This window comes from Panthera tigris, chromosome B3 (genome assembly GCF_018350195.1).
Source record: "Panthera tigris isolate Pti1 chromosome B3, P.tigris_Pti1_mat1.1, whole genome shotgun sequence".
Lineage (NCBI taxonomy): Eukaryota > Metazoa > Chordata > Mammalia > Carnivora > Felidae > Panthera > Panthera tigris.
In genome coordinates this window covers 100,178,668-100,322,846 of record NC_056665.1, presented here as the reverse complement: position 1 = coordinate 100,322,846, position 144,179 = coordinate 100,178,668, and the positions used below count along the sequence as shown (strand labels likewise).

The 144,179-nt window shown below is 37.9% G+C and overlaps 1 protein-coding gene across 9 annotated transcripts; it reads left to right on the top strand.

The window, feature by feature from the left end:
• Positions 1 to 28,445: 28,445 nt before the first annotated feature.
• Positions 28,446 to 135,050, top strand: DDHD1 (DDHD domain containing 1). 9 transcript variants are annotated; one of them, XM_042989712.1, is made up of 16 exons: positions 28,447 to 29,451; positions 57,658 to 57,675; positions 79,736 to 79,909; positions 80,546 to 80,566; positions 87,224 to 87,325; positions 89,228 to 89,356; positions 90,415 to 90,562; positions 98,329 to 98,435; positions 105,547 to 105,653; positions 113,775 to 114,037; positions 116,751 to 116,826; positions 123,451 to 123,600; positions 125,509 to 125,761; positions 126,771 to 126,962; positions 129,763 to 129,846; positions 134,719 to 135,050. In XM_042989712.1, exons 1-16 carry the CDS (start codon positions 28,623 to 28,625, stop codon positions 134,898 to 134,900), a joined length of 2,835 nt encoding a protein of 944 aa, XP_042845646.1. In that variant the 5' UTR covers positions 28,447 to 28,622; the 3' UTR covers positions 134,901 to 135,050. The 9 variants fall into 9 exon arrangements, with proteins under 9 accessions (XP_042845650.1, XP_042845651.1, XP_042845653.1 ...); XM_042989716.1 differs by lacking the exon at positions 129,763 to 129,846 and having other exon boundaries at positions 28,446 to 29,451; XM_042989713.1 differs by lacking the exon at positions 57,658 to 57,675.
• Positions 135,051 to 144,179: the final 9,129 nt, after the last annotated feature.

The window sequence follows — 144,179 nt, the reverse complement described above, 5'->3', positions numbered from 1 at the left end:
CAAAATATATAAAGAAGTCTTACAGTCAACAAATATTCCAATTTTTTAAATGGGGAAAGGATTTGAATAGATACCTTTCCAAAGAAGATTTACAAATTGTCAATAAGTATATGAAAAGGTTAATTAAACATTATTAGTCATCAGGGAAATATAAGTCAAAACCACAAAGAAATATCATTTCATACCCACCATGATGGCCAAAGTAAAAAAGACAACAGTAACAAGCATTGGCAAGAATGTAGAGAAAGTGGAATCCTCATACATTGCTGGTGAGATTGAAAAATGGTACAGCCACTTTGGAAAACATGAATGAACCTTGAAAACATTATGCTAAGTGAAAGAACCAAGACACAAAAGGCCACATATCATATGATTCTGTTTACATGAAATGTCCAGAATAGGCAAATCCACAGAGACAGAAAATAGATTAGTGGTTTCAAGGAGCTGGGGGTAAAGGGGAAGTGGGGAATAACTGCTAATGGGTATGGGATTTCTTCTGGGGATGATGAAAATGTTCTGGAATTAGATAGTGGTGTTTGAGGCATAATTTTGTGAATATATACAATAGATTCTCATTTTCAATGTAATTATATTCTATAAAGTTGCTGTAAACAGTGAAGTAGTGAAATACTAAGACATTATTCCTGAGGGAAATATAAGACTAGGTTCCCACAAGCTTCTATTCATAGCATTTTCATCAAGCAGTCAGTACATAACCTTGTTTTATGCATATTTCTGTCTAAAAACACCTTACTTAATATGTATTTCTTATAATTAATTATATGCAATATTTCTTTATATTAAACACTAATCAAGAAGAGTTTAACATTTCTCACCTTGGGTAATATGACAGCAAATTTTTTTGACTTTCAGTCTCACGACAATGCTATCCACTATACTTTATGCTCTTTAAGATTGATTACCATCTCAAGAATTCACAAATTTAGCCACTTTTCCATCTTCTCCATAGCTTCATTACACACTGTAGATGTTACTCTAGCACTTTCCAAAGCAGCCTCATGAACAGATCGGCAAATTTCCTCCTCTTTTTTCTGGATGTACTTCACTGTTGGTTCATTCACATTGAACTCATAGAGAACAGCACTATAACTCATGCCTGAAAGAAAAGCTTATCTAATATATGTATTTTCTTTGTAAGGCACATCACAGCCTCCCCGTGCTTGGGAACACTGGCCAGTACTTCAGCACTGTTCTTGGGGCCATTCTACACAGCAACATCACCAATAAAAAGCACAAAAATGCAAAAACCATGACATTAAATAGACCACAAAAAGGGCGCTTGTCTTTCGTATGAGAGATGTCCAACCTCAGCTGGAGATGTGCATGTCCAGCAATTCAAGTTTTTGCCACTGGGCACGTTTCCATGAATAATCAAATGTACAAAAACCCACTGTGTTGTACAACTTTACTTAAAAATGAACTTCGTGGTATATGAATTTTTGAATAATATTTCAATAAACCTATTATTGAAAAAAAACTCTAAAAAAGAAAAATATCAAGTATCAGTTCTGTATGCAACATATAAAACTTATGTGGTTTTTCTTAAAAGTGTTTATTTATTTTTGAGAGGGAGAGAAACAGAGTGTGAGCAGGGGAGGGGCAGAGAGAGAGAGAGGGAGACACAGAATCTGAAGCAGGCTCCAGGCTCTGAGCTGTCAGCACAGAGTCTGACACAGGGCTTGAACTCACAAACCACAAGATCACAACCTGAGCCTAAGTTGGACGCTTAACCAACTGAGCCACCCAGGCACCCCTAAAACTTAAGTTGTATATACCACTAACTGTGGCTTCCTTTCTCTCCTATGTCCCCTGTGAAATAGAAAAATATCATTCTGTTATATGAGAGATTAATGAGACCTATGGGCAAAAAGAAGCAGATGAAGAGGAAACCCAGAAAGAGGGCTCTTTCTGGTCTCTTTACAGTGCTCCTGGCCCCAGTTTCCATTCTCCTGAGGCCTGCTTGTCCAACTCTTTCTTCAATCCCACTGTAATTAGTGCCCCCTTCCTGCTGAAATTGGCTCCAGTAGGCTTCTGTTCTGGCAACCAAAACCATTCTAATTAATACAATAGATTTTTAGAGAATTTTCTTGAATCTTTCAATGAAGTGACAAATGAGCATAATTAGGTCCTCAACCAGAACTTGAATAGATATTAAGATGACTAGAAAACATCAGACTGAATTCCTTAAGGTCGAATTATGATCTTTGTCTTTGCTTTATCCAGAATTTAAGCCTTCTATCCATTCCATGTAGGGAAAATGTTGAAATGTAAGTGCTGAGTAGCATAAATTATTCCTGGCACTGTAGACAGTGCATTAGATTCCCTAGAATAAGCACTCCTTCACAAATGGTAACAACTTGATTTCTGGTCCTGATTCTATCACTAAGTAGCTATGAGATCTCTGTAAAATAAGATCAGAAAAAAAAAAAATCAGTTCCTAAGGCCTCTTGCATCTCTAATATTTTTTGTTATGTAAATGAAACATACTTCTTAAAATTGTTCATACACTATTGATTATCTTACTAACCCCTTCCTTCGTGGCCATCACAGAAGATAAATGTCAACTCAGGCTGACTCAGCCCCGTGCATCCAGATCAATTTATAGTGTTGACTAAGCACTATCCCAGGTCTCAGCTGAATTAGCAAATCCCTATTAAGATTACAATGGACAATTAAAGTGTTATTTTAGTAGAGAAACCTTTGAAGTACTTTTATATTAGTAGGACAGAACAAGAGAGTAAGCTTCATTTCCCCTTTCTCCCCACCAAACATTCATTTTCTCCACTGTCCAAGAGCCCAAGGCCCAAGGGAGCTTTTCCCAGGTGATCTGAACCACTGCTACACAGCAGCTGGGGAGGGTCAGAGTGGAACAGTATTCTCAAATTTTTAGTCTGCAGCAGAATCACATGGGGGCTTATTAAAGAATAGTGTGCTGGGCTCCACCCCGGAATTTTTGATTCATTAGATCTTGGGAGGGTCAGAAATTTTACATTTCTAGCCAGTTCCCAAGCAACATGAACTGTTAGAATTTGGTTCAGAACCAAAACTTAAGAACCATAGAAAATCTCAGAGAGTCAGTCCTTAGAGCCAGGTTATATTGCCTCTGAGAGGCTGTCAAGTTGGGATGTTATTGTATCAAAGATTGCAAGTGAAGAGAGCCTCCATAAATGTTTGCATTGTTATCTTCCCCTTTCCTATTTTTAGCTTTCCTAGAGAGGTAAGGAGCTCCTCCTAAGAGCTTTCTAGAGTATTAGATGTATCTCCTTTCAAAGTCCCATCACATGACATACCAATTGAAAGAAACCTGTTTCCTCTTAAAGCATCTGATTGCTGTGTAACCTGAGAATAGTTCTTTCATGAAACAGGTGCATTCAAGCCTTACATTAATGTTTTATGCCCCATTGTTAATCAGGTAGTTACTCCTCTCCCTTTAGGTTAATCTTAGAGACGCAGTGTTCTGATCCTCTTTATGAATGTTTACTGTGCACAAGGTACCAGATCAGGGACAATGGGAGATACAGATACCTAAACATATTGGCCACAATGCATTTACCTTGCACGGCAGAATTAAGACTACAAAGTAGAAGTTGGCACATGGCATTAGGAGGGCATGGGCAAAATTCTATCAGGGTCTACAAGGGATTGCCTTTTGAGGAGGAAAAATCATGGATAGCTTCACAGCATGGCTTTTTTTTTTCCTTAAGATTTTGAGCTTCTGTAAATTTGACCTTTTGTCACTTGGTGTTTAATGCTTTTTATGGTACTAGAAATGATTAACCTATCTAATGTTAGTGGTATAACATTTTCTCTCTAAGAAATAAAGACAGAGGGGTGCCTGGGTGGCTCAGTCAGTTGAGTGTCTGACTCTTGATTTTGGCTTAGGTCATGATCTCCTGGTTCATGGGTTCGAGACCCATGCTGGGCTCTGCACTGATAGCACAGAGCATGCTTGTCAGTATCTCCACCACTCATTCTCTCTAAATAAATAAATAAACATCAAACAAACAAACTTGAAAGAAACAAAGAAAAAGAGAGATAGCTGCATGGGACAAAAATTAAAAGGCTGTTTACTAAATGGCAATCTGGAAGTGATTTAAAGGTGACCATTTACCCACAGCAGTTCAGTGGAACTCCCTTTTTTAACCTTGTCTCTTCTCCTCCTTCCATCACACACACACACACACACACACACACACACACACACACACACACACAACTCCACCCCCATACTGTCCTTTTCAGTTTATCCATGAGCTAAGCTAGCAGAGCAATTTGCAATTTTAGAAAAAGCAGAGAAGAAGAGCACAAAAACAGGTTGTTAACCTTGTAATTTGGAGCTGTTGGAACGAACATATTTGCAGTTCCACTGGGACTTGCATTCATATTTAGCATTAGAATTAATAGCACTATGCATACCAATCTCTCGAGTATTTCAAAACAAACATAAGTGAGAATTGTGTGTGAAATCCAAACTGTGGCACAACTTTCCACTCAATATATATTTAGCTCAGTTAGATATGTTTCTCATCACACTTAAAATTTGAGATTTAATACCTTATATGCTTAGTGGCAGGTGGGAAGAAAAGTTACCTATACCCAAATTACTACATTATAAAGAAAAATTTAAATATGTTGTCAGTATACAATAGTAGGATTTTGTTTTATTTAACTAACTCTAGGTATTTTCATTCAAAAGTCAGAGTAGAACAAAAAGATTGTATCATGATGAATATCATTCTGTTTTTGAAACCAAGTGAATGATTTTTCAGTTTCCTGTTAATTCCACATCCTGGGAGACCATACCAAGTTACCCCTATCTTTTATTTAAATGGTTGTTTGAGGCATTTATAATCATACCTGCTAACTGCTGCTAATGGTTTAACATTCTGGTCCATCCAGAGCTAAGTAAGCTTCCCTCTTATACAACATCTAAGAAAAAAATGTTTTAATTATTTATAAAGCAAAGGCTATGTCAGTGGAATTGAGGCTATGGTAATGTTAGCAAAAATATGAAAATCTATGTGATATCATAGAAAACACAAAATTAAGTTCTGTCACTAACTAGCTGTAAGACTTTTAATAGCTCACTTCAAATCTCTGGGTCTTGGTTTCTGCATCTATAAAATAGAATGATTGGACTTGATGAGTGGTTCTGAACCAGAATAGGCAGCAGAATCTTCTGGAGGGCTTCTTGTCTTATTTTTTTCCTTTTTTGAGAGAGAGAGAGAGAGAGAGAGAGAGAGAGCACAGGTGGGAGAGGGGCACAGGGAGAAGAATAGAGAATCTCAAGCAGCCCCTGTGCTGCCAGTGGAGAGCCCTACGCAGGGCTCAATCTCACGACTGTGAGATTAGGACCTGAGCTGAAATCAGGAGTCCAGGGCTCAACAGACTGAGCCACTCAGGCACCTCCCCCCGACCCTGGAGAGTTTCTTAAAAGTATCTGTGTCAAATCCCCCACTCCTCTATTCCCATCAGAAACCCCATCAGAAACCAGGCAAGCATGTTTCTGAAAAAGCTCTCTAGGTCATTCTTGATGTCTTCTGGATCTTCCCAACCCTTCTCCCTACACTTCAGTTCTAGGATTCTCTAAGGCTATGAGATACATCTTTTTTCTTGGTTTATCTCAAAATGGAGCCAAATAAGAGAAGAAATTAAAGCACTTCGATGAAAACTTGGATTTTTTTTCAAGTTTTTATTTAAATTCTAGTTAACATATGGCAAAGTTGGTTTCAGGTGTAGAATTTAGTGATTCATCACTTACATATAACACCCAGTGCTCATCACAACAAATGCCTTCCTTAATGCCCATGATCCATTTAGCCCATCCAACGCCCACCTCCCTCCATGAACCCTCAGTTTGTTCTCTGCAGTTAAGTCTCTTACAGTTTGCTTCCCTCTCTCTCTCTCACCCTTTATTTTTCTTCCCATATGTTCTTTTAAAAGATGCCTTCCTGTCTTATTCGGGTTGAAATCTTAGAATTTCAAGCTCCCCAGGGGCCATCATAAACATAGGCTTTAAAAATAAAGATGTGGTTCTATACTCTTTTAAAACTTTCAGAATTTAATTGGCCTCAACATTTGGCTTGTTTTCATATTGGAATGTCTTTTTCTTTATAAACTTTGTTCAGAAAAAAAAATGTGTCCTTTCCAATTTGGATAGACTTATTCAGTGATAATCAAAAAAAAATTGTTAAATACCCTTTTGTACCTGATACAATGCTAGAAGATACATAGAACAAATTTTAAAATTTTTTGCAATATTTCCAAAATCAGTAGCATAAACTGAAAATATTTCCAAAATCAGTACATATAAATAGTAAAACTTGAAGTTCTATGGTTTCACAATTCAAGGTATAGAATTCTCTGTTGACCTATCATGGATTCCTTATGTTCCAAAGAATTTGAATATTTATAATCTATTGTTATCCTCAGATCAGCCTTTTGAAATACATTCAGAAGGCATTTTCATTGTGATTTAGTCTGACAAATAAACTAAAAAACAGACTAGATCCCTGGTCTTCTGTGAGCAACTTTGAGTTCAGGGAACGTGAATGGTCTTTTGTGGCCCCCATGCCTAGTACACTGACACAAGGTAGGTACTTGTGAACAAATGAATAACTGAACAAATGAATAAATGGGTGTGTTGCCTCCCTTCTCAGCCCTGTTCTCCAAGGCAAGGATGGGGAGAGCAATCAAAGCAGCAGGGTGCCTAGACTGCTCTGAATCCTCACATTGAGCACCAAAAGACAGATCTTTCCTGGCTCAGGGTTCCTGATTTCTGGGGTTTCTGATGAAAAGGCCAGGCGAGACACTGTAGCTATACAACCCCATGAGTATTTTTATTGACTTTGATTTCAAGGATTCTTTTAATTGCCTCCTGACCCCTGGGGCTGCCTCAGCCTTGCTTCCTTTTGTAGCAGCTGCAAACACCACAACTTTGGAATAGTTCCCAGCTGAAAACAGCTGTTCACACTTAGTCATCTTTGTATGCACAGGGTCTAATGCAGTGCTTCGATTTAGGATCAGTAGGGGCCCAATAAATGTTTGTTAAATTCAATTGCAGACGCTGTTGTGTCTCAAAAATACGGATGCTTGGTTCCTATGCTTGGAGATTCTGTTTCCATTGGTCTTGAGTGTGGCCTTGCATCAGAATATTTAAAAGTTTTTCAGGCCCAGCCGTCGCTGAGAACTGCTGAACAGATTTCACACACACTGCTCATTATTAAGAGACAGATGAGTAGTTCATCAAAAGCATCAAGGTGTTAAAGAGAGAATAGCACATGATAGGAATTTTCTTCCTGATGTAGTCAGAAATGGGGAATGCTACAGAGAAAATTGGGAATGATTGTCACTCCCTTTATTTACACATTTCAAAGGCATCAGATTACTCCTGAGACAAGATCCAAAGGATCCTGTCTCATGGACTACAAAGCCTCTACTGTAGCCCCAATCTGGCTTTCCAGTGTCATCTGGTGCTACTTCCTCCCTTACCTCATTTGCAGCAAATTTCAGTGCCATGGGCCTCCATGCCCCTTCTCACTTTAGACCCTCCCAGCTTTAGTACCCTCTTCCTGGAATACTGCCCACTCCTCATCCTTACTCCCATCATCCCACCCATCCACCTATCCATTTGTCTTATTAACTCCTATGCACTGTGGAGGCTCACAATTGACTCTCACTTGCCCTTCTGGCTAGAGGTTATATGTCCAGGCTAGAGGTTATGTGCACCTGGCATGACAGTCATCGAAGCTGTCATCTGTTATTTGTTAATTGTTCAATGTCTGTCTTCCTAGGTAGCCCATAGGGAAGAGCAGAGGGCATCCTGGAGACAGACTGGCTCTGGAAGATAAGCCCCAAAGACAAAGAGCCAAGCCATTCACCAATTATGTAAGTTATTCCATCTTGTCGGAGGAGGAGTGAGGAGATAGAAGATAAAAGGTGTCCTGGTGTGTCTATTCTTCCTGGGAAGCAAATGGATGGTCCATCCCTGTCCATGAAGAGTAGGAAATAAGTACTGTCTCACTCACAATATAGTTTCAATACCAGTAGAATGGAGTTTTTCCTTTTGTTTTAATGTTTATTTTATTTATTTTGAGAGAGAGAGAGAGAGAGAGAGAGAGAGAGAGAATCCCAAGCAGGCTCCACACCATCCGTGCAGAGCCTAACATGGGGTTCAATCTCATGAACAGGGCAATCATGACCTGGGCTGAAATCAAGAGCCAGATGCTTGACTAATTGAGCCGCATAGGCTCCCCTAGAATGGTGTTTTTCAAAAGGTACTTAACAAAATGCATTTTGAACAAAATCAATTCATAGTGCACTGCAGGCGGTATGTCTGACGATTGTATGCAAGTAAAAAGACGTTTGGTGAATGGCTCCTTTGACTTTTCTTCTAAACCAGTTGGTGTCTCTTTGTGTCTATATGTATGACAATATTTGAAGATAACATCAAAAGTCTGACTTTGAGGCCCCTCATGAAGCTGAGGCCCACACCTACTGCAGCCTCCCACGGTCACAAACTACCTCTGGCTCCTTCTTCAAGAGACACTTCAGACACACGAGACACTTCAAGAGACACTTTCAGACTGGTGCAGGTCTGTGACCTGCTGAGGTCAAATTTAGGAAAGCAAGTTATGTAACCTTTTTTTTAGTGACAGTAACTGTAAAGTGTTATTAACACTTATCACATAGTTTTTAAAACCACAGACTCCGGAAAGAAATGCATAAACACTCTGCCATTACTGTGTTTCTTTAGACACATTACCTCTTTGTACCCCAATGTCTTTATCTGTAGAATGGGAATAATAACAGTATTCATCTCACAAGGTTGTGTAAGACAAAACATTCAAATGTCTTAGTACCTTTTATGTAAGTGTTAAACACTACCATATACTTTAAAAGACCATTCTTTATTCTGAAATTATATCCACTCTTTTATTTTGGTATTCAAATGTCTTTCTTCATGAAATTATAGCATTAGTTTATAGGAAATTCCTTTTTTAATTTCCTTCACAAAATTTGCAAAAAAAGTTGGCAATCTTGTATTAATGAGTCCCTCCCATTTTTTGCTTTAAAATTTAACTGATTTATTAAAAACAAGTATCTAGAAACCACTAAACTATAGTATACTGCCTCCCACTTCCATTTTTGGAAGACCTTATAGGTAAGGAAATGATGATATGTATTTTGTAATCAAATAACTTTTAGAATATTACCAACTCTCCTGCCCCTTTATCCATACAATTTGTTTTTGTTGCAAATTAACATCTAAGATTCCATTAGGATATTTGCACAGGGGTCTAAAGGGCTCTGGGAAATGATCTGTGTGTCAAACGGTCTTTAGCTGTGGGCAATTATTCTGCCTATCTACCCTGTCTTGGCATTGTGCAGCAGTGAATTCATGATAAATAATGCCCAATGATAATGTCCTCTGTGATGGTGATTCTAATAGCCTTTGTCACTTGACTTGAGGCAGTAGAGGCATTGAATGAACAAACTGTTCATACATGAGTGACTGAAAGACAGCAGATGACACTAATTAAAATCAAACCACATTTCCTTTTTCTTCCTAGTTCAAGATTTTATTGACCATTCTCCCATGGTATTTCTAAGATTTACCTTTTTTTATACAGTGTTATATTAGTTTCAGGCATACAATATAGTGATTCAACAATTCGATACATCACTTAGTGCTCATCACAACAAGTGTAGTCTCTTTTTTTTTTTAAGTTTTCAATGTTTACTTTTGAGAGAGAGACACAGAGTGTGAGTGGGGGAAGGTCAGAGAGAGAGGGAGACATAGAATCTGAAACAGGCTCCAGGCTCTGAGCTGTCAGCACAGAGTCCAACACAGGGCTTGTAACCACCAGTTTGTTCTCTGTATTTAAGAGTCTGGCTTTTTGTTTATCCACTTTTCTTTCTTTCTTTTCTTTTCTTTTTTTTTTTTTTGAAAATAAGCCTCATTTCTGTCCCTAGGCTTAACCTTATAAAATCACTGGCACTCTGACTGACACTAGTGATGTAAATTCATATTTTGAAATAAGTTGGTAATTAAATAAGGAAATGGAACCCATGTAGTGAGGAAGTGAGAATCCATGTCAGTGCCCAGAAGTTCTGCAATTTTTATTGAGATGAACTTTAAAAGTCCCAAACGTCTTCCCAGGACCTCCTACTTGCTCATACTGTAGGACTGTGGATTACAGCTGTGAGTAATTCTGGCTGTAACCATACTTAAGGAGTAATATTTATCATACAGCCATATAAGCCTGTGCCTCAAACTAATGTGTGAAGGTGTCTTTTACTATGAAAATATCCAGGCTCCAGATATTTCTGAAGGACATGTATCTGTTCCTCCGAGCCAGCTCTGGGCATTCGACACATCTCCATGAGGGGGCAAAGAAGTGATGCCAAAGCGGCAGTCCCTTGTCTGAACTCTTGATTTGCCTTCCCCAACAGCCCTGCTTGCAGAGGAACAGAGATTAGAGTGATGGCTGGCTCCTGGGAATGTGACAAGTGACAGCTTCCATCAGCATTTATCTCTACTTTGCAAAAATAAGGGAAGTCTGGAAACAGGCCCCTGTGGAACCTGCTGGCAATCAACAGGCCATCCTGAGCCGGGCCTTCAAATCCAGAAATACATGCATATTATCTGTCATAACCAGATAAAGAGGCTGCCAACCTTGAAAGTGACTCGAATTTGACCTTCCTTCACCGAAACAAGGCTAATTGTTTAATGACCAAAAGATTTATATGCATTGTCTTTAATCATTACATTGAACTCTCAGATGAATATTACTACCGTGTTTAATGGTTGGAAAAAAACACCAAAGCTGAGAAAGAGTTGGTCATCTCATACAAGAGCCCACAGCAGGTAAACGGGGGGCCAGCATCCCAACTTGCCTGCCTGGCTCCAAAACTCAGGCTCTGGCTACCGTGCAAATGGACCTCTTGCTCTCTGAAGAAGGCTGGGTAAAGTAAGCCTGCTCTCTGCAACACTGGGCTGTATTTGTGAAACTGTCTTTCTAGTTAACCTCTGTCCTGAAATGTTTCTCAGAAAGGAACACCCCATCAGAGATTCTTAAGGGTATGACTGGCTTGCTTCTTCCTGTCATTTTTCTAAAATCCAAAGCCAGGAATAGTATACATATTTGTTTCAATGCATCCATTTCTTCTGTGGTCTTAACTTTCATTTCACCTCAGGAGAGTCTCCCAAGCAAGCTTTGTGAAACTTCAAGCAATACTCCCTTTTGCTAATAATTCTTAAGAAGCATCTGGCTCTAAAGGTATGTGCTGCTGGCCTGTCTCCTAGAGAAATGGAAGGACAGAAAATTGGTTTTGTTTTATTTTAATTAACTAGCCATCTGTGACTGTAAGGCCACAAACAAGCTTTTGAAAAGGAGTTTTTACAGTTACATTTAGTATCCAAAATTAGTATCTTTTTAAATAAATGAAGGCAAGTTGGAGAAATGAGATTATATCTTATCTGTCTTTATTAGGGTTCCCAATCCTGACCCTCTTACCTAATAACCCTAACCAATATTCTCATGTCTGGGCAATAATGTGCCAAAGGGAGGACTTAGGGCCTGGCACGTTCATCCAGAATCTGACCAAAATCAAAGACCTGTGATCAGAAAGACAGGAGAATGGTGCCAAAGTCCAGAATCACAACCAGCCAATCAGCTGGAGGGTTGACTAACAGGATACAGATGCAATCAGACAAGCTAACTCTAGTAGGGAGATGTTGAACCAGGGGTGGGCAGGTCAGCTGGATAGTGGAAGCCTGAGAACTTTCTAGGTGATTCCTTTTGCACTGACCTTGGCCCACCTTGCTGGGCTAAAAGTGAAATGAAACTATGTTGGAAGATGTTATGTGTTATTGATTAAATGTCGGTATCCCCCTGAAATTAATCTGTTGAGATTCTAACCCCCAATGTGATGGTATTAGGCGGTGGAGGCTTCGATAGGTGATTAGATCATAAAGGTGAAGCCCTCATGAGTGGGATTAGTGCCTTGCAAAAAGGACCTGAGAGAGCTCTCTCACCCCTTCTGCCATGTGAGGACACAGCAAGAAGACGGCTATCTATGAACCAAAAGGTAGATCTCACCAAACACTGAATCTTCCAATGCCTTGATCTTGGACCTCCCAGATTCCAGAACTGTAAGAAATAAATTTGTCATTTATAAACCACCTAGTCTACGGTATTTTTGTGATAGCAACCCAAATGGACTAAGATGGACTTTTTACAACTTTTGCACTGAGAATATGGGTAATAAAGAAGATACACCTGAAAGTCATATATTAAAATGAACTTCGCTTGGTACATAAGGAATATGCCAAATATAAACTCTTGACCATATTTCAAAACGCAAGAAACAGCATACTTGCGTGGTAGAGGTTTTCCAGGAAGTCTGTTTCTCTCATCATACCATCATGACCTCTAACCAGTCTGGTTCAGTATCTTTAAGCTCACAGCACAGGCCAAGCACCACATAAAACAAACTCCTTTCCCATTCCCTATTGTAGTCTTCACCTGGGAAGCCCTCTGCTTCTTTCATACTTCTCAGTCTGTCCTGACGTCCCAGTGTACTAGCCAGGCTCCACGCCTGTCTCTAACTGGTTCCTCTGACAGCAGCTTTGTAATTCTGCCTTCACTCTGCCTCAGGGATCCCCTCCTTTGTCTGTTGTTCCTCGCTTACCTGATTTTTCCAGCCTTTCAGAGAAGAGGGAGAGAATGCCACTCCTTTACCTTGAACCATGGAGTGGTTAGTCCTGTAATGAGAAAAAGGTAAAAATCTCTCCCCTACTACTATGGTAAGTTCCATCTGTCATGGTCCATTCCTTTCTGTTAAACACTGATCTATCCTTGCTACCCTCTTTCAAAGTGTAAATACTTTTATAAGACAGAGACTTTTAGCATGAATTAATTTACCTCATTTTTTCCCCAGGACAGAAGAAACCAGGATAACAGAAGCAACTCAGAGAAAAGAAAGCACTACAATACAGAAAAAGAGAGAAGAAAAGGAAATAGAAGCACCAGGCAACATCACCCCTTTGCAATTTCACTATTACTATGGACAGCATTGGACTTTTGAAAACAATATCCTACCTGAGCTACATCTTCAGATTGAAAAGGTCAAAATAGTTTACAGGTTTATTATTGTTGCCTTGGGCCAAAAATCAAGGATTAAATACAGACTCATTAATATTTGTGTAGTGGGATAATATTTTGAAATATTAACCTAGAATTTTCCCCCTTATTCCCTCCTCTACCCCATCCTTCCTACCGCCACCTAGTACTCTTAGCCCTTTCCTGGGCCCCTGTAGCTAGGACCTTCCTTATTTATTGTCTCAGCCAAGAGCCTAGGAAGCCTGCTAAGTCCTTCAGATTTGCCCACTCAGGCTTGTGCGAGAGAGAGCGATGGCTTGACAATGTCTCTTCTTGCCCAGAGGGCCTGAGACAGCTTCATGGAGTTTTCCATATGCCACTGTGGTACCCCAGCTGAACGATAGTCAACACGCTGCTGAGAGAGGGCTAGCAGGCCTGAAGACACGAGGTTGGGACCAGAAAGACACAACAGTGACCCACTGATCACTCATCAAAGATCAGGCAGGAATGCTGACAATCTTGATAGGTGTCAGGATGGATAAATGATGACAACATAAAAGAGATGCTCTCAACTCTCACCTCCAGTCTGACTCCTTGGCACAGGTGAGCACCCCAGAACTCAGACCCTAAGATTAATATTTTACCACCTGGTAGAAGAGAGAAAAAGAGGGCACATTTCTTACATAACTGCATGTGCAGCCTGGAATGTGTACCCTCCGTGTTGGTTGATAAAACAAGTTGCAATTTAACACACTAGAGAGAAAAACATTTCTAAATTAAGTTTTTAACTTTAATTCCAGTAGAGTTAACATACAGTGTGATGTTCATTTCACGTGGTCCAACAAGTCTATACATTACTCAGTGCTCATTGTGGTAAGTGTACTGAGGGAAAACCATTTTTAAGAAGAAACAAGGGGCGCCTGGGTGGCTCAGTCGGTTAAGCGGCCGACTTCAGCTCAGGTCATGATCTCGCGGTCTGTGAGTTCGAGCCCCGCGTCGGGCTCTGTGCTGACAGCTCAGAGCCTGGAGCCTGTTTCGGATTCTGTGTCTCCCTCTCTCTGACCCTCCCCTGTTCATGCTCTGTCTCTCTATGTCTCAAAAATAAATAAACGTTAAAAAAAAATTAAAAAAAAAAAAAGAAGAAGAAGAAACAAGAGGGGTGCCCGGGTGGTTCAGTCTGTTAAGCATCTGACTTCGGCTCAGGTCGCGATCTTGCGGTTCATGGGTCAGGTTCTATGCTGACAGCTCAGAGCCTGGAGCCTGCTTCAGATTCTGTGTCTCCCACTCTCTGCCCCTCGCCCACTCATGCTCTGTCTCAAAAATAAATAAACATTAAAAAAAATCTTTTTAAAAAGAAGAAATAAGAAGACAGGGCACAAGGTGGACATGGACAGAAGCAAATGGGGAGCCTCTGCCTCATGGCATGTGAGTCATGTGGCACTTGTACTTGAATGACATGTATAGGGATCCTCTCCCGGGAACTCCGGTGCCAGGAACTCTTGCAGGGGCAGCGCTGCCCACACTCATACTCCAGAGGCTTTGCACAGTGTGAACTGACACATGAAGCTGGCTAGGTTTACATTTCAGTTAGCAAGAGTTACAATATGACATTTCTTTCAGACCCAGAATTCTGAAAATTACTTTCCACAAACACTGAAGCCTAAACCCTATAAAGGAAAGAGAAGGGTCAGGGTTGGAAGAAGAATATAAAAATAGAAAACACAAAAATAAGATAGGACAGGAATGAACAAAACAAGAGAAGTATAAAGAAGAGAGATAATACATAAGATCATGCAAACAGTCTCTAAGCCACATCCAGTATTGCCCCAACTCCCAGGATACCCCTACTATTTCAATAGCTTTACTTTCCTCTAGGTTAACATGACCTATCATTTCAATTGCTCACATCTTCACTGATGCTAATAATGGCAGGCCAGATGCCCCCATTTATCAAAAAAGCCAAAAGTCTTATGTAGTCACAGACGCTGAATTTGGGAGTAGGAAAAATAATCGTAAGAGGTCATAAGTAGAAATGACTTTAGCTCAATTTCCTCATGTTACAAATGAAAAAAAGTCATACCCTGTGAGGATAAACTGTTGCCAGAGTTCAAATGTCTAGTTGGTGACAGGCCTGAGTCTGGAATCCAGGTTTCCTAATTTCCTATCCTGTACTTATTTCACTCCTTATTTACCACGTTGCTATTCACTACACATCTTGAAACACACATGCTTTCCCTGATTTCTGTCAATAGCACCAACTTTTTTTCCTTCCATTTCTATGAAGGACGCAGTTAAGGATGGCTGAGATGAACAAAGCCTACTGCATCTACTTACAAAAAGAAAGAGAAAGTTATGATAGCCCAGAGACTCTGTTTTTCCATACTTAGAGCTCTACCTGGAAAAGTTCTGGAAAATTCTTATAATAGTAATAAGTTATAAAAAAAAAATTCATTGGCTCTAGAGTCACTATATTAGATTATAGTCAGCAGATGGTGTGGATGACAGCAGACCTCAAGTGGGGAAAGGGTAAACCATCGTTGTATCACTAGGTCCTAAGAGACAGGCTTAACACACTGGAAGTAAACAGGAGAAATGTGGCAGGAAAAATGGGGCTTTGCTCAATGTTATTGCCAATTAAACAGAACTGTTGTTCAGTCATTTCTTTGAAAGAAGGAAACAATGTTTGTGTTCATTTAGGGAAAGGCATCTTCTAAGAAGGTTGCAAAATTTTTTAAAAATATGTATCAGAAAACTCTTTGTCCTTGGAGTAAAGCCAGACTTAAGGAAGCCTTATTACCACAGGATATCTTTGCAATTAAGGAGGACCATTAAAAACGAATGCCATAGCCACCATAAGGAGCTAAGAAAATTGTTCGTGTCATGGGCATTGAGAAGAAAAAACACAAAACACTTTCTGAAAATGGAAATCCCCCAATTCTTGATGCTGATGCTTCCTAATTTTCGTGGAAAGACAAAATTTCTTTAAAAGGACACCTCTGTTCAATTTGAAAAATGAGTTCTGGGCTGTCCTCATGTGATATCAAGTTATACAGAGTCTCACGGTACATTAACATCACTTATCAGGCAGTGAGCTCTACTGAGAGATAGCATAATGGATGGAGGAAGTCGGTGCATTATCCAGTCCTTTCTCATGGGTTTTTCCAAAGCTAGATATGTAGCAACATGCCTGTGCAGACCATTTCTGGAATTGTTACCTCATATTTAAAATAATGGTAGGCACTATGATCTTGATCTTCTTTAATCCATCCTATACCAAATGGACTAATTAATCTTTCCTTTTAAAAAAAAGAGAGGGCTCTAAGAAGATGTTACTCTCCTGCTAAAAATCTGTCCATGTCTTCCTATCATGTACCGAATAAATTCCAGCCCTCATGAACATGGTAATTCATAGCCTCATGATTTGGCACAAATTTTGCTTGGCACAAAGTAGCATGCAATTATTGCTTTATTTTATATTTTTTTGTTGTTGTTAATGTGCCAGATGAACCTTTCATCCTATTCTTTTAACTATTTTTTTAGTTTTCATTTCCTCGTTTGCTAATTTTCTATTTATAACTTCTGATAGGGGATTATTAGTCATTCCAACTTAGAACTAGGTACTCTTTTACCTATTAAGGCATGTAATCTTATATCAAGAATGTTTATGACATCTTTTTCAGAGTCGATGCTATTAACTTAAGGGTGAATTTAGAAAGTCAAAACACTTACAGCTTAATTGGTAGGACCAGAGTTTGTCTTTCACACCATTCATGTCTAGAATCTCTTTCTGGATGGTTTCCTTCTCACCCTCTGCCCTTGCTGTCTTCTACCGGAGTCATATAAAACTACCCAGAGTTTTCTGGTTCCAGATGTTTCATAAATTGACATTGACCAGCCTTAAGAGTTCTGATCCTTTGTACTTTTACCATTCTGATAAACTATTGAGAATTATTGGGTTAGTTTAAAAAAAAAAAAAAAGAGCTGTCTCTGCCCTGGATGCCCTAGCTAGACCTGGGTCTTAAGATTTTTGAAACCTGGGTGAGTATATGTGAGGAAGTGGTCATTTAAGAGCTGCAAGTTATTTTGCACCCAGAAGTGGAGACATCTTTCTTCACTTTGGAAGAGACTAGTAATTGTTCTTGAGAAAACCTATTAAGATGCTTCCCCTTGTTAGTATGTTAACTTGGCCATGGATGCTATACGATCACATACTATTCTGTGGTGGTTGACCCCAAGCTTTAGCTCTGAGGCTTTTTGTGTTATTTTGGGAATGGTGGGAGGACAGGAAGAAGGAGAAGAGGAGCTGAGAGTTGTCTCTGGGAGTAGAAACTGAAGAGAAAGTTTGAAGCGGAAGCTTTATGACTCTGGGCAGAGCAGTGTGTACCCACTAGGTTCAGAGCTGGAAAGAGGACTGACCCTCCCTCCTCCCAGCTCAGCCTGGCACTGCTCTTGCAGGAACCCAGATTGGAGGCGGCTTTGGGCGAGTCAGAAGACAACACCTTGGCAAGGCCACCACCAACATCAGGAGGGGACAGCACCAGTAGTGAGACAACAGCAAGGTTCCTTCAAGCTACTTGGAGGCCAGGAAGGGCACGGGGGTGGACACAGTATTGCCAGAACAGGGGAGAAGGGACATGGTGGATGAGGATGCTTATTGTGGTAGACAGAACAAACTGTAAGCAGATGTAGGCTCTCCATTGGGGACCAACAAGCAATATTTGGAAATATTTGGCTAGCAATCAAGTCAGTGGGGATTCAAGTCATAATTTGGGCATTAAAAACTTAATATGACCTCATATATACTTAGTGAAAAGCCTGACCATATCAGTTGCACACACTTTAAGGATACATCTATGAGGAAAATGCCCCTACCTTCATTACGTAACTCAAGAAAGTACCTCAGATTACAGGTATATGTGAGACCTGTTAGGAATGAAAAACCCACCATGGCAGGCCTATTGAGGAACTATTTTATTTTTATTATTTTTTTAAGTTTATTTCTTTATTTTGAGGGAGACAGAGATAATGTGAGTGGGGGAAGGGCAGGGGGAGAGAAAGAGAGAATCCCAAGCAGGCTCCACACTGACCCCTGACAAGCCCCATGACCCTGGGATCATGATGTGAGATGAAATCAAGAGTCAAATGTTCAACCAACTGAGCAGATTTTAAAGCAGATTGAGCTCTGCAATGCCTTTCACATCAAAATCCAAACAGTGACTTACAGAGGATGAGCCCCTGGTGAGCCCATGTGAGAATGATGACAATATCATTATAGGTCATGGAATGGAAGTGCCCTGGGTCAGCAATATAGACTGAGTGGCAATTATGAGCAAGGCCCTGTGCCAGATGAATCAGGAGCTATCAAAGTGCCTATAGTTGGATTGACTTAGGAAGGTCCTATCTGCAATCATTCCAGGGACTTAGGTCTGCTATTTTATTTAAGATTTTAGTCGTAAGTAATCTCTACACCCATGTGGGGTTCAAACTCACAACTCCCAGCTCAGGAGTTGAATGCTGTACTGACTGGGCCAGCCAGGAGCCCCAAGCCTGCTCTTTAAATACAATGGATTGTAATCCTCTCAAAGAAGCTCCCATTGAATAACTTTTCATTTTTTTCAAAATACATTAGACGTCTTCAGTGTCTACATAATTATGGTTTTATATTATTTGGCTTTCCAACAATCTGTATGTACGTTCCTCTCCTACCCCACTCTCTGTCTTCTAGTTCTTCAAGTCCTGGATCAGCATGGACATGATTCTTTCTGCCTGGAATATTGTTTTGCAGTCCCCCTCCATTCTCCTCTTTCAGCTACCTTTTATTTACCTTTCAGGTCCTGCTTTAGGCGTCTTTTTGCTGCGGGGCCTTCTGTGACTGAATGTCCCCATTCTTGTCTTCTGAGTACTGCAACAGCACCCTTCCAGGCTTTTCTCATGGCTACTTTCAGCTTTCCATCTGCCAATTTTTTAAAATTATTTTACTTACTTACTTACTTGTTTATTTATTTCTTTCTTTAGAGAGCACATGTACAAGCAGGAGAGGGGCAGAGAGAGAGAGAGAGAGAGAGAGAGAGAGAGAGAGAGAGAGAATCCCAAGCAGGTTCCATGCTATCAGCTGGGAGCCCAACATGGGGCTCAATCCCACCAACCCTGAGATCATGACTTAAGTGAAATCAAGAGTCGGAGGCTTACCAGACTGCTCCTCTATCTGCCTATTTAATTGTCCACTTTGTCACTGGACTCTGAGTTTTGCCCCTAATTCAGTGCTTGACTCTTACTTAATAGGCATGCGGTATATATGTGTCCATTTCAACTGATCTTTTGTCAGTTTCCCCTAATAACTGATACCCCTTAAGAGAAACGTCATATCAATTGTTCTTGATTTTACAAGTAGAAACATCTTGCTGAAAGATGCCACTGAAATTAAAATTCCATTTACATCCTTTTCCTCTCTAAGAATTATAATGAATTCCATGTTTCGCCTCTGACTCAGACTAAGTCTTCAAACAGCTCCAAGAAAGTTTCACTTAATCTTAAAATTCATTTAGCACTAATAGGGTTCTTGTAATTTTCATGACCTTTGAAGGAGATCAGAAATTTGCAGATATCAAAGAATCTCAGAGGTCCCTGGACTCCTCAAAAGACAATTTCAACATACATGGAAGAGTATGTTGAATTTTTGTTTTTAGCCCCACAGGCTGTGCCACTGTTAGTAAGAAAGCCAGCAGCATTAAGTAGGGGAGAGAGCAGAGTTGCAAAAAAAGATTCCATGTGACCTAAAATTTAGGTCTATGGCCTCTCCTCAGAGTTTCACCAAAGTATGGGAGCCAAAAAGAGTTTGTGAACAGCTTCAAAGAAAAAGATACAAGTAATTTTACAAGCCGTTTAAGGATTGAGAAGTTGAATTACCTTTGTTGACGTCTGTGTGGATTGGCCAATAGTTCTGAGAAGAACAGGTTTAGTAAATGAGGAATCACAGGGCTAGTTGAAATGTAAATAAATAAGGTACTTGGGGTGCCTGGGTGACTCAGCTGGTTAAGCGTCAGTCTTTGGCTTGGGTCATTAACTCGCGGTTCACCGGTTTGAGACCTGTGTTGGGCTCTGTGCTGGCACTCGGAGTCTGGAGCCTGCTTCGGATTCTGTGTTCCCCCCTCTCTCTGTGCCTCCCCTGCTCACACTCTGTCTCTCTCTACTTCAAAAAAAAAAAGAAACGTTTAAAAATTTTTTTTAAAAAATAAGGTACTTTACGGGGAGCCTGGATGGCTCAGTTGGTTAAGCGTCCAACTTTGGCTCAGGTCGTGATCTCACAGTTCATGGGTTTGAGCCCCGCATCAGGCTCTGTGCTGACAGCGTGGAGCCTCGTGCCTGCTTCAGATTCTGTGTCTCTCTCTCTCTCTCCACCCGTTCCCTGCTCATGCTCTCTCTGTCTCTCAAAAATAAGTGTTAAAAAAAATAAAAGGTACTTTAGATGCTGAATACCACTGATTCTACCTCACAAAACTTATAAACAAAAAGGAAGCCAGAGGGGGAAAGGGAAAAAGAACATTAAAAAAGGAAGGCTTGGAAATATAGGAAGATATCGTGTTGCATAATGTGTTTGCTGCCAGTAGTAGCAGGTGACAGTCGTGGAGGTTCTGCAAGTGCTTTCATATAGATTAGCCTGTTTTTTTCTTAACTAATCCTCGCCACAACAAAGTGAGGCAAGTATTGCCATTATTTCCGTGTAACTGATGATGAATCTGAGCTCAAAGTTCACAAAGCTAATCTGACAGGACTGAGAACTGAATCTAGGTCTGTCTGCAACCTCTGTGTGATTTCAGTGACACCCGTAGATAGTGATTTTACTCAAATCAGCAAGTCAATAAGATTGATGTGGTCATACGAGGAGAAGGCTACTTGGAAAAGAGAAACCTCTAAGGCAATGAGAGAGGTCAACACTACATTACTCTCCATTTTTTAAAAAAATGTTTATTTATTTAGGGGGAGGGAGGAGGACAGAGAGACAGAGAGACAGAGAGACAGAGAGAGAGAGAGAGAGAGAGCAAGAATCCTGAGCAGGCTGCACACTGTCAGCGCAGAGCCCCTCATGGGGCTCAAACCCACTAACTGTGAGATCATAGCCTGAGCTGAAATTGAGAGTCGGATGCCAACTGACTCAGCCATCCAGGCGCCCCTACATTACTCTCCACTTTAGTTTACTTTTTAAAAATGTTATTTAATTATACAAGTAACATACAAATGTATACTCATCATATAAAGTTCAAAAATATAGAACTTAAGATCTAACTTCATTTCTTCACCACCTTCCAGGACTAGCTATGTGGGTAATTTGGAGCTTATTCCTTCAGATTTTTACTCATGATTTATGTGTATATGGGTGAATATATGTGTATACATATGCATATATGTATATTGTACATGTATAGTGTAGATTTGTGTTTTTAATGTAAAAATAAGATCAAACCACAGATCACTTTTCTGTGACTTGCTGTTTTCACTTAAGAATATGATTTGGCAATCTTTCTCTACCAGTACATTCTTTTTAACTGCTTTTTGCACAGTGCCCCATAGTCTGAGATATACAATAGTTCATTTTGCCATTCTTCCCAATGTCAAGGTATTTCCTATTATGGGTTGGATTTTGTTTTGATTGTTGTTTTGTTTTCAAAACAGATATGATCTACTTTGAATTATATTTCCTAGTATTATGTCTCTGTCAGAAAGGATTTAGTAAAGATACTCTCTCTCTCATTGCCCCTCAGAAATGTTTTGCAGAAAATCTGTGACTTACCTGTGAAATTTCAGGAAGGTGTATACATAGTAAAGTTTTACAATAATATATCATCTAATAATTAACACCTAAAAATCTAAAGATGAAAATAAGGAATTCCCTTTGCTGAATAATGCTTTATTTCCTTTTTACAGACAAAGAATATTAATATCCAAATATTTCATCTTATTGAGATTATGGATCACATAACGATCTCTAGGAAAGTGTAGAGCTGAACTGTGGTCCATCTTTATTTTGCAAATATAAGGGACTTAACCCAGTATGTTTTATTTCCTGATTTTTTTTATTTTTCTAACCTCACTTTTCCCTTCTCCTATTTTCTCACTTATATTCATTGTTTTTAATGTATTTCTAGAAATCGACTCAAATTCTTTTTGAATAGGTGAGAGGATGAACAGATGATTGGATGGATCAACAGACAGAAATTGGTGAATGAGCCAAAAGGCAGCTTTTCCTGGGCTACCTCTGTCAAACATTATTTTTCCTTATTTGTATAATGTTTATTTTTGCAATGAATTACTGCCTTTACTACAGTAAACATACCACGGAATCTCCTTTGTACCATATCCTTTTCTGAATTTGGAATGTTGAATTCCTGCATCTATATTTATGGTCTTTACATTTACTATTTTCACTTAAATATATAAAAGCTCTTTGGTAAAAATTAATCTAGTCATTTTTTACATGCTTGACAAAGTTGTTTAAGCACTTGTGCTTGCATATAAGCATTTACTGTTTATAGTGGATCAACTAGTATCCCCCCAAAATTCTTGTTCAGAATGTAGCTCAGAACCTCAGAATGTAGCCTTTCTTGGAAAAATAGTCTTAGCAGATGTAATTCGTTAAGATGAGGTCATACTGGGTTAGAGTGGGCCCTAATCCAATGACCGGTGTCCTTTAAGAAAAGGAAGGACTGACATACAGACACGCGAGGAAGATCATGTGATGACAGAGGCAGAGATTAGAGAAATGCAACTAAAGGCGAGCAACCATCAGAAGCTAGGAAAGAAGCATGGGACAGTTCCTCCCTCACAGCCTCCAGAAGGAACCAACTTTGACAACATTCAAAACTGTGAAAGGATGAATTTCTGTTGTTTTAAGCCACACAGTTTGTAGAAATTTACTTATGGCAGCTCTAGGACACCAATACACTGTCCCTCTATATCTTCATTAAGATTACCTCCAAAGAACCAAGAGCATCTCAAGAGGTTTATAGTTTCTAACCTGAAAGTAAGTTAACATGAGTGATCAGGGCTTATCATTTCTAACTCGAGAAGTATAATAATATGAATAATCAGATAAAGGACTGTGAGCTCTCATTGATGATTAGTAATTAGTTTGACTCTGAAGTTCTAAACTGAAGAAGTAAAGAAGTGAATTGTAAACGTGAGACCATTGTTACTCATTTCTTATATTTAAAATACAGGTTACTTAATCTTAAAGAAGATTAAATTTCTGAAGAACTTTGCTTTCCTACCATCCTATTTTAATTTGTAAATGATATTACCCTAATGTCTTAAAAGTATGGTTCAAAAAGCAATGGGAAAGCTGTGAAAGGGGTCTGTGGGCTTGTAAGTCTACAATCATATATTGATTGACACTTGAAATGCTGACTTATGATGTAAGGATAAAGACACTGTCTTAAGCAGCAGTTACAACACTGAATTGATTCTGCCACTCAGTCCTTTAAAAACTCAGCAAATTACTCAGAGTTGCACTAATGGAAATCCCTACTGAAACATAGCTTCTTTTTTCTCTCCTTTCTCACTTATCATATGAGAATCAGAATAAACTACAAATATACAAGATACTATATCTAAGTCTTAATAAAACTTATGATTATCAATTACTTATTGTTAAAGGTAATTGATATGAATTATATACTATATGTACATACTATGTATGAATTATATACCATATACTTTGTGAATAAATAAATATTTACTTTCGGTTTACCTCTGGGATAAGATAGGAAAAACTCCTGGAGCACCAAAGTCATCAAATGCATCCACAGTGGATGCATAATGCAGACCTCACAATAGCCTATGGTCATAGTCTAACTCACTTTTCTATAATGAAAGGGCAGGGATATAGCCAAATCTTCTTTTCCGATGTAAACAAGCTAAGGATTTTGTGGTTGCCTCCATTAAGAATGCATCAATATTGTATTGATCTGCAATCTGTTTCATTTGAATATATACCTTCAATGCCATTGGCCTTTATTTCCAGAAGGAATATAAAAAAAATTGGTGGGCACCTAGGTGGTGCAGTTGATTGAGCACCCCACTTCAGCTCAGGTCATGATCACGCGTTCCTGAGTTCAAGCCTCACACTGGGCTTGCTGCTGTCAGTGCAGAGCCCTCTTTGGATCCTCTCTCCCCCTCCCTCTGCCCCCGCCCTACTTGCACTCTCTCTCTCTCTCAAAAATAAATAAACATTAAAAAAAAATTTATGGGGTTTTGGTAGGAACAATTTTGTGGTCAGACCTCTTCCAAATCTTTAAGTAAATGCATTTGATAATTCTACATTTTAAGTGTGACTTCAATTAACACAAAACAAACCATCAGCAAAATAGCAGTAGACAATAAATATTTGTTGAATGAATAAATAGAAGGATGAATGACTTTATTCATTATGTTTTAGTATGTTATTTCTGCTCACATAGCTACATTTTTATTGTAATTTGGCTTCCTCTATTGATCTGTCTTTAGGGAAAGAATGACTCCTGCGGTCATTCTGCATTACAACTATATTCCTTATAGAAGCTAAAAAGTTGGCATTCTGGGTTTATTTAAAGGTACCTCTAGACTGGGAACGCTTCACTGTAGGGCCTAGCTAGTACCTGGAACTTAGCAAATAACTAATATATATTCAATGAATGTTCCCTGCTTTAGTCTAGTTTATCATTCCATTTAACCTGTGCACCCAAAAAAGACACCCTCTGTCATGGTCTGAATGTTTGTGCACCCTCCTAAATTCACATGTTGAAATCCTAATCCCCAAGGTGATGGGGTTAGGAGGTGGGCCCTTATAAAAGAAGCCTCGCAGAGCTCCCTCGTTCCTTCTGATACATGGAGACCCAATGAAAAGATGACTGTCTATGAGCCATGAAGATCTCACCACACACATCTGCTGGCACCATGATCTTGAACTTCCCAGCCTCCAGAACTGTGAGAAATAAATGTTTATTGTTGATAAGCTATGCAGTTTATGGTATTTTGTTAAAGTAGCATGAAAACACTAGGACATTCAAACTGGATAAATAGTAATCCTACAAAAATAAAAAGTACAATAAAAATTGTAATGTAGTGGATGGCTTATCAAATCGGAGATAGAGCAAATAGGGGTATGGCTATATAGCCACCCTCTTTCTTCATTCTAAATTTTCCATCACATACTTTGGACAAAGTCAATTCAAATATGGGTGTGGGTTATTGGCTCAGTATAAACCGCATGGCATAAGGCTACTCCTGATATTTTTATACAGGTGAAAATGGATTAAAATGAGCAACAGGGAAACCTTAGAGAAAAAAAAGGGAAAGGGGGTATAAAATTGCACCACGTAACTTTCAGGAGATAAGGAGGGGAAGATGGTTGTTGTTGCTAGATAGCCCCAGTCATATATATCTAATGGGGAAGAGAAGATGGCAGGATGTACAGATGAATCACTTCAGTCTTTAATAGTACAAACCACCTGCCTTTGCCTCTTTTTTCTCTCCCACGCTCACAGGAACTCCCCCAGGCTTGGTTCCACCTCCACCTGGTTATTGCAGCAGCCTAGATACACAAATACCAGAAGTCTGAATCAATCAAACTTATTTGGCTTACCCGTAGGAGGCTTGATCTTGGGTAATGACTAAAATATAATGCTTTACATACATACCATGAATGTTCAGATACTGCTGTGTCAACTGCATACAATAATAATGTAGAGTAGTGATAAGGAGTCACCTGACACCTATGCCAACAAGTTCGGACTGCACAGAGGAAACCTCCCCCCCCTTATCAGGATATTATGATCTAAAAAGATACTCAAAAGAGCAAAAGTAGGAGAGTAGTAGCAGGAAGGATGATTTTTTTTAAGCAGAAAAGAAAGCTGAGAAGAGCAACTTCATGGCCTTTGCCTCGACATGGCTAAGGAATAACAAGCAAATAAGCACATACAGTTGCACGAAATTAGAAATTATATTTTCACGTATCTTTTACTCACTGTCAGCCTGGGGCCAGCCACACGGGTCTGTCCTTCTAGTTCGGCTCACTTCCAAGAGGCAGAAGCAATCTCAACTCCCCAAAATACTGAGTGACATCTCCCTTCACCAAAGTCTAAACCAAAATAGTGAAATCAGAAAAGAATGTGGGATTCCCTTCTCCTGTCAACTGGATTGTGGGGTTTTTTTTTTTGTTTTTTTTTTTTTTTCATCATCTTTGAGGATCAAGAGCCTCTTAAGGCTACCTAAAAGAGTATGGCCTACACAATGGACCAGAAGAGGATAACTCCCAGATTAGGGGATAGGAGTCCCCAGGATGGTGAAAACATTAGGGGGACAAGTGAAATTCAAGATTGTGAAAACCACTACCCACGGTTTACTATCAAGATTGCCTATGCCAGAGAACTAAAGAAAAATGGTGGAAATCTTGATATGACCACAACATTTAAACAATAGAAATATGCATTTAATACAAGGTAGAGAGTAATCTTTTTTTATAAAGGATAATATTCATTGATAGGAGTTGTATGGTCCTAATGAGTTAACATTTGGCTAAAATAATCAGAAGTCATACAGGTAGGCTATGCTCCATCAAGAAACCTAAAGAAATAGACATATTTTAAACGTTGTTATCTCTTATTTTGAATCCACTTCATGGTACTTATCACACCTTACGATAATGTATCTGTTTATTTGCCTATATCCCCCACTAGACTATAAGGTCCTTAAAGAAGGAACTGAGTCTCTCCCGTTCTCTTTTTTATTGACACCCAGAACAGAGGTGACTATCAAAGCACTGTAGAATAAATACTTTCATGGGAAGTAAACAGAGCAAAGCTCATAACTAAACTTCATATTCTGCATGTTGTCATAGAAAGACTGGAGAAGAAACTGAAAAGCAAGCATTCAGAAAGCAGTATAAATGGAGATGAGGGTTCTGATCTTAGATGTTTGAGTCAGGGCTGCAGTAGTCAGTCGGACAGGTTGTTCACTACATAAAATTATCATTTGGGCAATGGCACAAATTGGAGCAGAACAAACCATACTCTGCTTTCCAAGATATGAATTGCAACACTGTTTTGTATCTTACCTTGCACACAGGAAGCAATGTCCTTTCAAATTCATCTGACACTGTACAAGCTAGAGATCATCCTGCTTTAAATTATGACTTAATCTAACAGGTTAGATCACAAGGCAAGAAAAACTGCCCCAGGAATCTGATTCCTCCACCAAAGGAGTAAAAGAAACAGTGAAGACTGTCTGGTCATGAATTGAGAACACTGAGGTTGGAGATTGTTTTTCTCTGGATTCTCAACATAGGGTAATGTGCTTATAAAATTATTTTTTGTAGTACAAAATAACTACATAGGGGAGCTTCAGCATTCAATCTGATCCCAGAATGTAAGCTGCAGAATCAGAGATGCGTAAAGAACATGAAGAAACTGTTGGATCATAGAATTCCATTGCTGGAAGACATTTTAGAGATCATCTGGTTCAATAATCACTTCATTTTACAGATGAGGAAACCAAAAAGATCAAGGAGATGAAGTGACTTGCCTGTGGTTAGTAAAACTAAGTCTAGAACCTAATGTTTTCTGGCTTTCAAAATAATAATCTATCACAATCGGTTGCACTTGCCATCATTATAATGAACGTTGATTATGCACCCACTGTGTGGGAGAGGTTGAGACATATGGACTTGGTCTCCATCAATGGCCTAACAGTGAGGTTGAGAAAACAGGAAACAAGTATCGAAAAATAAACAATAATATGAGGTGGCTTCTGAAGAGAGGTTTAGACTCTGGTTTCTGAGTGGCATTGGTGATGTCAACATTAGAGATCGCACGTATGCGGTGGGGTGCCTTTGTGTGGGCCTACAGCTCTGGAGGAACCAGAGCTAGGTGACTGAAAAGGTCCAAATGAGGACCTAAGATCACAAAAGCAGTGTCAGGAGAACCCAACTTCCAGGGGCCCTCTCGTGTACCATAAGCCCTTGGGCTCATGACCCAGATTGCCAGGATGAGTGGGATAAAGCTTCTCCTCATCTGGGCTCTGAACCTCAGAAAGGCGGGGGCCGAGGCAGGTGTGCAGGGAGAAGAAAGGGGAGGCGTAATAGAATTGAGAAATCCTAAGAGTTGCAGGTGCCCTGAGCTGACCCGCTACCGCAGGCCAGAGGGGAAAGCCACGAGGCTAACGCCAGGCGCCGGCAGACGAGATGCTTCCGGTGCGGCGCGCGCGGCCCTAGGGGCGGGGCCGGCGCTAAGCACCGCCCACGTCGGGCTGCGCGACAATGGGGCGGGCCTTGGAACGTGCCTGCGGCTGCCGGTGGCCTCCGAGGGGCGGAGCCACCGCTGCTGCTGCCGCTGCCGCCGCAGCCCCGGTTGGGATTTGAAAGATTAAAAACTACCGGTGGAGAGGGCGACGGCGTTGAATGTGTGGCGGAAGCGCTGGGGGCCGCGGCTCGGCGCGGGGCCGGGCAGCCGGCGGCGTCTCCACACCATGAATTACCCGGGCCGCGGGTCTCCGCGGAGCCCTGAGCATAACGGCCGGGGCGGTGGCAACGCAGCCTGGGAGCTGGGCTCAGATGCGGAGCCGGCGTTCGGCGGCGGCGTGTGCTGCTTCGACCACCTGCCCGGCGGGGACCCTGGCGACGGCGAGGTGCCCCTGGCCCTGCTGCGCGGAGAGCCCGGGCTGCACTTGGCGCCGGGCGCGGAGGACCACAACCACCACCTGACGCTCGACTCCTGTCTCAGTGATGAGACCTACGACTTCAGCTCCGCGGAGTCCGGTTCTTCGCTGCGCTACTACAGCGAAGGCGAGAGTGGCGGCGGCGGCAGTTCCTCGTCGCTGCACCCGCCGCCCCAGCCGCCGCTGGTCCCGTCGAGCGCTGGGGGCAGCGGGGCGGCGGGAGCAGGGCTCGGGGAGAGGAAGCGCACCCGGCCTGGCGGCGCGGCCGCCCGGCATCGCTACGAGGTAGTGACCGAGCTTGGCCCGGAGGAGGTTCGCTGGTTCTACAAGGAGGACAAGAAGACCTGGAAGCCCTTCATCGGCTATGACTCGCTCCGCATCGAGCTCGCTTTCCGAACGCTGCTGCAGGCCACGGGTGGCCTGCCCCGGGCCGGGGACCCGGACGGCGACCCTGTGTGCGGCCCAGCCTCCAGCTCCGGGGAGGACTACGATGAGGATCGCGTCTGCGGCTTCTGCCCGCGCGGCGCGGGGCACGAGCCCGAGATGGAGGAGCTGGTGAACATCGAGCGGGTGTGTGTGCGGGGCGGCCTGTACGAGGTGGATGTGACCCAAGGAGAGTGCTACCCGGTGTACTGGAACCGTGAGTAGCCGGCCGGGGGAGGGAGCGGGACGGGCTGCTTCTGCGGGGGCCGAGGAGCACCCGGGTGGGTTCGGGATTGACCGCCGCGGAGAGGGAGGCGTTTGAGGCCTGGCGTTTGGTAGGAGCAGGATGGAGATTAGACCCGCAGCGCCGGCAGGTGAAGGATGAATGAGCAGATGGCAAAATACAAGCCGCCTGGGGTCAGTAGAAGATACCGCCAGGGTAGCGCCTCCTGGGTGAGCTGGGTGCTGCTGCCATCCCTTGGAGGTGATCCAGGAACGGATGCCCAGCCCGAAGGTTTAATTTCGTGATCCTACCTGAGCTTTGTCCACCTGGGGATCTGATTCAGTCTTATTTACTCTGAACTGCCTATGATTTAAAGAGCAGCCTGTCCTCTGAAGTGGGAATGCTTGAGGTGATCTGTACGAGAATCAACAGTTAAGTTATGGGCTCGGGGGGAAAAAAAACAGTACAGCGGGAAAGGAAAGGAGATAGGTGGTTTCCACCGGGTGCGTTCGGGAGAAATGAAGAGCAGTGCTGGCAAATGGGTCCGCTCACTCTCTGTGGAATACTCGTTTTTGTCTCTTAGGTTCTTGTTTACGTATTCTCAATTTGCCTCCTAACCTTGAAAAGTGGCAAGGCCTATGCCTTGGTTTCCTCATTTATAAAATAGGGATGCTTGTATCTATGTCCTAGAGTAAATGAAGTAATGTACCTAACTGGCCGGAAACTGTGCTTGGCACACGTGTGATATAAGTTAACAATGGGTTCTTCTTCAATTAGATAACACAAATAAGTTTGTAATTAAATTAGATTGAAAGCAAATGTTACATACGTAATATATGTATATTCTACTCTAATGAAACTTTTGGCCACCAATAATTTGTAATATATAGTTTTAGTTTTATGGGCCTAGTGCCTTAACTCAGATGTCTTCATTGACTGTTACTAGCCTTAGGTCTTCCATGTATTTTATAATATCTATTTTGTATTAATATATATTGGTGACTTAGCTTCCTTTCTGTATTTTAAGCAATTTATGGGCAGAGTTCACCTTTATCTTCATACTCTCATTGAGCCTAGTGCAGTAGATATTTAACAAATAGGTATTGAATTGCATGGGTGATTCTGATAATGTTAAAACATTCATATGTTAAGCCTGAGTCCCTAAGATAGCAATTACAGTATGTATCAAGTCACCAAATAAAATAAGCATGGGAGAAAATTAAATTTCTCACTGACATTGAAGGCATTTGTTAACATTTTCACAAGGCCAGATTCATATGGGATTTGTCACATCACTCCCTTTAATTACAAGCTCACTAAGGATGGGGTATGCTTATGTTCACTCATTCATTTATTCATTCATTCAGCTCTTTACTTCTTGCCAAGTATTTGTGTGTGCATAATACAGTAGTCTTGTGAAGGCATGGGAAAGGTGGAAGAAAGGACAATCCTTACTCTGCAGGAGTTTTCCACTTAGTCTTTTCAAATGTCCTAGACATCACTATAGATTTTTTTCCTTTGAATATAGAAGAACAGGACTTAGCGGAGCCAGAAAGTTGGGTAAAACTTTGCAGGGCATCCTTGGAGAGGAGTCTGGAGACCAAAGAATGAATGAATCCTACCCTTAAATTGACTAAAGTATGTTCACCTAGAATGTTGCGTACTCTTTTGGTTTATGATAAAATTGTTAATGCTTGCATAGTGCTTTACTGTTTATAAAGTGATTTTTCACATTCTTTCATAGTGATATCATTCTCTTTATGAAGAGACAGCCTCAGTGAAATTAATGAACTTGTCCAAGGTTCCTCAGCTAGAAGTGATGAAGCATTTTAAAGTCTAGTGTGGTGTCCAAAGAGCATCTGACCCACCCACCACCCAAGGGTAATGGTATCAGGAAAGCTTCCCACATAATGTAAGACTGAGTTCTAAAGGGTGAATTGAAGCAAAAAAAAATTGGGGAGATGCAAGGAAAGGCTTTTCAGCCAGACGGGGTAACATATGCAGGGACAGAGAAGCATGAAATTACATGGCATTTGGAGGAAATTAGGGCTGCACCTACAGCAGCCAAGACACATAGGGTAGGCTTGGGATTTGACCATAACAGAGACAGAGTTGTTTGGTCAAGGGCAGGTGGAAATTGTGAAGGGAGGACCTGCCTTTGAATGGTACATCTGGGAGAGTAACTAGGAAAGGAACAAGATAGATATGCAATGCTAAAGACTTTGAACCTTATCCTGTGAGTATTAAGAAACGAAACAATTGAAAGTTCTCTATTACTTAGGTGATTAATTCAAAGGTTAAATTGAAGAGTTGGGAAATATTACAATGGTCTTGTCATAAATCAAGAGAAAATCAGTGAGGGCTTACAGAAGTTAATCTGAAAGGAAATGTGGACTTAGTCTTCTCACATTTTCTTTTCAAAAGCAGATAGCCAACAGACCAGTTATAAGTTATAAATTAATTTGTGTTAACTAGCATGACAGCAACACCTATTTTGACTAAATTTTAGCATTTTCTAAATACTTTTCTGTGATATACAATCCTGTGGGTGTCCCAGGCCTTCCTTATGAGCTACAATGGAAATACAGTAGTGCTTTTTGTCCATGTTTTACCACTCCCCACAAAAGCCCCACTCCCATGTCACTTTGCTCCAATTGGTTCTTCAGGTCTCTGTATTATGTAAATTCTCACGTTTCTCTTGCGGGGGAGAGGGGTCAGTCCCAGTATGGTCTCTTCAGCTTTTGCAGCTTCTGACTTTCTTCTCATTTTACTTTTTTAACCTTTCTGGAACTTTCTGAATGGTGGCAATGAAAGTTTAAAAAAAAAAAAACAAAAACAACTCCTGGGGCACTTGTGTGGCTCAGTTGGTTAAGCGTCCGACTTCGACTCAGGTCATGGTCTCACAGTTCCTGAGTTTAGGCTGTACCTCAGGTTCTCTGCTGTCAGTGCAGAGCCTGCTTCAGATCCTCTCCCCCTTCCCTCTAACACTCTCTCTTTCTCTCCCTCAAAATTAAATACACATTAAAAAAATTAAAATTTAAAAAAACTTCCAAAAATTCCTACAAAGTGGTAGTAGGATTCCAGTGCTGATTTGGGCTTTTTGTGACCTAATTGAGCCCACTACACCTGGGTGTCAAGGCCAGTAAGTTAGTTATGCTCAGTCTAAAAGAAATGTGTCATTTATATTTGTTCTTCCTTTTGAACTCTTACTAGCAGATAAAATTTGAACCAATTTTGGGTACATGAATCAGAAGGGAAATAGAATTTGTCTTCTATAGACAGGAAGCCAATATTATTATATATGAAAAAAGTGTTGTAGGAAATTTATTTTCATTTTATTGTCTGTTTGGATATTTTTCTTACTGCCTGTAGACATTGTAGATAAAAATTGATTATTGCTGAGTAATGGCTAAGTGAACTCCCTTGTTCCCCTTCTTCCTAAACTACTTGTAGCCATTTCATAGGCTTGTTTTGAGAATTATTGTATATAACGTGCCTGGAACAATGGTTGGCACAAAGTACTAAGTTTAACTCTAACTATGTGGATCTCAGAAAACAATAATCCTTATTTGTAGAAACTCACATGAAAGTTAATAAGGTTGACCAGTGCCAAATCGTCAAGTACCCGAGGTTTGTTGTTACTGGCCTTTACGTCATCACAGGTGAAAGAGTGTTTGTAAAGAACTAGCAAGAAAGTGGCCCAAGCATTTAGTAATAGTGGTGGAAAGGCATATGGAACATTATGGAGATACTTAATGAGTTTAGAATAGTCTCACACCCAATAAGCAATTCTTATGGCAGTGATGTGTGCATTATGCACAAGGGAGTATGTAATTTCCATTTATTGACTAAAGTTATTTATTTGACCAAATATTTATATGAATGTGTAGTTTCTTCCCCCTCCCCCACTTTCTGGTATACTTGAGGTCTACTTGCATTATTATAATTCGAAACCATTTTCAAACATTTTAGAAATTAACCAGTCTTCATGATATATTGAGGAAAAAATAATACTCCCACCAAAATGAGATAGAAAAATAAGGGCTCTTTCTGAAAGTACCCAAATTAAATGGTGTTTATTAATTCAGCATGACTGTAACCATCTCTTCGGTCTTTGTCATTTAAGGGTTAATAACCATAATAATTAATAATCATTCGAGGCACAGGGCATCATGGGAAAGTAATGGAGTCCAACCTGGTAGAAGGCATTCTTTCTTGATCAGTTTCTGCCTCCAGTAAAGCAAACTATAGGGAGTAGAGACCAGATATTGTCATGCCTGATTCTGAAAAAGTGTTGAGTCTTTTCTTTTTAACTGCATTGTCTCCCAGTAGCCCAGACTGGAAAGCAGCCTTGGGCTGTATTGGAACCCTGGCTGGTCAGGTTTGCAGAATCCTGGCAGAAGTTTTCTGAGAACCCTGTTTTAGATCAAGCCTGCTTTAGACTGCATTTTTCAGTGACCTCCTGAAAGAGTACAAAGATAAGAATGACACTGAGAGATCTGTATGGAGGGCAGGACTTAGTACAACCTGGCCAAGGTATTCAGGACTTTTGTTTTCCTTTACATTGTACCATTACTTTAAAACTGATCTAGTTATCAGTTATTGATCCACCTTATTTGTATATGGCACAAATGTAATAATGTTACACGTGCTTTATATAAATGTTCAGAGTCATTGGTATGTCTTTCTTTACTCCATATGTCACCCCCCCCCTTTTTTTCCCTCCTTTACAAGTTTTTCATAAAAGAGAACTTTCGTACTGCTCCTTCTTCCAAATCTTATACCCTGGGTCTTTTATCTCCACATCACACCCTATAGTTTCTGCTTTGCTAAGATCTTTGATGCTTTGATGTCTGGAACTTTAGGGGTGATCCTTTTCTGATCGGGGGTGGGGGAGCTGGATGTGCTGGTCATGGAATCCTCATAAAATTATGGACACTGGGTGAAGAGAGTAGGGAGATAGAAGGGAGAGGGAAATGGGAAATGCACTCACAGGAAGCCTAAGATGATTATTGGGGCAAAAGAGGTGGTGAGGTAGACAGTTCTAGAATCCCTGATAGTTGGGAAATCTAATCTAAGTCCTTTATCTTTTATGAGTGTAATAACATTTAACCTGTACATGTTATCAAGAGAAACTTCATCACTGATAAAGGGTATAAATACTAGTCTCTCTCTCTCTGTCTCTCTCTCTCTGTCTCTCTCTCTGTCTCTCTCTCTCTCTCTCTCTTTTTTTGGCCAGGGTACATCTCTAAAAGCTAAATTAAAAGTGGAACAAGAAAAAACATCATTTTTTTAGAGCCAGTTTATATAACTTACAATTCTACTCTTTTGTGTCCACTTTGGTAAAGGGAAATTATACTCACAAAAGATGTTGAATCACTGACAAATGAGTGGATTAATGGAATGAAAGGCAAAATGTAGATACTTTTTGGTACTCCCAGATTAGGGGACAGGAGTCCCCAAGATGGTGAAAACATTAGGGGACAAGTGAAATTCAAGATTGTGAAAACCACTACCCACGGTTTATTATCAAGATTGCCAATGCCAGAGAACTAAAGAAAAATGGTGGAAATCTTGATATGATCATATAAAAATAATTCTATTTTATGTACTGCTTTCTAATTTTATCAGTTGCCATACAAGAATAAACTATATATTCATTAATATTTATTCTAATGTCTTATTACATTAAGCTATATCTAGATAATCTTTATAATCATTGTATGTTTAAATAAAATCTGTCAAATGACTTGAGGCCAGGCCAGCCTTTGGAAATTACATTGTTATTGGTACTTCTGTACCCCAGGACTTCAGGTATCTGGAAATCTTAGACAAATATAAATTCCATCTGAATGGAGATCTTTTCCAAATAGTCGAGAGTTAAGAGTTTATTTGCTAAAGTATAATTTTAACTATATGAATGGGAATCTCTCTCTAATATTACTAATTCACTTTTTGGCCACTTCTCAGTGAACCATCATTGTGAAAACTGATGTAGGATAGCACTTGAGACACATGATATGGGACAAAGAACTAGATTAACTGTGCCAAACATACATCTTCTATATCATATGCTATGGAAGGTGCTGCTCAGTAACTTTAGGTGATGCACAGGGAGCAGAATTGGAATTACTTCTAAGCCTTCATATTACTCCTTATTACAAATGATCAACTTTCAGTTAGTATTTTATTGACTGAATCCATTATTTTCTTCTCATTCTATAGAATTGCTTCTAGATAGGCTTCTAGATAGGGTATCTCCTGTCCTCCTATTTCATCCATCTAGATCTTCACTAAGGCTCTGGTATGTTTTAACATTAAGTACCCCCAAGTTTTTTATGCTTTAGAGAACAAAGTCTTGGGGCTCCTGGGTGGCTCAGTCATCTAAACAGCCCCTACTCTTGATTTCAGTTCAGGTCATGATCTCACAGTGGCAAGATCTCCACACATGGAGACTGCTTAACAGTCTCCCTGTCCTTCTGCCCCTCCCCAGCATGCACCCTCATGTGTGCACTCTCTCTCTCCCTCTCAAAAAAAAAAAAAAAAAAAAGAAAAAAAACAGTCTTGCTGTGAATCAAAAGACAGTCATTGAAAAGAGAGAGTCCTTCTTAAATATGGAGAACAAACAGAGGGTTACTGAAGGGGTTGTGGGAGGGAGGAAGGGCTAAATGGATAAGGGGCATTAAGAAATCTACTCCTGAAATCATTGTTGTGCTATATGCTAACTAACTGGGATGTAAATTGAAAAAATAAATTAAAAAAATCAGAAAGAAAAGAGAGTCTACTAGGAAGAGATTGTTGAGGACCGCTCAAACTGAAGAAAGCACAATATGGCTGTTGAAGCACTTTTAATGGCACTCACTCTACCATGCTGGCTGTCCTGCTGAAATGAACCTTTAGGATATGGTTAGCACTAAATAAGGCAGCTGTGTATGTCTGTAAGGTTTATGAACAGATGCTTGCCTTTGCTTGACATTTTCATTGTATCGCTAACCACGCTTACTCTTTTTAAATTTTTTTTTTTTAATGTTTATTTATTTTTGAGACAGAGACAGAGCATGAACAGGGGAGGGGCAGAGAGAGAGGGAGGCACAGAATCTGAAACGGGCTCCAGGCTCTGAGCTGTCAGCACAGAGCCCGACGCAGGGCTCAAACTCACGGACCGTGAGATCGTGACCTGAGCCGAAGTCGGCCGCTTAACCGACTGAGCCACCCAGACGCCCCACTCTTTTTATATGAGGTTAGCACTACTACCCATGGTTCTGTTCTTTGTCTTTCACTAGAAAAAATTGGGACCTTATATTTTAGAATATCTTTTTTGGATATAGTATATTTTTATTTTTAACCTGTTTGCTATTTTGCCTGTCATTTTGTATAAACTACATCACGCATTACACTTTTTTTGGTGGGTGAGAAAGGTGTTACTGTACTTCACATATAACAAATGTTCCTAATCCTGGAATACTGGATTGAATTGTTTGGAATTCTGATTGCCCGACAGGATTCTGTCTTTCATGGACAGACCTAGAACCCATCAAAATGTAGGGTAGGTCACACATTAAGGGTGGATCTGGTTTACAACCTTTGTTTTCAAAATAGCTTTTACCCTACCTCAGCTCATCAGTTTTATCTCTGCCACTTCCATTTCAATTCTTACTAGTTTTTCTAGAGAGGCAGCATTGTATCTTGTTTATGAATGTAAATGACCACTGGAGTCACCTGTCTGGGTCAGAATCCCAGCTCTGCCGTATACTGTCTGTCTGTGGGCAACTTAAATTCTCTGTGCCCCAGTTCCTTCTGTAAAATGTGGATAATAGGACCTACCTCCTAGGATTATTGTAGTAAATGTGTTAAAATATTCAAAGATCTTGAAACATCTCATGATAGATAGAAAGTTCTATATAACAGTTAGTGTTATTACTTCTCCATTTTCCTGCCTCTTCTGTCCTTTCAAATTTACAACCCACTTGACATTCTTGGCTTTCAGCTCTCCTATTTCAATTTGTAGTCTCTTTCCTGACATAACCTTTTCTTTGGCCTTGACTCTTGGTAATCGACTCGCAATTAGGCACAGTCCTAGAACAACCCCTTGTGAACTGTCACTTGCTCCTATGAGAAACCCTGACGGATTTTTGCCTAGTCTTTCAGGCCCCAGAAAGAGCTGTGCTGCTGTCTTGAGCTTTCCTGGTTTGTGCATCAGAGGTGTGCACGGTTCTCTTACAAATCTACTGACTGTGGGAAAGGAGGCATTCCTTCACATGAAAGTATTCTAAGTTTTTGAGCATCTACTTTTTTTGGTATGCGGCTCCTGTCACCAGCTGTGGGAGGTACTGACTTCACCCCCAAAGCTCATTTAGAACATCTCCACCAGCTACCAGGATTTTTAATACAATAGAGAAGTTGACGGCTTTCTAAAAGACTGCTCAGTTTTCAGTTGAGGCAGAGCCAGTAGTGTTCTTGGTCTTCTGCCATACTGGCAAGAAAGAAGTGGCCCATAATTCCTTTTACAGTGGAGACTTCAATATGAAAATTTTGAAGCAATCGATTCCTCTTAATTGACCTGCAGTTGAACCAGTAGTGGTAGGAATGGCAGCTAGGTTCTGGCACCAAGAGTAAGATCTAGCTTCAAATATGAATCTACCTTTAGTCCAGGGATTTGAAGGAGCCATCTCTCACCAGCACTGGCAATAAAAGCTGAGTAGGCTCAGAAAACAGATCTTTGTTGCCAGTTTCCCTCAGTTTGAATCCTTGATTTATCACAGCCATATGATTTGAGGCAAGTTATAATCTCTCCATGGCCCAGTTTCTCCTGTGTAAATGGGATAATAATCCCTGCTTCGTGGGGTTGTTATAAAGATTCTGTTAAAATTCACATATGTAGAGTACTTAGCATAGTACCTGGTTCAATAAGTGTTAGCTATTATATTTAAGCCATGCTGATATATTGGCTATTAAACAAGAAACCTAGCTTCTGGAAATTAAAAAGTGTGTGGTTGACCTATTTTATTTGGGAAAAAGAAGAGTGGGAATATATGGCTCAACCAAAATTATTTCAGCCTTAAATGTGATGACCATATACACCCTTAACACATATGTACACACATAGCCCCTCCCCCTTCCCCCTCCCTCCCCCTTTTCTATAGATAGATCTCTGTGTTCATTTTAAACCTCCTTAATCTTACCCACCACCACCATTCTCCCTCCAGAGTTCTGGGAATCACAATGAAGTACCACATTACAGGGTCCTTAAGTCCTCTTGTAGGCTCTGACATTGAATAAAATTAAGACCTTTCAGTGTGGTGAGGACAGTGAAATACACTTCAGCCTTTCAATCACCTTTACTGGGTTCCCTTGCCTGTGGAATGGCATCCAATCTTAGACCAGTACTTTGCAGTACTTTCATCGAGCCTAACAGTCACTGGGAAGATTATTAAAAATGTAGATTTTTAGGGGCACCTAGGTGGCTCAGTCAGTTGAGCGTCTGAATTCAGCTCAGGTCAGGGTCTCTCAGTTTGTGAGTTTGAGCCTCACATTGGGCTCTGTGCTGACAGCTCAGAGTCTGCTTAAGATACTCTGTCCCTGTCTCTCTCTGCTCCTCACCTGTTCACGTTCTCTCTCTCAAAAAAATAATTTTTTAAAAAATGTAGATTTTTAGATCTCATCCTTGGAGATTAGAGTCAAGAGATCTGTGAATCTTTCTGTTTAATATGTACCTCAAGTAATTCTGATTGCAGGGGGTTTATAGACCTCACATTGATAACTTTGTCAATTCATTAATTCCTCCAGTCTAAATGGCTCTCAAATGCCTCATCTTAGGTTGTCTTCATTTTCAATCTGAGCATAACCAGTTCAGCCACTCCCAGGTTGTATTTTAGGTGGTTCATGAGGAACCAGCCCTTGACCCACAAATTGGTATCTTTATTTCATCTTTGTTTTTCTTTTACCTATTTCTGCTCTGCCTTTCCAGTTTAAAACTTCCATATTTCTATTGATTTTCTGTAAACTCATTCTGTCAATTATTGAGGAGGAAGAAGTCCTCAACTATAATTGTGGATTTATTCTTTTAGTTCTGTTGATTTTGGTTTCTTATATCTTGAAGCTCTATTATTAGATGCATACACATTGAGGATTGTTGTATCCTTTTGATGAAATAAACCCTTGATCATTTTGAAATGTCCCCCTTTATCTCTTGTTTATTTCTTATATTGGTGTCCACTTTGAAACTAATTTAGACACTCAACTTTCTTTTGATTTAGTATTTGTATAATATGCCTTATTCTTTTACTTTTGTTTTTGTTTGTTTACTTTTTTTGTTTAATGTTTATTTATTTTTGAGAGAGAGAGAGAGCGCAAATCAGGGAAGGGCAGAGAGCGACGAAGGCACAGAATCTGAAGCAGGCTCCAGGCTCTGAGCTGTCAGCACAGAGCCTGATGCGGGGCTCGAACTCATGAGCTGTGAGATCATGACCTGAACCGAAGTCAGACATTTAACCGATTGAGCCACCCAGGTGCCCCCTTATTCTTTTACTTTTAAACGTGCATGTGTTTTAGACGTCTTAGATATTGTTTTTTAAACTCTGTTCTGACAAATGCTGACCTTTTTTTTTTTTTTTTTTAACGTTTATTTATTTTTGAGACAGAGAGAGAGCATGAACAGGGGAGGGTCACAGAGAAAGGGGGACACAGAATCTGAAACAGGCTCCAGGCTCTGAGCTGTCGGCACAGAGCCCGACGCGGGGCTCGAACTCACAGACCGCGAGATCGTGACCTGAGCCGAAGTCGGACGCTTAACCGACCAAGCCACCCAGGCGCCCCACAAATGCTGACTTTTATTTGGTGCTTTAGGCCATTTTTATTTAATATGATTAATGCTACGTTTGAGTTTAAATTGACCATCTTGCTAGTGTTTTTCTATTTGTACCATTATTCTTTGTTCCTTTTTTCCTTTTCCTGCCTTCTTTTGCTTTATTTGTTATGATTCTCTTTTAGGGATACCTTTTTCATATTTTTCCTGTTGGTGTTCTGTGATATTTTTGGATTATAATTACACATGTATTAGATCATTTGGTATTGTCCCACAGCTCTTGGATGCTCTATTCTGTTTTTTGTCTACCACTTTTGTGTGTGTTTGTTTCAGTTTGGATAACTTCTGTTGACTTCAAGTTCACTGATTCTTTCCTCAGCTGTGTTGAGTCTACTGATGAACCCATCAAAAATATTCTTTATCTCTCTTCCTGTGTTTTTAATTTCTACCAATTTTTTATTCTTTCTTGTAGTTTCCATCTCTGTGCTGATATCCATCTGATTATACATGTTGCCCACCTTTTCCACCAGAGCCTTTAGCATATTAATCACAGTTATTTTAAATTCTCTAATCATTCCAACATCTGGGACATCTCCGATCTAATTCTGTTTTATCTATTGATGGTATGTTTTCTTTCTTGCTTTTTTGTATGTCTCAACTTTTTATTGAAAGCTGGACATCTTGTATAGGACAGTAGTGTAATTAGCCTAGAAATAGTTACACCTTATCTTTTGCTCGGCCTTTAGTATGAGAGATTGATCAATCTGGTTGAGAGTTAAGCTGGGTTTGGGTTTTGTCACTATAGCTGTTATCATCAATGCACCACAGGCTTCAAAGTCCCCTGGCATTACCTTCTATTTAGGGTGAGGGCTGGTTTGCCACAGAGTTTTTCTCCATGCTGTTTTCCTCCCCCAGCAGTAGATTAAATGCTTGCTATATTGGTGATGATGGTAGGAGAGTGGAGAAGGGGCATTCTTTGTTCTGATTCAGCCTCATTCTTAGGCACAGTATCTGAATCTTGAGAATGGGTCCTTCTGAGTGATTCTGCCTCTACCCCAGCTATAGGAAACCTCATGGTCAAGACCCAGGACAGTGCCCTGCCCCTACACCAAGGGTTTTTTTCTAGTGCCTTTTTCCAGCTGCTGTGGGTCTTCATCGGTGCCCTAAAAGCAACAGTGTTTTCTGCCCTTCTAACAATCACTTACGTCATTTGTTCCATAGGTGAGATAGGAAAGACCCGGGCAAAGCTTCATATTTTTCCCATAGCTGCTGCCGTTCCCTCCTCCAGGCCTGCACCATGCACCTTTTTCAGGTTTCTCATCCTTGTCCCAGTCATTCTTAGGAGCTTTTTGTAAAGTTTTTGAAGAAGAATGTGCAAGGGGATGCAGTTACTCTGTGTCTGAGGCCCCAGGGATCCTATGCTCTCACTGTAGCCCACTTTACCATTAGCAATTTGTTAAAAAAAATTTTAGCTGAAATCTTTTTATTTACTTTTATGACATCTGGTATCTACCCCTAACAAGCAAGTACTCATAACTAGTTTCTTCCTGTCTTAGATATTGTATTAGTTAGTTGCCCTGTGACCTCGGGTCTCTGAAAAATTTGAGAAAAATTACAGTTTTAGAAAATAAATGTATGTCTTGTTTGAAGGGTAAGAGCAATGCTCTTCTAGCTTTCTACATTCTAAGCAAAGACTGAGATTCAGTTATACTCTTGTGTTTTTATTTTTGTAGTGGTTACTCTAGGATTTTCAGAGTGCATCTTTAACTTGTCACAGTCTGACTTCAGAAATTATTTTGTCACTTCATGTAGAGTGAAAGAACCTTATTAGTGTATTTCCATTTACCCTCACAACCATTTTGGCTATTGTTACACATTTTATTCCTACATATGTTATAAACCCCAAAATCGTTTTTGCTTTAAGAGGTCAATTTTTAAGAGATTTATTTAAATGAAAAAAAGTCTTATATTTACCAGATATTTGTCATTTCTATTGTTCTTCATTCCTTTATGGAAATTCTGCTTGAAGACCTTCCTTTACCTTTTCTCTTAGTGCATATTTGCTGATGAGAAATTTTCTTGGCTTTTCTCTTTAAAAGTCTTTATTTCTTCCTCATTTTTGACAGATATTTTTGCTGGATATAAAATCCTAGGTTAACATTTTTCCCCCTTCAGAACTTAAACGTGTCACTTCATTGTCTTTCATTTGTATATTTTCTCTTTTTATCAATTTATTTTGAGAGACAGAGCAAGCCTAAGCGGGGGTTGGGGGGAGGAGGAGCAGAGAGAAAGGAAGAATCCCAAGCAGGCTCCAGCTGTCAGCGCAGAGCCCCTGTAGGGCTTCGATTCACAAACTGTGAGATCATGGCCTGAGCCGAAATCAGATGCTTAACTGACTGAACCACCCAGGTGCCCCTCATCTGTATATTTTCTGATGAGAAAATCCTGTTACTTTTTCTTCTCAATGTCATCTTTTTTTCTGGCAGCTTTTCCATCCCCAATTTGATTATGTGTCTTGGTGTGGCTTTCTTCATATTTCTTCTGCAGAGGATTTTTTGAGGTTCTAGGAACTGTGGGTTTATAGTTTTCATCAAATTTGGGAAATATTTGGCTATTATTTCCCTGAAAAAAATTTTTTTTTCTGTTTACCCTACCCCTTTTCTGGGATTCCTACTACATGTATGTTAGCCTGCCTGATACTGTCTTATAGCTTTGTGCATTTTCTGTTTTAGCAATTTCTTTTTACTCTGTATTTAATTTTGGATGGTTTCTATTGTTATGTTTTTGAATGATCTTTTGCTTTGTTATAAACTTCAAGAAGTTCACTGGTCTTCTGCAATTTGTAATCCACAGTTGCTCTCATTTGGTATATTATTTCTGATGTTGTTATTTTTCATCTACAGAAATTCAGTTTAAGTATTTTTTTTTATATCTTCCATGCCCTTCCTCATCACGTTCATGTTTTCCTCCACCTTCTTGAATCTACAGAGTGTAATGGTTTTCATATCGTTAGTCTGCTAATTTTACCATCTGTGTTGTTTCTGGATCTGTTGCCATTGGCTGACTTTTTCTTCGGTTATGGGTTAGATTTTTGTGCTGCTTTAACACTTGTTCTTTTTTTTTTGGATACCAGATACTGTGAATTTCCTGTTGTGTGCTGGATTTTGTAGGATTTCTTTAATATTGTTGGGCTTTTCTCTAGTACACATTTAAGTTCAAATTTGTTTGATCCTATCAAGGCTTTCTTTTGACCTTTATTAAGGTGGTCAGAGCTGCCTTTAGTTTTAGGACCATTTATCCTGACTACTGAGGCAGTACCTTTCTGAGGACATTACTCAGGTCCTAGGGAATCAGGTCTTTTTTACTCTTGATCACTGGAACTGGAACTTTTCCCAGCATTATATGAGCTCTAAAGATTGGTACACTTACTCCTTTCCAGTGGTCTTTTTCCTTGGCCTCAGATCGTTTTCTCCCATGCATGGATAAGTTTTTGACCAAAGTCTCAAAGAAACTCCTCTAGAGATCTTCAGCACTGTCTTTCTGTATAGCCCTCTATTTACCAATATTTTACTCCACAGATTCTATCTACCTTGGCCTCTCTGCACTCTGAGCCATTTGGCATCTGAGCAAGACTGCCAGGCTCTGTTTGGGTTATCTCTCCCAGTGTTGCAGAACAGAAGCTCCAGCCACTGAGCTTGGGCAGCTGCACGAGTTCTCCCATGATCACAGTCTTCTGCCTGTTGTGCAATATCTGAAAATCATCGTTCATAGACATTTTTTATTAAAGATTTCTTTTTTTTTTTTTTTTAACTATTCTTGAGAGAGGTAGAAAGCAAGCAGGGGAGGGGGCAGAGAGAGAGGGAGACAGAATCCCAAAGTAAGCTCTACGCTGTCAGCACGGAGGCTGATTACAGGCTCGAACTCACAAACCGTGAGATGATGACCTGAATTGAAACCAGAAGTCCAGACACTTAACCGACTGAGCCACCCAGGCGCCCCATTGTTCCATGTATTTTATCTGATTTTCTAGTTGTTTAAGGTGGGGCAGCAAACCCAATGTGCATTACTCCATCATGACTAGAAATAGAAGTCTGTTCTTCCAATTTAGCAAACTGATTTACTCTTTACATTCTTGGTGGTCTTTTTTATGTCTCTTTTTGTTAGGCACAACCTATTACTCTCATATTGTATGTGTCTTTCTGCCCAGGAGTGTTGGAATGGACATTTATAACACCTTTAGTGAGCTAACATGGGTCAAGTGGCTGTTTGCCATACTTAATGAGAATCAAGATGTCTTCTGCAGCTGTTTTTTTGGGCTATAGGGTAGAAGTGATTGTTAGACTTGTTAGACTGCCTCTTTCTGCTGGCATATTACATTCAGCCTACCAAACCAACTGCTACATTTAATTTCTCATGCTTCCTAGTTTCCATCTTTTTTTTTTTTTTCCTATTTCTTACAGCTCCATGTAAAAACAGACTCTTGAGGATCTGTTTTCACATCAAAGGAACCCCCCACCCCCACCCCCTTCACTGGGAAATAAATCAGAGCACTGGATTAACCTGCCAGTCACAGTATGTCTGCAGTGATCTCATCTGTAGGTTTTAAGCTTATATTTAGTTTTTGGATGTCACCAGTTGTCATAGTGTGAGGTTTTCATTTTGGAAGAGATGGCAGGGGAAAAGGGAGCTTAGTTAAGCCAAATGGCTTGAGGATTCTAGAAAGCTAGTCTTGATCTAGCCAGATTTAACCACTGCATGTGGTTTTAGAAACTTAAAAAGGTGTTAGGTGAATTAGAGTAACACCATAATTAGGAATGGTATTTTATAATTTACAGAGTACTTTCACATACATTGTTTTATTAATCCCTATTATAACCTTGCAATGAGATAGAATATCCTCATGTTACCGATGGATACAGAGAGAAGTTAAAAATGGAACTAGAATTAGGCCAAGCCTTCTGAGTCTTAACCAGTTCCCTTTCTCCTATATACCAACTGTGACCTCACAGATTGTACCATCTGAGCAGATGTGAAGATTATATGCCAGTAATACTTAATATCTTAGATTATTTTGTAACCTATGTAAAAATCACTTGCCCATTTTTACTGCTCCTTATTCCTTCTATTTGATGATTTTTAAATATATTCCTCAAATTTCTTGTGACTTTAGGCTTAGGAATTTTTTAAATGTTTTCTTCAGGTTCTTTTTGCATATGTTCACATTTTTGTTTTTATGCTTGTTAGCATTTTGAATTTTGACTACATGAATCTTTCTTTTCTCCCTTGTTCCTCTTTTTTACAAAAGATTTTAGCTTTTCTTTTGATTTTTGACCCAATTTAGAGCTTACATTCTGAAATGATCACATCTCATTTATAGCCACTGAACCCACCTAAAGAGAAACTATTTTGACCAACTGACATTTGTTTGCCATCTTCCTAAACTTTGTGCTTCTCTCTTATAATGTGAATTACTTTCTTTCAATACTTTTTTAACTCAGCAGATCACATTTTATTACTTTCATTCTATAAATATTCATCTAGTGTCTGTTAGGTAACAGAAAAGAGGGATCATCTCTACCTCAAGTTTGCAAAAAGCTTTCCAGAGAAGTGGATACTTGACTTGGATCTTAAAGGGTATTATTGGCAGAGGGAATGGTTATTGGCCTGGATTCTTGAAGAAGGACTCATACATTCAGAGGACTCGAGGTTCTCTCGGGCAAGAGCATTGGGAATAAGGGAGAAAAGGGTAGAAGAAAGAAACTGGATATAGGTAGCCAAAGACTAGATCAGTCTTTTTTCATACTGGAAATTTAGATTTATCATGTGAGAATACAACACTGGAAGGCATAAAATGGGGCAATACCTTGATCAGATTTGCATTTTGAGGTTATGACTTTGGCAGCAGTATAGAAGATAAATGGAAATCTGGAAATGTGATGTCATAATCAGGAAGAGTAATAAAGGAGTTATTGTAATATTCAAGAGAGAAGCAGGGTCTAAGGCAACACTTTATGAATGGTTATTAGAGGGTTGGAGGAAGATGTTAAGGAAGAATAAGGAAGTAGAATATACACTGTCAATGCCATATGAGTAAGAGGGAGGGTAATCCAACTTATCCCTAATGTTTTTAACTTGGGTGGATTATGGAGGAAGAAAAGATTTCCTACCCAAGTTCACCTTGGGGCGGCAGAAGGAGGGTGAATAGTTTATGTCTATATATTGCATTTAAGGTGCCTATTGCACACCCAGATAGAAAGCATCCAATGGGCAGTTGGATATATAGGTCTGGAGATCAGAAGAAAACAGTATTGCAATTAAAGATGCAAAGATCTCAATTTAAGCCAAGGTCTCTAAAATGTACATGCAAACACTCTATTGGGGATGTTAAATGAAAATGTTTGAATTTGTATTTACTTTCTATTTCATCCCTTCAAGTTTTCTATTTTTGAATGTTTTCTAATGTATGTAATATATGTAGAACAGTAATACATATGCATAATTTAGAAGTAAGTATGTATGAGAATGTGCTCAAAATATTTTTGGTGATTACTAATTTAAGCTGGTTGCGAACTAGTGTTCACTTCTGAGTATTTTGCTTTACAATAACAACCTGGAGAACTTTTAAAAAATATATGTTTCTGGGGTGCCTGGGTGGTTCAATTGGTTAAGCATCCACTCTTAGTTTCGGCTCAGGTCATGATCTCATGGTTCGTGGGATCAAGCCCCATGCTGGGCTCCATGCTGACATCCAGGAGCCTGCTTTGGATTCTCATTCTCATTCTCTCTCTCTCTCTCAAAATAAATAAAGTTTTAAAAAATACATATTTCTGGATCCTATCTCCAGAAGGTTATGATCTATTAAGTATGTAGAAAGAAATCGGGAAAATCCGTTTTTTAACTTAATTCCTAAAGTGATTCTGATAGTTGGCCAAGTTTGAGAGAACCAATGTTAAAACTGTGAAAAACATGTACAGTATAGAAAGAGAATGATACTTTGCTGATTCTGAAAGGTCAAATTTGTTAATTCATATTCTTTTGATTTAATAATCTGATGGAATATGGCCATGGTATTGAACTGATTATCTCCACTAAGCTAAAATTAACGTTAACAATTCAAAAGTCTGTTTTCATGTTATATACTCCATTTTTGGCACAGGTTTTTTTTCTCATATCCACGCATATTATATCAAACATTTTTTTAACTAGCCAAGGACCTAGAGAACTTTTTTCCTAAGCATGTAAAATTCTGCATTGCTTAGACCCACCCAAATATTAAACGTGGAAGGCTAAAGACAAAAGAGCCAATGATTTAAAGCTTTTCCTCCATTTGAAATGAGATTGCAAACAGCACCTAAAATCTGCTGCCTTTGAATTAAAATTTGAGAAAAGTATGAAAATGCAATGGGAAAACCTGAAAGGATCATGTCATAAAAATTTTTGAGAACTGCTGTGGGCTGAATTTTGTCCTCCCCACAAACATATGGTAAAGCCCTAATCACTACCTCAGAATGTGACTGTGTGTGGAGATAGGGCCTTTAATGAGATGATTAAGTTAAAATAAAGCTATTAGAGGTAGGCACTAACCTAGTTTGACTGGTGTCATCAGAAGAGGAAATTTGGACACGGAACAAGTCAGGAGGGATGCATGTGCACAAAGAAAAGACCATGTGGGTTTGTAGTGAGAGAGGCCTCAGGAGAAACGAAAGATGCAAACACCTTGATCTTGAACTTCTAGCCTCCAGAATTGTGAGAAAATAAATTTCTCTGGTTTAAACCACCCAGAATGTGGTATTTTGTTATGGCAGCCCCAACAAACCAATACAAGAACAGTAAATTGCTTATTAAACTTTATAGAAGAACTGGGGCGCCTGGGTGGCGCAGTCGGTTAAGCGTCCGACTTCAGCCAGGTCACGATCTCGCGGTCCGTGAGTTCGAGCCCCGCGTCAGGCTCTGGGCTGATGGCTCGGAGCCTGGAGCCTGTTTCTGATTCTGTGTCTCCCTCTCTCTCTGCCCCTCCCCCGTTCATGCTCTGTCTCTCTCTGTCCCCAAAATAAATAAAATAAAAAAAATTAAAAAAAACTTTATAGAAGAACTAAGAAATATATAAGGTTCTAAAACCCAAAGGGCCGTGTTCCCTGAATCAAAAGAAAGCAAGCAGTATTTAGGGTATATTAAATTGCCCTGAGTTTCTCACCTCTAAGAAATTGTTTTAAAGTAGTAGATATTATTGACAGTAGCTCTTGCCTAAACATAATTTAGTATTCCTAGTGTAATTGTTACTTTCAGATGTGGCCCTGGCTATGTTTTGAGGTGTAAGTATTTCTTTCATAAGATGGAATTTTGTGTGATTGCTAACTCTGAACCCAGTTTTGCAATTATAACATTGTGGCCAAGCTAAATGATGATTAGGGTAACGATTGTGTAATTATTTTTGTCCTACATTATTCTTCCAGATTATAGTTTCTTGCGCAGTGAATGAACAAGTATTCAGGTATTCAAATGGAAGGTAATATTTTGATATCAAGATCCTAATATACTCCCTTTCATTCTATTTACCAATAAAACTTCCTTTGCATACATAATACATTTTTATTTTATCACCCACCCTCTGAGAACTGTCAGTTTATTATTACTTTTTTCACAACCACCTCCCCACCTTTTTTTTTTTTTTTTTAAGACTTTATTTTTAAGTAATCTCTATACCTACCACAGGGCTTGAATTTACAACCCTGAGACTAAAAGTCACATACTCTACCAACTGAACCAGCCAAGTGCCCCCAATTTATTATTAATTATTGGTTTTATTTTTAATATCTCAAGTATATGAAAAGATCTAGGTAACATAACCAGCAATCAGTACTCCCTGTCATTTAGCTTAACAAATTAAACATTGCAGATTATAATCAATATCTCTTCTGTGACCCGTTCTATTCCCCTTTCTTCAGTCCAGAAGTAACCACCCTCCTTAATCTGTTATTCATTTCCATACACTTTTTAGATTATTATATCCATAGGCTTTTGTGTGTGTGTGTGTGTGTGTGTGTGTGTGCGTGCTTGTTTTGGCTTTATGTAAATGCCATTTCTGTTTGTTTCCTTCTGCAATTTGCTTTCTGGTTCAGGTTAGGTTTTTGAGATTTATCCATGCGGAATCATGTAACTCCAGCTGTTCATTTTTACCTCGAATAGTAGTGTTATATTGTATGAATATACCACAGTTTGTTTTCCTCTTTGGGCAAGCCGTTGTTTGCAATTTTTCACTATTATGAACAGTGCTGTAATAAACAGTTTTATATACATCTCCTGTGCAGATGTGCCAGAATTTCTCTAGAGTATATACCTAGGAATGGCACTGTTTCAGATTCCATCTTTCTCTGCTTACTAATGAATCTGAGTATATTTCATGCTATGTATTTATTGACTATTTGGGGTTGGGTTTTTTTCTGTGAAAATCTCGTTATATCAGTTAAGAGTCCAATAAGGAGCAAAAAGACACAGTAATTTCACCAGAGAAATTGTAACATAATTATTGGAGGAATGAACAGGGCAAAGAGAACTCTGTGAAGAATACAGAATTCGAAGATGCACACAGCAGCCAGCACCCCTATGACTGAGCTAGAGCACCCCAGGAAGAGGCCATTTCCTCTCAGGCCTGAGATTCTGACCTTGTTGGAGAATGAGACCGTGGTCACTGAGGTGCCACCCCAGTAGGACGGCTGGAAATCTACCCGCTGGACAGCTGGGAGAGGCCTTCCACAGGGAGGTGCCTGGGGACTTGGGGGTGCCTAGCAGGTGACCTTCTGCTCTGAAACTGCTTGGGGTGGGGGTGCTGCCCATGGGAAGGCGCTACTGCTGTTAGCACAGGGGTGCTGCTGAAAAGTAAAATGTACACCCTGCAAGAACCCAATAAGGTGAGCACACCAGAACTAGGGAGAGAAACCCCTTCCTCCTCCATCATGAAAAATGATTTGGTGGAAGTAGTTCATCAATATATTAGGCACAAATGGTTTAGGTAGGCCTCTGTGGGACTGATTCTGGAAACTTATCTACTATTTACAGCATTAATTCTATGAGAAGTATATTCAGAGTTCCCAAATAGTTAAGTTCACAATAAACCTTAAGAATGATTTTTCTTAATCTTCACTCTTTCTTTTCCATCCTCCTGGTCTCTCCTATCTCCTCCTTATGTCTTCTATTTTTCTTATATCTAATCCTTGCTGATTTCTTCTTCCCCCTGAATACCAATACTCCACCATCCTTATTTTCCCTTACTCCATGACTTTGTTCCACTCTAAGTCCTGTGTATTCAGGTTGGCTGTGTACGTTCCTAGAGCAGTGAATTATAGGCCTGCCTTGGACCCCAGTGCATAAAGCTACAGGGGCATGCTAAGCTGGAGGGAAAGGTGAAGACTTGCTTTCTATACATAAAATGCAGAGTGTAATATGGGTTGAAATAGTTCTTGAAAACAGTCCTTTAGAAGTCTTAACAGTTGTTCTCTCTGCCTCCTGGTGGAAGTGTGGCTTTTTATACATAAATATCTTTATTACCAGGTTTCCCCCACCCACACGTAAGAGATCCCCCACCCACATTGAGGCTTTTGCTGAAATGAAGAAAGTGTTCAGAGTGGAAAGTGGACCTTGGCAATTGTTTTCTAATCAACAAAAACCTTCCCATTTTTCTTTTTTTCTTTCTCATTTTTATTAAGGTGTAATTGACATATAACATTACATTAGTTTCAGGTGTATAACATAGTGATTCAGTATTTGTATATATTATAAAATGATCACTACAGTAAGTGTAATTAAAATTAACATCTATCACCATATGTACTTACCAAAAAATTATTTTTTCTTGTGATGAGGACTTTTAAGACCTACTCTGTTAGTAACTTTCAAGTACAGGTCAGTTCAGTTCCTCCACCACAATAAAGCAAATATCACAGTAAAGCAAGTCAAATGAATTTTTTCATTTCCCAGTGCATATAAAAGTTGTCTTTACACTAATACTGTATTCTATCAAGTGTGCAATAGCATTATGTCTTAAAAAAAACCGTACATAACTTAATTTTAAATATGGCTAAAAAATGGTCACCATCATCTGAGCTTTAGTGAATCGTGATCTTTTTGCTAATGGGAGGGGGGGGGGTCTTGTCTCAATACTGATGGCTGCTGACTAATCAGGATGGTGGTTGTTGAAGGTTGGGGTGTCTGTGGCGGTTTCTTAACCTAAAAGAACAGTGAAGTTTTCTGTGTCCATCACTCTTCCTTTCACAGACAGTTTCTGTGCAGCATGCAGTGCTATCTGATGGCATCTTAACCACCGTAGAACTTCTTTCAAAATTGGAGTCTGTCCTCTCAAACTGTCCTGCTGCCCTATCAACTAAGCTTATGTTGTATTCTAGATCCTTTGTTGTCATTTCCACGTCTTCACAGGCATCTTCACCCTGAGTAGATTCCATTTTGAAACCACTTTGTTTGCTCATCTGTAAGAAGCAGCTCCTTGTCCATTCAGGTTTTATCCTGAGATTGCAGCAGTTCAGTCCCGTCTCCGGGCTCCAGTTCTAATTCTGCGTGTCTGGCTGTTTCCACCACATGTGCAGTGCTTTCCTCCACTGAAGTCTTGAACCCTCAAAGTCATCCTTGAGGGTTGAAATCAACTGCTTCGAAACTCCTGTTCGTGTTGATATTTTTACCTTTTCCCATGAATCACGATGTTCTTAGTGGCACCTAGAATGGTGACTTCTTTCCAGCAGATTTTCTATTGACTTGGCCCACATCCATCAGAAGAATCACTAACCATAGCAGCTGTAGCCTTGTTAAGCATATTTCTTAAATAATAAGATTTAAAAATTTATGTATTTTTTTGATCCGTAGACTGATCAGAATGGATGTTGTGTTAGCAGCCATGAAAACAATGTTAATTTTGTTATACATCTCCATCAGAGCTCTTGAGTGACCAGGTGCCTTTTCAATGAGCAGTAATATTTTGAAAGGAATCTTTTTTTTTTTTTTTTTCTAAGCAGCAGGTCTCAACAGTGGGCTTAAAATATCCTGTGAACCGTGTTATAAACAGATGTGCTGTCATCCAAGCTTTGTTGTTCCACTTATGGAGTACAGGCAGAGAAGGGTTAGCATTATTCTTAAGGGCCCTAGGATTTTCAGAATGGTAAATGAGCATTTACTTCAACTCAGAGTCACCAACTGCATTAGCCTCTAGCAAGAGAATGTCCTAGATGACGTCTTCTTCCAGTAGAAGGCTGTTACTTTACATTGAAAATCTGTTTAGTATAACCACCTTCACTAATTATCTTGGCTACATCTTCTGGGTAACTTGCTGCAGCTTCTACATCGGCACTTGCTGCTTCACTTTATATTTTTATGTTATAGAGACAGCTTCTTTCCCTAAACCTCATGAACCAACCTCTGCTCGCTTCAGACTTTTCTGCAGCTTCCTCACCTCTGTCATCCTTCGTAGAATTGAAGAGAGTAAGGACCTTGCTCTGGATTAGGCTTTGGTTTAAGGGAATGTTGCGGGTAGTTTGATCTTCTATCCAGACCACTAAAACTTTGCTCATAGCAGCAATAAGGCTGTTTTTCTTTCTCACCATTCATATGTTCACTGGAGTAGCTCTTTTAATTTCCTTCAAGAACTTTTCCTTTGCATTTACAACTTGGCTAACTGTGTGGCACAAGAGGCCTAGCTTTTGGCCCATCTCAGCTTTCAACAGGCCTTCCTCACTAAAGCTTAATCATTTCTAGCTTTTGATGTAAAGTGGGAGATGTGCAACTCTTCCTTTCACTTGAGCATTTAGAAGCCATTGTGGGGCTCTTAATTGTCCTAATTTCAATATTATTGTGTCTCTGGGAATAGGATGACCTGAGGAGAGGGAGAGAGATGGGTAATGGGCCATCTGTGGAGCAGTCAGACACACATTTATCTATTAAGTTTGCCTTCTTATATGGGTGCAGCTCATGGTGTCCTAAAACAATTACAGTGGTAACATCAAAGATCACTGATCACAGATCACCATAACAAATAGGATAATGATGAGAAATAATAATAATGAGAAATAATAAGAAAGTTTGAAATAGTGCAGTAATTACCAAAGTTTGACACAGAGACGCAAAGTGAACAAATGGAGTTAGAAGAATAGCACCGATAGACTTGCTCGGCATAGGGTTGCCGCAGATCTTCAAACTGTGAAGAAAATGCAGTATCTGTGAAGCACAATAACAATGTGTTTGGTACAATAATATTATTAACTACAGTCACCATGCTGTACAGTACATCCTCATAACTTATTTATTTTATAACTAGAAGTTTGTACCTTTTGACTCCCTTCATCCATTTCACCCACTCCCCACCTCTGGCAACCATCAGTCTGTTCTCTGCGTCTATGAGCTTGCTTTGTTTTTGTTTTAATTCCACATATAAGTAAGGTCATGCAGTATTGGTCTTTCTCTGTATGACTTATTTCACTTAGCATAATGCCCTCAAGGTCCATCCATGTTGACCCAAATGGCAAGATTTCATTCTTTTTTATGCTGAATAGTATCCCATTGTGTATGGGGGGGGGGGGGAGAGATCGATCTCACATCTTCCTTAGTCATGTATCCTTTGATGGTCACTTAGGTTGCTTCCATATCTTCCATATCTTGGCTATTGTAAATAATGCTGCAGTGAACATGATTCTAGTAAAGGCCTTTCTTTTTTGCCTAAAAGTTATAATTAGGATAATTACTTCCTATTTTCTGATAGGCAGGTAGTAATTACTAGTATTAGTCTTAATTATATTAAGACTTTAATGTCTTTAAATTAAGACTTTAAAATGGCTTTCAGTGAGTGTTGTTATAAATGAAAAGGTAATACTTTGCTAATTTAGTTATAACATATTCTTTACATGCATTATCATGTGAAAAGTTTTTCTCTGGTCCCTAACCACATAGTCTGTTTAACAGACGTATCCAGATCTCACCATTCTATAACTACAAAGTAAGGTGACATTCTAAATATATATCTGTGCAAGTCCATGTCACCATGAGATTCTGTTATTTACTTTTTTTTTTAAACATTTATTCATGTATTTTTGAGAGAATGAGTGCCATGAGCATGAGTGGGAGAGGGGCAGAAAGCAAGAATCCCAAGCAGGCTCTGTGCTGTCAGTGCAGAGCCAAACGAGTAGTTCCAGCTCACAGACCTTGAGATCATGACCTGGGCCGAGATCAAGAGTCAGACTCTTAACTGAGCCACTCAAGTGCCCTGCTGTGTGTGATTTTTAAAAAGCCAAAATAGGGGTGCCTGGGTGGCTCAGTCGATTGGGCGTCCGACTTCGGCTCAGGTCACGATCTCGCGGTATGTGAGTTCGAGCCCCTTGTCGGGCTCTGTGCTGACTGCTCAGAGCCTGGAGCCTGTTTCAGATTCTGTGTCTCTCTCTCTCTCTCTCTCTGACCCTCCCCCGTTCATGCTCTGTCTCTCTCTGTCTCAAAAATAAATAAACGTTAAAAAAAAAATTTTTTTTTTTTTAAAACCAAAATAACAGTGGCTTAAACACAAAAAGGTTTATTGCTTTCCACCTAAAAGAAGTGTGAATGTCTACAGTTCAGGGCTGTGTGGTAGTTGCACTGTAATCAGGGACAGAGCCTCCTTCTGTTGTTATTCAGCTTTCTGTCCTAGGCTCCTGGAGCCAGCTCCAAGTGTGTGTGTGCATGTGTGGTGGTCTGGTGGGGGGAGAAGGGGGAGATTCCAAGCAATTCTGCAGGGATGCTACCTGTGGTGGTTCTATAGTTAAACTCAGTTCTGACACTGTCTTCCCAGAGATAGTATCAAAACCCACAGGTTAAGAGCTAAGTCATACAAGACTGTCTCCTCTCCCAGCTCCCCTTCAGAAGCCAGCCACAAGCCCAGATTGTTACCTGTACTCACTGACTAGCTATTAATCAGAGGTTTCCATGACCCCCGTCTTGGGTTTGATTAATTTGCTAGAGGACTCACAGAACTGAGAGAAATGTTCTACTTACTATCCAATAGTTAGTTTATTACAGTTATTTGTTTTTTGTATACTGTTTATAGTTATTTATTGCAAAAGTGTATAACTTTCTGAACAACCAAATGGAAAAGATTCATAGGGCAAGTTATGTGGGAAGGGATGCAGAGTTTCTATGCTCTCAGTGCACCATTCTTACCACAAGTCCACATGTTCACCAATCCAGAAGCTCTCCAAACCCTATCCTTTTGGGTTTATTTTTTAAAGTTTATTTATTTTGAGAGAAAGAGATTGAAAGCACATGTGCAAGCTGGGGGAGGAGCAGAAAGAGAAGGAGAGATTCCCAAGCAGGCTCCAGGCTGTCTGTCAGAGCAGAGCTTGATGCAGGACTTGAACCCATGAACTGAGAGATCATGACCTGAGCCGAAATCAAGAGTCAACCTTTTGAGCCACCCAGACACCCCTCCTTTTGGCTTTTTATGTAGACTCTCTTACATAGGTATGACTGATTAAATCACTGTCCTTTGGTGATTGATTCAACCTCCAGCCCCTCTCCCAGGAGGTGAGGGGGTGGCCCTGAAAATTCCAACTCCGGTGACCAGCCCATCTTTAGGTGATCTAGGGACATTCCAAAAGCCACCTCATCAACATAAGAAAAGATACCTTTATCTTCCTCATGAAATTCCAAGGGTTTTAGGAGCTCTGTGCCAGAAACAAGGACAAAGACCAAATATGTATTTCTTATTATTGTTAACAAAAAACAAAAGTCAGCTGGGTAAATTTGAAGATATAATTGGTTTTATTAACTGATTCATGAATCAGGCAGCAACATCCCAGGAGTTGTACAAAATGGAAGGTTTTTATAAGGAAGGAGTGTGGGGCAAGACATTACTAGCCAAAGAAAAGAGTTATTTCGGGCTTGGTCCCCTTCCCCTAGAGGAAAGGGCAAGGATCTCATTTGGTAGGTGGGATTATCTCATCTTCCTTTGGGGGATGGAGAGGGCCCAAGAGACAGATTCCATCATTTTTTCTGAAGAGGAAATTTCTGACTGACAACACTGCATTTCTGGGGGAGATTGGAACTGCATTAAGTTAGGTATTAAGCCAGTTTGGTGACTTGGTCTGGTATGAGTGACTCCATCTTGGGCCTGTGGTTTTCTGTTTAACATTCTGAATCACAATATTATAGTAAATGACTTGATCCAAGAGATCTCCAAGAGCTCAAGACATATAGGTGGCAGAAAAAAAAAGAGGTAAAAGTCAAAGAGCTGTACCACCAGTAATTTGCAATATATCCTGTTACCCAAATTCAGTCACATGACTGAACCTAGATGCACAAGTAGACTAGAAATAGTCCTTTACCTGAGTATATTGCTACCCTGCATAAATTGGTATTCTGTTATAAGGAATATGAGGAGAGTAGAAATAGGGTGGTCATCTAGCAGTTTCTTTTTCCTGAAGGTATTAGGGTTCTCCAAAAACAAAGAGATTACAAGGAATTGGCTCACAAAATTAGAGAGGCTGGCAAGTTTGCAGAGCCAGTCTCCCTTTTCAAAGGCCATCAACCAGGAAGAGCTTAATGTTCCAGTTTAAAGGCCATCAGGCAGAATTCCCTCTTATTTGAGGGAAGGTAACCCTTTTGTTTATTCAGGCCTTCATCTGATCAGATGGGGCCCACCCACATTATGGAGGGCAATCTGCCTTACTCAGTCTGTTGATTTACATGTTAACCTCATCCAAAAACACTCCTACAGAAACACCCAGAATGTTTGACCAAATATCTGGGGTACCCTGTGGCCCAGTTAAGTTGATACATAGGATTAACCATCACACTGAATATAAAACTAAAACATTTAGAGTAAAACCTTAGATTGCGAGTAACTTGTTCTGCAAGTGTTCCACAAGATAAGCAAACATTTCTAATAAACTTTAACTTGATAAATGAGTGATGTCTTGGAATACCAGCGGTATGGGATGCTGAACATCACATGATCACAGCTGAGCCAATGGTTCTTCACTCTCCCTCTCTCCCTCTCTCCCCTTCTCCCCCACCCCCCACTGTCTCTCTCACACTTCGAGATTGTGGGTGATCGTCTCCCATACTCAGATGCTCTCAGTCTCAGGCCACAGTGTTTGGCAGAAATCAGTGATTTTTCAGAACCTTGGAAGGTGCCCACAACTGGCACTAGTGTATTTTTTTGTCACTTCAAAGCACCTATGGGCAGTCCTTTGCTTTTCCATACAAGAGTAAGCTTAGGAATGCTTTGCTTCATTCTAGGTCATTGGATAGGTTCCTTGTTAAAGTTGCATGAAAAGAAAGATTCCGTTGAGCCAGTAGATAGCAGTGATTCCGTTAGTGATAGTGAAAGTCGTCCTACATAATAACCGTCCTCTCTCTTGTCTCCCTCACACCAGCCATGAAGGTTTTCAAAGGTAAGTGTAGGTTAATTTGTTTATTTTTCTTTATATTGTGTATTTTCTTTATTATTTTGTGCTATATTACAATATTGTAATCATTTTTATATGAATATTTTTGGGTTGTGGAATAAATCATCTGGGTTTCCATTATTTCTTAAGAGGAAATTTCACTTTGATATACAGTGCTTTGGATTACAAGCATGTTTCCAGAATGAATTATGCTCACAAACCAAGGTTTTACTGTATATTGTAAAAATGCCAATTATAGACATTTATAATGTAGAAATAAAAATTTCCTTTATATTCCTGCCTCCCAGAGATATTTGTTAGTAAGAGCTTAGTATATTTTTCTCCACTTATTTGCAGTATATATACTAATGTATATGTTTAAAAAAAACAGGATTACACTATTTATACACATATATGCACATACAAAAATATACATACATGTAGTACTATGATTTCATTTTTTAATTCTTATTCTAGACATTATTCCATGTCATTAAATATAGACCTACTTCTTCTGAACATTATTTCACTATGGGTATATTATCCATTCATTCATATTTTGATTTATTTAATGAATATTTTTAATACCTACTATATGTTAAGCAACATTTGTATGTCTGATCCTCTAGTGGTAGAAATTTAGGTCATTTTGTTTTTATTCTTTTGTTTACTGTTACAACATTGAGGTAAATATCTTTAACTGTATCTTCAGACATTATTGCAAGAGTTTCTTCTATAAAATATATTTCTGGAATTGCTCAGTAAGAAGATACCCATATTTTAGGTTTTAAAAGGTGCTGCTATCCCAGAGTTTGTCAACCTTAGCACTGTTGACATTTGGGGCCAGATAATTTATCGTTGTTGGCCAAGGTGGTGTGAGGTCAAGGGAACTGTTCTGTGCATTGTAGGAGGTTTGGCAACATCTTTGGCCTAGATGCCAGCAACATCGTCCCACCCCCCCAGTTGTTTCTATCAAAAATGTTTTCAAACATTGCCAAATGTCTCCTTGGGGGGAAATTGTCCCAGAATGAGAACCAGTACACTAGCCCTTCTTTCTTTTCCTGCTTTGGTGCAATACGGACAGCCAGACTTGGGATGTCACAGCCCAAGTTGAGCGAAGAGATGTCCACGTGAGAAGCAGGCTAGCATGGGATATTGGGGGCCAGCTGGGGTGAGGAGGGCAGCCACAGGGATCATGGCTTATTGTGGGATATCAGAGCACAAGTGGGGTTAGGAAGATATCCAGGCATGACGGCAGCCTGGTATGTGGTATTTTGAACCTCAGGCAGGATGAAAAGTATGTCCATATCAGAGAGGCAGGGACTATCCTCTCCAGTCCAAAAAAGAGAGTTCTTCATTTATATGACTAAAGGCCCATTTAGGGTTGTTTCCCTACATTAGAGCTTGGTCCCTAAGGAGATCCAATACTGATTTGATGATTTACTTTCCTTTACCATATATAATTAGGGATTTTTTTTTTTTTTTGGCTGATGTCTCCATGCTATTTGGAATAATTTTAATAGTAGAAGAAGCTAGCCTAAGAGCATAGCTCACAGCTATCTAAATACTCACTTGCTAATATCTGGCAAGTACTTTAACCATACACATAATCCAGTCTATAATGGATGACTCTCACTAATATAATGTTGAACCAAAGAAACTAAATAGCAGAGCACATACTACATGATTCTGTTATATAAACTACTAAAAAGTAAAACTCATTTGTGATGCTAGAGGTTAGAATTCTGTTTCCCCTTAGTGAGAGGTGAGGTGTAGCACCTGGAAAGGAGATACAAGAGGAGGCTTCTGAAATGCTGATAATCTTTTCTTTCTTGATGTGAGTGTTGTTAACTTGTATAAAGCCATTGAGGTATAATGCGTATGATTAGCATACCTTTGTATATGTATATAATTCTTCAACAAAACGTTCACCCCAAAAAATCCCAGTTCTTTTATTCTTGGAAAATAGTCAAACTCTTTCCTCTGAATGATATAATTATTAGAAAATAGAATGTTTGGGCACCTGGATGGCTCAGTTGGTTAAACATAAATGTCCAACTCTTGATCTCTGCTCCGGTTATGATCTCACGATCATGAGATCGAGCTGTGCGTCAGACTCTGTGCTGGGTATGGAGCCTGCTTAAGTTTCTCTCTCTGTCCCTCTCTCTCAAAAAATAGAAAAGAAAATAGAATGTCAATGGCTGACAGACCACAGCATAAACCAACTAAATAAATAGGCAAGTACTGCTCAAACTAACGACCAATTTGGAGCACGAATAAAAGTGCTCGGTCTACCAAACTTGCTAGATAGTGGGGTAAGCTGAATGAAATATGTCTTGTTCAGCAACATTCAGCATGCCTTTACTGAAATCTTACTTTATCATAGGTGTTCTTATCTTTTGGATTTTGAAAGCACCTAAGGACACAGTATCTACATTCAAGGATCCCGTGGAAATGAGGAAGGCTAAGCAGTTTACAATACAATAACATGAACACTGATAAATGTGCACAGAGTTAATTAGAGAAGAGGAGGTAACCAAAGGCTTCCTGATGGAGATAAGGATGAAAGTTAGCTAAATGAAGAAAATGGGGAAGAGCATCCCAGGTAGAAGGAACAGCATGTGCAGGATACAGAAGTAGAACTCAGCATCACACATTCAAGGAACTATCCTTGTTGATGTGGAAAGCACAGGGACCAACAGCATTATCTTACGTATCACTGGAGCACATCCCAGAGCCTGTTTTATGGTAGACATTCAGATATTATTTAGATAAGTAAATACTTGATGTAGCATCAGGTATGTGAGGAGATAGACAAGGAAAGATCATGAGTTTATAAATCGTTCTAAGAAGCTCAGAATTCATTTGGTAGGCAGTGAGGAGCCATTAAAGAATTTAAGCATTGGAATAATATGATTTGTGGTATTTTAGAAAAGTTCTCTGGCAACTCTGTAAAAGATGGATTGAGTTTCTAAAAAGAAGAGAGTAAGTTAGCAGAATTTGTGAATGTATGTGTGTGTGTATAACCTATACACGTGCTTGTGAGCAGTCTTTTGGTAGTGGTGATGAGAGTTGAAGCTAGGGATACTACGTTTAGATAGGAAGTTCCTAAAATGAGTAGAAATGATAAGAGTATGGACTTAGACTGTGGGCCCGATGAATATGGGATGAATTTGAGGGTGATTTAGGAGATACAATAAATGGTGATTAATGTCCATTTATAAAAAGCACTTGAGGAAGAGTCATCTTGGATGACTCCCAGAGTTCTGGCTTGGCTGACCAGCTGAAAACTGTCAGCACACCATTTGCTATAATAGGGAATACATGTTGAGGAACAAGTTTGTGTTCCCTTTGTTTTCCATGAGGAACCTAGTGTGTTCCATCACTTTATGTTGATCCGTCTACTAGGAGATGTTTAGTTGGCACTTGAATATTTGGGTCTGAAGTTCAAGACAGGCCTGAATCAGAAAGATGATACAGTATTTGATAGCATACTGGTAGTTTTTAGAGCTTGGGTAAAACCCCCAAAACATCTATCAATAGAATACAGGTTTAGATTTATTAGGCTACAGAGAGGAAAAGAGTTAGGATGGCAGATGTTTGCCATAAACTTGTTTTACTGTTTTTCACTCTGCTTTTTTACTTCTGTTATTTTTATGGGGAGGCATGGTTGGCTCTGGTTTGTAGGTCTCATAATAGGCTGTCAATATAAAATCTCCCAAATTACTTATTTTCAAATTACCAACACAACTAAATAGCCTGTAATTCTTGGGGAGAGGGCTGAAAAGGGATTTTTCTTATTTGAGAAGGTTGTGTTGTATAGTAGAAAGAGCTTAGATGAATTTTGGAGTCAAAGTCTGGTGGGAATCTTGGTTCTCATATTTAGCTATGTGCCTTTGGGCAAGTTTTTAGTTTCACTAAGACTCCGCTTACTCATTTGTAAAACTGGGGTAATTACAGTTATCTTTTAAGATTACTATAAGGATTAAATGAGATGAGCTTTTGGGTCTGGAAGATCATGACAGCTGTCCATATGTAAATCCACACATCCTCCCCAAAAGCCATAAGATTGAAAAGGAACACACACACATACACACACACACACACGCATAACCCATGTATAACTCACACCTTCAGCATTAGTATAACATAGATAATACCACGAATTTTAAATTACTTGTATGGAAAGAAACAACAAGTTACAATAGTTCTGTCACTGCTACAAACCTCTGAGTCTGGAGAGTAGGGCAAGGAGAGGCTTAAGAGATAGTGAAGAGAGAAGAAAGGAATCAGAGGTTTATAATGAAGTGCAAGCAAAATGACCTTCAGAAAGAAAACATCCCCCACACAGCTGAGGAGATACAAACACAGGCCTGGGACTTAGGAATTCATAGCAGTAGCTATAGCGAAGGTGTGTGAAAGAGGCCACAAGCAGCATCAGAGAAACATTGCTCTGGGAGAGATAAAGGATGGTGCCCCTTGGAGCCATCACAGTGAGAGGAAAGGAGGATGTAAGGAGAAAAATAAGGGTACTACAGAGATTAAAGAGAAATGAGGCACACAGGTTCGATACCCACTCACCCACCACCACCCTTAATGTACCCTGTAATGTTATATTAGTTTCTGGTGTATAATGATTCAACAGTTCTGTACAATACTCAGAGCTCATCACAGTAAGTATACCCTTAATCCTATTCACCTCTTTCACCCATACCCCCACCCACTTCCCCTTTGGTATCCATCCGTTTGTTCTCTGTATTGAAGAGTCTTGTTTTTCGGTTTGTCTCTTTTTTCCTGTGTTCCATTGTTTTGTTTCTTAACATTCCACATGTGAGTGAAATCATATGGTATTTGTTTTTCTCTTATTTCACTTAGCGTTATGCTCACATATCTATCCATATTGTTGCAAATGGCAAGATTTCATTCCTTTTTATGGCTAATATTCCAGTGTGTGTGTGTGATGTCTTTATCCATTTATCTATCACCAGTGCACTTGGATTGCTTCCATAACTTGCCTATTGTAAAAAAAAAAATGCTACAATAAATACAGGGCTGCATGTATCTTTTCAAGGTTGTGTTTTCTTATTCTTTGGCTAAGTCCCCAGTAGTGGAATTATGGGATCATATGGTAATTCTATTTTCAATTTTTTGAGGAACCTCCATCCTGTTCTCCACAGTAGTTATACCAGTTTTCATTCCCACCAACAGTACATGGGGGTTCATTTTCCTCTGCATCTTCGCCAGCATTTGTTGTTTCTTGCATCTTTTATTTTAGCCATTCTGGCAGGTGGTTTTGATTGCATTTCCCTACTGGTTAGTGATGTCAAGCATCTTTTCATATGTCTGTTGGTCATCTGTATGTCTTAGGAGAAATGTCTGTTCATGTCCTCTGCTCATTTTTTAATTAGATTATTTGGGGTTTTGGTGTTGAGTTGTAAGTTCTTTATAGATTTTGGATACTAACCCCTTATCAGATATACCATTTGCAAATATCTTCTCCCATTCGGTAGGTTGTCTTTTGTTTTGTTGATTGTTTCCTTTGCTGTGCGGAAGCCTTTTATTTTGGTATAGTCCCAATAGTTTGTTTTTACTTTCCTTTCCCTTGCCTTAGGAGATGTACATAGAAAAACCAATGTCGGAGAAATTACTACCTGTGCTCTCTGCTAGAATTTTTATGGTTTCGGGTCTCATATTTAGATCTTTAATCCATTCTGAGTTTTATTTTTGTGTATAGTGTAAAAGAGTGGTCCACTTTTATTCTTTTGCGTGTAGCTGTCCAGTTTTTCCAACACCATTTGTTGAAGAGACTTTCTCCCATTGCATATTCTTGCCTCTTTTGCCATAGATTAATTGACAATATAATCATGGGTTTATTTCTGGTCTTTCTATTCTGTTCTATTCACCTATGTATGTGGTAATTTTTTGCCAGTATCGTACTGTTTTGATTACTACAGCTTTTATTATATCTTGAAATCTGGGATTGTGTTAACACCAGTTTTGTTCTTCCTTTCCAACATTGCTTTGGCTATTCGGTTATTGTGGTTTCATAAAAATTTGAGGATGATTTGTTCTAGTTCTGTAAAAAATGCTGTTGGTATTTTGATAGAGATATCATTAAATCTGTAGATTGCTTTAGGTCGTAGGGATATTTTAACAATATTTGTCCTCCCATTCCATGACCATGGAATCTCTTTTCATTTATTTGTGTCATATTTAATTTCTTTCATCAGTGTTTTATAGTTTTCAGAGTACAGGTCTTTCACCTCCATGGTTAAGTTTATTCCTAGGTTTTTATAATTTTTGGAGCAATTGTAAATGAGATTGTTTTATTACTTTCTCTTTCTGCCACTTCATTATTAGTGTATAGAAATGCATTGGATTTCTATATGTGGATTTTGTATCCTGTCACCTTACTAAATTCATTTATCAGTTCTGATAGTTTTTTTGTGGAGTCCTTAGGGTTATGTATATGTAGTGTTAAGTCACATGCAAATAATGAATGTTTTGCTTTTTCATCACCAGTTTGGATGCCTTTTACTTCTTTTTCTTATCTGCTGTGGCTAGGACTTCCAGTGCTACATTGAATGACAGTGGGGAAAGGGGACATTCTTGTCTTGTTCCTGATCTTAGGGGTAAAGCCCTCAGTTTTCACCGTCAAGTATGATGTTAGCTGTGGATTTTTCGTATATAGCCTTTATTATGTTGACATATGTTTCCCTAAACCTAGTTTGTTGAGGGTTTTTATCATGAATGGATCTTGTGCTTTGTCAAGTTCTTTTTCTGCATCTATTGAAATAATCGTATGGTTTTTATCTTTTCTCTTATTGATGTGATGTATCATATTGACTGATTCATAAATATTGAACCGATCTTGCATCTTGGGAGTAAATACACTTGATCGTGGTGAATGATTTTTTAATATATTTTTAATATAGTTTACTGATTTTTTGTTGAATATTTTTGCATCCATGTTCATCACAGATATTGGCCTGTAGTTCTTTTTTGTAGTGTCTTTACAAAAGACATTTTATCTGGTTTTGGTATCAGGGTAATCTGGCCTCACAATAAATTTGGAAGCTTTCCTTCCTCTTCTATTTTTTGGAATAATTTGAGAAAAACATATATTAATTCTTCTTTAAGTGTTTGTTAGAATTCACCTGTGAAGCTATCTGGTCCTGGACTTTTGTTTATTGGGAGTTTTTTTGAATACTGATTCAATTTCACTGCTTAGTAATCAGTCTGTTCCTGATTCTGTTTTGGGAGGGTTTATGCTTCTAGAAACTAAGCCAGAACAAAAACAGAAACATAGACCAATGGAATAGAATAGAAACCTCAGAACTAGACCCACAAATGTATGGCCAACTAATCTTTGACAAAGGAGGAAAGAATATCCAATGGAAAAAAGACAGTCTCTTTAACAAATGGTGCTGGGAGAACTGGACAGCAACATGCAGAAGGTTGAAACTAGACCACCTTCTCACACCACTCACAAAAATAAACTCAAAATGGATAAAGGACCTGAATGTGAGACAGGAAACCATCAAAACCCTAGAGGACAAAGCAGGAAAAGACCTCTCTGACCTCAGCTGTAGCAATTTCTTACTTGACACATCCCCAAAGGCAAGGGAATTAAAAGCAAAAATGAACTATTGGGACATCAGGAAGATAAAAAGCTTCTGCACAGCAAAGGAAACAATCAACAAAACTAAAAGGCAACCGACGGAATGGGAAAAGATATTTGCAAATGACATATCAGACAAAGGGGTAGTATCCAAAATCTATAAAGAGCTCACCAAACTCCACACCTGAAAAACAAATAACCCAGTGAAGAAATGGGCAGAAAACATGAATAGACACTTCTCTAAAGAAGACATGCGGATGGCCAACAGGCACATGAAAAGATGCTCAACGTCACTCCTCATCAGGGAAATACAAATCAAAACCACACTCAGATATCACCTCACGCTAGTCAGAGTGGCCAAAATGAACAAATCAGGAGACTATAGATGCTGGAGAGGATGTGGAGAAACGGGAACCCTCTTGCACTGTTGGTGGGAATGCAAACTGATGCAGCCGCTCTGGAAAACAGTGTGGAGGTTCCTCAAAAAATTAAAAATAGACCTACCCTATGACCCAGCAATAGCACTGCTAGGAATTTACCCAAGGGATACAGGAGTACTGATGCATAGGGGCACTTGTACCCCAATGTTTATAGCAGCACTCTCAACAATAGCCAAATTACGGAAAGAGCCTAAATGTCCATCAACTGATGAATGGATAAAGAAATTGTGGTTTATATACACAATGGAGTACTACGTGACAATGGGAAAGAATGAAATATGGCCCTTTGTAGCAACGTGGATGGAACTGGAGAGTGTGATGCTAAGTGAAATAAGCCATACAGAGAAAGACAGATACCATATGTTTTCATTCTTATGTGGATCCTGAGAAACTTAACAGAAACCCATGGGGGAGGGAAAGGGAAAAAAAAGAAAAAGAGGTTAGAGTGGGAGAGAGCCAAAGCATAAGAGACTCTTAAAAACTGAGAACAAACTGAGGGTTGATGGGGGGGTGGGAGGGAGGGGAGGGTGGGTGATGGGTATTGAGGAGGGCACCTTTTGGGATGAGCACTGGGTGTTGTATGGAAACCAATTTGACAATAAATTTCATATATTTAAAAAAAAAAAGGAAAGAAACTAAGTCAGATTGGTTGCCCAATTTGTTGGCATATTTTTCATAATATTCTCTTATAATCTTTTGTATTTCTATGGTTTTGGTTGTTATTTCTCTTTCATTTCTGATTTTGTTTGAGTCTTTTTTTTTTTTTAAGTTAAGTCTGGCTAAAAGTTTATCAATTTTATTTCCCTTTTAAACAACCAGCTCCTGGTTTCATTGATCTGTTTTTGTTGTTTTTGTTTTGGGGGGGGGTTATTTGTGTTTTTTGTTTTGGGGTTTTTTTGTTTTGTTTTAGTTTCTATTTTATTTCTGCTTTAATTCTTATTATTTCCTTCCTTCCTTCTACTGGTTTTGGGTTTTGTTTGTTGTCCTTTTTCTAGCTCCTTTAGATGAAAGGTTAAGTTGCTTGTTTGAGATTTTTCTTCTTGAGGTAGATTTGTATTGCTATGAACTTCCCTCTTAGTACAGCTTTTGCTGCATCCCAGAGGTTTGGGACCATTGTGTTTTCATTATCATTTCCCTCCATGTGTTTTTTTTATTTTCTCTTTGGTTTCTTGGTTGACCCATCCATTGTCTTAGTATCATGTTATTTAACCTGCATGTATGTATTTGTGTTCTTTCCAGATCTCTTCTTGTGATTTCTAGTTTTTTTGATGTTGTAGTCAGAAAAGATGTATGATTTCAGTCTTTCTGAATTTTTTGAAACTTGTTTTGTCTCCTAACATGTGATCTATTCTGGAGAATGTTCCGCATGCACTGGAAAAGAATGTGTATTCTGCTGTTTTTTCATAGAATGTTATGCATATAACTTGTTAGATCCACCTGATCCAATGTGTCATCCAAAGCCACTATTTCCTTGTTGCTTTTCTGTTTGGATGATCTATCCATTGATGTAAGTGGGGTGTTAAAATCTCCCACTGTTATTGTATTACTATCAGTTACTTCCATTATGTTTGTTATTAGCTGCTTTATCTATTTGGGTCCTCCCATGCTGAGTACATAAATATTTACAGTTGTTACACATTGTTGGATTGTTCCTTTTATGATTATTTGGTGTCCTTCTTTGACTCTTGTCAGTCTTTGTTTTAAAGTCTATTTTGTCTGATTGTAAGTATTGCTACCCAGTTTTTTTTTTTTTTCACTTGTATTTGCATGATAAATGCATTTCTATCAGTTCACTTTCAGTCTGCATGTGTCTTTAGGTCTGAAAAGAGGTTCTTGTAGGCAGCATATAGATGAGTATTGCTTTTTTATCCATTCCATCACCCAGTGTCTTATTGGAGCATTTAGTACATTTACATTCAAAGTAATTGTTGATGGTATATACATACTGCCATTTTGTTTTAATATTTTTAATGTTTGTTTTTGAGAGAGAGCAGGAGCAGGGAAGGGGCAGAGAGAAAGTGACACAGAATCTGAAGCAGGCTCCGGTCTCCCAGCTGACAGCACAAAGCCCGATCTGGGGCTTAAATTCATGAACCTTGAGATCATAACCTGAAGCGAAGTCGAATGTTCAATCGACTGAGCCAGCCACCCAGGCGCCCCTGAATTGCCATTTTGTTACTGGTTTCATGGTTGTTTTTATAGTTCTCTGTTCCTTTCTTGTTCTTTTCTCTCACAATTTGCTGGCTTTCTTTAGTAATATACCTAGATTCTTTTTCTTCATATTTTGTCTATAACTGGTTTTTGATTGGTAGTTACCATTAGATTTATGTATAACATCTTATGCATATAGCAATCTATATTAAGTAGATTGCCCCTAAAATTTGTACCCATTCTAAAAGCACTACATTTTACTCTTCACCCCCTCCCATGTTTTAGGTATATGGTGTCATACTTTGCATCCTTTTATTTTGTGAAACCCTTGACTGATTTTTATAGATATATTTAATTTTACTGCTTTTATGCTTCCTACTATTCTTACTCTTACTTATGGTCTTTCCTTTCCAAAGAGTCCCCTTTAACATTTCTTATAAGGCTGGTTTAGTGGTGATGAATTCCTTTAACTCTTGTTTGTCTGGAACATTCTTTATCTCTCCTTCTCTTCTGAATGTTACCCTTGCTGGATAGAGTATTCTTAGCTGTAGGGTTTTTTCTTTCCATACTTTGAATATATTGTGCCATTCCCTTCTGGCCTGCAATGTTTTTGCCAAAAAAAATCAGCTGATAGCCTTATAGGATTTCCCTTGTATGTTACTGTTTTCTCTTACTGCTTATAAAATTCTCTATCACTACTTTTTGCCATTTAATTACTATGTGTCTTGATTGTTTTTCATTACCCTGTCCTCCAAGTCACTGATCCATCTGCTTCCTCTAGTGTATTGTTTATTCTCTCCAGTGTATTCTGGATTTCAGTTAATTGAGTTCATCTTTCACTAGTTCTTTTTTATGTTTTTCTCTTTGTTGAGGTTCTCACTGGAGTCCTCCACCCTTTTCAGAAGTCCAGTGAGTATCTTTATGACGATCACCTTAAATTCTCTAGCAGGCATATTACTTATCTCTACTTCATTTAGCTCTTTTACTGTTTTTTGTCCTGTTCTTTTATTTGGAACATAGTCTTTTGTCTCCTCATTTTGACTAACTCTGTTTTTGTGTGTTAGGTAAGCCAGCTATGTCTCCTGCTTTTGAAAATAGTGACCTTATGAAGACAAGTCCTATAATGCCCTGCAGTGTCCCCTGTTCACTCCAGGGGTGTCTCCTGAGTATGTTGCGTGTGCCCTACTGTTGTGGTTGAGCCACATGTGCCTTCAGTCCAGTCTTCTGAAATGGCTCTCTTTGCCTATTGCAGATAGGGTTCAGTCCCTATGTTGTTAATGGGCCAGTCCGGGGCTACCTTGAGTCAGACGAGGTGTTTGTCAGAGATGCAGTATCACTAAACTGCAGGGTGCTATCTCTGTGTTGTCCTCTGAGAAGCTTTTGTTGGTGGGTGGAATCTACAGTCAGACCATGTCTGACCTCTACCCACTGCTGGGGTTGCAGTGGGACTGGTATGCGTGGTTGTCTTCCACTCTTTGTGGGGCAGGAGTTACTGTGGAGTGGTGCTGCCCCTGCTGGGGCTGCTTGCACATTTGCACACTGCCACACTTGTGGCACTGCTTTGACTTCTGCTTAGGGCCTGTTGGAGCGGGGGAGGGGAGGGCAAGTCCACAGGAGAGCACTCTGTTAACAGGCTAGTTGGGGAGTGTTTCTAGTGGTTCCCCCAGTGTTTCCTGTATCTAGGCTGTGGGGAGGGGGGAGTAAATTGCACTCTCTAGCTTTTTTGTTCTTAGAGAAGTCTCCTAAAAATCCCTGCCATTCCAGCATACATTCTGAGATTCGTAAATGAATCTTCCCCAGGTGTTTTTCAAACTGCTGCTTCTAGTCTAGATCTAAGTTGGGTTCTTTCTTATACTCTCTCTTTTAGGGCAGGGACTCAGTTTCTCTCATGCTCTCCCGGAGCAAAGCCCACTGATTTTTAGAATTCCAGTTTTTAAGCCTCACTGATTGTAAGAACTCGAATGCTAAGACCCTGTGGTTTTCAAAGCCATATGTTACAAGGGTTTTCTTCTTCCCAGTACAGGTCTCCCATACCTCAGATGCCTAATGAGGCATCTTCTCCTTTCTGTTTTTGTGCCTGTGGCGTCACTTCCTCCTACAGACAGTCTCCCAGTTATTTTGGTTGCCAACCACATCTTTGATGTGGACTCTTCCCTACAATTAGCTGTAGAGTCTGCTCTGCCAGTCTTCAGGTTGTTTTCTGGGTTACTTATACTGATGTGGATGTTATCTCTCTGTATGCATGAGATGAGGTGAGCTTAGGATCCTCTTACTTCACTATCTTCCCTGGAAGTTTTGGGAAACTATTAAAATACCCCAAGCAAATAAAAAATAAACAAACTTGAGGACATACTAATAGGGGTATTGATGGAAGAGGCATTGATAAAAGGAAAGAAAACAAGAAAAATAATGAAAATGAGATGCAGAAAGAAGTAAAAAGCTTGAGAAAGAAAGTGTATGAAATGCAATGTAGACAAAGGGAGACCCAACATATTTATAATTAGAGTCCCTGCAGAAGAGAAATCAATGGAACACAACTAACGATTAAGCCATAATTCAAAGCAACTTTTCAGAAGTAAGAGAAAAACTGAAATCTACACACTAAAAGGGCCCACCTTGGACAGATTGATTCAGAACAATGAACTCTGAGTCAGATTAGATTTTATTAGATTTTAGATTTTAAAGACTAGGGAAAATATTAGACTTCAAAGAATCCCCCCCCCCCCCGGGGTAAAGAGTGAGCAGGAGATGACTTTACTAATAATAATAATAATAATAAAGTAGGCTCACATCAGACTTCTCAAGAACAATATACCAAGGAAAACTACCGGTAGGATCCCATTTTTAAAAACTCAAGGAGGGGCGCCTGGGTGGCTCAGTCAGTGAAGCCTCTGACCTCAGCTCAGGTCATGATCTTGCTCTTCTGGAGTTCAAGCCTTGTGTCAATCTCTGTGCTCATAGCTCAGAGCCTGCCTGTTTCAGATTCTCTGTCTCCCTTTCTCTCTGCCCCTACCTTGCTCGGGGTCTCTCTCTCTCTCTTTATCTCTCTCTCTCTCTCTCTCTCTCAAAAATACAAAAACATTAAACTCAAGGAAACAAAGTTCAAGCTAGTAATCCTGTCCTTCAAGTATCAGAGTGACAGATAAACAGTTTTGAACATGAAAGAATTTACAAACATGATAGTGACGGATAAACAGTTTTGAACATGAAAGAATTTACAAACATGATAGTGACAGATAAACAGTTTTGAACATGAAAGAATTTCCTTGAGTTTTGAAAACTCCAGGAAACAAAGTTCAAGCTAGTTATCCTGTCCTTCAAGTATCAGAGTGATAAACAGTTTTGAACATGAAAAAGGTTAGGAAGTTCTTAGAATTTAATATATTTAATTGTAGATCCAGAACTAAAACAGTGGTGGGGACATGGGTGTGAGTGTTATATATTCTGACAAAGTAGAAAGAATAAAACTAAAAATGAGTGAAGAGAGAAAGGGAAGATAGAGTAAGATCATTCCCTATTGTATAAATATTAAGTGGCGATTCTAAGATACCACTTAAAATGGACAAACCAGCTGGTAAAGGTTAAATAAGAAAACAGATTTAAGATTCCCTAAAATACACACATACACATAAACACACATGCAGTGTATGAAGGTAACAATTAGAACAAAAAGTGTAAATCTTCCTAAATACCGAAAGAAACCTTAAAAAAAAAAAAAAAACAAAACAAAACAGCCCAGAGGAAGATGGCAGCGTAGGAGGATGCTGGGCTCACCGCGTCCTGCTGATCACTTAGATTCCACCCACACCTGCCTAAATAACCCAGAAAACCACCAGAAGACTAGCAGAACGGATTCTCCGGAGCAAAGCATAGACGAGAGGCCCATGGAAGAGGGTAGGAAGGGCGGAGAGGCGGTGTGCGCTACACGGACTGGCGGGAGGGAGCTGGGGCGGAGGGGCGGCCTGCTGGCCAAGGAGAGCCCCGAGTCTGGCTTGCAAAAGCCGAGGGGCCGGACGGAGTGTGTTCTGACAGCGAGCGGGGCTTAACATCTGGAAGGTTCTAAATTAACAGCTCTGCTCGGAGAACGGGAAGGCTGGAGGACAACGGGAGGGAGAGTTGCTGAGCCCCAGAGGACAGAGCTCAGCTTGGCGGGGAACAAAGCCGCTCTCAAGCGCCATCTCCCTCGCCCATCCCCCAGCCAAAATTCCAAAGGGAACCAGTTCCTGCCGGGGAACTTACTTGCACCGCACAAACACCCAACGCTGTGCTTCTGCGGATCCATCCCTCCGGCGGGTCTGACTCCCTCCCGGTGCCGCAGGGCCCCTCCTGAAGCGGATCACCAAAGAAAAAGCGAGCTGAGCCTGCTCCTCCCGCCCCTGAGCACCTTGCCGATCCTCCCCAGCTAATACACCAGATCCCCAGCACCACAAGCCTGGCAGTGTGCAAGTAGCCCAGATGGGCCACGCCACCCCACAGTGAATCCCGCCCCTGGGAGAGGGGAAGAGAAGGCACACACCAGCCTGACTGTGGCCGCAGAGGTGGGCTGGGGGCAGACATCAGGTCTGACTGCGGCCCCACCCACTAACGCAAGTTATTCAAGACAGCACAGGGGGAGTGCCCCACAGTCCCACACCACTCTGGGGACTATCCAAAATGATGAAATGGAAGAATTCCCCTCAGAAAAACGTGCAGAAATAACAACAGCTAACGAACTGATCAAAAATAATTTAAACAATATAACAGAAAGTGAATTTAGAATAATAGTCATAAAATTAATCACTGGGCTTGAAAACAATATAGAGGACAGCAGAGAATCTATTGCTACAGAGATCAAGGGACTAACGAACAGCCAGGAGGAGCTAAAAAATGCTATTAATGAGCTGCAAAATAAAATGGAGGTGACCACAGCTCGGATTGAAGAGGCAGAGGATAGAATAGGTGAACTAGAAGATAAAATTATGGAAAAAGAAGCTGAGAAAAAGAGAGATAAAAAAAATCCAGGAGTATGAGGGGAAAATTAGAGAACTAAGTGATGCACTAAAGAGAAATAATCTATGCATAATTGGTATTCCAGAGGAGGAAGAGAGAAGGAAAGGTGCTGAAGGTGTACTTGAAGAAATAATAGCTGAGAACTTCCTTGACCTGGGGAAGGAAAAAGGCACTGAAACCTGAGAGGCACAGAGAACTCCCTTCAGACGTAACTTGAATCGATCTTCTGCACGATATATCATAGTGAAACTGGCAAAATACAAGGAAAGAGATAAAATTCTGAAAGCAGCGAGGGATAAACGTGCTCTTAACATATAAAGGGAGACCGATAAGACTCGTGACGGATCTCTCTACTGAAACTTGGCAGGCCAGAAAGGAATGGCAGGAGATCTTCAATGTGATGAACAGAAAAAAATATGCAGCCAAGAATCCTTTGTCCAGCAAGTCTGTCATTTAGAATAGAAGGAGAGATAAAGGTCTTCCCAAACAAAAACTGAAGGAATTCATCACCACTAAACCAGCCCTACAAGAGATCCTAAGGGGGATCCTGTGAGACAAAGTACCAGAGAAGTCACTACAAGCATGAAACATACAGACATCACAATGACTCTAAACCAATATCTTTCTATAATAACACTGAATGTAAATGGACTAAATGCTCCAACCGAAAGACATAGGGTATCAGAATGGATAAAAAAACAAGACCCATCTATTTGCTGTCTACAAGAGACTCACTTTAGACCTGAGGACACCTTCAGGTTGAAAGTGAGGGGATGGAGAACTATCTATCATGCTACTGGAAGTCAAAAGAAAGCTGGAGTAGCCATACTTATATCAGACAAACTTGACTTTAAATTAAAGGCTGTAACAAGAGATGAAGAAGGGCATTATATAATAATTACAGGGTTTATCCATCAGGAAGAGCTAACAATTATAAATGTCTATGCGCCAAATACAGGAGCCCCCAAATATATAAAACAATTACTCACAAGCATAAGCCACCTTATTGATAAGAATGTGGTAATTGCAGGGGACTTTAATACTCCACTTAAAGCAATGGGTAGATCATCTGGACACACGGTCAATAAAGAAACAAGGGCCCTGAATGATGCATTGGATCAGATGGACTTGACATATATATTTAGAACTCTGCATCCCAAAGCAACAGAATATACTTTCTTCTCAAATACACATGCAACATTCTCCAAGATAGATCACATACTGGGTCACAAAACAGCCCTTCATTAGTATACAAGAATTGAGATCATACCATGCATACTTTCAGGCCACAATGCTATGAAGCTTGAAATCAACCACAGGAAAAAGTCTGGAAAACCTCCAAAAGCATGGAGGTTAAAGAACATCCTACTAAAGAATGAATGGGTCCACCAGGCAATTAGAGAAGAAATTAAACAATATATGGAAACAAATGAAAATGAAAATACAACAATCCAAATGCTTTGGGATGCAACGAAGGCAGTCCTGAGAGGAAAATACATTGCAATCCAGGCCTATCTCAAGAAACAAAAAAAATCCCAAATACAAAATCTAACAGCACACCTGAAAGAAATAGAAGCAGAATAGCAAAGACAGCCTAAACCCAGCAGAAGAAGAGAAATAATAAAGATCAGAGCAGAAATAAATATAGAATCTAAAAAACTGTAGAGCAGATCAACGAAACCAAGAGTTGGTTTTTTGAAAAATTAAACAAAATTGATAAACCTCTAGCCAGGCTTCTCAAAAAGAAAAGGGAGATGACCCAAATAGATAAAATCATGAATGAAAATGGAATTATTACAACCAATCCCTCAGAAATACAGCAATTATCAGGGAATACTATGAAAAATTATATGCCAACAAACTGGACAACCTGGAAGAAATGGACAAATTCCTAAACACCTACACACTTCCAAAACTCAATCAGGAGGAAATAGAAAGCTTGAACAGACCCATAACCAGCGAAGAAATTGAATCAGTTATCAAAAATCTCCCAACAAATAAGAGTCCAGGACCAGATGGCTTCCCAGGGGAGCTCTACCAGACGTTTAAAGCAGAGATAATACCTATCCTTCTCAAGCTATTCCAAAAAATAGAAAGGGAAAGAAAACTTCCAGACTCATTCTTTGAAGCCAGTATTACTTTGATTCCTAAACCAGACAGAGACCCAGTAAAAAAAAGAGAACCACAGGCCAATATCCCTGATGAATATGGATGCAAAAATTCTCAACAAGATACTAGCAAATCGAATTCAACAGCATATAAAAAGGATTATTCACCATGATCAAGTGGGATTCATTCCTGGGCTGCAGGGCTGGTTCAACATTCGCAAATCAATCAATGTGATACATCACATTAACAAAAGAAAAGATAAGAACCATATGATCCTGTCAATCGATGCAGAAAAAGCATTTGACAAAATTCAGCATCCTTTCTTAATAAAAACGCTCGAGAAAGTCAGGATAGAGGGAACATACTTAAACATCATAAAAGCCATTTATGAAAAGCCCACAGCTAACATCATCCTCAATGGGGAAAAACTGAGAGCTTTTTCCCTGAGATCAGGAACACGACAGGGATGTCCACTCTCACCGCTGTTGTTTAACATAGTGTTGGAAGTTCTAGCATCCGCAATCAGGCAACAAAAGGAAATCAAAGGCATCAAAATTGGCAAAGATGAAGTTAAGCTTTCACTTTTTGCAGATAACATGATATTACACATGCAAAATCCGATAGACTCCACCAAAAGTCTGCTAGAACTGATACATGAATTCAGCAAAGTTGCAGGATACAATATCAATGTACAGAAATCAGTTGCATTCTTATGCACTAATAAGCAACAGAAAGACAAATAAAGAAATTGATCCCATTCACAATTGCACCAAGAAGCATAAAATACCTAGGGATAAATCTAACCAAAAATGTAAAAGATCTGTATGCTGAAAACTATAGAAAGCTTATGAAGGAAATTGAAGAAGACATATAGAAATGGAAAAACATTCCATGCTTATGGGTTGGAAGAATAAATATTGTCAAAATGTCAAAACTACCCAAAGCTATCTACACATTCAATGAAATCCCAATCAAAATTGCACCAGCATTCTTCTCGAAACTAGAACAAGCAATCCTAAAATTTATATGGAACCACAAAAGGCCCCGAATAGCCAAAGTAATTTTGAAGAAGAAGACCAAAGCAGAAGGCATCACAATCCCAGACTTTAGCCTCTACTACAAAGCTGTAATCATCAAGACAGCATGGTATTGGCACAAAAACAGACACATAGACCAATGGAATAGAATAGAAACCTCAGAACTAGACCCACAAATGTATGGCCAACTAATCTTTGACAAAGCAGGAAAGAATATCCAATGGAAAAAAGACAGTCTCTTTAACAAATGGTGCTGGGAGAACTGGACAGCAACATGCAGAAGGTTGAAACTAGACCACCTTCTCACACCACTCACAAAAATAAACTCAAAATGGATAAAGGACCTGAATGTGAGACAGGAAACCATCAAAACCCTAGAGGACAAAGCAGGAAAAGACCTCTCTGACCTCAGCTGTAGCAATTTCTTACTTGACACATCCCCAAAGGCAAGGGAATTAAAAGCAAAAATGAACTATTGGGACATCAGGAAGATAAAAAGCTTCTGCACAGCAAAGGAAACAATCAACAAAACTAAAAGGCAACCGACGGAATGGGAAAAGATATTTGCAAATGACATATCAGACAAAGGGGTAGTATCCAAAATCTATAAAGAGCTCACCAAACTCCACACCTGAAAAACAAATAACCCAGTGAAGAAATGGGCAGAAAACATGAATAGACACTTCTCTAAAGAAGACATGCGGATGGCCAACAGGCACATGAAAAGATGCTCAACGTCACTCCTCATCAGGGAAATACAAATCAAAACCACACTCAGATATCACCTCACGCCAGTCAGAGTGGCCAGAATGAACAAATCAGGAGACTATAGATGCTGGAGAGGATGTGGAGAAACAGGTACCCTCTTGCACTGTTGGTGGGAATGCAAACTGATGCAGCCGCTCTGGAAAACAGTGTGGAGGTTCCTCAAAAAATTAAAAATAGACCTACCCTATGACCCAGCAGTAGCACTGCTAGGAATTTACCCAAGGGATACAGGAGTACTGATGCATAGGGGCACTTGTACCCCAATGTTTATAGCAGCACTCTCAACAATAGCCAAATTACGGAAAGAGCCTAAATGTCCATCAACTGATGAATGGATAAAGAAATTGTGGTTTATATACACAATGGAGTACTACGTGACAATGGGAAAGAATGAAATATGGCCCTTTGTAGCAACGTGGATGGAACTGGAGAGTGTGATGCTAAGTGAAATAAGCCATACAGAGAAAGACAGATACCATATGTTTTCATTCTTATGTGGATCCTGAGAAACTTAACAGAAACCCATGGGGGAGGGGAAGAAAAAAAGAAAAAGAGGTTAGAGTGGGAGAGAGCCAAAGCATAAGAGACTCTTAAAAACTGAGAACAAACTGAGGGTTGATGGGGGGGTGGGAGGAAGGGGAGGGTGGGTGATGGGTATTGAGGAGGGCACCTTTTGGGATGAGCACTGGGTGTTGTATGGAAACCAATTTGACAATAAATTTCATATATTAAAAATAATTTAAACAAATAAATAAAATAAAATAAAAATAAAACAATAATAACAACTATAGGGAAAAAAATAAGTATGAATAATAAAATGTTAATTATAAAAGAACACACAATTCAAATGTATCAGTCATATCAATAAATATAAATGGGCTTAACTCATCTATTAGAAGAAAAAGATTTTCAAATGGCTTCCTAAAGCAAAACCCATTCTGTACTGTCTATAAGAGACATATCTAAAACCTAGTGATTCAGAAAGTTAAAAATGAAGGGATGTGCAAAACTGTCACAGGCAAATAGAAAAAAATAAGAAAGCAAGGGTTTCAATCTCCACAAAGTAGGATCCAGATTAAAAGTCATTAAACACAACAGAATATACTTTATAGTTTTAAAAGCTGTAATCACAATGAAGTTATAATATTTTTGAGTATCTGTGCACCAAATAACACAGTAAACACCTACATACAGAATTGCTATAGCAGAATATAGGATAATGTAAGAAGTAGAAACCCATATTACATTTTTAATACATCGCAGTACAAGTCTGATACTATAAGATATTTCATGATCATCTGGTAAATTTTCTGTCTCACACCCAGAATTAGCCATTTCTTGAAGGATCTTTTTTTTTTGGTGGGAAATGGTATTCATTGATCATGGTCGTTGTTTCAGGAATGCTCAACTGTTGGTGTGTTTCTAGGCCTTTTCAGTGGACAAAGCTTAGAATGTTTGTTTTTTTTAAGTTTATTCTGAAAGTGCACACACTTGTGTGCATGTGTGTGTGTGGGGCGGGGGGAGGGCAGAGAGAGAGGAGAGAGAGAATCCTAAGCAGGCTCCACCTTGTCAGTATGGAGCCTGAATAGGGCTTGAGCCCACCAGCAGCAAGATCATGACCTGAACCAAAATCAAGAGTTGATTGCTTAACCAACTGAGTCACGCAGGTGCCACAGGCATTTTTAAAAGAGAAAATACATCATTTTAGTTCATGCTGATATTTCTAACTGAAATCAAAAACTTTTTTTTAAGTTTATTTATTTTGAGGGGGGGGAGGAGAGAGAGAGAGAGAGAATGAGAATGCGGAGGAGGAGCAGAGAGGGAAAGAGAAAGAATGCCAGGCAGGCTCTGCACTGTCAGTGTGGAGCCCAGCGGGGCTTGAACCCACGAACTGTGAGATCGTGACCTGAGCTGAAACCAAGAGTTGACTAAGCCACCCAGGTGCCCCGCCCCCTACGTGAAATTTAAAATTACAATTTTTATTTCTTTGATATTTGTATTTGTATCTTTTTTCTTGTTTCTTAATGATATTTAATAAAATTAATATATTCATTTTAACCTAGAGTTTCAAATCAACAATACCAGTATTATTACAATTATTAACAATTATAACAGTGCAGTTATTACAAAAAGCTTAAGATATATTTGCAGTTCTTTTTGTCCATAGGGTATATCCCAATATTTATATAAAAATTACTGTGGTTTAAATCCACTTGAAATAATTTTTCTATGTATGATTAAACCATATCTCTACATAATTAAGTTCATTTTATTTTGCTTTTTATTTTTAAGGTTTTTCATTTCCATTTTATTTTTGCTTTATTTTTTACAAATTTTAGAGGATTCAAGATAGCATAGCTGACAATTATGGTTTATTCTTAAAAAATGAATAAATAGCTAAAAGTTTTAGACTTTTAGGAACAGTATTTAATCAAAAAAATGTGGAGTTCAAGGAAATTTTCTACTCAGTTTTTTTCTAAAATGGGTGAGGAATTTACTGTAAGTAATTAAATGTTTCAGCTGTTCCTCTATGCTAACTGGAAGTCCATAACCTTCAAGGAAGCCCTAAAAAGTACAATACACTACTACCCCACACACTGTTTCTGAACTGCTTCTGGGAGTATACATCAGTGTTTTCTAAGACATTAGAACTGTCACCAGAGTCTTACATGAACTTGTCTTAACCCCTTTGCCTACTCATTTGGATTACTCAGGGCCACAGTTACAAAGATAACTGCTCATCTACCTTTCTAATGCCCAAATAATTTTTGTGCATAATACCCAATTAAATAAAATTATATACTGTAAAAATATATATATACTGTGGCTTGAAATCTAAAATTTAAAACTTTAAATGATTCTTCTAGGTCAAGAAAGTCAGTTTTTGCCACGGTAGTAAGAAAATATAAAATTATAGTTACTATGTCTCTTTCTGTGATTTCTCTTTTCAGAGGCTGATAAAATACCAGTAATGCGTGGGCAGTGGTTTATTGATGGCACTTGGCAGCCTCTAGAAGAAGAAGAAAGTAATTTAATTGAGCAAGAACATCTCAGCTGTTTTAGAGGTCAGCAGATGCAGGAAAATTTTGATATTGAAGTGTCAAAATCCATAGATGGAAAAGATGGTAAGACCAATTAATACATTTAATATGTTTTGTAAACTAAGTAAGTTCTTGATGAAGTTTAGAGTAGTTCTTAAGTTTGACGTGGTAATTCATGAGTATTAGAATTTATAAAATTTCTGGTAATTTTAAATATTTGATTATTTTAGAAGTTAAAGCTGCTATGAATTTCTGAACCATCTCAATTTTTATTTTGCTCAATATGTATGTTCACTGGCATGACACTAATATGACAACTATAATTGTACAAATTGTTATAATATGTTCTGTGAATTAGTCATTTCTGTAGTTTTAATTATTAATGAAAGTTGAATCTACACAAAATGTCCCTCTATCAAAAGAGCAGTTTTGTTAATATTTTAATGTTTGTTCTTTTCTTGAAATTAAAAAAAAAAAACAATTTTAATTTCCTTTCTGTAAGCATCTTTGGGCTGTCTCCATATTGATAACCACATCAACTTTTAATTTGAAACAGTCTACTCCTTATATTCCCTTATTCAGCATTTGGATATGTTTGCAGTAGCTTAAAATATGTATATAATAGCCAAGATTGACATGTTTCATTATGTATCTGATCTTGAGTAAAATTTAAAATATGTGGTAAAGTTAAAAATACTTCTATTGTTCCATTTACTGCAGGCAGTGGGATCAGCTATTCAGGTGAGTATAATAATACAGGTAGATTAGAATTTGTAGATTTCTCTAACTATTTTTTTCTAAAAAGTGTTTCTCCATCTATGCTTGCCTTTATTTTGGAGGTTTCTTGGCAAGCCCCATTGAATCTAGTGAATTAATGAATTAAGTGATTTTTTTTTCCCCTTCCCCTTGTAAAACGTCTCTAAAGCGGGAAAACTCAGTATCGATCAAGTAATTCACAGAATGCAGCTTGGAAAAAATTAATGTGGTTGGAAATAATTGTTTACATGACATAATTAATGGCAAAACAATAAGCTTTAAATCGGCTTTTTTTTTTTTTCTTATTAGTAACAAACATCCCAAGTTTTTTCTTTCTCCTACTCTTTGTCTCTGAACACACACACACACACCACTTGTCACAAGCAAGGAAACTGTCTAGTTTAATTTATGCCAAATTAACATACCGGTTTTGTATAGTTGATTAAAAGTCCACATAACTGAGGAAAGATGTGGCTTCTGAATAAATTTGCAATTAAATCTAACAAGTATATATAACAGTAGTTATCTATTATGTGCCAGATGCCATACTCTTGGAATTTTAAGTATCTCATTTTCCTAATCTGTAGAGTCAGATTTGTCCTGATTTTACTGTAAAATTCAAGCTCAAGGTTCTTACATATCAATATGTAAAGCTCAGTGTCTACAGAGCAGAGCTCTGTCTGCATTCCCACAGAGTGCTGTCAAAACAATACTTTCTCTGGTTATAACACAAGTTAACAATTTTTATATATCCATGATCTTATATTAGTGAGTGAAGTATTTTGTACTTTCTCATCACCACTACCAAAATACAATTCCTATTGGAGAAGATCGAATTCTAGATTTTTTTCTTTCTGTGAATTCTCCTTCAGTCCTGCCTCAAAAATGGCAATTCACCTTAACAAACTTAGTTTAGCCACCCAAATTCCTTACTATTAGTATAGGGACAAAAACCCAAGAGCTCAGAGGAGAAAAAGGATGAGTATAAAAAAAATAAAAATATAAGTAGATTATTCCCCTTTTTTGTACTATATTCAAAACATTTTTTTCCTCTTGCTAACCCATCTTGTGGAAGTTAGTTATCAGCTCTTTTTCATCTCTAGAACCCATCTATTTGGAATCTTGGGGTGTTTGTTTTGAGAGAGAGAGAGAGCATGTGCGAATGGGGGGAGGGGCTGAGAGCGAGGGAAAGAGAGAATCCCAAGCAGGTTCCGTGGTCTCAGTGAGGAGCCCAAGACAGGGCTTGATCTAAGGAACAATGAGTTCATGACCTGAGCCGAAATCAAGAGAGGGATGATTAACCAACTGAGACACCCAGGCACCCCTGGAATCTTGTTTTTATTACAATAAAAATTAGAATTCTGTGTGTCCTTTTTACTTCTACTCCCTACCAAAATGTTAAGTGTAGCAGGATACTTCAGTTTCCTTCAAAGTGCCCTAATTTTATGAGCCAACCATTTAAATAAGTCTGATAAAGAACATGGTATATTTGTATGATTAGATTTTTAGTATGTCTTCGTGTATGTTGATTCTAGAGTATCAATCTAGGATATTATAACAATATTTTTTGCTAACTTTAAAGATATACATTGAGTAGTAAAATTCCAATTAGTAATAACAAAATTTTTAAGCTGTTAAACATTTTTGTGTTGTGATCTTTCAAAATGATGATTCTTTAAGGTTCATTAGAAGAAAAATTGGTTTTTTAAAATACGCTATGGCATATAGGTAAAGCTTCAGCATGTTTTGTTATTAACGAAGATTTTAAGTTCAATTTAGTATATGTACTGTTTTCATAAATTTATAGCCATTTTAGTTCAGTTTTATGTAAAACATACATTTATGAATTAAGATGTGATGTTTGACTTTGAAGATTATGGGAAATTTTGTAGTACATTTAAAAATTATCACTGGTCTTAAGGAAAGAATATTTGCTGTCCAAAAAGCCACGATTATTGGAAAAATAAATCAAGTTTGCCGTATCTACAAAGGAAAAACATATTCTAATCTTTTACTTTGCTTCTTACCTCCAAGCTTCTGAAATATCCTATTTCATTAATTAATTAGGGTAAAAATATCTTTTCTACCTAAATTTTCTCATGTACATAAGATAAAGCCTTGACTCTTCATATTTTCAGGAGGTTTTTAATATTTCTATGTTCAGTTAGTACTGTGCTAGGCACTTTTGTGAAAGAAATAGACAGGGTTTTGACCCTCAAGAAGTTTTGGGGAAGACAGCCAAAGATGAGAATAGTTCCAAAGTGTAAGTAAAAGATAACACAGTAAACCGTGAATACAGAATTAGATATTCTGCAAAAAGATTTAGAATAAAGAGAGTTGGAAATCACAGTGCTGTGGAGTTTTTTCAAATATGGCTTTCTGGAAAAGTCCCATTTAATAATAAAAACATTTTTAAATGGTATATTTAGGAACTCTTAAGTGCTCTGTGGAATTTTTTCCTTTTTTCCCCTTCCTCTGTGAAAATTCTAAGAAACAGAGCCTTTGCCTTGAAGAATGTTAAAATAAAACAGCAATTCCTTTTTTTTCTCACCTTATCTGTGTTTTGGTTAGGGTAGCTGATGCTACAAATAACTTGGATTTTTTAATATTTTCTCCTTGTTAATTTTCCTACTAATCTCAAAGTAAGGATTGAATTAAATAGATTGGTGAAAGTTTAGCATAACTTTTTTAGCATACAAATAAAGATAACCTATAAAAATATAATCACTTTTTGTGACTTAGATACTTTAATCTAAATTTTGTTTTCTTTGAAAATTAAAATACAAATTCTCTTCCCACCCTACCTCCTAGTAGCCTAGAGTTTCACTGGGGATGGATTATACAAATAAAATCAGGCCTGCAAATAAGTAATTTTGAAAATTCTTAAACATTCTGCTAGATTGGTATTTCACTAACTTTATAATTTATCTATGCAAGCAATAATCAGTTTTAAAAAGGTTGAAGTAAATGGGTAGTCCTGTACTTCACTCTGGCCAAAAAGTGTATAACCTCAATCCAGTCATGAGAAAACATTGATAAACTCAAATTAAAGGACATTCTACAAAACAAACTGATCAGAGCTCTTCAAAAGTGTTTAGGGGGTCCTATTAACTAGATGAGGGGTATCATTTCACAATGTGTAAGTATATCAACTTGCCATGATGTACACTTTAAATATCTTATGCTTTTGTCAATTATACCTCAATAATGATTTTTTTAAGTATCAAAGTTATGAAAGATTGAAGAATTTGTCAGTTTAGAGGAGACTAAGGGAACACGACAGTGAAGTGCAACATGGTACCCTAGATTGGATCCTAGAACAGAAAAGAACATTAGAAAAACTGGAGAAATCTGAATGAAGTCTATATCTTAGTTGCTAGTGTTGTGCCAATATTAATTTCTTAGTTTTGATAATTGTACTATAGTTAGCCTAACTTTAGGAGAAGCCAATATATGGTAATTCTGTGTTCTATTTTTGCACCTCTTCTGTAAGTATAAAATTATTCCATGATAAAAAGTTTTTTAAAAATTCCAGTAGCGTAATTAAAATAGTAAAAAAAATATTTAATTCAAAAGAAATCAAGAAAGGAGAAACAAGAAACAAAATACAGATAGAACAAAGAAAACAAATGGGAAATAGTAGACTTAAATTCACTTATGTCAGTAATCGCAGTAAACATAAGTGAACTAATGCTTGAATTAAAAAGCAGAGATTGCTAGATTAGAAATGCAAAACCTGACTATATGCTGTCTACAAGAGCCACCCTCTCAATATAAAGTCGTAGCTAAGTTACTATTCAAACTGATTTGGGGTGCTCTGACATCACAAGTATTGGTGGATCTGGACTTAAAACATTTAACAATTTGGCATGTAAAGTGTGTATTCCTATCACTGTTACTGGATAAGAATATAGTAAATATAGAATTGCAAACTGTGAATGTAGAATTGCAAAAGTCAAAAAGGAGAGAGGACTTGGAGGAGTGCTAACCCTTTGTAATCAGCTTTCCTTTTCCTCTCTCTGGCAACTAAGAGGATTCCCACCTTCTAGCTTTTAGTTATTATGTTTTTTAAGTTTATCTAATTAGTTTCTCTGAGGTCCAAGAAGGTTTCTATGAGTTTTCTCATTATAGCTGGCAAGTTTGAGATGTGCAGACCGGCTTCCCCTTAAGTTGGGATTATATAGGTTAATAGCTTTTAGAAGGGGAAAAGTCATTGAGTTCTATTCTGAGGATTAGTATGTCATCAGCAACCACCTTTGTTGATACTGTTGCTTTCAGAATTATATAAAGAAGAAAATCTCTTTAAGAGGTGGATTAGTAAGAAAACTTATTAGAAATGCTTTAAAGTACTTTAAATTTTTTTCATTGCTGTGTGGGCTTTAGTATACATTTAATTAAATGTTAGCATTTAATAAGTGAACATTTTGAGTTTATGCATATTTTTGCTAACATAAGAATTCTTAACTAAAACTTTATTTTACGGGGAAAAATTAAATAATGCTTTTTAGCACTTGAATTTCATTTAGTGGTGATCCCCGTTTGGATTGATAGTAATTAGTTTTTGTCTCTACTGTACTAATGATAGTACCCCTAATTCTGTGCTTTGGGTTGAAAAAAATTGAGCTTTCTAACTATACTATGGGATGTTGTGACAGATACAGCAAGTGACTTTCAAGTGAAAATAAGAATTTAATTTGAGAGGAAGGTAAAGAACCATATCTATTTAATTTTGTGAAAGTATTTCAAATAAATGTGCTTCTCTATTTTTGTTATATTGGGATGTTTGTCTTTTTTTAATCCCTAAATTGTATTGTTCCTTTAGAAAGAAGAGCCTGTCTTTTTTATATTTTGACTAGTTTTCTGAAAGTGTTTGCATAATTTTGAAATGTAGTCAAATGGTCCATATGTATTTCAAGTAAATTTTTAAATAATTGCTTATTTAAAATGTGGGAAAATGTATTGGTATGTAACTAGCAATAGTTGACAGGGAAAATGTTGACTTCAAGGTTATCTGCTGATTTGCCAAATATCAAGTCTATGTCTGGCTTTATGTTGGCTATTTCATGCTTACAGAATGTTACAGCATACTTTGTACTAATGACTTTTTTTATTCTTTTAATTTTCTTCTAGTAAATATGGATTTGGTTCATGTTAGTTTTACTAGTGGAAATATAAAATCTAGATTTTGTTTCTTTGACTATTAAAGTCTCAAATTTATGTCAATTTGATCTACTTTGATAGTTAGCATTTTCTTAATGAATTTTTTGTTTAAAAATGTTTCCTGCAACTGGTACATCTACTCCTCAATAACTGACCAGAAGGTGCCTGAGAGAAGACACTTTTTCAGTGAAGAAAATTGTTTCAGTTGTCATTTTCTCCCCCTCTGTGACAATGAAATGTTTTTATAATCTTGATGTTACATTCCAGTTTTTAATCCTAGTCTGTAGCCATCTAATTACATGTGGTTGTAATTATTAAGTGCCTTGTAAGCATTTCTGTTACCTTTATTGCACAAATCTCTGAATATATTGCATGTGTGCATTTAACAGATTTTTAAAAATATTTCTAGTACCATACAACAGGAATTAAGTATGCTCATATTTGAACAGTATTTAACCTTTGAGTGTCATGTTAATGTAGAAGGGAGTGAGGATGCAAAAGTAAATGCTTTTTAGAACACAAATTTGAACTAAGTCCTAAAGGTTCTTGTGGTTTATTAATTGAACTGATTTGTAAAGTTCCATTTCAAGTGGATTTTTAAATAATTGCTTATTTTAAATAAAACTTATCTTGAATAAATTGCTTATTTTACTTTAAAGAAATTTACTGATATGTAACTTTAGCAATGTTTGACAGGGAAAGTGTTGACTTCAAGGTTTTCTGCTGATTTGCCAAATATCAAGTCTATGTCTGGCTTTATGTTGTCAGTTTCATGTTTACTAGATGTCACAGCATACATTTTTACTGGTGACTTTTTTTTTCATTATGTGTTACTAATCTTTCATTTTTTTATAACTAATCATTTAAAAGTACAGCTTCCAATTTGATTTATTTTGGCAAAAGTTTCATTTTAAAAATTCTTTTAGCAACTTGAACAAAGTTGCAAAAAGAATATTTTGTTTCTGTGGGAAGCTTCCATTATATACTTCAGTAATAGAAGGCATCCAGTGGAATGTATACTGTGATATTTTCTCAGGAAAACTGCATTGATGTTTAAAATGTTATTTATTGCCTTCTTAATTTGCATATCAGCTGTCAGCTATGTCATAGTCACAAATTTGGTGAGAGTAAATAACCTTAGTATTATGAAGATGGGACTTATACATCCCTTATGCATACAAAAATACCATGACCTATTTTTATTCTATGTGTGCAAAGACATTCAATATGATCACATAGTTATCTTTAACTGATAGGTATCATTTGCCTTTTTTCTTGCAATAAAAGTAGAGCATATATTTGATAAACATTATTAAACTAATGTTTTGCTTTACCGATTTTTAATGAGAAATTATATAAATAAATCATTTAGAATAATGTTTGTCAAATACAACTCATTTTTTAAAATTGATACAACAAAAAGGCAAAATGGCAAACCTCATTTAAAATTTACTTTGAAGCTCAGTGTTTTTGCTTTCTTAGTTGTCTACCACCTCCCTCCCTTCTCCCTCCCTTCTCTGTTCAAATGGAGAGGATATAAGGAGAGTACAGATGCGGCAGGTCTTAAGCGAAAGCGTTCTCAAGGTACAGTAATTGTAGTTTTATTTCTCCATGTAGTTATACACCCTGGCTTATAGCATTCAGTATTTAAAGCGTAGAAATTATTAGTTTTTAGAATTGTGCCCAGTGTGCTATTTTGTTTAGAGTTACTTAATTTTAAGCGCTATGAACATGTGTAAATAATGTGTGTGGTCCAGTAATGACATGTTCACCAATACTGAGACGTTTTACTTTAAGACAGTATGTGGATGGTTTGAGGAAGAACAAGATTTCATTGACTTACCACTGTTCATTATCTTGGTCTTATAGTTTCAATGTTTTAAGCATATGTTACTCAAAACTATTTGAACAAAAATGTGGTTTAGAAACATTAGATAAAAAGGCATAAAATAGTGATTTGGATCAGGCATAGAAAAAGTAAATATTTGTAAAACTCTTACAAAATATTTTCTTAATTTATGAAAAGTTATTTTATAGAAAACTGAGTTTGTACATTGTTTTTCTGAAGTTTTTTTTTTTGAGAATTGAAAATATTAATGTTTGTTACATTAATTGCATCTTGGTCTGTGTTTAGTGTTAGTAATATGTCCTGGCAAATAAGTGAAATACAAATTGTTTTTTTATAAGTTTTTGAAATTGTATTTGTAGTATAACTTAAGAAGTACAATTCCCCAGAAAGGATTTACTTTTCTGTGTATTCTAGTAGGGAATAGGTTTTCATAAAAATGACTTATGGTCTTAGATCTTGACAAGGGCTATAACATTTCATATATAATCTGAGGTTATTTCCAACCCATCCTCAAATCTGAATAGTTAGACTCTGCTGGTAACTAGCTTTGTGGCAAGACCCTAGGAAGGGACTCTTTGTACCTCTGGGTCCTTATATATAGTAGAGATTATATTTTGCTTAAAAGGGATTTTTTAAAAAATAAATCAGACATAGTGATTTTAAGGTGCCTGGTTTTCTGAAGGGTATGTGAATTTTTCTCATCTCTATACCAGAGATACAGAGGAAAGTTTAAGGCCTTCAGAATATAAGAATTATCAAGTATGAATCGATGGATATGTTATGACACTTCTCTTAATCTGTTGCTTCCACAAACACGTATCACTGAATTTGTGAAATGGGTCTAGGATCTGCTAGGACACTGGTGCTCGTGGTACAAAATGATCAAGACGTAGTCCTTGCCTCACAGAGCTTATGTATTCCTTGAGCATATAGGTTTCATTTTTTTTTTTTAGAGCCTATTTTCAGAAATGTAATAACCATACTGATTTGAACATCACAGTAGAAAAAATTTCTTTGAATTCTTATTAAAACATATTTCAAAAAAAAAATAATAAATAATAAAAAAAAATAAAACATCTTTCAACTTTGGATTTCTGTTATGGTGAGCAATATCCAGTGATAATTCGTTTAGTATCCATTCCACAACTCCCTATTTCTAATCAGTTAGATTGTTGTCTTCCCCGTCTTCCTCTCAGTCTTGTTTTGTCTTGCACCGCTGAGTGAAATTTTCACAGATCCAAAAATATAGTCCACAGAAGAAAAGAAACTTAAGTTTCTATGTCAAAGGTATTGAGGACTTTCATGAAGGTATAAATTATCCCTTAGAAGGAAGAAATGTCATATCACCTGGGAAAGCAGTTCTTTAATAATCAGAGCATGTTAACTACCAGTTAGAGGTTAAAACTATGGTGGGTAAGCCAGTTATTCCGTGTTGTTCTAACGAATAACCGTTCCCTGTAGCATGATTAATCATTTATAAAATAAAGTCCCTATCCATCACTTGCTTCAATTTAATATGTGTTTCAGCAAAATAATTTTATATTCAACTGAGTTCAAATACTGATTAAAAAATCTGTGTATTCTAATTCTTTGCACAAATGAGAGACCTTCAAATTAATTTTTCCTTTTTGCAACAGCTATTCATAGTTTCAAGTTGAGTAGAAATCATGTGGACTGGCACAGTGTGGATGAAGTGTATCTTTACAGTGATGCAACAACTTCTAAAATTGCAAGGACAGTTACCCAAAAACTGGGATTTTCTAAAGGTAATTGTTAAATATAGTTTGTCCAACTTTGGGGAATCTTTTTTTCTTGTATTCAAAAGGGACTATTCAGGTTCTATTTTTAGTATATTTTAAATATGTATTAAATTTAGTGATAGTTACTGCCCTGTTAAATGAAACTTTTATTAAGATTGATTGAGTTCACATGTATTCATCAGTGAATAATCATATATTAGAATGATCTGACAAAATTAATAAATATCTTTTATACTTCTAGAAACACAACAGCATTCAAACCTCAGGCAGTGATGTGAAAATAAAACATGGCAATTGAAGGTGAAAACTAAAAATTTTCTGTTGGATTTAGTGATGTAGAGGTCATTGGTGACTTGGATGGATTGAGGGGGCAGAAGCCAGATTGGCATGGGTTGAAGTCTAAGTAGGGGAAGAAATAGAGGCAGTAAGAATAGACAGCTCTTTACAGAAGTTTGATGAAAGGAAAGAGGAAATGGTACTTGAGGAAGATGTGAGAGCATTATTAATAAATTTTTCAGAAAGTTTCGTAAGTCTGATATCAATTTTTTTGCAATTACCTCTTATATAATTTCTTTGATAACAAGATGTACTTGAATATCTTCTTACATGTTTCCTAGTCATTTGTATTTGTTTTGTGAATTACCTTGTCTTTAGCCCATTTTGCTATTTCAGTGGTTGTCTTTTCACTTTTTGATTAGTAAGCTCTCCTTTGCACTCCAGTAATTAACTCATTAGGCACTGAATTTTGCAAAAGTTTTCCCAGTTTATCATTCATCTTTTATCTTTGCTTCATGGTATTTTTTTTTTTTTTTTTACAGAGAACTTTTTAAATTTTTTGTGTGTTCAGTCCATCCTTCCTCCTTGCTTTTCTTTTCCCTATGGTTTCTGGCTTTGGTGTCATGTACTCTGAACCAGTCACTGTACATCATTTCACAAATTTCATCCCCACCCAACCCAGTGAAATTTTTTCCTAGTACTCCTTTTTCTTTATTATTTCTTTAAATGTATGCCCAAATGCTATTTCTGGAATAAATAGTAAACTTACAATCATAATTTTTCTACAGCATCAAGTAGTGGGACTAGACTTCATAGAGGTTATGTAGAAGAAGCCACGTTAGAAGACAAGCCATCACAGACTACTCATATTGTATTTGTTGTGCACGGCATTGGACAGAAAATGGACCAAGGAAGAATTATCAAAAATACAGCCATGTGAGTGAGTTCTTTGATGAATACATTCTCCATCACTAGAATCCAGACTTTTATCCGGGGTATAACAGAGTTTAATCATTCCACCGCATGTTCAATACAAACTACTCTAATATCTCTTATGTTATAGATGGAATTTCTAGACCAAATTTTGAGAGTGATTATGTCCAGATGATGATGATGATGATGATGATGATGATGATGATGATGATATTTGAGGTTTTTCCCCCACAGCATGGAGAAGAGGAAGAATAAGGAAGTGTTTTTAACTTACTAATTTACATTATATTAAGGTTGAAAGCAAAGAAAAATTGTAATTCTTAGTTTGTATCTTACTCACTGAACTGCAGAAACAGAATAATTACAAGGTTGCATAATTATGAAAAACATAAGAATTTTTTAAATTGTCATGGAGCACCTGGGTGGCTCAGCATCTGACTTCAGCTCAGTCATGATCTCACAGCTTGTGAGTTCAAGCCCCACATTGGACTCTCCGCTCTCAGCACAGAGCCTGCTTTGGATCCTCTGTCTCCCTCCCTCTCTGCCCCTCCCCGCCCCTCCCCTGATTATGTTTTTTTTTCTCTCTCTCTCTCTCTTTCAAAAATAAATAAGCATTTCAAATAAATAAATAAATAAATTGCCAGTTAGCAGCTTAACCTAGCCAATTAATTACTACCAGAGGAAAGTGAACTCTAAATTTTACACAGAGAACAGTGGGTGATTTACCAACATACCACATACATTATTTACCTCATTAATTTATTTTTATTCAACTTTACTCTTTTTTTTTTTTTCCATCTTTAGTCTAAAAACTGTAAGATGTTATGGGGGTGAGGGATGTTTATACTTGTGTGTGTTTAAAAAATTTTAAGGACTGTGTTGAAAGGAAATGTTAGGGTTAAGTCACCATAAATGTGGCTCTAAACTAGCAATCGGTATGAAGAAAAATCTAATCATATTTATGATGTGATGAAAACAGATCAGTTTTTGGTTCAGAGCACACTTTATCTGGTTCTGAGGCTTCAAGTAAATGTATTTCTTGAGTCCTTATAGAGCAAATACTGTGCAATACCAGAAACTTTGTCCTCATCAACATCTCTATAATAATGCAATGTTGAGTTTTGTTTCACCTTTTATTGTAATACCTTTTAATGTCAACTGATGGATTAAATCGGTTCAACTCTTAAAAATTTAGTCAGATACCGCCAAGCCACCCTAATTTTTTGTCAATCTTCCTAGTTTCTATTACAAAAATCTCTTCTTTCTGATTTGTGTTCTGAGGAGTTGCACATTATTTCTTATAATATTTGTATTCTTATGTCAAAATGCTAATCTTTTGCTTGGATATCTAGGAATCTGAGATACGGGTTTAATGACAGATTCACTCTGGCGCCATTGATAAATGAGAAGGTATCAGCTTGCTTTCTTTGGATGTAGGTGAGGGGAAACCTAATCCAAAAAGGCTTGAACCAAAAGGAGGATTTAGTAGTTCATAACACTGAGAAGTCTAAATGTAAGATGTGTCAGTCCTGAGAACTGAGAATCCAGTTTCTACTGTACTTTCTTTCATTTTTGAGCTATTCTCAGACATCTCCTGTGTGTGCTTCCATATATGGTTTATATTATATTATGTTCAACTTCAAAAGAAAGAGTAAGCCTATTTTTCCAGAAGTCCCAGCTAGCCTAGGCATTTCAGTGACCAATGGCGTTGCATCCAGCTGCCTGAATCTGTACATGTGGCCATGCAGGGTATGATGTATTGAGCTTGTCATCTCCCAGAGTCAGATGGAAGTTGGCTTCATCATCACCATAGGGAGAGGTAGAGCCACAAATAAAAATCAAGAGCTATTATTGTAAGTGGAATGAATGAATCCAGAGGGGCTAAAAAAATAAGTATCCGCTATCGAGAAGATTGCTGTCATTCCTTCAGAGACAGGGTAATTTGATGGAAAACCCCCCACATAAACTAGTAATTGATAGAAAATAAACAAAAAGAAATTCTGATTAATTATAAACAGGAAAATCCAGAGGATCTCTTAACTCTTTCCCTGCTTTCTACAATTCCTTAGTAGTCCAGAACTGTAAAAAGAGTAAAATTAACTTCATCCTTGTCACTACCATTCTGAATCTTGTTTGTATTTGTGAGACTACAGTTGATTTTCTTTTTTAAATTTTTTTGGCAAAACTGAGAAACCTGCAGCTTGGTCAAGAAGACCAAGAAAAAAAGTGTGATGTATTGTTGACCAAGAAAAAAGTAGATTCAAATTGCTAAAATCAGGAATGAAAGAGGGGACATAATTACTGACCTTACAGAAATCAAAGGATTATAAGGGAATACTATGTACAGTTCTGTGCCAACAAATTAGATAGCCTAGATAAAATGGGCAAATTTCTAGAGAGATACAAAGTACCAAACTGATATGATGATCAGTAAGAAGAAATAGAATCTAAACTGACCATTAAGAAGTAAAGCATTTGAATTAATACTCAAAAAACTTCCTTCCAAAAAAACAAAGATGCTCAGGATCAAATGGCTTCACTGGCAAATTCTGCAAACATTAAAAGAGCACCAATTCTTCATAAACTCTCCAAAAAACTAAAAGAGGAAGGAAGACTTCTCAACTCATTCGTTGAGGCCAGTATTGTCCTAATACCAAAATCAGACAGATATCATAAGGAAAAAAAACTTACAGATCAGTATCCCTTATGAATACAAATAACTATTCTTTATGGACCCAAAAATTCTCAACACAATACTAGCAAACTGAATCCACCAACATGTAAAGAAGATTATACCTTATGACTGATTGGGATTCATCCTAGGAATACAAAATTGATTCAACATATTTTTAAAAATAACTCAAGGGTAATACACCACACTAATAGAGCAAAGGGGAACAAAAACATCACGTGGTTTTTGATGCAGAAAAGGCATTGACAAAATTTAACACCCTTTCTTAACGAAAACACTCAGGAGAGTAGAGAGCGAAGGGAATTTCTTCCCTCTGGTAAAAGGCATCTACAAGCCCATGGCTAATATTACACTCTGACAATGAATCAGTGAAAGCTTTTCCTCAAGATCAGCGATGAGACAGGGATGTCACCTCCCAATTCTGATCAACATTGTACTGGAGGTTTCACCCAGGGCAATTAGGCAAGTAAAAGAAATAATAAAAAAGATCCAGATTAGAAAGGAAGAAATAAAATGATCTCTGCAGATAACATGATCTTAAATAGAGAAAATCCTAGGGAATCTACACACACACACACACACACACACACACACACACACAAACTATTACAGCTAATAAATGAACTCAGCAAAGTTACAGAATACAAGATCAATATGCAAAAATCAGTTGTATTTATACACTAGCAGTGAACAATCTGGAAATTGAGAAAGCATTTCTAGGGGTGTCTGGCTAGCTCAGTTTGAAGAGCATACAACTCTTGATCTCAGGGTCATGAGTTTGGGCCCCATGTTGGGGTTGAGTTTACTTTTTTTTTTTTTTTTTTTTTTTTTAAAAAGAAAACATTTCCATTTATTACAGTATCAAAAAGAAAAAAAGAATAACCTACTTAGGAATAAGTTTAGCAAAAGAAGTGTAAGTTTTGTACACTGAAAACTGTACTACACCATTGAAAGAAATAAGAGAAGACCTAAGTAAATGAAAACAACCTACGTTTCTGGATTAGAAGATTTAATATTAAGATGGCAATACTTACCACATTGCTATTAAAGTCCTACCTGTCTTTTATGCAGAAATTGACAAGCTGATTCTAAAATCCACATGGAATGTTTTCACTTTTATGTGGACCCTGAGAAACTTAACAGAAGACCATGGGGAAGGGGAAGGGGAAAAAAAAAAAAAGTTACAGAGAGGGAAGGAGGCAAACCATCAGAGACTCTTAAAAACAGAATAAACTAAGGGTTGATGGGGGGTGGGAGGGAGGGGAAAGTGGGTGATGGGCACTGAGGAGGGCATCTGGCTATTATATGGAAACCGATTTGACAATAAATTTCATTAAATAAATAAATAAATAAATAAATATCCACATGGAAATGCAAGGAACCCAGAGTAGCCAAAACAATCTTAAAAAAAAACCAAAGATGGAGGACTAACACTTCCCAGTTTCATAAGTTGCTACAAAGCAAGATAAATGGATTAGAATCAGAGTTGGAGTGATTTTTAGCAAGAGTGCCAAAACAATTCATTGATGAAAGAATAACCTTTTAACCAATGGTGCTAGGACACCTGGATATATCTGCAGAAGAATGAAATTAAACCCTACCTCACACGTATACAAAAGTTAATTCAAAATAAAGCCCAAATATAAGAGCCATAACTATAAAACTCTTAAAACTTGGGAGTATATCTTTGTGACCTTGGATTAGGCAATGGTTCCTGAGATACAACATCAAAAGTACAAGCCACAGAGGAAAAAAGAGAGAAATTGGACTTTGGCAAAAGTTAAAACTTTTGTTCTTCAAAGGACATTATCAAGAAAGTGAAGACGATCCACAGAATGGGAGAAAATATTTGCAAATCATAATCTCAGAAGGATCTGGTATCTAGGATATATATAAAGAACTTTTGCAGTTAAAAAAACCTAAATTTTTAAAATAGGTAAAGGATCTGAATAAACATTTGTCCAAAGAAAATATACCAATGGCCCATAAGCACATAAAAAGATGTTCAAAATCATTAAGTATTAGGGAGATGCAGTTCATAACCACAAAGAGATGTTATGTCACTCTATACCTGCTAAGTTGACTCTTATCAAATAGTTGGAAAATAACAAGTATTAGTGAAGATGTGGAAAAATTAGAACTCTCCTATGTTGCTGTTGGGATTGTAAAATAGTATAATTGCCTTGGAAAATAGTTTGGCACCTCTTCAAGAATTTAAACGTAGAGTTAGCATACAAGCCAGTAATTCCACCCCTAGGTATATACCCAAAAGAATTGAAAATATATCTACACAAAACCTTTTAAAGAGTATTCATAGGAGCATTATTCATAACAGCCAAAAAATTGGAAACAATCCAAATGTTCCAATGCAAATGGATAAACAAAAGCATATTCATACAGTGGAATATTATTCAACTATAAAAAGCAGTGAAGTACTGATTCACAATAAACGTGGGTGAACCTTGAAATGTTATGATGAGTGCAAGAAGCCAGACACAAAAGGCCACATATGTATGATTCCATTTATATGAAATACCCAGAATAGGCAGATCCATAAAGACAGAAAGTGGATTCGTGATTGCCAGGGCCTAGGGAGAGGAAATATGGGAAGGTGACTGCTATGGCTACATTGTTTCTTTTGCAGGTGATGTAAGTTCTGAAATTAGATAATAGCAGTGATTGCACAACTCTATGAACAAACCAAAAAGCCACTTGATTGTTCAGAAGGAAAAACTAGGGAGGTCGTGTCAAAAGGACACAGAAGCCAACTTGAAGAGATTTACTGATCAAAAAAGGAGACAATTTGAGCATCTGTAAGAATAGTAACTACAGTGGATTGAAACACTCCACTTCAAATATGTTTAAGTGTATGAGTTAGTAAATATGTCAAAAAATATAGAAGCTAAGAACTCAGTATTTTGAAAATTGTTAATAGAAGGTAAGAATTAACTATTCATCCTTCACTTTCTCATTTCATACAGAAACTATTTGGTTGTATTCCAAAGCAACCAAATATTTGATGTGAAGAAATTTCTCTTTCTAGAATTATAAGCTTTACAAACAAATAAGGAGTGATGGAACCATAATAAATAAATGAATCTAAGCAGTGATCGTCATAACTGCTAGCTTCACCAGAAAGAGACAAACACAGATGTATGCACCTATGGAGTAGTAGTCTTGCCAAAATAGAACTTTCATCTGATCAAGCCCCTATATGTCACTAACAAGATACAGGAAGTAGAGGACAAAGAACATGTTAAATACCAGGGGGATACAGTCATTAAAAATCAGACTCTGAGGAACTCTACAGGACAAAAATAAATTACAAAACAAAACAAAAAAAAGTGGGGGGGGGGGGCGGGGGGGGGAGAAGAACCTGTAGATTAAAAGACACTTAAGAGACATACCTACCAATTATAGTGCATGGACTGTAAAGTAGTCCCCCCCACCCCCGCGCCAACCCCCACCCTTATCTGCAGTTGCACCCTCTCTGATGTCAGTTATCTGGGGTCCACTGCAGTCTGGAAGCAGATGATAGTAGCCTAATGCTGTGTCACAATGTATGTGTCATTCACCTCACTTCATGTCACCTCGTAGGCATTTTAACATCTCATATATTGTGGCAAGAAGAAGAAGGATGAATGCAATAAGATTTTGAGAGCCCACATTCATATAACTTTTATTACACTGTATTATAATTGTTTTTTATTGTTATTAAACGTTCACTGTGCCTAATTTATAAATTAAACTTGTCATAGGTGTGTATGTATAGGAAAAATCAATATATATAGGGTTCAGTACTATCTTCAGTTTCATGCATCCACTGGGGGTCTTGGAATATATCCCCACATGTAAAGGGGGGGCTGTTGTATTTGGAGCTCAATTAAAATGTAAAAATATATTTTATGTTATAAAATAACATAGTCTAACTGGGGAAATGGAACTGCTAAACTACATATTTGCTGAAATTAAAGAATTGTTCAAAGTTTTGGTATGATTGGGGCACCTGGTGGCTCAGTCAGTTAAGCATCCGACTCTTGATTTTGACTCGGGTCATCGATCTCACAGCTTGTGAGTCTGAGCCCCACGTCCAGCTCCAAGCTAGTGGTGCTGGCGGTGCAGAGCCTGCTTGGGATCTTCTTTCTTTCTCTCTCAAAAAGAAATAAACTTTAAAAAAATTAGTTTTGGGGGGTGCCTGGGTGGCTCAGTTGGTAAAGCGTCCCACTTCATCTCAGGTCATGATCTCATGGTTCATGGGTTTGAGCCTCGCATCGGGCTCTGTGCTGACAGTTCAGAGCCTGGAGTCTGCTTTGGATTCTATGTCTCCCTCTCTCTCTGCCCCTTCCCCCGACCCCACTCTCTGTCTCTCTCTCTCTCTCAAACATAAATAAACATTTTTAAAAAGTTTTGGTATGATAATAGTACAGAATAGGTTGTTTTCCTTATGTTTTAGAAATAGATACTAAACAGTTTACAGATGAAATGATGTGATATCTGGGATTTCCTTTAAAATATTACAGGGGAAGGGCACTGCTATAAAGAGTTAGTGTGAGGGATTTGGAGAAATAATAGAACTATTCTATATCTTAATTATGGTGATGTTAACCACGAAATCTATACAACTGATAGCAAAAGGGGAAAAAAGTCAACTTTGCTGTATCTGAATTTTGAAAATAAAATTTTAAAATTCATATTATGGGGAGAATGAGTGGAGAAATAGATGAAATAAGACAGACCATGACTTGCCAATATTTGGGGCAGGGTGATGGCACAGGGTGGATTTGTTGCACTTTCTGTCTACTGAAGATTAATATATATAATTATTTAGAATATAATGTGAAAGCTTGTAATACTTGAAATCACTGATGACAAATTTAGGGAAATATCTTTGAAATGAGGGATTCCTAGTATTGTGAAATACTGCACAGTGTAACAATAATTAAAATATAATTGGACAAAGTTAGCAAGTAGAAGTTGTATGGTTAAAGATATTTTATACCATATAAATACATATGAGAAGTTACTCTGATAACATTTTGTTTTGTTTCTTTTTGTTTTTTTTGTTTTTTTTTTTTAGGATGAGAGAAGCTGCAAGAAAAATAGAAGAAAGGCATTTTTCCAACCATGCAACACATGTTGAATTTCTGCCTGTTGAGTGGCGGTCAAAACTTACTCTTGATGGAGGTACAGTTTCTTTAAAAATTAAATGATTTAGTCAGTGGCAACAAAGTTGCTCATTGGAAACAAAGAGCCTTTCATTAAGTTGTCTTGAGTATACTCACTCTTTGTTCTAGATTATTAACATAAAATCCATTGATATTTAAAATAATTATATTGACATGTTGATTTCACAGCACAGTTTTCACCCCTGCCCTCTGTGGATGGGGGGGTGGGGAGCACATGGGAGGACCAAAATGTGTAAAGGTTTTGACAGAAAGTGATTTGTCAACACTAAAAATATTTGTCCACTGTTCCATATGAGCTTACATTTTCTTTCTAATAATTTTCTTTTCCTATATTTGGAAGATAAAATCTCAGGTTTTTTGTGTTCTTTTGTGGTTCCTGCATTCCTCAGGCTGGTGAATTGTTATAATCTAGCATAGAGAAATTATACAGTGTTTGTTTAATTAAAATCATTTTTGTTTGCTTCCTTTAAGAGCTGTTATCCAAAATATGCATCTTCCTCTACACAGAGTTATGACCTTTTAATATTTAAACCATTAGAGTAGCGTGTTTCAGTCGATGATTTGCATAATCTGGAAAATGAGTTGTGCTAGACATGATGTCAGCTGCTTTTGTGGAGCTTTGCCTGTGTGCGTAGCACTCCACAGGGCATTTTACATGGAGTATCTCATTGAATTTTCTCATAAACCAATGAAATATACCTAGTTTGTTTTCTCTACTGATAAGGAAACTGAAACTCATTAAAAGGTAAGTGAATCTAACTAAGAATGGCAGGCAGGATCTAGGTCTGTATGATACCAGAGCCCTTGTTGTCACAGTACCAAACTGCCTCCCTGGATGATCTCCAAGGATTCTTCCAAGACTGTGATTCTGTGTCATAGTCAGTTAGGAATGTCACTTATAAACCAAAATGGCATCCAAACCTGTAATGAGTTTAAAAAAAAAAAAAAATGCTAGTGACTAAAGAAGCCTTCTCAGCAGCAGGAGCACATATGTAAAGTTCTAGTGTAATAACACTATCTTTTGGGCTTTTCCCATTTACCCAGATAAATTTCTGAGTCTGCTCAGGGATGCAGACAACACAGATGAATGAACACTTAATAAAACTCAAATTTGTAATTTTCTGTTAGGTTTAAACTACTGTGTTAGTATCTCTAAGGCATTGTGCTGAGTGAAAGAAACTAAAGGAAAAACACTACTGTCTCTCTCTATTCTCAAAACTGCTGGTGCCAAAAGTGTGGAGGTTTTTCCCTATACCAACCATTTCTCCCAGTTCTGGGTGTCCTGCAATTTAACTCAGTTCTGCCACAGACTCCCCAAAGAGAGAGCAGTCAGGTTAAGGACTCAATGCCACAAGACTGACTACCCCTCCCACCCTGCTTCAGATGCAGTCACACATTCCAGGTTGTCATTCATACTTCAGACTGACTGGCTATAAATTGAGGAAGGGGGATCCCGTGGGGGATCCCATGACCCCATCCTGAGGTTCAGTAATTTACTAGAATGACTCACAAAACTCACAGAAGCATTTGTTTGCATTTACTAGCTTAAAACGCATGTACTGGTTTGAAGGGTATTACAGAGGATACACTGAAAAGCTAGATGAAGAGCTGCACAGGCAGGGTAAGGTATGGAGAAGAGGTGTGGCGATTTCATATCCTGTCTGAGTGCACCACCCTTCCAGTATCTCCATGTGTTTGCCAATCCAGAGGTTCCCCGAACCCTGTTGTTTGGTTTTTATGAGGGTTCCGTTATGTAGATGTAATTGATTAAATCGTTGGCGATTGACCTCGATCTCAAGCCCCTCACTCCTTTATGGAGGTTGGGATGAGGCAGAAAGTTTAACCTCTGATGACATAGTTGGTTCCTCTGGCAATCAGCCCCCATCCTTCAAGGGTTGCCTTATTAACATAAACTCAGGTATGGTTGAAAGAAGCTTATTATGAATAATAAAAGAATTTCACCCATCACTCAGGAAATTATAAGGGTTTTAGTAACCCTGTGGTAAGAACCAGGGACAAAGATCAAACATATGTTTCTTATTACAGTTGACTCTTAAACAATATGGAGGCTAGTTAGGGGCATTGACCCCTCCACTCACATAGTCAAAAATTTGTATATAACTTTTGACTTCTCAAAAACTCAACTACTAATGGCCTACGGTTGACCAGAAGCCTTACCAATAACATAGTCAATCAACATATATTTTATGTTACATGTATTATATTCTGTATTCTTATAATTAAGCTAGAAAAAAGAAATTGTTGGGGTACCTGGGTGGCTCAATTGGTTGAGCATCTGACTCTTGATTTCGGCTCAGGTCAAGCCCCGTGTCGGGCTCTGCACTGAGCATGGAGCCTGCTTAAGCTTCTCTCTGTCTCCCTCTGCCCCCCTCCTACATGTGCTTTTTCTCTCTTAAAAAAAAAAAAAAAAAGGAGAGAAAGGAAAAAAATGTTATTTCGGAAATGATAAGGAAAAGAAAATGCACTTATAGTAAGTACTGTACTGTATTTATTGAAAAGGATCCATGTATGAATGGACCTGCACAGTTCAAACCCTTGTTGTCTGGGACCAGCTGTGTATCACGATATTATAGCAGTCAAGCTCAAAGATTACATAATTTGTGCTTCCACTTATGTGACATACTGGAAGAGACAAAATTATGGAGACAGAACTGATTTGTGGTCACAGGGTTTAGGGGAGGGTTTTAATTTAAAGGGCAGCTTTTTAGGGTGATGGGAACGGTTCTGTATCCTGATCAAGGTGCTAGTTATGCAAAACTATATATGCATTAAAACTCAGAGTCAATTTTACTGTTTGTAGATTTAAAAATATTGATAAAGAGAATTTACCTACAATAAACATCATTGTCCTCATTGGTATTGAAGGGCTAAAAACATTTCTTTTAAATCAGGAATAAGCTAAGGATGTCTATTCTTATAACAGATCCTCAACTGGAAGGCGTAACCAGTCAATAAGATAAGGAAAAGAAATAATAGTTTTAAGGAATGGAAAAGATCTGTTTTCCTTTGCGGGTCTTATGGCTGTATACACAGAATACACAAAAGAATTTGCAGAAAAAATGAAATTAATAAGATAGTTTACAAGGCTGTGAAATAAAAGATCTATATGTGAAAACAGCTGCATTTCTATATCCCAGCAGACTATTTGAAATAGCATAACAATATAAGGTTCCTAGAAATCTAATAAAATATGTATATTTATATTAAAAATGAAAAAAACTGTTAAAAGATATTCAGTACAGCTTAAATATGTACAACGATCATTTTCATAGATTGGATGATTCAGTATCCTAGAGATGTTAATTCTCCCAAACTAACCTATAGATTCCATGCAGTGCCAATCAAAATCCCAGTAGAGTTTCACAAAACTCAACAAGCTGATCCTAAAATTATTGTAGAAGATCAGAGGCCCAAAAGTAGCAAGATACAGAACAAGAGGGTAGAGAGGGTGTCATGTCCTGGTAGATAATAGAACTATTTTTCAACTTTTGTATTTAAGACAATTTAGATTGGCAGAAGGGTTAGCCGACAGATCAGTGCTCCAGACTAGATACCCCTAGTTTGTGCTTAGGATCTGCGCTTAGTTTGCAAACCTGACATATGACAGAGATGGCCTTGGAGATCACTGGTAAAAGGTGGCCTGTTCCATAAATGGTGCTTGGTAACCAGTTATCCTATGGGGGAAGAAATGAAAATGATCCCTACCTCACATTTCAGATAGATCAAACACATAATTTATGAAAGCTAGGACTTTAAAATGTATTAGAAAAAATATATGGGAGAATATGTTCTTTCTTTTTTTTTAACGTTTATTTTTGAGACAGAGAGAGACAGAGCATGAACAGGGGAGGGTCAGAGAGAGAGGGAGACACAGAATCCAAAGCAGGCTCTGGGCTCTGAGCTGTCAGCACAGAGCCTGACACTGGGCTCGAACTCACGAACAGTGAGATCATGACCTGAGCTGAAGTCAGACGCTCAACCGACTGAGCCACTCAGGCGCCCCGAGAATATGTTCTTAAACAAAACACAAAAACACAACTATAAAGTAGCATGGATAAATTTGATTAGATTGAAATTAAGAACTTCTTTTTCTCAAAAGATACCATTAAAAGTAAGGCAAGCCACAAATGGAAAAGATGTTGCAACAGAACAACAGATATAACCACCAAAGCTTTAATATCCAGAATAAAGAACAAGAAACTCAAGTGGATATTGATAGGCAGACACATGCACACACACACACACACACACACACACACACACACACACGTGGATATATATGTGTGTATTTTAAATACATATTTTTATATAATAAAAAAGTGCATCTCTCTAGTAATCAAGGACATGCAATTTAAAACCACAATGAAATATCTTTAAACACCCATCAGGCAAAATTTAAGAAAGTGACAATACCAAATATTGATAAGGATGTTCAGCATTGACATTTATCATTGACTTTTGGTGGGAGTATGAATTGGTACAGTCACTTTGGAAGATGGTTTGACATATTCTTATCTTGTTGAATGTGCATGTGCCCTGTGACTGCAGTTTCACCCCTCGGTGTATATATCCTAAAGAAACTCCCATACATGTGCACCAGAAGACATTTACAACAGTGTTATTAGGAGCATAATTTATATTAGCAAAAAACTAAAAATAACTCAGATGTCTTTCAAAGGAAAATGGGTACATTGTTAGTTATGTGTGAAGTGCTGTACAACAGTCAAAATGAGGGGATTACAGCTATCTGGCTCAACATCAGTGAATCTCAGAAACATAGTATTAGGGGTGAAACAAACAATGGACAGTAAGTTAATTTACATAGTGTTCCAAAACAGACAAAACGAAATAAAATATTTAGTCTCTGGCACGTAGTAAATGCTACAGAATTGGCTAAAATTATTAATGAACATGTAGGAAATCTGTAAAGAAAAGTAAGGAGTGTAATCAACACAAACTTATTTTATTTCATTTTATTGTATTGTATTTTTAGAGAGAGAGCATGTGAGCTGGGGGAAGGGCAGAGGGAAAGAGAGAGACTTTAAGCAAGCTCTTCACTCAGCGCAGAACCCAACACAGGGCTCGATCCCATGACCCTGGGATCATGACCTTAGCCAAAATCAAGAGTCAGACACTCAACCAACTGAGCCACCCAAGTGGCTCAACACAAACTTCTTATTGGTGGTTATTTAGAGAGGAAGGGGCATTTGATCATTTAGGGATATACTGTGGGTTTTAGAGATACTGGCAATATTCTTAAGCTAGGTGGCAGAAACATGTTTTCCCATATATAAATTACTCTTTCAGTTGCACAAAAATATTAAATATCTTCTTCATATGCATGTGTATTGCCCAGTACAAACTTTTTTTGGAAATGCATTAAAATGACATTTAAACTTTTCATATCAGCACGGTAGTCACATCTTTCACTTTTACAATTTAAAAATGGGCACAGGCTGTAAAATAGGTAGTGCAATCCATATCCTTTATGTCTTTGAAAAGACTTCTAGCTTTTGCCTGAATCCTTGTCTTCCAGTCATTATTAGATTGTATTAAAGTAGGGAATAAATAAAAATCAATGCAGTGAGAAACTGGAAGATAAAAATATAAGCCTCCTGCTGCCCACCTTGCGCTTTCATGTTATGATATTCATCCAGGTATAGTGCTTCTTTATATTTCTATAAGAAGTGCAAAGTTTTCTTCACTTTGTTAGGCATTTAATAGAATAATCTTCCCAAGGTAGAATTTCCACAGGTTAGCTGTAATTGCACTACGATTTATGTAACTTTTTTTTAATAAATTATCCCAACTTTATCTTGTTTACTGAGGAGGCCCGTTGCTGATTTGCCTTTGTGCATATTTGTAATTTGTCAACTCCTGCCCACAGCACCTTTGGTTCACTGAAGATAGATACATGTACAGTGTAGGGAAACTTTTTAATTTGTTGCTGATTTGTCACCAGTGGCTCTAGGCATTCCATATGGGTATTGCCAGGCCAAGGTGCAGAGGCCAAAGAAGGAGAAGAGAAAGGAAACAGGAAAAGAGGTATAGAAAAGAGTGAGGTCATGTCTCTTAACACTTGTTACAAGAATAGAGATGGCCTGGTTTTGCTCTGGGTACCCCTGAATGTCATGCAAAAGCCAGTACATAGGAAAAAATGGTAAATCTTTATAGATTTGATAATGGTTTTCATCCTTAATGTTCCTTTTCTTCCCACGTCCCCTTTTGTCTTTTACTGTTTTTTTCGCGGGGGGGTGGGGTGGGGAATAGGTGGGGGGGCAGGGGATTGCAACATTTTGCAAGAAAGGAAAGTTCATTAGATGCAAAGCTGCTCTTGAATATTTTTCTTTGAGACTTTTTTCAGTTAATCTACATACAGTGCAATATTGGTTTCAGGAGTAGAACTCAGTGATTCATCACTTACATACAACTCCCTGCTCTCATCACAATAAGTGCGCTTCTTAATACTCATCACCCATCTAGCCCATCTCCCGTCCACCTCCCTCCATCAACCCTCAGTTTGTTTTTGTTAAGAGTATCTTGAAGTTTGTTTCCCTCTCTTCTTTTCCCTCCTTTCCCATATGCTCATTTGTTTTGTTTCTTAAATTCCACATATGAGTGAAATCATATGGTATTTGTCTTTCTCTGACTGACTTATTTCACTTAGCATGATACATTCTAGCTCCATCCACATTGTTACAAATGGCAAGATTTCATTCTTTTGATGGCTGAGTAATATGCTATTGTATATGTCTACCTCATCTTCTTTGTCCACTCATCAGTCAGTGGACATTTGAGCTCTCTCCATAGTTAGGCTATTGTTGATAATGCTGCTATAAACAGTGGGGTGTATATACCCCTTTGAATCTGTATTTTTGTATCCTTTGGGTAAATACCTAATAGTGCAATTACTGGATTGTAGGGTAGTTCTGTTTTTAGTTTTTTGAGGAAATTCCATACTGTTCTCCAAACCACTCTTGAATACTTAAACATGAACTTAAAGACTTACTGTTTCAGAGAATGTAATTTTTTTCATATTTTTCCCTAAAACAAAGATCTTCTGTAAATTTTTTTTTTTTAATTTGTAGACACTGTTGATTCCATTACTCCTGACAAAGTACGCGGTTTAAGGGATATGTTGAACAGCAGTGCAATGGACATAATGTATTATACTAGCCCACTTTATAGAGATGAAGTAAGTATCATGATTGTCTTGTTGCTGTTGGGTATCTTTTAGAGTGTTAGCGTATGTGTCCTGAATTTGAAACTTTTATGCACTTTTTTTTTTTTTTTTACAAGCAAATGAGTATTTACAGGAATCCATTAATCTACAAATAGCCTGTATTAGTGAATTTGATTGTCTTCAACACATTGGGAAGCCCTTAATACCTGAAAGTAATAGATAGGTTAGAAAATAGCTCTTTGAAAAATATCACTTTTCATAAATCTGATTAATTGTATCTATAATTATTGTGCTCACAAAAGAGTTTTAGACATTTAGAAATTTCCTTCAAGTTTTTTGTATGTAATAGACTTGCTTTTATTGTGTCATTTCCGTGGTGGATTCATTTAGTTCTTAAATAGTAATGTTGCTTATGCATCACAAAAATAACCCTGAGAGGGATAAGAGTAAAAGTTTATTCAGAGGGATGAGAGATCCTGTACTGAATACATTTTGTCACTTTATTGATATGAGAAAAAGAATTCTGTTTCATAGGAATAACCTTGTTAATTACCTAGCTTGTGTTAGCTTGTCTAATCCTCATTAAAACCCTATGAGGTAGATATAATTAATATCTTCATTTGAAAGATGAGAAAACGGGTACAAGGAGTAGTTACTAGTATAGCTCTCTGTGCTGCTCCAAGCCAATTCATTTCTGGTTTTGTTCATTCAGAGCCCTTCCTGATTCATTCAGGATATCCCTTGCACATTTACAGAAATATGTTTGGTTAATCGCCGAAGAACCTCCTTCTCTTTGGGCTGCCATCCCCTTAGGATTTTTCGCCATTCCTCTTTCTGTATCCCCTCTTTCTGTATCCCCTGTATCTCTACCAGTACAGAGTAGTCTGCCACGATCTGATAACAGTGAAAGAAACTATTCTGGACCTCATTCTAACCCAACAAGGAAGGCCTGGTTCATGAAGTACAGAATTTACCTGTTGGTAGTCCTTTATAGTATATGGTGAGTGTTGTTAAATATGCCCTAAAGGTTAAGAAATTGAATTATAGTATTGCAAGTGAAACTAGTTAGTGGGAAAAAAAACGAAAGAGGATGGCTGAAAGCATATAACATACACACACACACACACACTCAGATGCCATGGGTATACCTTACACACACAGATACATGGTTGGTAGTATTCCTAAGAAGGTATCCAGAATGTTTAAGGGTAAAATGTGCTGAGGCATGTCCCCCAAACTAATAATAAGAGTTTTGTAAAAAAGATTTAGGTTGACATTGATAACAAGAAAAACTAGAAAAAGTATCAGACTCAAAGCTCTGAACGTTAGTTAGTGATGATGGAGAAAGTAGTCACTTTCTAATTTACACTTATACCTTCAAAAATAGTTATCCTTTGAATGGAGTTTAGTAAAACAGATATTCTGTAGAAAGAGGGAACTGATGACTAAAATAAATGGAGAACACTCAGCGTTTTAAATTAGTCTGCCCTTTAATCCAGTTGAATTTTGCAGAAAAGCTCTGAAGAACTTGTGGCTGAGTTTCACCAGTCCTGAGCAATGTTCCCCAAACATCCTTAAGTAGAACAGTTACTTGGGGTATTCATTAAAAATACAGCCGACAAACAGCCTCATGGGGCTCATTGGAATTGAGGGTATTAATGTGAATTAGTGATTTTGAACATATTGGGATATGTAGAGATATCTATATATTTAAGTGGATATATGTACATATGCATGCAAATATTTCCCACCTGTGTGCATTGAAAGGGCCACAAAGTAAAGACACCCCAATCCAATGAGTACACCTAGCACCCAGTCCTTTGTCTCCAATACTGTTAATACCCTCTCAGAAGAACTAATATTCCTAAGGGAAATGGCTGATTCCAGGACTGAGGCAGGATTGGTACAGGTCGAAGCTGGAACTGCTTGTCATAACAGAAAGGAAAATGCTTGAAAGAATGATGGGGCAGGTCACAAGGACACAGGAGCCAAATTAAAGAAGCAGATCCCCACTGGCCAAATCTGGAACAATTTGAGCACCAAAATAATTAAGGAATTATCATTACTTATTATTAGGAATTAAGAATAGTTTTAATATAGAATTATAAGGATAATATAAGGAGTTATAAATCACTGCAAAATTCATAATCCATTTCTATTACAAATAGATAAATAAGTGGGGGAGAAAGCTTCTCTGCTTACTGTAAATGCCAAAGGCTTTCTGAAAAATGTGGAGGGCACGCTGGAGGAAAACCCTCATTTTGCACTTGTTGTGGTAGGATCAGATAAAAGAGGCTTGGGCAGGATTCATCAGTGGATGCTAAACTGAGGGCATAATTTTGATGAGGAACAGGATATTTGCATAGTCTTAAAGTGTATCCTCACAGACTGCTTATTAGCTAAAAAAAAAGAACAGATATACAGTAGAGAAATTAGGCAGTACCTTTACTGGGTGTTACTGGGGGACACTCAGAGGATACAGCATCATTTATGCAGTACTCCAATCATTAGGAAACCTCAAGCAAACACAAAATAAGGAAGTTCAAATAAAGTAGGAATGGGACTATGTCCTTTTTAAATGTAAATATCATGAAAGACAAAGAATCCTTATGGAAAATGTTCCAGATTAAAGGAGGCTAAAGAGACATGGTGGCTAAAGACAGCATCTCATCCTAGACCATAACTTGTACTGGCTGGGGGAAAATGCTGCAAAGTGTATTATTATTAAATCATCTGACAGAATGTGAATGGTAGATCAGATTAGTTGAAGTGTTATATCAAAGTAAATTTATTTTTTTAAGTTTATTTATTTATTTTGAGATAGAGCCGGGGAGGGGCAGAGAGAGAGAGGGGAAGAGAGAATCCCAAGCAGGCTCTGTGCTATCAGCACAGAGCCCAGTGTGGGGCTCAGTCTCACAAACCATGAAATCATGACCTGAGCCAAGAACAAGAGCAGACACTTAACCAACTGAGCCACCCAGGTTCCCCTCAAAGTAAGTTTATGAAGTTGATTGCTACACTCTGAGTATGGAAGAGAATATTCCTAGTCTTAGGAAATATACCCTGGAGTATTTAGAGATAAAGGACCATGACGTAATATATCCTCACATGGTTCGCAAAACCACGTGGTTCACAAAAAAATGTATGCACGTGTGTGTGCTACAAAAACAAACAGAAGGAATGATAAAGCAAACAGGATAAGATGCTAACAATAGGTAAATCTTGGGTAAAGGATTTATGGATGATCTTTATCCTTTTTTTTTTTTTTTTTTTTTTTTTTTGCCACATTTGATAAATTTGAAATTATTTCCAGGTAAAAAGTTAAAAAAAGGAAACAAAAAAAAAATGGTTTCCAAGGTCCCCTCCCTGGAGATTCTGATTCAGAGGGTCCGACATAGAGCTTGTGAATTTGTGTTAAAACAGTTCCCCAAGTGGTACCATCAGGGAAATTTGGGAAACCTTGCTTAAGGTATTGTGAAGAACAAAAGAAAACTCCGTGAGAAGCAGTTCAAAATTGTTCTTAATTTTAAAAAGGGAAAGCAGATTCTGCAAATCAAAGTCCATTTAGCACAAGGTTGACATTAGCCAATATTCTAGAATAAATTATTTTTAAGCAGTGTATGTTTCCTTAGGGATAAATAACAGTGATAATCTTCATGATTATCTCATGCCTGGTGAATGAACCTTGTTTGGTTTATTTGATAGGCATATGAAAGAGCTTTTTTTCCCCTTCCTCTCAGCCTTTGGGGTTAAATGGATGCACAGTCAAAAACTGCCACTTAACTAGCTGTGTGACCTTAGATCAAATTTCTCACTTTCTCAGCTTCCTCACTTCCTCACTTATAAAATGGGCACATGACGACCTGATAAAGGTCGTCATGAAGATTAAAGGTGTAATGTATATAAAGTTCCCAGTACAATTCTCAAGTTGTGATTAATTATATATCTGTCTTTATGTATTTCAAGGGTTCCCATTTAAGAAAAAAAAAAAAAAAAAGAATAGACTTACTCTGTTAACTCTAGAAAGTGAATAAAGATCAGTGATAGAAAATATGGAAAGGAACATGTTTGTTTACTAATGAAGAACTTTTTAAGTAACTAAAGCTGCTTTAAAAAAAAATAGAAATGTCTCAAGGAAAAAAATTGTAAGTAATGTGATAGATTTTAAACTTTTTTTTTTAACATTTATTTTTGAGAGACATAGACAGAATACGAGTGGGGGAGGGGCAGAGAAAAGGAGACACAGAATGTGAAGCAGGCTCCAGGCTCCAAGCTGTCAGCACAGAGCCTCACGTGGGGCTCGAACCCACGAACCGTGAAATCATGACCTGAGCCGAAGTCGGGCACTTAGGCAACTGAACCACCCAGGTGCCCCTGATAGATTTTAAACTTGAGGGGTGCCTGGGTGGCTCAGTCAGTTGGGCATCCGACTTCAGCTCAGGTCATGATCTTGCAGTTTGTGGTTTCGAGCTCCACATCAGGCTCTGTGCAGACAGCTCAGAGCCTGAAGCCTACTTCAGATTCCGTGTCTCCCTCTCTCTCTGCCCTTACCCTGCTCATGCTCTGTCTCTCTCTCTCTCAAAAATAAATAAACATCAAAAAAAAACTTAAGACTTATTTATAGTGATCTTTTGTAATATATACATGTATCAAATCATTATGTCATATACCTTAAGCTTATACAATATTGTATGTCAATTCTATCACAATCAACTGGAAAAAAGTTTTCAAAAACTAGAAGTGTCCACTTTAGAGTGGAGATCCTCCCTGGGGTAGATGGTAAGTGACTTATCAGGGATGCCACTGAGGGGACTCCTACCTTCAGAGCAGTTTAAATTAGATCATCTCTTAGTTCCCTTTTCATGGGAGATTGTGAGAGATGCTCATGGGAGGGACCCAATTAGTGATTGCACCAATAGTCATTAAAGAACCATGCTTCAGGAAAGAGTTTTGTGTATCAATTACTACTTCTCAGGTTATACTATCCAAGGACCAATTAAAAAAAAAGGAAACTAATCCAGACTTCAGAGACATCATCAGAGACCATTTGGCCCTTACTTTGACCCTGAATAAAGTATCATGAAAAATCCAGAGAGAAATACATATCTTGTGTACATCTGAACTCTCTTCTCAATGACTTTTAAAAGTGAAAAATTACAAAGAGAATGGTCATGGCCATATCATTAAAATTTCCTGAAGCAGAGAGAAGAACAAAGGACTAATTATATTCTTCAGTCAGACTATATATGTGTGGATTCTCTCTTGAAACTGCTGGCTTTTTCTTTTTGGGTTGATTTTCTTAATAAATTTTAACTTGTAAGCAGCAGTTATGAGAATTTAAAACTCTTAAGCTTTTGAAAAGCCATCCGTTGCCTACTGTGTTAAAGGTTAGCTGACTCGATTAGATAATATTGTAGAACTAATAAAATTAATACCATAGGGTATATCATTAATCTTGGTTCATATGTCTCAAATGAATATACTTGGTCACTAAGAGATCATAGCTGGGAGAATATAATTGGATCAGTGAGGAAAGCGGGGGAAGAAAAAAACCCTAATTAGAGTAGACTTTTTGGACACATCATAGAGGTGGATTTCTCCTTTTGCTGCTGACTGGATGATTTATAAAAGCATTTAAACACAACCGTTTAAAACTTTGCTTTCAAAATCATAATGTTTTTTGTTTTGTTTTGTTTTTTTATAAATACTCCTAGCAAGGTGGCCTATTTTATTTTTATTTTTATTTATTTTTTATTTTTTTTTTAACGTTTATTTATTTTTGAGACAGAGAGAGACAGAGCATGAACAGGGGAGGGGCAGAGAGAGAGGGAGACACAGAATCTGAAACAGGCTCCAGGCTCGGAGCTGTCAGGACAGAGCCCGACGTGGGGCTCGAACTCACAGACCGTGAGATCATGACCTGAGCCGAAGTCGGACGCTTAACCAACCGAGCCACCCAGGCGCCCCTCAAAATCATAATGTTTTGAAACACAAACATTCCCGTGTATGTAAACTATAGGAAAAGATTAAAATTGCTACCATATCTAGATATGTTCTAACAAGGAAACACAAAGACCACTTCTATTCAAGTATATGATTATTAAAACAGATGAAAGATGAAAGCATCAGCTCTTCAGAATTGTCCATTCCGTGTTTCATTTCACGGTGAAACATTTTAAGGTCAAATAACTTTCTCTGCCTCAGATAGTTACACTTGTTTTTAGTTACGCATATATGATTGCTGAAACATTGGGTATAGTGAGAAATGCTTTAAATTTTTTGATATGAAATAGGTTATTCACTGGTAGAGATACTGATAGATCTTTTTATTTTAATGGGGGGGATGGTATTTTAAAAACAAAAGGATTGGGTACCTTTTGTCAGAATACTTAAGGATATATCTTTTAGTGTTTCTAGACTTGCCTGGGGTGAGGCTTAAAATCAAGGGCTTCAAATGTAAAAACTATTAACAAATGTTGCTTTTGAAGGAATTTTATTTTATCTAAACATTAGCTTTTTCTGTACCTCCTATCATCTAGATTGTAAATCAAGAAAATTACAAATTTTAAGGGTTACTTGGTATTATCAAAGCCAAGTCCAAAGCATTACATTATAGCTCCCTTTGAGGAGAGCCCTATAAATTTCATATCACACTGCATACTCCTTAAACTATGTTGACTGGAATTACCTACAACCCATGTCTTAGAAGGGTTTTATATGCATTTGCCACTAAGGCAGTAGTTCTTAAAATGTGGTGCCCAGAACTGCTCAGATACTTGAGAATGGAGCCTAGCAATCTGTATTTAACAAGCCCTCCACATGATGCTGGTGCACTTTGTTGGAGCTGGCTTTTCCCAAGACAGAAATTAAAACAACCAGTTAAAGTAAAACCTTTGCATTTGTCCCTAGAGAAAAGACAGCACATAGTGGCAACTCCTCCTCTCCTTCTCTTCCTTCATTGGCTAGATATATTTCATGACACCCAACACATGCTTTCAATAGCTTTAAGCAGACCTTGGTATTGCATTGTAGAATTCTTCAGTGCCAACAGTTAAGAGAGAACATCATGCCTTCATTCATGTCACTGCTAACCCTGCCATGCATGAATCCTCAAATGACTTAGAGGTTAATATCAGCAGGTAAAACATGTTCAGTAAAATCTAATAGAGGGTAGTGGCCTCTTGAGACAAAATAATAAAACTGAAAATGGAAGCAACACATAATGAATATTTGTATGTCAGAGTACCAGCTGGCATAGTAAGTACTGAAATGAGAAATTAAGTTAATATCAAGCAGGAAATTTATAATCAAAAAGTAGCAAGCAATGATAGGAAGAGGAGAGGACTGCCTTATAACTGACGAGGGCCCAGTATGGGTTTGAGTAACATTTTTCTGACTTTATGGAATATTTCAGTTAATATTTGTTAGAGCTAAATTTCAAAGGAAGTAGTTTTACAAAGAAAAAATGACTTAAGATACTTCCCACATTGATAACCTTAAGCCTTAAAAAAACCCTGCTTTCCATCCACATAAAACAACTTTTTACTCGTATCTATATTGCCAACTCAATGGGAATTTTGGAATTTCAAGTGGATCAACATTAGTTTTTTTTTCAATCATACAGTGGCCTTTGATTACATTACTCTTATCTAAACACATAATGTAATATATATAGTACATTAGCACACTTGTTATCATAAACTCAGATATTCTTTTTCTAACATTTACTATAGCTTAAACTATGAGGTGTAAAAATTTAGAATTGCATACGAGTAAGTTGCAATGAAGAAAAAATTTGAAGGGGCTCTTTGGAAATCTTACTGGAATCTGCATGGAATTTTTTTTTTTTTTTTAATCTTTGGAACTGCTGGCTCATATAGTTAGTATAAGGACTGTGAAAGGAGCTAGATGGGTGATATCTGCCTGTATTTTTTAGTGATGATACAGATTACACATTATGTTTACTTTTCTTCATTTTCCGCAAGGTTTTGAAATACCTGAGTTCATTTTAATAACCTAGGTATATTTGGCCAGTAATGTCTGTGTTTCTTTCTTAATGTATTTGAGTTTGGAGATAAAGTTTATAGCAAAGTCAGTGTGATTAATATGATAATGTTTTCTTATTTCAAACAGCTAGTTAAAGGCCTTCAGCAAGAGCTGAACCGATTATATTCCCTTTTCTGTTCTCGGAATCCAGACTTTGAAGAAAAAGGGGGTAAAGTCTCAATAGTGTCACATTCCTTGGGATGTGTAATCACTTATGACATAATGACTGGCTGGAATCCAGTTCGACTCTATGAACAGTTGCTACAGAAGGAAGAAGAGTTGCCTGATGAACGATGGATGAGCTATGAAGAACGACATCTACTGGATGAACTCTATATAACAAAGCGACGGTAAAATACCTTAGTCTCTTAAAAGAATTTTAAAAGTCTTAATGGAATTACTGGACTTCTTAGGAGAAAACTGTAAGTTTTTCATGATAATATTTGGAGTACGGAGAGTATTAGGTAACATGCCTAATCGGCGAGAGACAATTTTGTTAATATTCATGCTAATTCCATGCATGTTCCAAATAGCATAAAATAAATTGCTTTGTCATCATCTTTTTCCTTCCATCTCTTCTTCAGAATTTGTTAGGAGTGAAATCTAAAACTTATTCCAAGCTGAGTCACTGTGCAGAATCCTTATTGAAAATGTTTACCAGTTTGTAATCCTTTGTAATTTTTACTAATCTTAGAGATGGGCCTTTGCCTTTCTTATCATTCTGAAAATAATTTTAAATCCCTTTTCTCCTTGGCAAATGAATTTTTGGCAGATTTATAATTATTTGATCACTTGTGGCCTTCCTGATACTACCTTATAATTCTTAATTACATTCCTGTCTTCATCTATAGTTACATCCTTTATCTTCTTTGTCCTCTTAATGCATCTCATCGATTCTAATAGAACAGTAAAAAGTCACTCATTTTGATAGTTAACATCATATAAAAACAACCAATGTAGTTGACCAAAAATTTTATTCAGGAAGCCTTGGATTTGTTTTAGTCTCATAAGTAATTGTCTAAGGATTTTATTTAAAATATTATTAAGTACCATAGGCTAGATACATATATTTTATAATGTCAAAATAATTGATAGTTTTGAAAGAAGATATAAGCATGTTTCAGAGCAGCCATTTTTTGTTTTGTTTTGCTTTTTAATTTACCTCCAAGTTAGTTAACATATAGTGCAACAATGATTTCAGGAGCAGATTCCTTAATGCCCCTTATCCATTTAGCCCATCCCCCCTCCCACAACCCCTCTAGTAACCCTCTGTTCTCCATATTTAAGAGTCTCTAGTGTTTTGCCCCACTTCCTGTTTTTATATTATTTTTGCTTCCCTTCCCTTCCCTTGTGTTCATCTGTTCTGTGTCTTAGAGTCCTCATATGAGTGAAGTCATATATTTGTCTTTCTCTGACTAATTTCGCTTAGCATAATACCCTCTAGTTCATCCATGTAGTTGCAAATGTCAAGATTTCATTCTTTTTGATTGTCGAGTAATACTCCATTGCATGCATATATATATATATATATATATATATATATATATATATATATATATACACACATACATATACACACACCACATCTTCTTTATTCATCCATGGATGGACATTTGAGCTCTTTCCATACTTTGGCTATTGTTGAGAGTGCTGCTATAAACATTGGGGTGCGTATGTCCCTTTGAAACAGCACACCTGTATCCCTTGGATAAATACCTAGTAGTGCAGCTGCTGGGTCATAGGGTAGTTCTATTTTTCGTTTTTTGAGGACCCTCCATACTGTTTTCCAGAGTGGCTGCACCAGCTTGCATTCCCACCAACAATGCAAAAGAGATCCTCTTTCTCCACATCCTCGCCAACATCTGTTGTTGTCTGAGTTGTTGATGTTAGCCATTCTGACAGGTGTAAGGTGGTATCTCGTTGTGGTTTTGATTTGTATTTCCCTGATGATAAGTGATGTGGAGCATTTTTTTCATGTGTTGGTTGGCCATCTGGATGTCTTCTTTGGAGAAGCGTCTATTCACATCTTTTGCCCATTTCTTCACTAGATTATTTGTTTTTTGGAAGTTGAGTTTCATAAGTTCTTTATAGATTTTGGATACTAACCCATTCTCCCATTCTGTCAGTTGCCTTTTAGTTTTGCTGATTGTTTCCTTCGCTGTGCAGAAGCTTTTTATTTTGATGAGGTCCCAGTAGTTCATTTTTGCTTTTGTTTCCCTTGCCTCTGGAGACATGTTTAGTAAGAAGTTGCTGCAGCCAAGATCAAAGAGGTTTTTGCCTGCTTTGTCCTCGAGGATTTTGATGGCTTCCTCTTACATTTAGGTCTTTCATCCATTTTGAGTTTATTTTTGTGTATGGTGTAAGAAAGGGGTCCAGATTCATTTTTCTGCATGTCGCTGCCCTGTTTTCCCAGCACCACTTCAGAGCAGCCTTTTAGATACAAAATACAGTAAAAAAAAATAATAATAATAAACAAGTTTAGAAAATGAGCTGCACCTTTAAAAAAAAACAGAACCTTAGTTCCATTATTTATTAAATGTAAGTAGATACAAAACATAATAATGGGAAAAATTTGAAGTAATCCAAATGTTCATCAGCAGAGAAGGATTAATAAACTGTGGTTGATCTGTATGAAGGAAAATTATACAGCTGTTACAAAGATTGAAGTAGATCAGGAGGCAATGAAATGAAAAGACCTCCAAGATTCACTATTAAGTGTAGAAAAAAGAAGCACAGAACTGTGTATATGGTGCGAACATTTAGTGTGATTTTTTTTTTTTAAGGTCATATATATGTTTGTATTTGCCTCACATTTCCCTAAAGGATCCTTCCAAAAAGCTGTTAACAACAGCTATTATGAAGAGTAGGGCTACTTTTACTAATCATTTTATAAATGTTTATAGACTGTAGCAGGTGTATCAAATACTGTCAACAGGGATTAATTTGAGGGATTGGATAATGGGCCATCATTTTCTTCTTTATACTTTAGTGAACTAGCGAGCATCTAATATTTATAAAATTGTGAATATAAATATTAGTACATTATCTCCTACTGCTTCCTAGACTGAGAGAAATAGAAGAACGGCTACATGGATTGAAGGCGTCATCCATGACACAAACACCTGCCTTAAAATTTAAGGTAAGGAAGGAGAGAGATAAGATTTCCATCATTTATCTCAATTTCTTTTCAAACATCATCTGAAGTGTGACAGTAGGATTCAAGTGAAATCTGAATTTTTCTTTCAAATGAATATAAACTGAACACATACTGTGTGTTGGACATTGCTAGTTTTGGGGTTTTACAAGGAAAAGGGTGGACAAGATGGCTCCCCAGCCCTCAGGATCTGTAACACAACGTTATCGGTACGATTAGTAGCTTATAGAATGATATATACATGAGAGAGAGATTGTAATTTTGCTTGGAAAGGTTTACAAAGGAATGGCATTTGTACTTAATCTCAGTAAAGTGGATATTGCCAAGTGGAGGAAAAGAGAAATGCTATTCTGTGTAAAAGAAACAGCACAACAGGGGTGTGAAGGGGTATGACCCCATAGTACCTCCAAGAAACATGAAATAATCTCAAATAGTGGAAAGAGAAAAATATAGATAGATTTGGGAAATATTTAGTATTTAGAAACAACAAGCCTTAGTAACCAGCTAGTTATGGATGATAAGAAAAATAAGTGGAAGCATATAGTGATGATTTTAGGGATGGATGGAAAGCTTGCTTTCATTCAGTGAGAAGTATATGACAAAAGCACAGGATGGGGTGTATGTGGTTGGTTTGGAGCAGGGTAGGCAAAAGAGTTTAGCTAGAATTTACAGGATTTGGGGCAAAGGGGCTGTGGGATAACAGGAAGGGTTTTTGAGCATCAGAATGGAGCTGTGGTAAAGTAGTTGTTTAGAAGAATAAAAAATGATAGAGAGATGTCGACCTTGACCTGCCTGTTGGAAAGAACATAGCCTGTAGCTGAATAACAAATAACTCGTTTGCAATGTTAAATGGAGCATGTCATAAGCTCCCTAATACTCATTTCCTTTTGAATGTATACACATATATAGTGTACTATATCATCTCTTCTTGAAATATCTTTATCACAAGAGCTTAACATACTGCTTAAGTAATGGAATGATGTAGAAAATTTTTTAGAAGAATCTATCTCTATGACTTACAATGTTTTTTTTTTAACGTCCATATTTAAAGGCCATAAGGTTGGGATACCTGGGTGGCTCAGTCGGTTAAACATCCAGCTTTGGATGGGGCGCCTGGGTGGTGCAGTCGGTTAAGCGTCCGACTTCAGCCAGGTCACGATCTCGCGGTCCGTGAGTTCGAGCCCCACGTCAGGCTCTGGGCTGATGGCTCGGAGCCTGGAGCCTGTTTCCGATTCTGTGTCTCCCTCTCTCTCTGCCCCTCCCCCGTTCATGCTCTGTCTCTCTGTGTCCCAAAAATAAATAAAAAACGTTGAAAAAAAAAAAAATTTAAACATCCAGCTTTGGCTCAGAGCATGATCTCGTGGTTTGTGAGTTTGGGCCCCGCGTCGGGCTCTGTGCTGACGGCTTGGAGCCTGGAGCCTGCTTCAGATTCTGTGTCTCCCCCTCTTTCTGCCCCTCCCATGCTCATGCTCTCTCTGTCTCTCGATAATGAAATAAACATTAAAAAATATATATTTAAAAGCCATAAGGTAAATTTATGTATTTAAAAAGTATATGAGCGTGATCTTTGGAGTGATCCCACCTGGAAGTTGAGTTCCATCTCTACCACCATTTTTTTTAAGTTTATTTATTTATTTTGAGGATGGGGGAGGGACAGAGAGAGAGAGGAAGAGAGAGAATCCTAAGCAGTCTCCACACCGTCAGCACAGAATCCAATGCAAGGCTTGATTTCGTGAACTGTGAGATCATGACCTGAGCCAAAATAAAGACTTGGATGCTTAACCCACTGAGCCACTCAGGTGCCTCCTTACCACCATTTTTATATATGATCAATATGTTAAATATGCAGAATTGATCTGATAGAAAAAGTAAACTCTTGTATTTCATGTCCTGGATTTTTTTTACTGGAGAGTAAAGTATGATCCACCAAGTATTAGGATCTCAAAATTCAATATTCATATTACTAGAACTTAAACAGTATAATTGTGTATTCTTGTAGTATATACTCATGTGTAGTCTAATAATATGAATTTTTAATTGTTATTTAATTACTCATAGAGGAAAAATACAGAAATCTGAAATTTAAAAAGGACTATCTGATGACTGGCAAATTAATATTTAGAACTCCAGGGATCTAGAAGGAACAGAAGTCTTTCTATGCCTGTTAACCAAAAGATGGGTTTACTTTCAGAGTATAGGTGTTAGGTCTGTTACAGGTGACCACTAAACTTTAAAAACAAAGAAAAACTATTGACAAATATTGGTCTGAAGAGTGGGAAAATTTGGTTGTGATCACGAAACTTGGCCACTAACTGGTTATGTAACATTGGCCAATTATTTAACATCTCTGAATTCATCTGCTTACTCATCTCTGGAAAAGGAGGTTAGACTAAATGTCCAAAGCTCTTTTTCACCTAGAAAATTCTTTGATGGGTGTAGATCTCACTAAATCAGTCATTACTCTTAGAATAATTCCTTTGTGGGGTGCCTGGGTGGCTCAGTCAATTAAGCATCTGACTTCAGCTCAGGTCATGATCTCGGGTTTGTGAGATCAAGCCCCACATCGGGCTCTGTGCTGACAGCTCCGAGTCTGGAGCCTGCTTCAGAATCTGTGTCTCCCTACTCGTGCTCTATTTTTCTCTCTATCAAAATAAATAAAGATTTTAAAAAAAGAAGAATTCCTTTGTGTGTTTGTCTGTCAAACTGCATACCAATCATAAAGAAAGGAAAGTTGTTTTATAACAATTTAACAAAAATTTATGAAACGCCTGACCAAAGCATAAAGCATTTTTCTAGGATATATATGTATTTACAGGTATGTATACATCAAGCAGAAAGGATTTCCATAGGGGGTGCCTGGGTGGTTCATTAAGTTAAGCGACCAACTCTTGATTTCAGCTCAGGTCATGGTCTCAAGGTTCGTGGGTTTGAGCCCACATTGAGCTCTGTAGTGAGCATAGAGCCTGCTTGGGATCGTCTTGCTCCTCTGTCTCTGCCTCTCCCCTGCTCACTTGCGTTCTTTCTCCCTCTCTCTCAAAAATAAACTTTAAAAAAAGTATTTAAAAAAAAAAAAAGAAAGAAAGGATTGGGGCACCTGAGTGGCTCCATTGGTTGAGCATAGGAGTTTGGCTCAGGTCATGATCTCATGGTTTGTTGTGTTCTGGCCCCTTGCTGGGTTTTGTGCTGAGAGCATGGAGCCTGCTTGGGATTCTCTGTCTCCCTCTCTCTCTGCCCCTCCCCCAGTCATGCATGCATATGTGCATGCATGCTCTCTCGCTCTCTCTCTCTCTAAGATAAACAGTTAAAAAAAAAAGTATTTACTTAAATTTTCTTCTATCTCAACTATATTTTGTATCTTTCCCTATCCTTTATTATTTTAATTATCTTAATCCTTTCAGAAGTTGGTGTTTTCATCTGTGTCACTGTCTATGATGTTTTTTGTTTTCTTTTTTTTATGTTTGAGAAAGAGCATGCAAAAGCAAGGGGGGGGGGGGTCAGAGAGAAAGAGAGAGAGAGAGAAAGAGAATCCCGAGCAGGCTCTATGGTGTCAGTGCAGAGCCAGAGCCCAATGCAGGGCTCAGACCCACGAACCCAGAGCTCAGGACCTAAGCCAAAATCAAGAGTTGGACGCTCAACTGACTGAGCCACCCAGACAGCCCAGTTACTATCTACCATTTCAAATGCTTTTTCTTATAGTTTTAATTTAACACAAGTTAATTTTCCTCAGCCTTCAGACATGTCGAAGTTACCCAGTCCTTTAAAAGCAGAAAAAACTTTCTCAAACCTTCTTTAACATGGAGGTACCATTTTCAAAATATATATTCGTTATTTGGGGGAAAAAAGAAGAGTCGCTTCAGATGTAGTGTGGGGAAGAGATTAAAGGGACATAAAATTGGAGGCAGAGACAAGTATATATAGTTATAGTCCAGATGAAAGACCATGAGGTGAAGTGCAATAACTTCTTAGATGTTGGAGATGAGATGGAATGATGAATTTGGGACGTCTCACCCATCAGGATAATGGGATATATGAGAGAAGTTAGACGACCTTAAGAGGTAAAGTGTCATGTTCTATATATAATCCAGTGCTGCTGATCACACCAGTTTTCTAGAAGCCCTCTCACGTGCCATTCATGTATACTGCATTATCATGGTTCTCCTTTCCCTCCCCTTTTGTAGTCTTACCTCCTTCCTCTGCTAATCAAATGTAGTTCTCGCTAAAGCCCTTCTCCTTTTTTCTTTTTTGTTTTAATTTTTGTAATGTTTATTTATTTTTGAAGTAGAGAGAGAGAGAGCGTGAGTTGGGGAGGGACGGAGGGAGAGGGAGACACAGAATCCAAAACAGGCTCCAGGCTCCGGAGGTTTCAGCACAGAGCCCAGTGCGGGGCTCAAACTCACCAGCCATGAGATCATGACTTGAGCCGAAGTCAGATGCCCAGCTGACTGAGCCACCCAGGCACTCCTCCTTTTTACTTTTAAATGTTTGTTTATTTTGAGAGATATGCACTATGCATATCTATGCACTTCATAAGCCCTCTTACCACTTCTCTTGGTTTTACGTATCACTTCTGTAACGGTGATACATAGAGTTGGGAGATGACATATCCAATTCTGTATCTCTTGCCTTAGAATTTCAGCCCCTGTAAATTAGATACGTTACAGATACTTCAAACTTAATTGTGAACAAAAACAGAACTTACCTAGAGTTTCCTGTTGCAGTTGATGGAACCACTGTCTTCCCAGTCAGCCAGACCCAAACCCTGTGACCTGCCTCTGACTCATTCCTCATCCTCATCTTCATTCAGTCATATTGATTCCACCTTCTCCTCTCCCATTTCTATTTCTGAATGGAACATCTCGCCCTGCCCGGGTTCAGATTCTCTCTTGCCTAAACACTTTCAGTAGTTTCCTAACTTGTCTCTGAGTCACCAGACTCTAAATTTTCCAGTTCATCCACATACTACTACCAGGTTTACTAACCTCCTAAAACATGGGGCAAATCCTGTTCTCCTTCACTACTCATAAAATCGATTAAGTCCTACTTTTTTAACCAAGTAGTCAAGATTCTGTGCATTCTCATTCCAAGTTACATTTTCCTGACACCCAATTTTTCAACTATGTCAGACTACTTATACTTCCTAAATTGAGCCAGGTTCTCTCCTGCCTCTGCTTTAGTTCATGTGATTGTATCAGCCTAAAATGTCCTCCTTTCTGGCCCCAATGACCAGCCCCAGGTGTAGAAATCCTTTTTGTTTTTTATGGCCAATGCAAATGCTTTCTCCTGTGTGTCAGAAGACGAACAGACTTTTCTCCAAAGAAGACATCCAGATGGCCAACAGACACATGAAAAGATGCTCAATATCATATCCTTTGCATAAAGGAAATGCAAATCAAAACCACAGTGAGGTATCACCTCACATCTGTCAGAATGGCTGAAATCAAAAACACAAAAAACAGCAAGTATTGGAGAGGATGTGGAGAAAAAGGAATACTTGTGCACTGTGGGTGGAAATGAAAACTGGTGCAGCCACTGTGGAAAATAGTATGGAGTTTCCTCAAAAAATTAAAAATAGAATTACCATATGATCCAGTAATTCCATTAATGAGTATTTACCCAAAGAATTTGAAAACACTAATTCAAAAAGATAAATGCACCCCTGTGTTTATTGCAGCATTATGTACAATAACCAAATTAGGGAAGAAACTTAAGTGTCCACTGATAGATGAACGGATGAAGATGTGGAATATTAGCCATAAAAACAAGAATGAAATCTTGCTATTTGCAGCAACATGGATAGATCTAGTGGGTACAATGCTAAGTGAAATAAGTCAGCCAGAGGAACACAAGTACCATATGATTTCATTCATGTAGAATTTAAGAAACAAAACAAAGGAACAAAGAAAAAGACAAGACAAACCAAAAAACAGACTCTTAACCATAGAGAACAAACTGATGGTTACCAGAGGGGAGGTGGGTGGAACGTAGATGAAATAGGTAAAGGGAATTAAGAGGACACTTACTGTGATGAGCTTTGAGTAATGTATAGAATTGTTGAGTCACTATATTTTACACGTGAAACTAATATAACAATGTATGTTAATTATACTGGAATTAAAAAAAAATTAATGTGGAAAAAAATGCTTCCTCCTGTGTAAAAACTCTGAGGTGGAATTAATTATCCCTCTCTTACAGCAGGCTTTCCCCCTATTCATTTATTTTATTATGCCTCCCCCACAGGATTCCTCTGCCTTATTGGTCTTTATTAAAACATTGATAGCATTAGAATATTACTTCACACAAAATAGTAGCTTGATAAAACTTGGACTAGTGTGTGAAAACACACAATGAAATGGTCTTCCTTTTCTTCTTCTCATTTTTTGTTTTCTGTTAGATTTAAAGATAATGAAGTTGATTCTAAAAATGGATTTTTTTAGACTAATTAATGGTTGGCATATAATTATGGCAGATACCATCTGAACAAAGCTTGTGAAAAAAGACATTTGAAGATAATTTTATTGTTCATATTTTGCCATGTGTTATGTTGTGCCCAAATTCTGCCGAGAAAAACTACCACCAGTTTTAAAATTTGGGATGACTTTATCATTTTAGGTTGAGAATTTCTTCTGCATGGGATCCCCATTAGCGGTTTTCTTGGCATTGCGTGGCATCCGCCCAGGAAACACTGGAAGTCAAGACCATATTTTGCCCAGAGAGATTTGTAATCGGTTACTGAATATTTTTCATCCAACAGATCCAGTGGTGAGTTGCAGTTATAGACATTTTTCCCTCAACATTAAATTATTCATAAAAGACTCTGTATGAAATATTGCAAGGTACAACTGAACTAATGAGAAATGAGTTAATTTATCTGATTATATTTTCATAGGTTCATATCTTTAAGACATTGGTGTTTTGGTTAATTTAGGGCTCAGAAATACCTCAGAGGTGATCTATGTTATAAGAGCATAATGTAAAACTATTATCTCTGGACAAATAGTACAAGGAATAGGAATCTTCTGGACTGTCTAACCACAACCAATTGTAATACCAATAACCCAGCAACCACAAATTTTGAAAATTCCATTTTAATCTTTTTTTCTCTAAAACATGTTACCATATTGAAATGTGTTTGGTAGACCGACCCTATTTGAAATGTATTAAACATGAAAAAGTAGAAGAATTTATTTTAGCCTGGTCGAATTTTAAGTCTGGAGTTTTTCATTCTCTTTTATGTTTATACTGTTAATAATTTTTTAATGTTTAGTGTTTAATGTTTTTAATCACTCCAGTGATCTTGCATCCGGGTAAATTTTATACTACCAAGTAAGATTGTTAGATGAGAAAAACGCTTCTTAAATCTTTTTGGGGACAAGGCTAGATAGAACTAAATTTAAAAGAAACTGTTTTAAATAACCTTCATTCTCAGAAAGTTTGCTTTGTGTAATTGTGTGAAGTCTTTTCAAATATCTTTAGCTAGTACCAAGTAAATATAGCATTGATTAAATATTAAAATTTTAACAATTCCCTATGTGTTAAAGAATCAAAAATGCTATCTTTAAGAAATGAATTTCACTGAGAATCTAGTATTAGATTCAAATACAGACAGCACAATCTTTGGCCAAGTCACTCCCAAGACTTATCTATGTAATGCAGATGACAAAATTTTACCTCCTAAAATGGTTAGGATTAAGTAAAATATATGTAAAAACACCCAGCTAACCATTTAGTATTTCATTAATATATATTCATTTTACTCATTATCTTGTAACTTGAAAGTGAACTTGAGTTTGTAGGGGAACTCTGAGTTATCAGTGTATACCCTGTCCTTGGTATAATCTTAAAGTTTTGTTATATCATAAAGGAGGGCTCCAATGTCATTTTATTAAGTTATTTTTCATTATTCATTTTATAGTTTTTCCTGTGATTTTTTTTTAAGTAAAGTTTTTTTAAATAAAGTTTATGTCAGAACTGTGCTAAGCAGTATTTACAAACGTTGTCTGTTCTTGCCAACATCCTTGTGAGGTAGGAAGTGTTAATCTGATTTCTACAGCTCAGGAAACAGTGACTCTGAAACTTGTGACTTGGTAGGTATTATTCAGTTAGTGACAGAGGCCAGAATGTGAACTTGGGGAATTCTAATGCCAAGTCCATTCATTGTCTTTTCTGCTATATCATCCCTTCTTCACATTAGACAAATGGTCTTTAATCAGCATCTAATTTGTGCTGTTACTATGTTAATCTATTTGAAAATAGAGCTTACGAAGAGCTTCTAAGATGTTACAGATTGGCTTTATTTACTGTGTCCTAGTTTACTGTTTATTGCTTCCGCTTTGTTGGTGAGACTAACATAAATCTAATTGTTATATGATATCAGAACCTAATAAAAATGAATCCGTTTTTCTGAAAAACAAATTAACGGGCACTGTTAGCTTAGACCAACACTAATTGGTTCTTTCCATAATCTCATCATTAAGGATATATAATTAGACCAAATTACATATTATTAATAGTGAACAAATGGGAATGCATGTTAGAAATACCAGATGTTTTTTTTTTTTAATTCCCTAAGGTCTATTGAGCATGCAATAAAATAAGAATAAATAGTTTACTAAAATCCAAGCATTGTGCCTTAATGTTGTGTTTCTTTGCATTTTTTTTAAAATCAAGGCTTATAGATTAGAACCATTAATACTGAAACACTACAGCAACATTTCACCTGTCCAGATCCACTGGTATAATACTTCTAATCCTCTACCTTATGAGCATATGAAGCCAAGCTTTCTCCACCCAGCAAAAGAACCTACCTCAATTTCAGAGAATGAAGGCATTTCAACAATACCAAGCCCTGTGACCTCACCAGTCTTGTCCCGTCGACACTACGGGGAATCTATAACAAACATAGGCAAAGCAAGCATATTAGGTAATTTCTCTTAAGTATTTCTTATCAGTAAATGTAAGTACTTTTTTAGATAGGCATTAAATTTGGGGTACTTGAAAATACTCTGCATATTACAAAACATCCAACATTTAATCCCCATGTCTAGAATTAACTACCCTCTCACTGTTCATACTTGAGAGCTAAAATCCCCAAAGGTTCTCTAACTAGATCAGATCTTGTAGGTTTAGAATATGAGATAGCTGGATAGACAAGGAAAGGTCTGGGAATCAAGGCCCTCATTTTAATCTTGGCCCTACCACCTACTATGAGATCTTGGGGAAGTCCCATCATTTTTAATGGTCTGCTTCCTCACCTGTAAAATGAGGGAGTGCTTGAGTTCTAAGGGTGTCCCTGCCAACCAGTTCTGCAATTCATGTCTTAACAGTCTCTCAAACCGTGTCTGTCCTGGGGTCAACAAGGATATTTAATTTCTTTGAATCATCTCCTGCACCAGCCACAATGTTTAGGGTAGCGCTGGGATATGTGCCCCTTGAATTTGTCCATTGTTCTTAGTTACAGGTTGCCTTAATATAAAGTGCCACAAGATGGCACTATAAATAGGCTTTTCATTGAGATTTCACTTTGTCATACTCCCAGATTTGTTTATTGATAGCTTTTTATAACATACTCACTTAACTTCAGTAGTAAAGCATATCAATGGTAAATATATGCCCCGGTCAATGGTATGATTCTTTCATTAACGTTTTTAATCTTCCCAAATATTGTAATCAACAGTGATCACTTGAATAAAATAGAATCTTTATTCTTTTGTACACTGTATTCCTGCAGTTTGTACAACTCTCATTCTATTCAACACCATTTTTACTTAGAAACCTACAGTGTAAATTGTAACTTTCCTATGTTCCCACCCTGGAAAAATATGACTAGGACTTGGTTCCTCTGCCAATTGGCTGTAACTATGGATGGTGCTCTTTAGCTTGGTATGTGGTGTGATTCCAACAGACTGACTGCCCTGTTTTGCGAAATATAGGGGCTGCCAGCATTGGAAAGGGCCTTGGAGGGATGTTGTTCTCGAGATTTGGACGCTCATCTACATCACAGCCATCTGAGACATCAAAAGACTCAACAGAAGATGAGAAGAAGTCACTTGGCTCGCTTCCCACTACCACTGTTGCAACACAGACCCTTCCACATAGCAGTTCTGGCTTTCTGGATTCTGCATGTTAGTTCATATTTTTCTTACTTTAAGTTAATACTCGATCTCTTACAACTTGAAGGCGGGGAGGATAAAGATACTAACGGTAGCAGTCAACTCTAAAATGTAAAGCATAAGTTAGCTTTTTTTTAAAAAAAGTACTTTTCCTCTGATTATATTTTTTATTTATTTTTTTGAGAGAGAGAGAGAGAGCATGCAAGCAGGGCAAGGGCAGAGAGACAGAGAGAATCCAAAGCAGACTCCACACTTCGCATGGAGCCTGGCACAGGGCTCAATCTCACAACTGTGAGATCATGACCTGAGCTGAAATCAGTAGTTGGACACTTAACCGACTGAGCCACCCAGATGCCCCTGATTATATTTTTAAGTATAATTCCCAGGTAAATGCAGTTTTGCTCTCTGCATTGGTGAATGAAGAATTAAGAACATTAATAATCAGGGCCTGGTGGCACAAGGGTCTTAAACATCGAGCATAAAACAAATCTCTTTGGGAGAAAGCACCCCTGATTTTTAGAAAGTAGATTTTTTAAAAATATGGTCTTCTCAGCCTTAAAAATTCATGTAATTGCTTTAAACCTCTGCTGTGTATATTCTTGATACTTTTTAAAAGCCATCCTGCTGCTAATTCCAGAGTTTCATTCATCCAGCCAAATTACAAAGACCTTCAGGCTTATATTGTATTGGATCCGCTGTGTGGTTTCCAGTTCTGTCCCAGCTACCTAGTGTAAAGTAGATATTCAAGAAATGAATAAATGAATGGATAGTTATGCTGGACTTAGCATTAGAATGGAGCTCTATTTAATTCTTTCCAGTAGACTTCTAAGGTTTAAAATCTTGAATAGTTGTGAAACTCTTATACATTTAATATATATTTAATCCCAAGGGTCTAAATTTGAGCCTTATTTTCAAGTGTCCATAAAAGAAGACTAATAAGTCCTATTTTTCCATTGACTTACATAAAGAAATGTAGATTCTCAGACTAGCTGCTTTTTGTTACTATAGCAATCAGGGAAAACTTTTCCTTTCTTTCTCTATAAATGTTTAAACAGATTTTATTTCAGATACTTGTAGCCTTGTCTTCTTGCTGTGTCTGCTACTCTGTATTTTAAAATGACCAGTGTCCATTGCCATCCATCAAACATACTTAAAAAAGAAGTTCAAGTGTGGTGGTTCTAGAGGCTGGATCTTTCTCCACAGTTAGCCCTACTCCAGGAGCCATTATCCTGGACATTCCTGAGTTCGACATTTCTATTCGGACCAATAGCATTTTTTAACGTACTCCTATTTATGTGAGACTCTGATTACTAAAAATTTTATAATTGTAAGCCTTTTGAACACTGCCTAGAAAATTCATTTCAGACTTTGATATTTGTATAAAATTCATTTTTTTCATTTTCTTATTATTGCTGACTTAAGCTTTCACTTCTACTTATTCAGAAATGCGGCTGTAAAAATACAAAATTCTGTTGTGACATACAGAGATCACAGCTCTAAAGTTTCTGAAGAAGAATAGTTTAAAAGAATTTTGTAAGATGACAGGTAAAAAGTCACAATTCCTTGTAATGTTAATACACAGCAATGATGCTAGTAAATAAACATTAGGGTGACTGAGGAAACAAGAATGAAGTGGGATTTGAGCCCCCAAGAAAGGGTAATGAAGACAAAGAGAGAATCCATAGGATCTGAAGGAAGAAAGCTGTTTCTGTGGTCTTTTTACTATTTAACATAGTAATTTCAAAATGATAACAGAGAAACCTGTTTCTTCTTTCAGGACAACAGTTAATAGAGGTGCTCAGCTGCATTGCATCATTATACTTTGATAGCTTAACAAAATACATTTTCTGTCAGTCTTGCATATAAATTCTTTCTTTGTTGGTCTTAATGGTAAAGTCCTTGTAGACTGTAGACTCCACTAAATATGAGCTAATCGTGAGTCTTAGTTACAGATATTTATCTCTAGACATAGATGTAACTATTAAAATTAAACTATTATAGTAGAATTCCACCTTTTAAAATCAGATTCTCAAGATTTGCCTTACTAATTGTTAGACTTGCTTCAATAATACACTCTTCTTTGTAATCCTGATTTGGATGTTTTTTTATGTCATAGTTGCTCTATTCACATAGTGGCTGTATCTTGCAAATCCTAAAACCTTTCTTCCTTAAGCCTTCTTTCTGGGATTTGGTCATTGTGATTAGGTGATTCTGGCTTCCTTCCTTTCTTCGTTCTGCTCGCATTGATTGCCTCAGTTCCTGATGACCTTTATCCTGAAGCTGCCAACTTTGATTCTCTTGCTTTTTGAGGATAAGATGGACACAGGCTTTGAATTTTCATGATCCATCAGGGTTTCTCTCTTTGAAGAGTATGTGTTGTCAATTGAAACCACTTTATTCTCATCAAGTTGAATATCAATAGCTAGTCTTCATTTCTTTTGAAAAGTCCGGGCTTATTTACGGTAGTTTTATGGTTTCATTTCTTGTACTCCCTTATGTTTGTATCATATTAGGGAAAAAAAAATCTGTTTCTTTTAACATTGTTTTGCCTCAAGGTTAGAACTTAAATGAGCTATTAATTTGGGGGATATCTGGGTGTTAACAGATTATGACATTGTATTGCAAAGTTAACGATGCTTACACTTTCCATGAAAGAGCTCTTCATAAAAACCAAAGTGTGTACTTCTTTATGTATGCTAGGTTTAATCAGCATATTTGGGAGTGTTGTTCTAACTTTTGGCCACTGCATCATTGAAGGCCCTTTGTAACCATCAGCCAACACTTTACAGCATCTTGTGTTTTTTTTTCACAGATTTCAGACTTCAGGAATCGTTCTTTAATCTCCCACAACTTCTTTTTCCGGAAAATGTAATGCAGAATAAAGATAATACCCTCGGTATGGTATATGTCAGGAATAGCACTCAGAGTACAATAAAAATGATCCACTTATAGGTCTTCCGCTCACTGAAAACTTGCATCAGTTCTTCTATGAGATCAGCTTGAATGTTAACCATTACAGACCATTTGATATGTAATTTTTTCCTGTATATTCTAACCTTAAATAGTAGGGGTCCTGAAACCCAAGTATTGATTAGTCCCTTAGTGTGCTAAAATGATACTGCTATACATTCCTACAAAGAAGCAACCTTTTGGAGAGGGAAGAAAAGCATGAGGTCATCTTCCTTCTTTATTGTCCCAAAGGCTGCAAAGAGGTTCGCTGTTCTTTACATGTAAGACATTTAGATATAAAGTCTCATAGTGTAAGAAATGTAATTATTCCTAGTTATTTCAGGTATCAGTACCGCTACTACTTAGGGCTGTGGGTGTGCCCTAGCTGTTGCTATCTGGTTTCAACACAAATATTTTTTCTTTAAGAAGGGTAGGTTTGCATTTAAAAATTAGCATTATTGGATACAAGAGATATTTTCAGTCTCTTAATTTTTAGCAGATTCTAAATGTACCACTAAGGATTAATCTTAGTTTAAAATCGTTTTTATCATTAACTTTCATTCCTTTTTCCACAGCTCCTCTCCTTTTCCTTTTCTTTTTTTTTTTTTTTTTTTTTTAATATTGGATTTTGTCTTTAACAAAAAATGTTACAGGTTTTTCCTTGGATTTTTAACCACATTTAATTTTACAACTTCTCTATGTAGTTGCTAATTTCCATACATATTTTTCCTGTTTTCAAAAAAACTTCCTTGATAAAAATTCCAAAACAGTATTTTAATATAACAAACTGATTTGTGTTTTTATGCTCCCTAGCAACAGTTTGTTTTGATGAAACTTCATGAATTTCCCTTAAGGAATGATCTTATATAAGTGCTCTCTCTGCCCCCTGCTCATGTAATAGTCACATCCACGAAGAAATTATTTGACTTTGGTTTTTGTATATTTAATTCAACACAGAAGTTGATCCACTCATTTATCCTGCGTTCAAGTAGCCCTTATACGTATTATCTTAAAACCATCCCAGCTATCTAAACATTAACTACACCAAACTGATTCAAATGGTAATATGTGTATGGCTTCTATTTCTCTTCCCCTGCTTTTTTGCATTTAACAATTATTTATTAAATGTTTACCATGAGCCAAAGTACCAAGATAGCCACTAGAAAAGATACCAAAATGAAACAGACTTCAGTACTGCCCATAAAGATACTAAATGCTAGTGTGGAAATTGAGCATTTTCTAGAGAATATATATTTACCTAGTAGAGAAGTAGATAGCTACATAAATATTTATAACATATGGTAGATGTGATGAGCCACATAACAAAGGTACTGGTAAAGGACTCCGTCAGTTCTAGGGAATGAGAAAATGCTTTCACCTCAAAAAATTATAAAAGACTCTGTGGAGGTAGAATTTGGACACACGGTGATGAAAAGACATTGCAGGGAGAAGAAACAGCATACGGAAAAGCACAGGGTATGTAGAGGTATGTATGTATGTATGTAGTTAGTTTTCTTGAGAAGAGCCAAGGATGAATAGAAGGGAATAGTTTTGAATGTGATTGGAAAAGTTTCTTAAACCAGATTGTAGAGGGCCATCTCCTGGAGTTTTTTTGTATTCAAGATTTACCCACAAAGCCCATCTGTTATCAAACATTAGGTATTTGAATATCTTTCAGGACAGATTAGTGTTGGGAAACTATTTTGGCAGATATGAAAACTGATTATAATATCAAGGATAGAGGATATCCTTAAATATATTTGAAATTATAACAGTTCACAAAATGTAAATATTCCTTGATGTCAAACACCTAACCACATGAAATGTATAGTTGCTCTGAGGCAACACAGAAATAACAAGACATAATTTACCCAGCAAGAACTCAGCATAATCTTTCTTACTATGAAAGAAGCTTTTGCTACTCATTTGAAAACACAATTTGCTTTACTGGTATTTTCTTGGTGTCTGCCTGTAGCCAAAAATCATGCAATTATGACCAAAATTAGTACTTACAAATAAGACCACTTTTAAGATTCATTAAGTTTTTGAAAATTTCTCTCCAAGGAAGTTAAAGTGTTTCCATTAAGCAATAGAAACCTGTCCAATTAGTACACATTTTAAGACTAAGATGTGCACTTCCTATTCACATGTGTTATGTTTTCTAATACAGTATCCATGTGGACAAGCCTTGTGCAGAGAGTTCTCTGATGAACGGACAGTCCTGATGACACTTCACCTCCTACATACTTCATACACTGCAGACATTCACTCTAGGGAATAGGAAGGGAACTAGGCCTCTGTGCCAGACTCCCCAGAAAAGAAAATAACCCATGCTTTAAGGCAATATAAGGCAACTGCTGATGATTGATAAGATCCCACAGTATTTTTTCTCAGTTTCACTTCTCTTCAGTTCAGGATCTCATTCCTTTCTTTGTGGATAGAGGAATTCTAGCACTTAAGGCACTCAAAAGAGAGAAAAAAGGGACAGAGTGATGATATTATGTTTTCCTTTCTCTTTGACCTAATTCAGTGAGTAAAACTAGGAAAAAACTACCCGCTGTGTTGTGCCACTCATTTTTGATGTGCTAATATTAAGAAAATAGGTCCAAGGCAACTCCATATAGATTTAGGCCTATTTGGGCCAAGAGCTCATCTCACGGCACGTAAAGAATGGTAACTGCCATCTGGACCCTTGCTCCCTTGGGAATTCTGTGACGTACATAAAAGGAAGCGACGTGAGACGTAGGCCCACCTTATTCCATTCATCCGCCTGCAGAACCAACACCTGTGAGGTCACCTGCACTGGCAACCACACTACCTGTTGTAAACCTTGGAAGGAGGATGAGAGACTAAAACAGATTCATCGGGTACAGGCTGGCTACCTAATTCCCGTTTTGACGAGGATAGCCTACACATAAATAACCAGGGTGAGAGATGGCAAGTCTAGTTAACCATACTGACTGTAGGTGGTAAGAATGACAAGGGCATAGAGTAGGGCAATAATTAAGTTCAGCATTTGAGTGTCTAGTATATGAAAGGCAGTGTTTCACAACAGTAACCACATTTAAGAATAAATCTCAGGGACATAAAATCAAAGCCAAATAATAGTTGTTATAACAAAACACAAATCCCTTTTTTTTTAACTTCAAAACAAAAGTTTAACTTAAGGCCGTTGGACTAGGAAAGGCTGTTCTACAGTGGCATTTTAAAGTAGAAATGATAACTTCATGGTCTTTGCCGATATTAATGTGTAGGTTTCTCATCTCTTCTGTTTTTCATTTTATTTCTCCTCTTTTCTTTGTAACTACCTCCAGCTTGACTTCTCTTCTTCACGCTTGAGAATTCCAGTCTCCTCGTTTTTCATCTTCCTGTATCTTGTGCCAGAATGTGCTGACAAATCGAACTCAAATGTCCTATGGAGTACAAGAGATAAAAGATTCAGACATTACTACCCCCCAGTTCCCCATATAGATTTCAGCTATTTCTGCTGTATTATGGATTAGCTTATTGTAATTTAAGTGAGAAGAAAAGTTTTAAAAAATTTGTAAATATATTTTACAAGTGTTTTATAACCCAATTGGTATTTATGCTGCTTAAGGGTAACCTTAAAATATACAGATAGATCAGTGGGCACTCCTGGTCAGAAAAGCATAGTTGAATAGAAAAGTAACAACTCTATGCCCTTTTAAATCACTAAAAGATATTGTCACAAAATACCTATTTAAAATAAGCATTAGCTAAACGTTTATATGAAATCATTCTCTAGAGTGATACAATTTCCCATGTGCAACTTAACCAAATTCCCAGTGTAAAACAAAACCCAACTTCTTCTCCAGCCTCGTTGATTTTTGCCACCTTTTACTTGCTACGTCTTCTGGCACTTCGAACAAAGATTTGGGTGTTCTTTGTTTTTAAGATAGCTCCTTCAAAGTCTTATACAGCTCATTGACTCTTTTAAAGGAATTCCTAGAGATCAAAGTATTATTTTTCTAAGTGTTTTATCTCTAAGGACATATTAAATGAATCCTTTGCAATTCTCTTATAGCCTTGATTTTTCTCCAACAGGTATTGCAAGGACTTTTCTGTGGCTTTTAGAAAAAGACTTGATTAAATTCACTGAATTGTTTGAGCACAGCGCTGTTATAAATGAAGTCCTTCCTCCCAGGGATCACCACTATTCCCCCTGGTTTAACTGTCCCAGCCACCCAGTGGATTCTTTATCAAACAGACATTTAGTGAGGACTTGTATGTCTCAGGCACATGTGAGGCCCTGCTGAGTGCATGGGGACCAGGCTGTGCCATGGTGGCCACATGGGGAGGAAAGCAGTCTAGGACTACAAAAAGTAACCACAGAACGAGGTGATGGAGAGGGCCTTTGAGTGACCTGCTGCATGCACTCCCAGACATTATTGCATATAAGCCTGGCCCACACTTCTGCCAGAGGGCTGTTTTTCTTATTTTACAGATTAGGAACAAAGATTAAATGGGAAAGTTAGGATTTGAAGCCAGTTTCTTTACTCCAAACATAGTCTATGATACCAAGTGATTTTTTTTGTTTGTTTTATTCCTTTATTATCCCATACTGACCTAAGCATACAAAGGAAAGGACTCTACCAAATAGAATCCTGAGCTATTGAGTCTGTCTTGGGTGTTTGTTTGTTTTCCATGAGATTAGAGTGGAAAGTCACTTTAAAGAGGGGGGAAAAAAGGATAAAAGAATCATTTCTATTAGCTAAATTTTTATTCTCAACTCTAGGTAAAGTCTATATAGAACATATTGTAATACTTATTCACTTGTTTGACTTTCTTTTCCTTTCAGTGGAATTGGATCACAGAATTGATTTTGAACTCCGAGAAGGCCTTGTGGAAAGCCGCTATTGGTCAGCTGTCACATCTCATACCGCCTATTGGTCATCCTTGGATGTCGCCCTCTTTCTTTTAACCTTCATGTACAAACATGAGCACGATAATAATGCAAAACCCAATTTAGATCCAATCTGAACTCTTGAAGGACACTAATGGCCCCAAACTGATTTCTTCCTGTTAAAATATGTGTGTCAAGATATGATGGAGATTTCAGGTTTAAGTGTGTTTCAGTTTTGTTTAGGGCAAGAAATATTTGAATTTAAAGCACTTTATTTAAAAAACAAATATTTTTTCAGTCTGAAAGAAGTTATTTACACTTTTCATCATTTTAATTATGAGTCTGACAGAGCCTCCTGCAGAGAATCAAGCAAGACCTGGAATTGAGTTTGGGTGAACTACATTATAAATCACAATCTAATTTCCCCCAAATATAAAGGCATATTAATGAGTTGAATCTAATGTATTAACCAAAATATGTTGTAACTCTCAAATGGTCAAGATCCAGTGTAGTCTACGTAAAGACCACAAGGTGTTATTACTGTTGTCGATTTCTGCGAAAGCTTCTATTTCCACAGGTCCTTTGACAGAAGAGGATAACAGAGTTTAAGGTGTTTTTGAATTTAACTTGCTTAGAAAAACTAATGCTAAAAAAAGAAACAATATTTGAACTACTGTATTTATAATTTATTACCTCTAACTGCTTTATTTCAATACATGAAGCATTACATTTTTAAAATGTTTCCTTTGAACAATTTAAGAACCACATTTCTTTTCTATAGTGTTAAGACCCTTTTTTCCTCAAAACTCCATCTTTGTACTCTTCAGATGAATATATAGACACTGTGGCATACTTTCAGTATTTTTGTCATTAAACACTTGTGGTTTCACATAAATAACACTAGTTCAATTATTTTGAAAACAAAATGAACTTTTCGTTATGTCACATGTACCTCAGAAGAAAGCTAAAGTTTTCTAAATTTGACATAAAGTACTCCATCATGGCTACATTTATTTCATTAACCTTATGGGAAAATTAGTAAACAACTTTGGAGTGGTGAATACTACAACTATTTTCAATATATAAACATCTGTGTGCCAAACAATTAACGTATATAAAGGGATGGAGTGCCACTCACAGATTTTACTTGTGAAGTGTTCGAGAAAACATGGTTGAGGCACAAGACACAATAGATCAGGATCCCGAGGCACTGGAAGAGTATTCCTCTGCTGTGATTGTCTCCACAGTGCTTTTCATCTGAGGAGCTCAAAGTGCTTTAAGATTCAGTCATCTCTGTAGTACTCCTTGAGGTAAGTAAATGAGTGTTTTCCTCCTGTTTCGTGTTAATACACTAAGGCACCAAAACATTTTAAAGTGCCTTGAATTAGATTACAGAGCAAATAGAAGAGCTCAGATTGAAGCTGCACTGTATTCTTTTATATGCTATTCAGTGACTACAATTCCCACGTGACCTCTTAGTAGTTTGCAGACAGTAATAATAACAGAAGTTGCAATGCGTAATTTGGAGAGAAGACTGTGAAGCCGATATTTTGTCCTACTTGTCGTATATGTTCTGTGGTTCTCACATACAAAGGAGGAGTTACTTAGAAGAGACCAGTAGCCATCTCTACCCCACCTAACTCACTTTTGAGTGGCTTCCCCTAGGTTCCACGTAAGGTGCTGTCTTTGCTTATCTTCCAAGGATTTTCTTAGCTGCCCAATAATTGTCAAGCTGGGAGCAAAGTTGGTCAGTTGTGCATCTCACCCACTTCATTCTTTACAAAAAGCCGTGGAATCTGTGGGCTCACCTGTAGGTTTTCCTGAGCACCATCAGTCCCTTGTCCTGGGCTTTCATGGAATTTGCACAACATAAAGCACTTCTTTTGAGTGCTTAAAAAGGCCCCGAAGCCCCGTGACCACATATGTGACTCTTGCTATAAAAGGCTTTTGATGAGATCTTCGCAAAGCTGAAGCAATCTCTTTCGAATTTAGAGACTCCTGTGAACTCAGGTCACTTTCATACCCTGTTTTATTTCATACGTCTACTTTAGTTCTCAGGAAAATTAAACTCCTGTCTCATGTGACCGTCTCATCAAAGGTACTTTAAGCATATGTTGCTGCAGGTGGTGTGACACTCGTATGTCTAAGAGCTTTAAGGGATTCATTCTTACCAGTAGAATGCGAAGAGTCCTTTTTCCTGGGGACAGTAAGTCTATCAAACCTTTTAATTTGATATGGAAGAAAAAGAAAAAGATATCCCCATAGCTATAGCAGATTATCTGCTTCTCTTTTTTCACGTTGAGAAAACAAAATCAAATTTAACCCCATGGAGTTTATCTGAGTTCTTGAAAAGAGCAACATTTAAAACCCCCTTTCAAAATTAGCTATTCTGGATTACTGAACAGGTGTTTTGTTTTCAATGTATTTCATCAGCAGAGAATAGAGATGGTGATCTTGACTTGATAGTACTCTTCTTGTTTCCATGTCTCTGCATGTTATCATGGAATGTACTTGTATATACTCAAGTAATATACAGAGTATGTGTAATTCCGGCTTGATTTAGAAGCTAAGTCCGTTACTGAGTAACATTTTGCAACTTTATTCCAGCAAGTACTAAATTGGCCAAAAAGTTCTGTTTTTGATACCATTAAAAATTTATTCTCTATTTTGTGTACACGCTATGATGATTCTTCAGAGTACTAGTCATATCGTTCTATTTTAATCCAGTTAGGGTCCCAAGAATTACCAAAATTTAGAATAAGGAAAATGTTTTGGATTAAATCTTACCTTATTTTTACTTTGAAATTGACCTTTGCTAAAGCCTTTTTGTTAGTTTGTAACTTTCTTTTCTTTTTTTTTTAATTTTTTTTTTTAACGTTTATTTATTTTTGAGACAGAGAGAGACAGAGCATGAACGGGGGAGGGTCACAGAGAGAGGGAGACACAGAATCTGAAACAGGCTGCAGGCTCTGAGCTGTCAGCACAGAGCCCGACGTGGGGCTCAAACCCACGGACCGTGAGATCATGACCTGAGCCGAAGTCGGACACCCAACCTACCGAGCCACCCAGGCACCCCTAACTTTATTTTCTTTTTAAAAAAAAAAATTTTTTTAACATGTATTTATTTGAGAGAGACAGAGCACTAGTGGGGGAGGGGCAGAGAAAGAAAGAGACATAGAATCTGAAGCAGGCTCCAGGCTCTGAGCTGTCAGCACAGAGCCCGACCCAGGGCTCAAACCCACCAACTGTGAGATCATGACCTAAGCGAAAGTCAGACGCCCAACCGACCGAGTCACCCAGGCACCCCTCATCACTTTATTTTCAGCAGTAGTTATGTTATAATTCAACATTACTGTATTATAAAACATAATTATAAAGTATACTGGGCTTCCCAAGACCTATCCCTTTATAAAATGTGAAGCAAGCCTTATGAATCTTATCTTTTACCTCTTTCTATTAAAGCGCATCTGTCAGCCTTTGAAAATTCTCACACTGCACATGTTCTGTAGAAGCCTCCAGGCAGTGATGTGTGAACATTCATCTTCATTCTTTTTCTCTCTGTTTCCTCTTTGGGGGCTGAGGTATCTTAGTCTGCAAGGCATTTCACACACCATATGCCAGGTTTGCATTCCCCTGCAGAGTAGCTGGGGAAAGAAACCGTCACGGCAGTATCATAGCTCACCACTCATTTCAATGATGGCACCTGAGCCCCTTAAAGTGGAGCAGACCAGACCTAGAGGTTTTGCTGTAAGACCTGCAGTAGAGGAAAAATAGTTGAATGGCTTTCTGATTAATTAGGTTGGTTAATATTTGTCTTCTCAGCTACTACATTTGGACAATTGAGAAAATTGAGTATGTCTTAAAGGTATTTAATGTCTTTTTAAGTTTAATCTCTATACCCAATGTGGGGCTTGAACTCACAGCTGAGAGCAAGAGTTGCATGCTCTTCTGACTGAGCCAGCCAGGTGCCTCTGTCTTAAAAGTATTTTTAAACAATCCTGTTGGCATGGAAACAGCTAAAGAAGAAACGTGTGACACTAAGTTAGGGTCAAGGCAGAGCTAAAAAGAGGGTATAATAATCATACACTAGAGAAAGAACTAGAATTTTACTAAACTGAGCGTTGGCCAGTTGACATCTGTGGATATTCTCAAGTTGTCTCTTACCCATATTCTGCTGTCATTCCTGGACCTCAAGCCTCTGCCAGGAATTGGATGGTCCTCTGACTGAATTTGAAACACCTGCATTAAATATTTTTATGGTGAGGTATGGGCAATATGTATAATTTCTTGATGTTTCATAATAACTTGCGTGAAAAACTTTTGCTGTACCTACAAAGAGAAGATTTGGTAGGAAGCACCCCCACTGAACTCTTAACTATATTTCCTCTAGATGGATCTAGAGAGCCCATACAACCCACACTGTCTTCCTGTGTATTCTCCTTTTGCATTGGTCCAGGGGAAAGGAAGTTGCAAGGAAATATAGTATTGAGTTTAGAGCAGTGTTCAGAATGACAGGATCTAGAATTTCATCTCAGAGTTCTTAGTAGATGTCAGTGCTGTGATGAGAACAGCCTCAGTTATATACATCCTGTTTCGGTCTTCAGTGGATGTTTGTGATAATTACCAAAGAATCCTAAAGTTTCAGGGTTTGTACAGATTTTAGAGGTCATCTGGTCCAACCCTGTTTGAGTTTCATGTGAACATTTAAATAGCATAAAGTCATGAAAAGTAAAGCCAGAGGAGAGGCAGCATGTGAGGTTCAGCACAAAGACTCAATGAAAGACTGAGTACACAGCAGTAGAGAAGGGAAGTGATGGCGTCTGTACAGAAAAGTAACGACTAAGGATAGAATTCTAAAGCTGGAAGCAGCATAGAGATCAATGTTTTCCAAAGCATGTTCTGCAAATGTCAACAGATGTTTTTTTTCAGAAAATACGTTTGGGAAATGCCAAATTTAAAAAAATCCTTTACAGCAAGACTTTAGGAGTCTTTGATACAATAAATCCAGTAAGAATCTATCTGGTACTGTTGGGGATCAACCAGGGTAGGGAAGTTTTCCCAAACTTATTCAACCAGACTTTTTTTTTTTTTATTGGAATCTACTTTGAGAAATGCTGATCACATTTTGTTACTTCATTTTACAGAGATTTGCCCCTTCATGTTATTTCTTCATTTGACAGGTGACTACTCCCACCCCATAAGAGCACATGGCCAGCCAATGACAGAGTCAGAATTAGAACCTAGTCCCCACCCCTGCACCCCCCACCCCAACCCATTCCCAGTACTGCCTGTTTCCTTCCCTTAGTAGATCAGAACTTCTGAAGAGCAGAAACTTTCTCTCAGTTTTTGTGCATCCTTCCCACCCCACCCAGTCCTCTTGTGTAATCTGAAGCTTTACTGGCTGCAGGCTCTTGACAAGTGGCTCTGGGCGTGGGTTCCCAGGTTGGTCTCATTTGTTTCCAAGGCACTCATTAAAGAGTGTCCTACCGGATCAGGACAGAGGGCCTCTCAGGTCTCAGACTCCACATACTCAAGAAAAAGAAAAACCAAAGGACGAAAAAATTAAGAAAAAAAGGATACCCCGGAATCTTTTATTCGTTTTCCATTTTGGTGACAAATGCAACCTTGGTAGGGAAGTTGCGTAGCGTCGAATAACATTTGATATTCCTTTCACTCCCTTCCTTAGTGTTTGTGTGTTGGCCTTTTATCAATTTATGACAACTCCCCACCAAAATGGTTCCAACATAGGTTAACTAATAGAAATTTTTTAATTTAAGTACTTTTTGGAGAATAGGAAAATTTTTGATGCTGCTGTGGGGGTGTGTGTGCTTGTTTCCCACCCCCCCAAATAATCTCTTGGCACATAGCAGGAACTTTTCCCCTGCCTTTGTGTTTGGGTAAGGGTGGGAGCGTGCTTAGTATTGTCTGTTACCTTATGGTTTTTCACTTATTCGTAACTTGCTTCCTCCCCACCCTGCTGTTGTCAGGATACATTGGGGAGTCACTCTTTAGGAAGATTACATGTGGTCTTCTGTTGGAGCAAGATGAAAAACAAGTGTATTAGCACTTCACCCTTAATGATTTCTCCTGGAAAACATCGAGCAACGTTCATACCTTCCCTTGACTACACTACCACATGCACTACCTTCTTTGCTTGATCTCTGAAAATATTTCATTCCTGTGAAATTTGTCATAGAAAAATATAGCCATTTTTGGTTCTAAGGTTGTCATAATAAATCCAAACTCTGCCAGTAAGAGTCTGAGGAGCTTTTTGCTTTTTGCTGCTAGGTACATTTCTCAGAAGTAGCCAGCACTATGACTCTCCCGAGACTCTTACGTTGTCTCCTTTTTTCAGCTTCTGTGACCTCTTCTAATGTTCACCCACTCTCCCTAACAGTACGAAATGCTGTCAGTGGTTGCAGTAACGACTCTTAGAAGGTGGCCTTTCTCTTTTTCCTTTCTTACCTCTCATTTTCAATAAGAAAGGTTAATTTTCTCAGAAACTTCAATTTTTATGGAAACGTTATTCCTATTTTATCTCTGCAGAGATCTGCTTGCGTGGCAAAAAAATAATTTTCATTTTAGAATTGTTCCGTTTTGATTTTTCTCAGTTGGAGCTAGTGCATGCACATTTAATAATGTCAGGGAAGCAGGTGGGGGGGAGGGGGTAAATGTAGTTTTCTCTCAGATTATGCTATGTTTCTCTAGCTGAATCGATCCATTCATTATCTCATTCACTAGGGGCAAGCAATTGTGCCCTATGGTAACAGCCTGAAAGAGTAGACTGTTCTAAGCATTCTTAGGAACATAATCCTCCTGATCCTATACAGTTTATGGTAATCATCCCCAAAAGTTTATGAAGGGTAAAATCTAAAATCTACACATTCATGAGCTATGGCCACAGTACCACCTCCCACTAGGAGGATTGGTGGCCACAGGGACACACTGACTCCTTCAAGAACACCAAAATACATGTAAAGAAAGAGATTGGCACATTCAGATCTTGTTTAATCCATTCACAGTTTACCAGTCCAGAGTTCAAAAGATGACCACAGTTCTCAAGCTTTCAGGCTAATCTGAATATGTGATAAGTGATAGAAATTAACCCCATTAACCTATGCCAATTAGCTACATGCTAGCATGGTTCCACCTCCCGTTGGTTGGTGCCACAGTGACTGAAAAGTAGGGTTTTAGATGTATGCTGTAAGAATCCAGGAATTTCAGTGCTGGACAAAAGTAATTCCTTAATGGGGTATTGACCTTAGGTGGGGAAACAAGTGGCCAGGATGGCAGGACTATATATAGAATTGAGGCAAGATAGTGTGAGGACTAGAGAAAGAAAAGGCAAAGGGGACTGGAAGAGGAGACTTGGTGCATGGTTGGAGAGTCTGACAGCTTAGATGTTCCAGAAAAGTTAGCCCAGAGTTATGTTTCTGCGAAAAGGGAAGTAGAGTAACAGGTCTGATCACAACATTCCTTCAGTTGAGCCCTTTGACGACTCCCATTTATCAGTGCAGGCTCCCTGTGACCTAGCCCATCCTAAGTCTCCTGCCTGATCCACTGCCTATCCCTGGCAATCAAATTTCTGTGACAGCAAACGGCATCCCATTGGCCTACGGGTGCATGTGTTTTAGTATAATGGTTACCTGTCGTACTCGTCTGCCCAACATCTTATTTCTTCTCTTTTTGGGTCCTCTCGATCTTCTCATGAAGTACCACCCCAGCCCTGCCCACTCTATATGGTTCTAATAGAGCTACAGATCCTACAAAAGTCTTCTTGCAACCTTTCCCATGTCTGGTTAAAATTATATTCTGCTTTGTATGAGTCCCTATTAACACAGCTCTATCCTAGCACTGTCTGTACTATGGCCAGGCAATGGGTACAGTGATTAGCTTCGAGATAGGCCCATGACCGAAACTAGACTGAGCAGAGACTTTTCCATGGGATCTTATTTGCTGGCCTTGAAATGCAGATAACCTTCTATGGCTATTAACTACAATCCAGTGTGATAGGAGCATGGAGCTCTTTGTGGCCAAACTCCACCCCTTCCTCCTGCAACATAGATTATGTCCATCTGCTATGGGAGAGAAGGCAGCATCCACACATGAGCAGGGTCAAGAGTTCTGGGAGAGCTGAAGCCAGATTTCCCAGTTACACTTTCCTTGTATTTGTGTAAACTATTTTGAGATGCGTTTCTGTCCCTTGGAAACGGAAGAGTTCAAACTAATGATCACTTGACCAAAAATAACTTCCACATCCCTAATGAAAATTCTCTCTTTGAGGACAACGTCCTGTGAAGCCTTTCCTCAATCCCCTGGTTGAAATTAATTACTGCCTGTGAGCCCCATGCCGTAGTCTTTTCAGATTGCTATAGCAAAAATAGCATAACTTGGATGCCTTATAAACATGTCTCACAGTTCTGGAGGCTAAGAAGTCCGAGACCTTGGCACCAGCAGATTCGGTATCTGCTTCCTCATTCACATGAAGAGGAAGGGGTAAGGACTCTCTGGGATCTCTTTTATAAGGGCACTAATCCCATTTGAGAGGTCTCCACCCTGTCACCTAACCTCTTCCCAAAGGCCCCACCTCTAAACCTATCACATTGGGGATTAGGTCTCAGCATATGAATTTGGGAGAGACACATGTTCAGTCTATAGCACCCCCCTATTAGCAATGTATACCTCAATAGTTGCACTGGTTTCATTCTTCCTTGACTTGGAGTTTGTTTATCTATTATCCTCATTTGTAAGATCTTTAAAAGTAGAGAGCATACCTAAATCATCATTGGACCCTCCATAGGCCAACACATAATAGGTTCTTAAATTTTTTGAATGATATCTAGACTACTATGTACCAAGCTCAATTCTAAGTTAGTAATAACAGTGAATTTTAAGATGTGAACATTCATGCTTTCATGGAATTTGCATCCTAGTGGGAAAACTATCTGACGAAAATTCATGGGAATTGCTGAATTGGGAAAAACCTTGAGGAAAGGCAAACGCGACCTGGAACCAAGAGGCTCAGACAAAAGGGACCTTGCTTTTTACCACCACCAAAGAAGGCAAAATGAGCTCTTAGGGTGTGGCAAAGGAGTGGGAAGTATGTCAGGATAGAGTTCAAAATAGAACTTGAGCGTACTATTTTAAAGCTAGTCCAATTAACCGGCACCAAATGAAAATGGCCAGCTAGATGCGATTACAGGCACTCCCCAACTTGTGCCCATGGTAACTCACTGGCAGTTTCCTACGGAGACCAAAAACTATTTACTTCTTGCCATATACTCTTCCCTAAACATAACAATGCATGTTCACATCTCTCTACCTTTATACTTGCCATCCTTTCACCCTGGAATGTGTTCTTTTTTCCCATTTATGGGACCGTTACCTATTTTGAAGTCAGTAATCACTGAATTCAT

Coding starts and splice junctions, on each gene's coding strand:
- DDHD1 (XM_042989712.1), top strand. CDS start 28,623: ATGAATTACCCGGGCCGCGGGTCTCCGCGGAGCCCTGAGCATAACGGC. Junction 80,567..87,223: donor CAGTGGGATCAGCTATTCAG/GTGAGTATAATA, acceptor TTGCTTTCTTAG/TTGTCTACCACCTCCCTCCC. Junction 123,601..125,508: donor TTCATCCAACAGATCCAGTG/GTGAGTTGCAGT, acceptor TTTAAAATCAAG/GCTTATAGATTAGAACCATT.